We start from the raw sequence: 144,179 nt of genomic DNA on the forward strand, positions 1-144,179 counted from the left end.
GAATTTGTTCTTAACTGACTTGCCTGGTTAAATAAAGGTAAAAAATAAAAGACCAGTGCACTAACGGAGGTGAGTGTAAGTTCTCCCACGACCTGACTCTTGAGAGGAAGTGTGAAAAGTGCAGTCTGTGTGTCGATGGCAGAGATGAAGACCTGGAAAAAGGTACGCGTGTTGTCTCTATGATTAAAATTCATAGGCTTGTTGACGCCGTTTGATTCATATTTATTTAACCTTTATTTGTACAGGTAAATAAATTAAGAACAGACTAGTATTTGTACTGACAGGTCATCTCTTGGCACTAAAAGAATGGTTCATCATAGATTTGAGGTCAACCTGTCTCTCCGGTTAAAGGCAATTACCTCAGGTTCACCCTAATTGGTTACCTATTATCTATTTGGACCAGTGACACTTCCTGTGGCCATTTCTCTCACCAATGACACTGGGATAATGCCATTCGGGGCTTGTTTCTATACTATAGCAAGGCTGTGTTCATTAGGGCACACTGTTTTCATTTTCCTACAACAACAAAAAATGATTGGATGAATGCAGGTAGTTGGTCTAGAGGTCACCATATGCTGGCTAAATTTCATAGTAAATGATGTTATAAACTATGCATTTTGCCATCAGGTTTGTGCCTGTCATGCTGCCCACCACAGTGTCAGGGATGAACTTATCTGCACTTTGATGATTGTCTCGTTGTGATGCGAAATGAATGTATTTTTTCAATCTGTTATAGACACCATAGACAACTGGGATGAGAAGAAGCTTGAGGAAGTCGTCCACAAGAAACTCGGAGAGGCAGAGATGAAGAAAGCCAAAACTCAACAAACTCAGATTGTACGCATCAACAAACAAATTACTGGAAGGCTAAATATTGTAACAATGTTTGTTCGTCCATACAATGACCTATAGGATCTCTGTTAACCTACATATTGTTACATGCTTGTTCGTCCATCGAATGACCTACAGGATCTCTGTTAACCTACATATTGTTACCTGCTACAATGCGTGTCACATAATGTAACTAGCAGCGTTTGTTATTGTTCCAATGCTTTGCTCTTCTACGAGGACGGACTGAAGTAATGTTTTCTCCCATAGGTTTTGTAAGTACTTCCTGGATGACATAGAGAGCAACGGTTGGTTCTGGGTCTGTCCCGGGGGAGGAGACAACTGTATGTACCTCCGTGCTCTTCCTGCCGGGTTCGTCCTCAGGAAGGACAAGACGAAGGGAGACTCACTGGAGGAGCTGATCGAGAATGAGGTCGGTTGATCATCCCCATAGAAACATAATCTATGTCATTCTATGTCTAGGATCAATCCTAATGTAGTAGAGTTGTGAAACATAATCTATGGCATTCTATGTCTAGGATCATTCCTAATGTACTAGAGTTGATAAACATAATCTATGTCATTCTATGTCTAGGATCATTCCTAATGTACTAGAGTTGATAAACATAATCTATGTCATTCTATGTCTAGGATCATTCCTAATGTACTAGAGTTGATAAACATAATCTATGTCATTCTATGTCTAGGATCATTCCTAATGTACTAGAGTTGATAAACATAATCTATGTCATTCTATGTCTAGGATCATTCCTAATGTAGTAGAGTTGTGAAGTAAATGTTGGTATAACATTTTATTACCATTTACATGAATAAAGCCTTGTAACCGCTTATGACATTTTTGTTGTTGTAAACATTTATATGTATTTATTCATAGTTTCTAAAATGGTGTATTAATGGCTATTTGTTACCAAAAATGTCTGTGACAAAAACACTTAACTTTTTTCTTAAAAATCATCTCTATTTGCAGCGATCAGCCCTGGGTCCTAACGTCACCCGCATCACTCTGGAGACGTTCCTAGCCTGGAAGACGAGGAAGAGACACTAGAGGATTGCTAAGGATGAGCAGGACATGGAGAGACACTAGAGGATCGCTAAGGATGAGCAGGACATGAAGAGGAAGAGGGCTGATTTATCAGCAGGCAGGTCACTGGGGGTGAGTTGCTACTAGGTTTATTGTTATTTGAGACAGGAGCGATAATAAGTCTGGTACAGAAGCCGTGAGTATATCTAGCAGACTTTATTGGTTTGTGGGTCTCCTTTTTGAGCTCGTGTTGATCAAGGTCTTTGTAATTGTACTGGTAGATACAGTATTTACATGCCCTCTGTAATGGCCTGGGAGGAAGGACAATATTTCACGATACACTGAAGCACATGAGCCACCTCCTCTCCTACCACAGGGTGGTGACAAAACCCCTTGAATGAAATGTCCTGCCCTGAACATTGTCCTAGACACTGAGTGTACAAAACAATGAAGAACACCTGCTCCTTCCATGACATTAGACTGACCAGGTGAATCCAGGTGAATCCAGGTGAATCCAGGTGAATCCAGGTGAAAGCTATGATCCCTTATTGATGTCACCTGTTAAATCCACTTCAATCAGTGTAGATGAAGGGGAGGAGCCTTGAGACAATTGAGACATGGATTGTGTATATGTGCCATTCAGAAGGTGAACGGGCAAGACTAAATATTTAAGTGCCTTTTGAACGGGGTACGGTAGTAGGTGACAGGCACACTGGCTTTTAACGCTCAACAAGCCAAATTGACACAACTGTGGGAAGCATTGGAGTCAACATGGGTCAGCATCCCTGTGGAACGCTTTCAACACCTTGTAGAGTCCATGTCCCTGGTGAATTGAGGCTGTTCTGAGGGCAAAGGGGGGTGCAACTCATTATTAGGAAGGTGTTCCTAATGTTTTGTCCACTCAGTGTATGTGGTGAGAAAATGTCTCTCTCTTCCAGGTGAGTGGTCGTGAAGTGTTTGAGTTTCGACCCCGACCTGGTTGACGACGATGATGAAGAGGCAGATGATACCAAGGGCGATGATGATGGTGATGAGGTAAATGTACTGTTAGATGAGATGACAGATTCAACTAAATACCAAAGTTATAATATAATGAAGTGTAATGTTACTTTGACAATAGAGATGTTTTATATGTAGATGTTCTACAACTCTTAGGACTCCTTGTTTGTTTTCTGTCCTGAATGGTCATTTGGTTTTAATAGGTAGATTGGTATCATATTTTTTATTTTATTTATTTTATTTATTTTATTATTTTATTTATTTTATTTTATTTTACCTTTATTTAACCAGGTAGGCTAGTTGAGAACACCTTTATTTAACCAGGTAGGCTAGTTGAGAACACCTTTATTTAACCAGGTAGGCTAGTTGAGAACACCTTTATTTAACCAGGTAGGCTAGTTGAGAACACCTTTATTTAACCAGGTAGGCTAGTTGAGAACACCTTTATTTAACCAGGTAGGCTAGTTGAGAACACCTTTATTTAACCAGGTAGGCTAGTTGAGAACACCTTTATTTAACCAGGTAGGCTAGTTGAGAACACCTTTATTTAACCAGGTAGGCTAGTTGAGAACACCTTTATTTAACCAGGTAGGCTAGTTGAGAACACCTTTATTTAACCAGGTAGGCTAGTTGAGAACACCTTTATTTAACCAGGTAGGCTAGTTGAGAACACCTTTATTTAACCAGGTAGGCTAGTTGAGAACACCTTTATCTAACCAGGTAGGCTAGTTGAGAACACCTTTATTTAACCAGGTAGGCTAGTTGAGAACACCTTTATTTAACCAGGTAGGCTAGTTGAGAACACCTTTATTTAACCAGGTAGGCTAGTTGAGAACACCTTTATTTAACCAGGTAGGCTAGTTGAGAACACCTTTATTTAACCAGGTAGGCTAGTTGAGAACACCTTTATTTAACCAGGTAGGCTAGTTGAGAACACCTTTATTTAACCAGGTAGGCTAGTTGAGAACACCTTTATTTAACCAGGTAGGCTAGTTGAGAACACCTTTATTTAACCAGGTAGGCTAGTTGAGAACACCTTTATTTAACCAGGTAGGCTAGTTGAGAACACCTTTATTTAACCAGGTAGACTAGTTGAGAACACCTTTATTTAACCAGGTAGGCCAGTTGAGAACACCTTTATTTAACCAGGTAGGCTAGTTGAGAACACCTTTATTTAACCAGGTAGGCTAGTTGAGAACACCTTTATTTAACCAGGTAGGCTAGTTGAGAACACCTTTATTTAACCAGGTAGGCTAGTTGAGAACAAGTTCTCATTTACAATTGCGACCTGGCCAAGATAAAGCAAAGCAGTTCGACAGATAAAACGACACAGAGTTACACATGGAGTAAAAACAAACATACAGTCAATAATGCAGTATAAACAAGTCTATATACAATGTGAGCAAATGAGGTGAGAGTGGTTAGAGTGGTTTCTTGAGATATAACACTAAAATACATCTCATTTTCCAATCTATGCTTCTCTGACAGGTAGTGGAGGCTGAAGACTTCCTGGACATTGATGTGTTTTACTCCTAAAGGATGCTGGGATCACAGGGGCGTCAGCAGACCGGGTCGTTGCCAGACCTCGGCCCACTAAGGACACAGATGGTGATGCACAGCCTGGCTTGTCTAACTGTTTCTACAGGACGTCTGTCCGTCTGACAGTTTGATAACCTTCTGTTGTTGTTGTTTTTTTTAACAAGATGTCTGTCCGTCCAAAAGTTTCCCTCAGAGAAACTGTACTACTCCTTTCCTGTTGTAATAATTTTATCTGACCAGTCAGGGTGGGGTGGCGGGGGTTTCAATGATCACTTCATCCACTGATATTGTTGGCACATGGCCTGGGGTCTGTTCAGGAGAGTGCAACGTTACAGAACTTTATGGTCTAGATCATGTTTTAAATAGGGGACTGGAAACGTTTTTTATTTTCTATTTTAATTGACCGTTTCACCTTCGCTGAATAAATCTTCTCCTCCATACAGACAAACTGAGTGAGGCTTGTGGTGGAGGAGAACGGAGTGAACGGAGAGGGGGACACGGAGGAGGACACGGAGGATGTATCCTGTAGACGAGAACCTGTTCACTGGAGATTATCTGGGCGAGGTAGAGGAGGAGCTCGACACGCTGGATCTGGACCAATAAGACGAGGGCTGAAGTTAACTGAATCGGCTCGTTTTTGAATTGAATCAAATAGAAATCGGCTCGTTTTTGAATCGAATCAACTTATTTGTGTTGAATTGTCTCTTGAGTTTGGGCGGCTCATTCCATGGACAAAAGGCTTAAAAGTGAATGATGATGTTGCACAATTAACAATAACAACCTCGCCCCTGGGAATCTCACAGCCCTCTTTGTTCCTCGGCCTACCATCCAAAAGACAAATATCCTTTTCTCCAGCAGAACAATCAGAGGAGTAAATGTTGACCACTTTACAACCACTTTTCCTCCTTTTAAAATGCGTCTGATTGTCTGCCACTCAGAAATCCCAGTTAATAACAGGAGATTATCATTCTTATTTGATGTGCTGATCTGCCCTGTCTTTTCCTTCATATGGCTTTAATTTAAACCTGATCAGAAGTCAGTGGGAATGTTTTCTAAATGAAATATTTATTGGGTTGGTTATATTGATTTTGAGTATATTTCTTTTTTTATTCATGTAAAACAAGGTATTTTACTCCTTGTGATTTTGACTCGCTGTTCATAAGTTGTGGCCTAAATACTTGACTAAGTGTTTTATAAATACTGGCTTTTCTGACTGCTTCTTTTAAATGTATATCGGTTGCACTATTTATCTGGAATTATTCGGTAAATACTGAACTTCCTCCCCTTTTAAATATAAAAGAAAGGTTACAGAGATATCATTGGGACTTCACACATTAATTATGTTTCAATGAATTTGCATTCCTGTATCAGGGTGTGTGTGTGTGTGTGTGTGTGTGTGTGTGTGTGTATGGTGAATGAATATGTAGACGATTCTAGAAGACATAGTGAAAGACAGACAGGGGAACGGGTAAAACGGGTTCTAGAAGACAGTGAAAGACAGACAGGGGAACGGGTAAAACGGGTTCTAGAAGACATAGTGAAAGACAGACAGGGGAACGGGTAAAACGGGTTCTAGAAGACATAGTGAAAGACAGACAGGGGAACGGGTAAAACGGGTTCTAGAAGACATAGTGAAAGACAGACAGGGGAACGGGTAAAATGGGTTCTAGAAGACATAGTGAAAGACAGACGGGAACGGGTAAAACGGGTTCTAGAAGACATAGTGAAAGACAGACAGGGGAACGGGTCAAACGGGTTCTAGAATACATAGTGAAAGACAGACAGGGGAACGGGTAAAACGGGTTCTAGAATACATCGTGAAAGACAGACAGGGGAACGGGTAAAACGGGTTCTAGAAGACAGTGAAAGACAGACAGGGGAATGGGTAAAACGGGTTCTAGAAGACAGTGAAAGACAGACAGGGGAACGGGTAAAACGGGTTCTAGAATACATAGTGAAAGACAGACAGGGGAACGGGTAAAACGGGTTCTAGAAGACATAGAGAAAGACAGACAGGGGAACGGGTAAAACAGGTTCTAGAAGACATAGTGAAAGACAGACAGGGGAACGGGTAAAACGGGTTCTAGAATACATAGTGAAAGACAGACAGGGGAACGGGTAAAACGGGTTCTAGAATACATAGTGAAAGACAGACAGGGGAACGGGTAAAACGGGTTCTAGAAGACAGTGAAAGAGACAGGGGAACGGGTAAAACGGGTTCTAGAAGACAGTGAAAGACAGACAGGGGAACGGGTAAAACGGGTTCTAGAAGACATAGTGAAAGACAGACAGGGGAACGGGTAAAACGGGTTCTAGAATACATAGTGAAAGACAGACAGGGGAACGGGTAAAACGGGTTCTAGAAGACATAGTGAAAGACAGACAGGGGAACGGGTAAAACGGGTTCTAGAATACATAGTGAAAGACAGACAGGGGAACGGGTAAAACGGGTTCTAGAAGACAGTGAAAGACAGACAGGGGAACGGGTAAAACGGGTTCTAGAAGACAGTGAAAGACAGACAGGGGAACGGGTAAAACGGGTTCTAGAAGACATAGTGAAAGACAGACAGGGGAACGGGTAAAACGGGTTCTAGAAGACATAGTGAAAGACAGACAGGGGAACGGGTAAAACGGGTTCTAGAATACATAGTGAAAGACAGACAGGGGAACGGGTAAAACGGGTTCTAGAAGACAGTGAAAGACAGACAGGGGAACGGGTAAAACGGGTTCTAGAAGACATAGTGAAAGACAGACAGGGGAACGGGTAAAACGGGTTCTAGAATACATAGTGAAAGACAGACAGGGGAACGGGTAAAACGGGTTCTAGAAGACAGTGAAAGACAGACAGGGGAACGGGTAAAATGGGTTCTATAAGACATAGTGAAAGACAGACAGGGGAACGGGTAAAACGGGTTCTAGAAGACATAGTGAAAGACAGACAGGGGAACGGGTAAAACGGGTTCTAGAAGACAGTGAAAGACAGACAGGGGAACGGGTAAAACGGGTTCTAGAAGACATAGTGAAAGACAGACAGGGGAACGGGTAAAACGGGTTCTAGAATACATAGTGAAAGACAGACAGGGGAACGGGTAAAACGGGTTCTAGAAGACAGTGAAAGACAGACAGGGGAACGGGTAAAACGGGTTCTAGAATACATAGTGAAAGACAGACAGGGGAACGGGTAAAACGGGTTCTAGAAGACAGTGAAAGACAGACAGGGGAACGGGTAAAACGGGTTCTAGAAGACATAGTGAAAGACAGACAGGGGAACGGGTAAAACGGGTTCTAGAAGACAGTGAAAGACAGACAGGGGAACGGGTAAAACGGGTTCTAGAAGACATAGTGAAAGACAGACAGGGGAACGGGTAAAACGGGTTCTAGAAGACAGTGAAAGACAGACAGGGGAACGGGTAAAACGGGTTCTAGAAGACATAGTGAAAGACAGACAGGGGAACGGGTAAAACGGGTTCTAGAAGACAGTGAAAGACAGACAGGGGAATGACTGTGTGAATCAGATTCTAGAAGACATAGTGAAAGGGCTTGGCATCATTACCCCTGGCATCTATACTATAGTAGGGCTTGGCATCATTACCCCTGGCATTTATCCTATGATCCTGTGATAATGCCCTTTGAAATTGGCGGTTCGTTTGTCTTTTGTCATTAGGAAATGTGCCCATGTAATCAGTCAAAGTCCAGCACAATCATTGGCCAGTGCCCCAAATGGCACCCCATTGCTTATATAGTATACTACTTTTGACCAGAGCCCTATTTCTGACCAGGGCCCATAAGGCTTCTGGTCTAAAGGAGTGCACTACGTAGGGAATAGGGTGCCCTATGAGACGCAAGCATGGAACGGATTCATGCTGAGTCACATGGTCAGATAAACCCCACAGCCACATGCATGACTGGCCTGGGCCACCACAAGACAAAAGACAGATTGTCTTTTCAATGAAAAGGAAAAGCCCACACTCATTTGAATCGGTAAACACTGTCATCGTTGTGCGGGGCTGAGGCTCTCGGTCAGTCATGCTGCAACAATATTTTCAGGAAATAATAAGCCGCCGATTCTAAATTACAACTTTTAACTCATTTTAGCATTTGTAGTCTTTTTGTAACATTTCCTGTATGTAATAACGTCATGACAAACTACATTCCCCACATCAAACCACAGAGACTTAAATCTATATCCACTATAGGGAAGGTTCTGACCAAATTCTCAAAATCTCATTTCTGATACTCATCAATAACTTTTGCGTCTTTTATGTTATCATTACCTCATATAGTTTGTATGTAGACTGTTAAAATGTCTGTTAAATATTTTCTCAAAGACAGTACTGTAATTCAATTATCTATTAAAGCAGAGGGTAGTGTCTGCCAAACATAACATATAAAATCAGTCAACATTCCTATATACTTCCCCTCCCCAGTCTTTTCTGACCCTTGCATCTCTCCATTCCACCCTCATCCACACTCCGTCTTCTTACACAGGATCCGACATTCCCAGGGGCTTTTTTGCCACACATTCCTGTGAGTTTACTTCATCGTAAACTGCCTCTGAGACTATTCTACCCTCCCAAGTAGCACACTATTCCCTATATAAGTGCACTACTTTTGACCCAGGACCCATAGGGCTCTGGTCGAAAGTAGTGGATGCAAGGGTGCCATTGGGACGTAGCCTGTATGAGGCTGGATCAGACCAAATACGACCAAAATATCCCCCGCGCTCGTTAGTCATCTAGGATTTAGTAGATTTAGACCTGCTTTACCCAAATGACTCACAGCTATTACACAACAGGCTCTAACTAACTGCCATTGTGCGCCCAATGTGTCCAGAATGACTCGAGTGATATTTGAGGGGGAAAATGTATGTACTTTGTACAACTGAGATTGTATTTCATTACCCTTGTCTCATTCGAGAATAAGGTAGTCTAACAAAATCATGATTTTGAAATTCCAAACGTGTACTTAAACAAATGAGGAAGAACAAATCAATTATTCAACAGTAATTTGCTAATCATTAAGAAATTCATTAATTCATTGTAAATCTGAGGTTCGTTGGAAAGTAATTCTCATTGCCTCCGTCACTTCTGGAGTGGATTGGATAAATGTTTTTCATGACAATGAGCGGGGTTATCCACTCATTGAGGGGATTTGTTTATCTGGCCCGGTTTACCCCGAGGGAGGAGTTTACACCAGGTGAAAAGTGAACGTGTTCGTTGTAACCGGGCTGACTCGCGGGCATGAGCCAGGTTCCCCGCTTCAACTCGGCTAAAAACAAAAGTGACTTAATTAAGCACGTGGAGTGATCAGTGATGAGAAGGATTCTGTGTTTTCACATGCAAAAGTGACTTTTATTTATTTATAAAAACGCTGTTTATACCTACCCAGTGAAAACTAGTTTGAAAATTCACACATTTATTTTATGGAAAAGATTTATGTTTTTGGACGATGCACCATGATGACCGGGCGGCGCAGATTAATGTTTGATTTGAAAATTGCGCTCCTCCCTCCCCGCTTTCGATTACGTGCCGGGCCATTGCCCGGTTTTATCCAGACCAGTGGAATAGAACTCCCTCATTGACCCTTTCAACGGAATTCTGATCTCTGAGCGGTCTCCGATTTTGACAGACGGAGTTGATTCCAAAAATGTCACGTGAAAATTCAAGAGCGAGATTAGACCTTCATTCCGCCAACAATAATAAAACAGAAGAAATAAACAATACCTAGCAAAAATAAAACCGTGACCTCGGCAATTTAAAAAAAAATAGAAATGAGCGAAATATGAGGAAATGTTGAGCAGACATAGAATGTTGTTTAACAACATAAAAAAAAGGGAAAAAAGTGATTTGCCTTTATAGCACAAATAATATTATAGCGTTGATATTGTTAACAGCATTAAAAGCCATGATAGTTGTCATGGTAACAGCAGTACTACAAACAACTAAACATTACTTATAATGCTACTATTAATAACAACAGTAATAACATTAATAATATATTTTATAATAATTATAATAATCAACTTTTGGAAACACTTTTAAAATCGCATTGTTAATTAGCTCATTCACATTGCACAATGTTTCATATGGGACATTTATATTGTTTTGTATTGATTGTCTTTTTGTGTCTGTACTCCTATCGTTTACTGCACTGTACACACTTCTCTCTCTCTCTGTTGTGTCACACATAGGTGTCCATTCTACACAGGAGCACTTCTGCTTTCCAAAATCCACAATAGTTTACACCCCAAGGAACATCACTGCTCATTCTGCTGCCTTGAAAGAGTGGACTATCAGTTTAAATACAATCGGATTTTCACATTGGACATACCGGTACATACTGCACCGTACACAATTTTCTGTACAAAACAGAGGAGTTTGAAATAGATGTTAGGTCATAGGAAGTGTTGCTGGATTTTTACTGTGGTCAAATAGGTTTGCGTGATGCCCCCCGGGACACTATATGGTACACATAGAGCATCGCAGTGTACAGGAACAACTATTGATGATCTGTGTCCATAAAAACAGGGTTTATTCTGCAGTTTTGAACTGTCGCTTTAACTCTCTGCTGACTGACTAATTCAGGACTATATTTTAATTCCAAGACATTAAATAAACTATTTTAGCTTACTCTTTGTTTGCTTCCAGTGTGAAACAAAACAGCTATAGGCTTACCAGACTTGCAGGCTTGGCTTACCAGACGTACAGTCTTGGCTTACCAGACTTGCAGGCTTGGCTTACCAGACTTGCAGTCTTGGCTTACCAGACTTGCAGGCTTGGCTTACCAGACTTGCAGGCTTGACTTACCAGACTTGCAGGCTTGGCTTACCAGACTTGCAGTCTTGGCTTACCAGACATGCAGGCTTGGCTTACCAGACTTACAGGCTTGGCTTACCAGACTTGCAGGCTTGGCTTACCAGACTTGCAGGCTTGGCTTACCAGACTTACAGGCTAGGCTTACCAGACTTACAGGCTTGGCTTACCAGACTTACAGGCTTGGCTTACCAGACTTGCACTCTTGGCTTACCAGACTTGCAGGCTTGGCTTACCAGACTTGCAATCTTGGCTTACCAGACTTGCACTCTTTGCTTACCAGACTTGCAGTCTTGGCTTACCAGACTTGCAGTCTTGGCTTACCAGACTTGCAGTCTTGGCTTACCAGACTTGCAGGCTTGACTTACCAGACTTGCAGGCTTGGCTTACCATACTTGCAGGCTTGGCTTACCAGACTTGCAGGCTTGGCTTACCAGACTTGCAGGCTTGGCTTACCAGACTTGCACTCTTGGCTTACCAGACTTGCAGTCTTGGCTTACCAGACTTGCAGTCTTGGCTTACCAGACTTGCAGTCTTGGCTTACCAGACTTGCAGGCTAGGCTTACCAGACTTGCACTAGGCTTACCAGACTTGCAGGCTTGGCTTACCAGACTTGCAGGCTTGGCTTACCAGACTTGCAGTCTTGGCTTACCCGACTTGCAGGCTTGGCTTACCAGACTTGCAGGCTTGGCTTACCAGACGTGCAGGCTTGGCTTACCAGACTTGCAGGCTTGGCTTACCAGACTTGCAGGCTTGGCTTACCAGACTTGCAGGCTTGGCTTACCAGACTTGCAGGCTTGGCTTACCAGACTTGCAGGCTTGGTTTACCAGACTTGCAGGCTTGGCTTACCAGACTTGCAGGCTTGGCTTACCAGACTTGCAGGCTTGGCTTACCAGACTTGCAGGCTTGGTTTACCAGACTTGCAGGCTTGGCTTACTTTATAGTGGAGGGGCCAAATTCTGAGATGATTAGATGAGAAGCTAACTGCTTAAGCGAAACCATGGAAACAATGAGATCAGTAGATGGAGTTTTGACTGACTGCCCTATTTATTAATAATCTACATGATCCTAATAATGAGAAGACTGCAGACTTTACATTACATTTAAATGAGCCAGATTTACCTGCCAAAACATGCAACAGGTCAAGTGTTTCGATTCAATCTTTCTTGAGGCAGTATCCTACTGCTACAGTTTCGCGACGAGGCTAGTGTCGCCCCATCATCACGTAGATTTTGTTCTTAAAATAACCAGGTTTCCCATCCAATCGTTTTATTCTAGTAGAGTAACAAGCTACCAAGGGAGAACTACCCCCACCCCCCACCCCTTGTAATTCTCACAGAAACCATTGTTTTGTCACAATTATTTTTCCTACAAGTTCCACGGCTGCCACTACTCTTGCTCAACTAAAAATGTTATGTCTGAAAGTCACTAACAAAACGATATTGAGGTAAATTCATCTAATATTTCGTCATTTAGAAAAAGATAGATTGTATATGTATAAGTTAGCGCTATAAACTTTGTGTATATATATATATATATATATATATACACTGAACAAAAATATAATTTCAACCATTTCTAAGATTTTACTGAGCTACAGTTCATACAAGGAAATCAGTCAATTAAAATTAATTAATTAGGTCCTAATCTATGGATTTCACATGACTGGGAATACAGATCTGCATCTGGTGGTCATAGATACCTTTAAAAAAGGTAGGGGCGTGGATCAGAAAACCAGTCAGTATCTGGTGTGACCACCACTTGCCTCATGCAGCGTGACACATCTCCTTTGCATAGAGTTGATCCGTCTGACGATTGTGGAATGTTGTCCCACTACACTTCAATGACTGTGTGAAGTTCAAATCAAATCAAATTGTATTTGTCACATGCGCCGAATACAACAGGTGTAGACCTTACAGTGAAATGCTGGATATTGGAGGGAACTAGCCACAATGCCGAACACGTAAATCCAGAGCATACCAAACATGCTGAATTAATGACATGTCTGGTGAGTATGCAGGCCATGGAAGAACTGAGACATTTTCAGCTTCCAAATCAAATCAAATGTATTTATATAGCCTTTCGTACATCAGCTGATATCTCAAAGTGCTGTACAGAAACCCAGCCTAAAACCCCAAACAGCAAGCAATGCAGGTGTAGAAGCACGGTGGCTAGGAAAAACTCCCTAGAAAGGCCAAAACCTAGGAAGAAACCTAGAGAGGAACCAGGCTATGTGGGGTGGCCAGTCCTCTTCTGGCTGTGCCGGGTGGAGATTATAACAGAACATGGCCAAGATGTTCAAATGTTCATAAATGACCAGCATGGTCAAATAATAATAATCATAGGCAGAACAGTTGAAACTGGAGCAGCAGCACGGCCAGGTGGACTGGGGACAGCAAGGAGTCATCATGTCAGGTAGTCCTGAGGCATGGTGCTAGGGCTCAGGTCCTCCGAGAGAGAGAGAGAGAGAGAGAGAAAGAAAGAAAGAAAGAGAGAGAGAAAGAGAGAATTAGAGAGAGCATACCTAAATTCACACAGGACACCGGATAGGACAGGAGAAGTACTCCAGATATAACAAACTGACCCTAGCCCCCCGACACATAAACTACTGCAGCATAAATGCTGGAGGCTGAGACAGGAGGGGTCAGGAGACACTGTGGCCCCATCCGAGGACACCACCGGACAGGGCCAAACAGGAAGGATATAACCCCACCCACTTTGCCAAAGCACAGCCCCCACACCACTAGAGGGATATCTTCAACCACCAACTTACCATCCTGTGACAAGGCCCGAGTATAGCCCACAAAGATCTCCGCCACGGCACAACCCAAGGGGGCCGCCAACCCAGACAGGAAGATCACATCAGTGACTCAACCCACTCAAGTGACACACCCCTCCTAGGGACGTATGAAAGAGCCCAAGTAAGCCAGTGACTCAGCCCCTGTAATAGGGTTAGAGGCAGAGAATCCCAGTGGAAAGAGGGGAACCGGCCAGGCAGAGACAGCAAGGGCGGTTCGTTGCTCCAGAGCCTTTCCGTTCACCTTCACACTCCTGGGCCAGACTACACTCAATCATATGACCCACTGAAGAGATGAGTCTTCAGTAAAGACTTAAAGGTTGAGACCGAGTTTGCGTCTCTCACATGGAGAGATTCTCACGTCCAAGTATTGTGTACAGAAATTACCATTCAATAATATGGCAACAGCTGTGGTGGACATTCCTGCAGTCAGCATGCGAGCTCCACTCTCCCTCAAAACTTGAGACATCTGTGGCATTGTGTTGTGTGACAAAACTACACATTTTAGAGTGGCCTTTTATTGTCCCCAGAACGAAGTGCACCTGTGTAATGATCATGTTGCTTAATCCGCTTCTTGATATGCCACCTATGTCAGTTGGATGTATTATCTTGGCAAAGGAGAAATGCTCACGAACAGATATGTAAACAAATTTGTGCAAAACATTTGTGAGGAATAAGCTTTTTGTGTGTCTGGAACATTTCTGGGATCTTTTATTTCAGCTCAGCTATTTCAGAGAGGCCGGAAGGCGGGCTGCCTTCTGAGGAGATCTAATAAACCCCCACTCCCCTCAATTCTGCTTGCAAACATGCAATCTTTGGACAATAAAATGGACACGTTATTGAGAAGATTAAATTTCCAACGGGACATTAAAAACTGTAACATCTTATGCTTCACGAGCTGAACGACGACACTATCAACATACAGCTGGCTGGTTATACGACCAGCAGGATAGAACAGCAGCGTCTGGTAAGACAAGGGGGGGGTGGACTATGTATTTTTGTAAACAACAGCTGTTGCACGATATCGAAGGAAGTCTCAAGCTATTGCTCGCCTGAGGTAGAGTTTCTCATGATAAACTGTAGACCACACTACCTTCCCGAGAGAGTTTATCTGTATTCTTTGTAGCTGTTTACATACCACCTCATTCAGAGGCTGGCACTAAGATAGCATTGAATGAGCTGTATTCCGCCTCTTTATACCACTGCTACTTTAATTAACTCTACCTACATGTACATTACTAACCGGTGCCCCCTGCACATTGACTCTGTATCAGTACCCCTTGTATATAGTCTCATTACTAACCGGTGCCCCCCTGCACATTGACTCTGTACCAGTACCCCCTGTATATAGTCTCATTACTAACTGGTGCCCCCCTGCACATTGACTCTGTATCAGTACCCCCTGTATTTCGCCTCCACATGGACTCTGTACCGTAACACCCAGTCTATATGTAACGGCGTTCTTCGTTTGTTGAGAGAGAGTCGGACCGAAATGCAGCGTGGTGGTTACTCATGTTCTTTAATGAAGAGAAAATGACGATACATGAAATAACTTAATAAATACAAAACAACAAACGGAACGTGAAACCTAATACAGCCTATCTGGTGAAACTACACAGAGACAGGAACAATCACCCACCAACCTAATACAGCCTATCTGGTGAAACTACACAGAGACAGGAACAATCACCCACCAACCTAATACAGCCTATCTGGTGAAACTACACAGAGACAGGAACAATCACCCACCAACCTAATACAGCCTATCTGGTGAAACTACACAGAGACAGGAACAATCACCCACCAAAGACAAAGCGAACTCAGGCTACCTAAATACGGTTCCCAATCAGAGGCAACGAGAAGCACCTGACTCTGATCAAGAACCGCCTCAGGCAGCCAAGCCTAACTAGCTAGACACACTCCTAAATCTAGCAATCCCAAATCCTATAAAACCCCAATACGAAACACCACACGTAAACCCATGTCACACCCTGGCCTGACCAAAATATATAACGAAAACACAAAACACTAAGACCAAGGCGTGACAGAACCCCCCCCCCCCCCAAGGTGCGGACTCCCGGACGCACCTCAAAACCATAGGGAGGGCCCGGGTGGGCGTCTGTCATTGGTGGCGGCTCCGGCTCGGGACGTGGACCCCACTTCATTAATGTCCTAGTTCCTCCCCTTCGCGTCCTGGGATAATCCACCCTCGCCGCCGACCATGGCCTAATAGTCCTCACCCAGAACCCCACAGAACTAAGGAGCAGCTCGTGACTGAGGGGCATCTCGGGACTGAGGGACAGCTCGGGACTGAGGGGCAGCTCGGGACTGAGGGGCAGCTCGGGACTGAGGGGCAGCTCGGGACTGAGGCAGCTCGGGACTGAGGCAGCTCGGGACTGAGGGGCAGCTCGGGACTGAGGGGCAGCTCGGGACTGAGGGGCAGCCCGGAACTGAGGGGCAGCCCGGAACTGAGGGGCAACCCGGAACTGAGGGGAAGCCCAGTACTGAGAGGAAGCCCAGTACTGAGAGGAAGCCCAGTACTGAGATGAAGCCCAGTACTGAGAGGAAGCCCAGTACTGAGATGAAGCTCAGGTAGGTAGTAGGCTCCGGTAGATCCTGGCTGGCTGGCGGTTCTGGAAGATTCAGGTTGACTAGCAGATCTGGAAGATTCTGGTTGACTGGCGGATCTAGCTGCTCTATGCAGGCTGACAGCTCCTTGCAGACTGGCAGCTCTTTGCAGACTGACAGCTCTGACTGCTCCATGCAGGCTGACAGCTCCTTGCAGACTGACAGTTCCTTGCAGACTGACAGCTCCTTGCAGACTGGCAGCTCCTTGCAGACTGGCAGCTCCTTGCAGACTGGCAGCTCCTCGCAGACTGACAGCTCTGACTGCTCCATGCAGGCTGACAGCTCTTTGCAGACTGGCAGCTCCTTGCAGACTGGCAGCTCCTTGCAGACTGGCAGCTCTTTGCAGACTGACAGCTCTGGCTGCTTCATGCAGACTGACAGCTCCTTGCAGACTGGCAGCTCCTTGCAGACTGACAGCTCCTTGCAGACTGACAGCTCCTTGCAGACTGACAGTTCCCTGCAGACTGGCAGCTCCTTGCAGGCTGACAGCTCCTTGCAGACTGGCAGCTCCTTGCAGACTGGCAGCTCCTTGCAGACTGGCATTTCTGGCTGCTTCATGCAGACTGGCAGCTCCTTGCAGACTGACAGCTCTGGCTGCTTCATGCAGACTGACATCTCTAACTGCTCCATGCAGGCTGACAGCACCCTGCAGACTGGCAGCTCAGGCTGCTTCAAACAGGCAGGAGGCTCCGGCAGCGCTGTAGAGAAGAAAGGCTCTGATAGCGCTGAACAGGCGGGAGACTCCGACAGCGCAGGAGAGGAGGAAAACGCTGGCTGCACTGAACAGACAGGAGACTCCGACAGCGCAGGAGAGGAGGAAAACGCTGGCTGCGCTGAACAGGCGGGAGACTCCGACAGCGCAGGAGGGAAGGAAGGCTCTGGCTGTGCTGAACAGGCGGGAGACTCCGACAGAGCAGGAGAGGCGAGGCGCACTGTAGGCCTGATGCGTGGTGCGGGCACTGGTGATACTGGAGCGAGGACACGCACAGGAAGCCTGGTGCGGGGAGCTGCTACCGGAGGACTGGTGTGTGGAGGTGGCTCTGGATAGACCGGACCGTGCAGGCGCACTGGAGCTCTTGAGCACCGAGCCTGCCCAAGCTTACCTGGCTCGATGCCCACTCTAGCCCGGCCAATACGAAGGGCTGGTATGAACCGTACCGGGCTATGCACCCGCACTGGAGACACCGTGCGCTCACTAGCATAACACGGTGCCTGCCCGGTCTCTTTAGCCCCCCAGTAAGCACAGGGAGTTTGCGCAGGTCTCCTACCTGGCATAGCCATACTCCCTGTAAGCCCCCCCCCAATACATTTTTGGGGCCGACTCTCAGGCTTCCATCCGCGTCGCCGTGCCTCCTCATACCAGCGCCTCTCTGCTTTAGCCGCCTCTAGTTCTTCCTTGGGACGGCGATATTCTCCAGGCTGAGCCCAGGGTTCTTTTCCGTCCAGTTCCTCCTCCCATGTCCAATTCTCCAAGTGATGCAGCCTCTCCCACTGCAACTGCTCTTCACGATTAGCAGGGAGAGTTGGCTCAGGTCTGACACCCGACTCAGCCACTCTCCCTCTGAGCCCCCCCCCCAAAAAATTTTGGGGCTGCTTTTCGGGTTTCCTTGCCAACCGTGTTCCCTCGTATCGTCGGCTCTTATCTCCGGCTGCCTCTGCTCTCCTAAGTGCCTCCACCTGTTCCCATGGGAGGCGATCTCTTCCAGCCAGTATCTCCTCCCAAGTGTAACAACCTTTGCCATCCAATACGTCTTCCCATGTCCATTCCTCCTTTCGCTTTTCCTGCGGTCGCTGCCTGTTTCCACGCCGCTCGGTCCGTATGTGGTGGGTGATTCTGTAACGGCGTTCTTCGTTTGTTGAGAGAGAGTCGGACCGAAATGCAGCGTGGTGGTTACTCATGTTCTTTAATGAAGAGAAAATGACGATACATGAAATAACTTAATAAATACAAAACAACAAACGGAACGTGAAACCTAATACAGCCTATCTGGTGAAACTACACAGAGACAGGAACAATCACCCACCAAAGACAAAGCGAACTCAGGCTACCTAAATACGGTTCCCAATCAGAGGCAACGAGAAGCACCTGACTCTGATCAAGAACCGCCTCAGGCAGCCAAGCCTAACTAGACACACTCCTAAATCTAGCAATCCCAAATCCTATAAAACCCCAATACGAAACACCGCACGTAAACCCATGTAACACCCTGGCCTGACCAAAATATATAACGAAAACACAAAACACTAAGACCAAGGCGTGACACTATAGCCTCCACCTTGACTCTGTACCGTAACCCCCTGTATATAGCCTCCACATTGACTCTGTACCGTAACACCCTGTATATAGCCTCCACATTGACTCTGTACCGTAACCCCCTGTATATAGCCTCCACATTGACTCTGTACCGTAACACCCTGTATATAGCCTCCACATTGACTCTGTACCGTAATACCCTGTATATAGCCTCCACATTGACTCTGTACCGTAATACCCTGTATATAGCCTCCACATTGACTCTGTACCGTAATACCCTGTATATAGCCTCCACAATGACTCTGTACCGTAATACCCTGTATATAGCCTCCACATTGACTCTGTACCGTAATACCCTGTATATAGCCTCCACATTGACTCTGTACCAGTACCCCCTGTATATAGCCTCCACATTGACTCTGTACCGTAATACCCTGTATATAGCCTCCACATTGACTCTGTACCGTAATACCCTGTATATAGCCTCCACATTGACTCTGTACCAGTACCCCCTGTATATAGCCTCCACATTGACTCTGTACCGTAATACCCTGTATATAGCCTCCACATTGACTCTGTACCGTAATACCCTGTATATAGCCTCCACATTGACTCTGTACCGTAATACCCTGTATATAGCCTCCACATTGACTCTGTGCCGTAATACCCTGTATATAGCCTCCACATTGACTCTGTACCGTAATACCCTGTATATAGCCTCCACATTGACTCTGTACCGTAATACCCTGTATATAGCCTCCACATTGACTCTGTACCGTAACACCCTGTATATAGCCTCCACATTGACTCTGTACCGTAATACCCTGTATATAGCCTCCACATTGACTCTGTACCGTAATACCCTGTATATAGCCTCCACATTGACTCTGTACCGTAATACCCTGTATATAGCCTCCACATTGACTCTGTACCGTAATACCCTGTATATAGCCTCCACATTGACTCTGTACCGTAATACCCTGTATATAGCCTCCACATTGACTCTGTACCGTAATACCCTGTATATAGCCTCCACATTGACTCTGTACCGTAATACCCTGTATATAGCCTCCACATTGACTCTGTACCAGTACCCCCTGTATATAGCCTCCACATTGACTCTGTACCGGTACCCCCTGTATATAGCCTCCACATTGACTCTGTACCGTAATACCCTGTATATAGCCTCCACAATGACTCTGTACCGTAATACCCTGTATATAGCCTCCACATTGACTCTGTACCGTAATACCCTGTATATAGCCTCCACATTGACTCTGTACTGGTACCCCCTGTATATAGCCTCCACATTGACTCTGTACCGTAACACCCTGTATATAGCCTCCACATTGACTCTGTACCGTAATACCCTGTATATAGCCTCCACAATGACTCTGTACCGTAATACCCTGTATATAGCCTCCACATTGACTCTGTACCGTAATACCCTGTATATAGCCTCCACATTGACTCTGTACCGTAACACCCTGTATATAGCCTCCACATTGACTCTGTACCGTAATACCCTGTATATAGCCTCCACAATGACTCTGTACCGTAATACCCTGTATATAGCCTCCACAATGACTCTGTACCGTAATACCCTGTATATAGCCTCCACACCCCCTGTATATATTGTAATTTTTTACTGCTCCTCTTTAATTACTTGTTATTGTTTATCTCTTATTCTTCTCCGTATTTTTTGAAACTGCACTGTCGGTTAGGGGCTTGTAAAGTCAGCATTTCACTGTAAGGTGTTGTATTCTGTTGTATTCGGCGCATGTGACTAATTAAATTGGATTTGATTTGATTGAAGAAGCAATAAAACTGGCCTTCTTTAGACTAGATGAGTATCTGGAGCATCAGCATTTGTGTGTCTGATTACAGGCTCAAAAAGGCCAGAAACAAAGAACTTTCTTCTGAACCTCGTCAGTCTATTCTTGTTCTGAGAAATTAAGATTATTCCATGTGAGAAATTGTCAAGAAACTGAAGATCTCGTACAACGCTGTGTCCTACTCCCTTCACAGAAAAGCGCAAACTGGCTATAAGAATAGAAAGAGGAGTAGGAGGCCCCGGTGCACAACTGAGCAAGAGGACAAGTACATTCGAGTGTCTATTTTGAGAAACATACACCTCAGAAGTCCTCAAATGGCAGCTTCATTAAATAGTACCCGCAAAACACCAGTCTCAACGTCAACAGTGAAGAGGCGACTCCGGGATGCTGGCCTTCTAGGCAGAGTTCATCTGTCCAGTGTCTGTGTTCTTTTGCCCATCTTAATCTTTTCTTTTTATTGGCCAGTCTGAGATATGGCTTTTTCTTTGCAACTCATATATATATATATATATATATATATATATATATATATATATATATATATATATATATATATATATATATATATATATATATACAAAGTATATATACACACACCATTTGGGGAGCCGAAAGATAAATAATCAACTTGTTTAGAGATACAAATTGTACTCAGTTTTTAATAAAGCAGTCAGTGAGTGATAACCCCAGGTCCTTGGGAAAAATTCTCCTTTTCTAAAAACAACATTTCATTAAATAGCACCCCCCCCCAGAAATAGTGTCAACTGTAGCCACTTATTTCTCTTCATAGTTTGTTTGCCAACGCTTGACCATCATCCACATACCTTTATCTTTACCTTTGTATGTCAACACCCTGTGTTTAGGAGAGGGGGGGGGGGCTATAGTTACCCCACAGGTCAGGCAGTGATTCTCAACTGGGGGGGGGGGCTATAGTTACCCCACAGGTCAGGCAGTGATTCTCAACTGGGGGGGGGGGGGCTATAGTTACCCCACAGGTCAGGCAGTGATTCTCAACTGGGGGGGGGGGGGGGGGGGCTATAGTCAGGCAGTGATTCTCAACTGGGGGGGGGGGCTATAGTCAGGCAGTGATTCTCAACTGGGGGGGGGGGGGGGCTATAGTCAGGCAGTGATTCTCAACTGGGGGGGGGCTATAGTCAGGCAGTGATTCTCAACTGGGGGGGGGCTATAGTCAGGCAGTGATTCTCAACTGGGGGGGGGGCTATAGTCAGGCAGTGATTCTCAACTGGGGGGGGGGCTATAGTCAGGCAGTGATTCTCAACTGGGGGGGGGGGGTCGGGAGGATTTTAAGGGGTCTCGGGAATTGTGCAAGAATATATACAAAATAAGAATAGTATTTATTTTTGAAAGGTAATCGCCGCAACTTCACTTTTATTTTTGAAAGGATACCATCGCAACACCTATCGTTGCTGACTTTATACGTGCAGCGCGTCGCAGTGACGAAATGGCTTTCTACGTTCGGACTCAAGAGGGTTTTTCGGTATAAACACTCACTGACCAATACGAAAACGTTCTCGCCCCACCCACACACACACACTGATCCAATTTAAAAATGTCATTCTGCAGCAATGTTTTGTTTTATATGTGACACGTCCAATCAGATAGAGATCTTCTGACAGCTAGCTTGATTGACAGCAAACAATGCACATGTGTTCTGCAGGCATTTCGCATGTGGATAGTTAGCTGTCATTTAACTCATGCAGGCTAGCTGTCAGAGTAAAATCATGAACAAGTTTTGATACTCGCCATCCTGGATCCAGGATCGTAAATACAGCCTCAAGCCCATTACCATAACGCAACGTTAACTATTCATGAAAATCGCAAATGAAATGAAATAAATATGCTAGCTCTCAAGCTTAGCCTTTGGTTAACAACACTGTCATCTCAGATTTTGTCAGAGTAAAATCATGAACAAGTTTTTTAAAACGTGCAGCTCTCCTCTTCATTTACAGCTGCTTCCAATGTCAACAATAAGGCAGACAACCCAACAGTGGCGATTTTAGCATGTAAATCTTGGTGGGGGAAACAAAAATAAAAGTGGGATGCATGTCAGAAAAGCAAATACACTGAACAATACATTAATTGCACTATAACGGTGCCAAGCGGTGCCCACAAACTGTTAGGGCCTACATAAAGCTGTCCCAACACCTTACCACTGCTACACCTGGCTCTCAGCGGAGTCTTGTCTGGCAGCGAAACAGTTCATTTAGCCTCATTTACTGCCTTTTAAAAAACATAGCTGATATGGCTGACCTACTTAAACAAATGTGGTTTCTACTGACAATTGAGATGTACATGTAACTATAGCATAAGGGGACGACAAGCAGATAAGAGACAATCCGTAATTTTGATTAAGACAACTGACACGGACAAAGCATCGTTACCCATCGCGCCACAAAAGCAGCGGCCCTTGCAGAGCGACGACGGAAGTAGTCAATATAACTATTTGTTAAGCACCTTTGAAATGTACAGCGACAGAATTCAGAACATGGGCCGTTCTTACAGTGTACACCAAGTCAGAACAGTAAGATAAATAAAGGGGGCATATAAGCAGACAATGAAAGCTCTGACACTATTCAATGATTACGTTTCTCTAAAACAGGTTATAGGCTACGTGTTCACCACCAAGTTAGAACAGTAGGCAAAATTAAGAGGTAAAAATAGACCAAATTATTAGGGTGAGGGACATTTAACGCTGTTTGGGTTTTTGCGTGTCAAAAAAGACACTTCAAATAACACTATTTACGCATTAAATAAGCTTTTAAGTTGACACGTCAAATAACACAATTCTTATAATAGAATGTTGTGTGTGCAGAAAACACAGAGGGCTACGTGGAACCACAGAAAGAGAGAGACTGAAATTTTGGAGCTGCCTTCATTATAAGAAAACAAAGGAAAGACCATGTTTGTATGCAGCTTTGTTAACTCAATGATATATATATATTTTTTCTTTTACATTGTTTGCAAACTGATACTTGGCACTTACAGTGGCTTGTGAAAGTATTCACACCCCTTGGCATTTTTCCTATTTTGTTGCCTTATAACCTGGAATTAAAAAAAAATTTTTTAGGGGTTGTATCATTTGATTATACAACATGCCTACAATTTTTGAAGATGCAAAATATTTATTGTGAAACAAACAAGAAATAAGACCAAAAAAATGAAAACCTGAGCTTGCATAACTATTCACCCCACCAAAGTCAATACTTTGTAGAGTCACCTTTTGCAGCAATTACAGTCTGCAAGTCTCTTGGGGTATTTCTCTATAAACTTGGCACATCAAGCCACTGGGATTTTTGCCCATTCTTCAAGGCAAAACTGCTCCAGCTCGTTTAAGTTGGATAGGTTCCACTGGTGTACAGCAATCTTTAAGTCATACCACAGATTCTCAATTAGATTGAGGTCTGGGCTTTGATTTGGCCATTCCAAGACATTTAAATGTTTCCCATTAAACCACTCGAGTGTTGCTTTAGCAGTATGCTTAGGGTCATTGTCCTGCTGGAAGGTGAACCTCCGTCCCAGTCTCAAATCTCTGGAAGACTGAAACAGGTTTCCCTCAAGAATTTCCCTGTACTTAGCCCCATCCATCATTCCTTCAATTCTGACCAGTTTCCCAGTCCCTGCCGATGAAAAACATCCCCACAGCATGATGCTGCCACCACCATGCTTCACTGTGGGGATGGTGTTCTCGGGGTGATGAGAGGTGTTGGGTTTGCGACAGACATAGCATTTTCCTTGATGGCCAAAAAGCTCAATTTTAGTCTCATCTGACCAGAGTACCTTTATCTATATATTTGGGGAGTCTCCCACATTCGTTTTGGTGAAAACAAAATGGGGTTTCTTATTTTTCTCTTTAAGCAATGGCTTTCTTCTGGCCACTCTTCTGTAAAGCCCAGCTCTGTGGAGTGTACGGCATAAAGTGGTCCTATGGACAGATGCTCCAATCTCCGCTGTGGAGCTTTGCAGCTCCTTCGGGGTTATCTTTGGTCTCTTTGTTGTCTCTCTGATTAATGCCCTCCTTGCCTGGTCTGTGAGTTTTGGTGGGCGGCCCTCTCTTGGCAGGTTTGTTGTGGTGCCATATTCTTTCCATTTTTTAATAATGGATTTAATGGTGCTCCGTTGGATGTTCAAAGTTTCGTATATTTTTTCATAACCCAACCCTGATCTGTACTTCTCCAGAACTGTGTCCCTGACCTGTTTGGAGAGCTCCTTGGTCTTCATGGTGCCGCTTGCTTGGTGGTGCCCCTTGCTTAGTGGTGTTGCAGACTCTGAGGCTTTTCAGAACAGGTGTATATATACTGAGATCATGTGACACTTAGATTGCACAAAGGTGGACTTTATTTAACTAATTATGTGACTTCTGAAGGTAATTAGTTGCACCAGATCTATTTAGGGGCTTCATAGCAAAGGGGATGAGTACATATGCACGCACCACTTTTCCGTTTTTAAATCAACATTTAATTTTTTCAATTTCAATTCACCAATTTGGACAATTTTGTTTATGTTTATTATTTGAAATCCAAATGTAAATCACTTTATATTACAGCTTGTAATGCAACAAAATAGGAAAAACGCCAAGGGGGATGAATAGTTTTGAAAGACACTCTATTAATGCCAAAATAACATGCACAAATGATATGTTATAATTGTTTTATTTGTTCTTTATTTAAAATGTTTTGCTAAAAATGTGGGTCTCAAAACAGGTGCTCTGCCCCACTTGTCCTGATTGATGGGTCGCCACTGCAACCCAGTCCCTGTCAAGAAGAGAAAATACCACCCCGACTTCATCAAATGTGGTTTTACATATGTAGAAGACAGGCAGGGTGAGTGTAGACGTCCAATGCAACGAGCTGTTAGCTAATGAGAGCAGGAAACCCTACAACATGAAAAGACACCTGGACACCAAACCATGAAGATAAGACAGTCAGTCGCCCACAAACTTAATAAAACCATACCCTTTCCGATGACACCACGAGGAGGAGAATCCAGGACATGTCTGAGGACATAAAGCACCAGACATCAGAGCGCATCAGTGCAAACGGCCATGATGCACTGCATCTTGATGAATCCACACATGTGGCTAACCGTGCCATTCTAATGGTTTATGTCAGACACGTCTGGGATAATAACTACGAGGAGCAGTTCCCTTCCAGTGCTGATTTGCCCACCATTACCACCACTGCAGAGGCTGTCTTTAACACAGTGGATATGTACCTGGGCTCTGTGGGACTGGTCAGAGGCTGTCTTTAACACAGTGGATATGTACCTGGGCTCTGTGGGACTGGTCAGAGGCTGTCTTTAACACAGTGGATATGTACCTGGGCTCTGTGGGACTGGTCAGAGGCTGTCTTTAACACAATGGATGTGTACCTGGGCTCTGTGGGACTGGTCAGAGGCTGTCTTTAACACAATTGATATGTACCTGGGCTCTGTGGGACTGGTCAGAGGCTGTCTTTTACAGAATGGATGTGTACCTGGGCTCCGTGGGACTGGCCTGTGATGGGTGTGTCGGTGTGACCACTGATGGGGAAGCTGCCATACTTGGAAAGCAAAGTAGTAAAGTGGAGAAAGCACAGAGGGCTACGTGGAACCACAGTTTCCTTCACATGGAGGCATTGGCAGCGAAGGACATGGTGCCTGAGCTTCACGCCACTCTCCAGAATGTGATCAAGTGTGTCAACTATATAAAAAAAGAGTAGCACGAAAAGCAGGTGTTTCCAGGCCTTCTGCAGTGATATGGGAAGCAAGCATCAGCAGGTGTTTCCAGGCCTTCTGCAGTGATATGGGAAGCAAGCATCAGCAGGTGTTTCCAGGCCTTCTGCAGTGATATGGGAAGCAAGCATCAGCAGGTGTTTCCAGGCCTTCTGCAGTGATATGGGAAGCAAGCATCAGCAGGTGTTTCTAGGTTTTCTGAAGTGATATGGGAATCGAGCATCAGCAGGTGTTTCTAGGTCTTCTGAAGCTATATGGGAAGCACAGCTCAGAGTAAATATTTATTGCATTTTCCTTTTCCAAATGGGCGGTAATTTAGAATGCATAAGACACTGTATTTACGATAGCACAGCTTCTTCCCTTTGTTCCTCAGTCTTCCCGCTCTTTCACTCAAACCCAGCCCCTTTTCTTTTGTACAACAAGCTGTCATATCTGTTCCGCCCGCTAGGGACGTTTTCCTTTATGACGTAATTTGTAATCAAGTTATGATTAAATATGTGTATGTGTAATTCTCTGTGATTAGTTAGGTATTTAGTAAATAAATAATTAAACCCAATTTTGTATTGCTGATTCAACTTGTTAGCCAGGGTTTGTGCAGATAACCAAGAACTTTCAGATGAGACTGAATTAAGATGACGATTGATATTGACTGATATTGATGTAAAATATGACTACGTCTTTAAGAGTTTATTCTGAAGATAACAGCTCAATAGATATTATTTCGTGGTGCCCCGACTCTCTAGTTAATTACATTTACATGATTACCTCAATCAGGTAATATTAATTACAGAGAAATTATTTTATAGAATAGCATGTCATATCACTTAATCCGGCATAGCCAAAGACACGACAGCAGTTAACCCACTGTTCCTCGGTAGGCCGTCATTGTAAATAAGAATTTGTTCTTTACTGACTTGCCTAGGTAAATAAAAGTTAAATAAATAAAAAACTCCCACTGTGTCCATGATAAAATACCTTTGTGATTGAACTTACATTTACTACATTACTTTAGTTGGCTGCTTTTAGCAAAACTTGAATGCAACATAACCTATTCTGTTGTTTGTGTGTGGTATTTATTAATTGTTCACTTGTTTTTCAACCATGTCAGGTACAGGCAGGGATAACTGGGCCCTTCAGCAAGTAAGACTGCTGAAGGATCCCAGACCCTGTGACCGCAAAGCCCTGACTCCTGCACATCCATCCCTGTAGCCATGTGGAATGCCTTAATGCCCTCCTCTTTGTTATCTGCGTCCCACCATCCAATGACTGTGATCTGAGGAGTGTTTTTTTTATTTTTAGCAGTGACGGAGGAACGTGATTGGCCCTAACCACTGCTCTATAATTTCTGGCCGTCAACCTTCTCTCCTCATGGTTGGGGTTGGTGCTCTGTCCAACTGTTGCCTGCTGTATAGCCTCCTGAATATCCTACGGTATAGCCTCCTGTATATCCTACGGTATAGCCTCCTGTATAGCCTCCTGTATAGCCTCCTGTATAGCCTCCTGTATAGCCTCCTGTATATCCTACGGTATAGCCTCCTGTATAGCCTCCTGTATATCCTACGGTATAGCCTCCTGTATATCCTACGGTATAGCCTCCTGTATAGCCTCCTGTATATCCTACGGTATAGCCTCCTGTATATCCTACGGTATAGCCTCCTGTATATCCTACGGTATAGCCTCCTGTATATCCTACGGTATAGCCTCCTGTATATCCTACGGTATAGCCTCCTGTACATCCTACGGTATAGCCTCCTGTATATCCTACGGTATAGCCTCCTGAATATCCTACGGTACAGCCTCCTGTTTATCCTACGGTATAGCCTCCTGTATATCCTACGGTATAGCCTCCTGTATATCCTACGGTATAGCCTCCTGTATATCCTACGGTATAGCCTCCTGTTTATCCTACGGTATAGCCTCCTGTTTATCCTACGGTATAGCCTCCTGTTTATCCTACGGTATAGCCTCCTGTATATCCTACGGTATAGCCTCCTGTATATCCTACGGTACAGCCTCCTGTATATCCTACGGTATAGCCTCCTGTATATCCTACGGTATAGCCTCCTGTATATCCTACGGTATAGCCTCCTGTATATCCTACGGTATAGCCTCCTGTATATCCTACGGTATAGCCTCCTGTTTATCCTACGGTATAGCCTCCTGTTTATCCTACGGTATAGCCTCCTGTTTATCCTACGGTATAGCCTCCTGTATATCCTACGGTATAGCCTCCTGTATATCCTACGGTATAGCCTCCTGTATATCCTACGGTATAGCCTCCTGTTTATCCTACGGTATAGCCTCCTGTTTATCCTACGGTATAGCCTCCTGTTTATCCTACGGTATAGACTCCTGTATATCCTACGGTATAGCCTCCTGTATATCCTACGGTATAGCCTCCTGTATATCCTATGGTATAGCCTCCTGAATATCCTACGGTATAGCCTCCTGTATATCCTACGGTATAGCCTCCTGTATATCCTACGGTATAGCCTCCTGTATATCCTCCTGTATATCCTACGGTATAGCCTCCTGTATATCCTACGGTATAGCCTCCTGTATATCCTACGATATAGCCTCCTGTTTATCCTACGGTATATCCTACGGTATAGCCTCCTGTTTATCCTACGGTATATCCTACGGTATAGCCTCCTGTTATCCTACGGTATAGCCTCCTGTATATCCTCCTGTATATCCTACGGTATAGCCTCCTGTATATCCTCCTGTATATCCTACGGTATAGCCTCCTGTATATCCTACGGTATAGCCTCCTGTATATCCTACGATATAGCCTCCTGTTTATCCTACGGTATATCCTACGGTATAGCCTCCTGTTTATCCTACGGTATATCCTACGGTATAGCCTCCTGTTTATCCTACGGTATAGCCTCCTGTATATCCTCCTGTATATCCTACGGTATAGCCTCCTGTTTATCCTACGGTATAGCCTCCTGTTTATCCTACGGTATAGCCTCCTGTTTATCCTACGGTATAGCCTCCTGTATATCCTACGGTATAGCCTCCTGTATATCCTACGGTATAGCCTCCTGTATATCCTACGGTATAGCCTCCTGTATATCCTACGGTATAGCCTCCTGTATATCCTACGATATAGCCTCCTGTTTATCCTACGGTATATCCTACGGTATAGCCTCCTGTTTATCCTACGGTATATCCTACGGTATAGCCTCCTGTTTATCCTACGGTATAGCCTCCTGTATATCCTCCTGTATATCCTACGGTATAGCCTCCTGTTTATCCTACGGTATAGCCTCCTGTTTATCCTACGGTATAGCCTCCTGTTTATCCTACGGTATAGCCTCCTGTATATCCTACGGTATAGCCTCCTGTATATCCTACGGTACAGCCTCCTGTATATCCTATGGTATAGCCTCCTGTATATCCTACGGTATAGCCTCCTGTATATCCTACGGTATAGCCTCCTGTATATCCTACGGTATAGCCTCCTGTATATCCTACGGTATAGCCTCCTGTTTATCCTACGGTATAGCCTCCTGTATATCCTACGGTATAGCCTCCTGTATATCCTACGGTATAGCCTCCTGTTTATCCTACGGTATAGCCTCCTGTTTATCCTACGGTATAGCCTCCTGTTTATCCTACGGTATAGACTCCTGTATATCCTACGGTATAGCCTCCTGTATATCCTCCTGTATTATCCTATGGTATAGCCTCCTGAATATCCTACGGTATAGCCTCCTGTATATCCTACGGTATAGCCTCCTGTATATCCTACGGTATATCCTCCTGTATATCCTACGGTATAGCCTCCTGTATATCCTACGGTATAGCCTCCTGTATATCCTACGATATAGCCTCCTGTTTATCCTACGGTATAGCCTCCTGTTTATCCTACGGTATATCCTACGGTATAGCCTCCTGTTTATCCTACGGTATAGCCTCCTGTATATCCTCCTGTATATCCTACGGTATAGCCTCCTGTTTATCCTACGGTATAGCCTCCTGTATATCCTACGGTATATCCTACGGTATAGCCTCCTGTTTATCCTACGGTATATCCTACGGTATAGCCTCCTTTATAGCCTCCTGCTGCTCCATCGACAGCGCCATGCCAGCCAGGATGCCAGCATGCCCCAGGTGCCCTTGTTTTTTAATAATGTCCAGTACAGACAGGGATGACAGGGAGGGGTAGCGGTTGTTCTGGCTCAGGTTCATGGAGACTTGTCATTCCACTGAACCTGCCCGTGAGGGGGTTCCTTACCCACTGAAGATCCTCCCCTGTGGGCTCTCAGGACAGAGAGTTGTAGTCTTCTGCCGGGTACAGATCCTCCTCTGTGGGCTCTCAGGACAGAGAGTTGTAGTCTTCTGCCGGGTACAGATCCTCCTCTGTGGGCTCTCAGGACAGAGAGTTGTAGTCTTCTGCCGGGTACAGATCCTCCTCTGGGGGCTCTCAGGACAGAGAGTTGTAGTCTTCTGCCGGGTACAGATCCTCCTCTGTGGGCTCTCAGGACAGAGAGTTGTAGTCTTCTGCCGGGTACAGGTCCTCCACTGACTGCCCCTGGTTGGGAGCTCAGCTAGCTTCCTCTATTCTCATTCCACACCCATACAGCCGATACTGTGAACCGCCAAAGTAGGTTGCATGGCTCCACTTATGAGCTCCATGGAGACATTCACATGTGGTAGAGAGAATACCCTGGTCACCTATAGAGACCTGCCATCAGGAAGGATGTTAAGTGACACATGCCTTTCAATGCATGACTTTGAACATCTTAAAATGTATTAGTTGTAAGAAATGTGCTATATAAATTAAGTTTGATTGATGACATTACACCTGTAGAATATTTAATAAACTGTACTTTTCACATTAGGACAAGTGCAGTTTTTCCATAAACTTTTAATTGATCATTTGTGATTTCGATCATATCGTGGGAAGAAATCAAGGCTGTGTGAATGCATGTACCACTCTGAATAAATACATACTGTGCCTTTTTGTAGACTTGTCTCTAGTCATGAAACTAAAATACAGACTGGATGTGGACATTCTGAATGTCAATGGATTCTTTTTTTTTCAAACATTCTCATCAATGACAACATTCTAGAACTGAGTTATCCCTCATCGAAGTCTAGTATCCTCGAAGTCTAGTATCCGGGGTAATCCGGTTAATGATTACATAATTAAGTGCCTCTTTCCTTGTAGAATGTTGACAGCTGTATAGAATATATTGTATTGCTAAGATGCTCAAACTGAGCTTAATAGCTTTACTCAAGGAGGCAGGATAAACTTTATCCCTCATGCTGGCTCTGACCAAACCGGTAAATTACCCCTCACTATAGCTGCTCTTCTCCACATGGCCAGACTTCTAGCGGTCTTCTCCCCTTTTAATGCTCTTATGCAGCATCCTTCAAAAAATGCCCTAAGGTTTGAAAGGCACTAAAGTCGACATATTGTACAAACAATGATTAAGGCTCAGTTAAACAACATGATGTTTTGATCTACCTCCTAACTAGCTAGCTAAGGGGACATAAGAAGGTCATGGGTTGGACACTGCTGGTCTCTGATCGCGCTGCTGAACGGTATCTGACAGTGTCGGTAGAGATGACATGCAAGGAATTTGTAGTTTTACTGAGGACTTCTCTGTTGTTATTTAGCATTTTTATATTGTTGAGAAAATTGAGGCGAATATATTGATATCCGTATCAAAACATCACGTCAGACACAGACCTTATATAAAGTAGACCTACAAATCACAGACGCAAAAATGAACGATGAAAAAAAAGATTGGAACCATTGTCGGGTTTTACCACTGGGTTTTTGACGGTTATTATAGCGTTATAGCGTCACGGCAGCAGCTTTAAGACTTCCGGTTTTAGAAATGTGTCTTCAAAATAAAAGTTCACGGTAAAACGCTGTGTGTATGATATAAAATGAATATTGTCTTGCAGCTTTGCATCATGTAAAAAAATTATCTTAAAAAAAAAATCTAAACTAAAAATAATGACTACTTTATACAAGATAATGAATATTATAAGGTGGAGCACATTGAGAAATGGCTGAAGTTTAAGTATACAATGACAATTAAAAAACTATATATTATTTTAATTGTATGATTTATTTGTTAATTTACTGGTACTATTGTTCAAGGATGCAATTTTAAAATGTAATTTTAAAGAAAAGTCTTACTGTATTTTTGTTGTATTGCACAAACAAATTGCACTGTACAGGAAAAATGATTGTTTGTGTGTCCATAAAACCAGGGTACAGTCTACTAACAGTCTACTAATGATAAATAGAATGTTGTTCTGATGATGTCATCAGATGATGTTAGGAAGAGGAACCAGATCCCCAGGCTAACAGAGTTAACTCCCAACCAATCAGAGACTAACCCCTATTATACAAAAAAAAGGTGAGTTTGAACAAAAAACAAGCTCAGAGCAAGTGCTGCTGGACTGATAAAACATCTTAAAATGGAGGCACTGGACACTTAGCCAATATGTAATTTATAGGTCTGTAGTGTATTGCATTGGGACCAATGGACTAGGTGGAGTAGAAAGTGTTGCTGGGCGTATAGGTCTCAGTTACCCATGAAATAACACCATGTATAAATAGATTCTACAGATCATAGTGAGAAATCGCAACTGACTCCACTTTTACTTTGGCACCTAGAATAATAGTTGTCTTTCTATAAACCAATGTCTATTTCATATACGTTGTATTGAATTGGGGGCATTTATTTGTCCCGGCTTGGAACATGTTTTAAAACCCACATTTAATGCAAATGTCACTTAAATAGGAACACATATGAATCATTGTTAATGTTTAGACAATTATTTTTCATATATCGTGAATATAAATACATGACAATAACACTTTTCTACTAATATGTGGGGAACTTTTATTTAGAACAATTCTGAAATTCCCTTGACCCGGAAGTATATATATATATATATATATATATATATTTGAGTGTTGCTGTAACACAACACAACGCGGGGGCTGTCGAGGTTGTATTTTTTTTGTTTTACGTTGTACAGAGATTTGTTACGTTGAATCGCATGAACTGTACGATTGATGATACGAGTTGATTCGAATTGGACTCTTTTCCTGGTAATGCTGGTGAAGCAGTGAAACTGTTTAGCGGAGTGGTTTACTGAACTGGCGCCGGATATATGGAAATGGAGTGTGGGATCTCGGTGTATCATCATTAGAACGACTACAAAAAGAAAGGAGAACTCATTGCAGTTGAGCTCTTAACGCCAAAAACTAAAACACACCCCGTGTTTAATAAGGCTACAGACTTGAATCTTTAGCAGTCAGGATGGAAAGACGTCGCAAACTTGGTTTATCTTTGGCTTTGATCCTGTCCTGTTTACAGTGGACAACCTCTTTCAATCTGGATATTGACAAGCCCTATGTATTCTCTGGTCCTAAAGGAAGTTATTTTGGATTTGCTGTGGATTTTTTCCAGCCAAATAATAAGCAGTAAGATCGAGTTATATAATAATATATGTTTATTGCCTTTTTTGCCGTAGGGGCTATTAGCCTTATTTGAACTATGATGAGAGAAAGTAGAATTATACTATTGTTAATGTGAATAAATATCATATGTATTCTATTCGTCATGTGACATAGCTTTGTTTTACGACCCTAATAGGCTACAGTAGAAGAATAGGTGCGGTGCCATGTTTTCATGTATTTAGACTTAAGCCCGTTTTCTCTTCTTCAGGTCAAACATTCTTATAGGAGCTCCCAGAGCCAACACCTCCTCAGCTTCTACAGTGGTGGAGCGAGGGGCAGTCTATACCTGCCCATGGCAGAAGAGTAGTGACTGTACCCAAGTACAGTTTGACAATACTGGTGAGTAGAGTATGTCTGTTACAAAAACAAGTTATCTCATTGATTTGACCCCTTTCTCGACTTCTACATGGTGATGAACAGGAAGGGGGCCACGATAGATTGGTATTCAAAGTGAAGACCATTTATTTCAGTCAAGGGTCATGTCCACATTAAAAAACCTGGTTGAACCATACCTATGTGAAATATGACCTTTTTATGAGGTACGTTAAGTGTTTTTAGGATGTAAGACGGAGCAAAGGCAGATGTTCACTCTTCTAGGAAGCTTATATTGGAGATATGCAGACATGCTCAATGTTAAGCTTAAGAGTTACACAGACAGACAGACGCAAGCAGACGGAGACACAGACGGGCAGAGACGCAGACGGGCAGAGACGCAGACGGGCAGAGACGCAGACGGGCAGAGACGCAGACGGGCAGAGACGCAGACAGGCAGAGACGCAGACAGGCAGAGACGCAGACAGGCAGAGACGCAGACAGGCAGAGACGCAGACAGGCAGAGACGCAGACGGGCAGAGACGCAGACGGGCAGAGACGCAGACGGGCAGAGACGCAGACGGGCAGAGACGCAGACGGGCAGAGACGCAGACAGGCAGAGACGCAGACAGGCAGAGACGCAGACAGGCAGAGACGCAGACAGGCAGAGACGCAGACAGGCAGACTGTTATGTTGATTTATTTTCCCTTGTGTTTAACTATTTGCACATCATTACAACACTGTATATAGACATGGGAAAGTACACTGTTCTTTTGGAAGTTTTGTGAGTGTAATGTTTACTGTTCATTTTGTATTGTTTATTTCACGTTTGTTTATCCATTTCAGTTGATTTGGCAACATCATCATGTTTCCCATGCCAATAAAGCCCCTTGAGTTGAGAGAGAGAGAGAGAGAGAGAGAGAGAGAGGGGGGGGGGGGGGCAGATCCAGAGAGAGACTGAGGGGGGAGGAGAGTCCCAGTACCTTTAAAGGACTGTCTGCTCTACATTATAACATGGGGCATATGAGTCAGTAACTTGTTATTTCTTGAAGCATCCATTGTAGACAGACGTGGCTCGTGGCATATACTAATATTTACACTATAGCACATCTTATGGGTTTGTCCCAGCACAAACAAACTAACAGACACACACAATGCAAAACCAAGCCCCATGAATTACACACATTAAGCTATTTAGGAGAACATGGGCTTGTATTTCAGTTTATCCTGTGCCACTCTTTATCAGTGCAACTTTGATCATTTGCCTTCTAGCCTTGGTTTTTGTTTGTTGTGTTTTAATTTAATTTTAAAATGTATTTGACCTTTTATTTAACTAGGCAAGTCAGTTAAGAAGAAATTCTTATTTTCAATGACGCCCTAGGAACAGTGGGTTAACTGCCTTGTTCAGGGGCAGAACGACAGATTTGTACCTTGTCAGCTCAGGGGTTTGAACTTGCAACCTTCCAGTTACTAGTCCAACGCTCTAACCACTAGGCTAGCCTAAGAGTAAAATGATTTTGCTCACAGATTTAACTACAGATTAAATGACTTCCTTATTCCCGTGACTAAGCCCACTGTAGTCTAGACTATTGGAAAGGAGAAGAAAAGTGAATATTTCCAAGTCTGAACTAAACTCTGCACGTAACACTTCGGAAACAACTCCAAAGTTGGAATAAATGCTAAATATGTTTCCCATGTCATGGTTTAGCCATATTGGCCTCCCTTTGCTGAAATTTTTATGGTGGTTTGCCAGTCAGTGCCTGAGGGGCCTCCTGGTCTTATTGTGATGCCGTAAGTGTCGACATGGTTACAATGGGAGCCTTTGTGATGGCTGATCGTCATCCTGCAGACTGAGAGGTGAGGGGAGGCTGCCTCAGCCATTGGTTTAGATTAGTGTTAAAGCAGCCTAGGGTCAGGGGGTCGGGGGGGTACTGGACACAAAACGACAGAATTGTACCTTGTCAGCTCGGGGGTTTGAACTTGCAACCTTCCGCTTACTAGTCCAATGCTCTAACCACTAGGCTACCCTTGCCTCCTCTCCACTCTAACCACTAGGTTGTTCTTCCCTGGATTGTCCCAGTCAGATGAAATATTGTTTTCCAGCTCTGTCAGTCTACTCTTGGTGGACAGGCAAACCTTTTTCATATATTTTTTTAAAAGTCACAATTAGAGCCAACTAATTACTCCCATTGATTTATTGGAGAACCAATGTTTCGGGCACTGAGTCTTTCTCACAGTTAGATGTGCTAAACTGACAGATATATTTACAGCTGTCCGTAGTCTTCCTCGGGGTAAGACAGGCTAAACTGACAGATATATTTACAGCTGTCCATAGTCTTCCTCGGGGTAAGACAGGCTAAACTGACAGATATATTTACAGCTGTCCATAGTCTTCCTCGGGGTAAGACAGGCTAAACTGACAGATATATTTACAGCTGTCCATAGTCTTCCTCGGGGTAAGACAGGCTAAACTGACAGATATATTTACAGCTGTCCATAGTCTTCCTCGGGGTAAGACAGGCTAAACTGACAGATATATTTACAGCTGTCCATAGTCTTCCTCGGGGTAAGACAGGCTAAACTGACAGATATATTTACAGCTGTCCATAGTCTTCCTCGGGGTAAGACAGGCTAAACTGACAGATATATTTACAGCTGTCCAGACAGTCTCTAGATTAAGTATAAATATAGAGGTCCCAGGGGTATAATGTGTGACCAGGTGCAGCCAAGGTTCTAGTCACCAGGCTAGAGGAGGGGACAGCTAACTGGTGCTCTAGTCTGGGTTAGAGCTAGACAGGAGCTGGGATGTTACTCCTCTAACTGGTGCTCTAGTCTGGGTTAGAGCTAGACAGGAGCTGGGATGTTACTCCTCTAACTGGTGCTCTAGTCTGGGTTAGAGCTAGACAGGAGCTGGGATGTTACTCCTCTAACTGGTGCTCTAGTCTGGGTTCGAGCTAGCTGTTGTTCCTATGAGTTTTGCTGTAGTCATGGTTCAACAGGAACAGAGCTCTGTGGTATGTTTTCACGGAAGGGTAGTGAGTATCCTCCCACGTGTGTCAGAGATGCAACTTTCTCCCTGTGTCTGCACAGATCTACACACAATAGAACTCTCTCCCTGTGTCTGCACAGATCTACACACAATAGAACTCTCTCCCTGTGTCTGCACAGATCTACACACAATAGAACTCTCTCCCTGTGTCTGCACAGATCTGTATACACTAGAACTCTCTCCCTGTGTCTGCACAGAGCTACACACAATAGAACTCTCTCCCTGTGTCTGCACAGAGCTACACACAATAGAACCTGTAGATCAATGTGCCTCACAGAGTGGAGTCTGACATTCACAACGTCACCTTGGACCGAAGATGAAGACAAATAGGAGAAATGTGGTGGACCCTCTGTTAAATTACACATTTCCCGAGGTAGGAATATCAACAACAACAACATTTGGCAGAAGAAATCCCCCCCCCATTCTGACATCTTTCAGAATTTAAATCTGTCGTGTACGATGGACGTTTTCACCATCTAAACGTCGTATTCCTTTTATAAACTTCCAGTGTAGAGAGACTTTATCACGGCGCTACGTCGTGCCAGACGGGATTTCTGTCCGCTTGAACGGCAATAACTCAAGACATGAAAACATGACCCCAGGGAATAGATAGAACATCACTCAGATGTACAAAAAAACAATATAACATTTGAAAATGGGTGTATCTTTCCTTTTTAAGTCTTTATGTCTACAGTAATATGTCATCTCTGCTCTGCTCTGAGAATAAAGTTTCAATAAAGCCACTTCAACTCTGCCTCAACACACACGTGGTATTTTGATACCAGCGACGTAGCAGCTACGTGGTATTTTGATACCGGCGACGTAGCAGCTACGTGGTATTTTGATACCAGCGACGTAGCAGCTACGTGGTATTTTGATACCAGCGACGTAGCAGCTACGTGGTATTTTGATACCAGCGACGTAGCAGCTACGTGGTATTTTGATACCAGCGACGTAGCAGCTACGTGGTATTTTGATACCAGCGACGTAGCAGCTACGTGGTATTTTGATACCAGCGACGTAGCAGCTACGTGGTATTTTGATACCAGCGACGTAGCAGCTACGTGGTATTTTGATACCAGCGACGTAGCAGCTACTCTCTGCGGAGTCGGAAGAAAGTGGATGTTTCTGTTTTTTTAAATTTATTTTAGGGATCCACTATTTTCAACCTGACTTCCGTTTCCCCTGAAAAAGAAAAGCAGGGTCTCCTCTCAGGTGTTTTCCTACACCTGCTATGTAAAAGGTTACCTGTGCAGCTAACAGGATATTTAGAACGATCTTTGCAATTGTTTTGGTCCTATCTGATCTTTTTCAGGTTTGTTACAAAGATGTGATCATTTCCACATGGACACGACACACCCCATATAAAGACAATGTTAACCGTAGTCTCACTTGGTTTACACGTGGCGAGACGACAGAAGACCGTTGTTAACCCTAACCACAGAGCAGTCTGATAGGAAGTCTGGTGATTAAGGGACCTACAGTACAGGTCATTTATAGGTTCAGCTGTCCTCATTGAGGAACACAAGCACGCACGCACGTGTGGCGTGTGTGTGTGTGTGTGTGTCACAGCTAGATCGGTATTTGCTATACAGGGGTTGTTATAGGGTGTTGCCTGTGAGTAATTTCCTCTAGGGGAAAAATGTAGTTTGATCTCCAGGCTCTGATCAGGAGGACGATGAAAGCTGCTGATGCACTTTATCAATGATCAGGAATAACAAATATCTACCAGTCTATTTCTCTGTGGATATTCTGGGGCGTCTTCGTTAGTCACCAAAATGGAAGAGAACGGGGAGAGACGACCTGGACGGCTTGTTTTCATAACCAGTTGCAGACTGTTTTAAAACATTGTTCCCAATTGAAAATGACACCATTTGTAGAGTAGCTATTGTTTAAAAGGGTGGGCGCCCCTTAAAGAGGTGGCGTTTCTTCATTTAAAACCCCACAATGATTTCTCTTTCAGATGATCGTGAGAATATAGACGGAGTCCAGATGGAGTTCAAGTCCAACCAGTGGTTTGGAGCCACGGTACGGTCTGATGGTGAACACATCCTGGTGAGTGTCATGTCCTTATCTCAGTACAGTCAGATGGTCAACACATCCTGGTGAGTGTCATGTCCTTATCTCAGAACGGTCAACACATCCTGGTGAGTGTCATGTCCTTATCTCAGTACAGTCAGATGGTCAACACATCCTGGTGAGTGTCATGTCCTTATCTCAGTACAGTCAGATGGTCAACACATCCTGGTGAGTGTCATGTCCTTATCTCAGTACAGTCAGATGGTGAACACATCCTGGTGAGTGTCATGTCCTTATCTCAGTACAGTCTGATGGTGAACACATCCTGGTGAGTGTCATGTCCTTATCTCAGTACGGTCAACACATCCTGGTGAGTGTCATGTCCTTATCTCAGTACAGTCAGACGGTGAACATGCCGTTATCAGAACCCAATCTTGAGTGCGCTAGCTAGACAGATTCCTAGAACTTTAGTCTGGATTTCCAGTTTTTAAATCGGGTATTTGTCTCTGTTACGCGGCCTTTCTGTCGTTGATGTACTCATGAGGTGTTTGTGTGTCTCTCTGTCTCAGGCCTGTGCTCCTCTCTACCAGTGGAGCACGTTCAGCTTATCCGAGCGAGAGCCTGTAGGTACGTGTTTCCTGAAGAAAGGAGGAGAGGTGGTGGAGTATTCTCCCTGTCGATCTGGTAAGTGACGTGAAACTAGCCGAGAGAAAAAAAACATTTTGGTCCAGGATTAGACCTTATTTGGGTCCAGGATAGGGACCCTAATATCTTTTAAATAAATAACCCCACATGGTCTACCATTTGAGAGATGATTAAATCGTTCTGTGTTTGTGTTACTCTGAACAGATGGTAACTCCCCAGAAAGGCAAGGATTCTGTCAGGCTGGATTCAGTATTGACTTTGTCAAGGTGTGTACTTTACTGTGCAGTGTTCCATACAACAATAGATGAATTAAAACGTTAAAAACTCTGCGTTGTGCCTATACACCACAACCCCCTCGGACCTTATTGCTGAATTATACCATGGCTTTGTTAGAATACTGTAATGAAACAAGCAGGGAGCAGGTCGCGAACCCTCAACCTTCTAGTCCGAAGTCCAGCGCGCTATCGACTGTGCCGCGAAAGCATGCTCGACCGGTGGTGTCGATATCCGCGCTTATAAACCCAGGGTCCTTACGATACTTGGTTTTTCTGTTTCCCTATAATGTATATCAGCACGGTAGAAATTCATTAGTTCTCACATGTTTCTTCTATGTTAGAGCTGCTTTTGAAAGCAAAAATCTGATTGAAAACATTATTGAATTACATTTTTATAATAACAAGCTAGGACTGATGTTTGGGGCGGCAGGGTAGACTAGTGGTTAGAGCGTTGGACTAGTAACCGAAAGGTTGCAAGTTCAAACCTCTCTCACAATAATAATATCTCTCTCTCTCTCTCTCTCTCTCTCTCTCTCTCTCTCTCTCTCTCTTTCTCTCCCCCCCCAACAGAACAACAGGGTGGTTGTCGGAGGCCCTGGTAGTTTCTATTGGCAAGGTAATTGATGTGTAATGAACTCTATATATGTACTGAACAGGTAAGTGATGTGTAATTCTATATATTTACTGAGTAGGTCCACTATTACAGGATATAATCAGACAGACACATTGTGCTCTGTTTGTCTCTCCCCTGAGATGAGGCGTGCAGTGTATTTGTGGTAATGCTCTGACTGCCTAACTATAGCTGTGGTTGTCAATGCAGTGAGCAGTAGTCTGAAGTCATGAGACGGGCTTGCTGGTGAATTCTTGTAAAGAAAGTCTTGTTACTAGGAAGTGTCCGAGTGATTTTTACACTCTATTTTCATTGTTTGTGTAGAAAACTATATGTTCTGTAATATATTGTGTATTTAGCCCCCCCTTTTTTTAGAGAGAGAGGTTTTTTAGAAACCCTGTTTCTTAATGAGAGGGAGCTGAGAAGGTGCTGAGAGGGGATTATCTGATGTGGTGGCAGGGTGCCAACTCAGTCGCTGTTTCTGTGGGTTTACTGGGTGATACCCATGAAATGGGGCCGCTCCGTAGTCACAGCTCTACAATGCTCCCTTGTTTCACTGCACCAACACCAACCCCACACCCAACAGAGTGGACCTGGGTTCCAATACTACATTTTGGAATCTTTCTCAAATACTTTTGAGCATTTGCTTTCGGAACGCCTAGATGGGTGGGGAGGGTTTGCACTTTTGGGACTATTCTATTGGTTAAATTGTGCCAAGCAAACTTAATCAAGCCCAGATAATTTCTGTTCACTGTCAAATAGTATTTGAACCCAGGGCTGGCCCCAACCTCTACAGTGTTCTAGAGTAAATCAGGCCAATCCTTGTTAGTCCCAGGCTAACAGCCGTTTCAGTTAACCACACTTTGTTTTCTGCTGACCCTAGGTTGTTATTAGTTCATCGTGTTTCCTTTAGGTGTGCTGCTAGACAAATGAGCAAATACAGCCCTTTTTTTTAAACCGACAAATATGTTTTTAACAGGACGGCTCATTGGCTGCTGCTATGCTGGGTAGGCACTGAGTGAATTGAATGGAATAAGGAGGGGTGACATTTGAATGGGTGCTGTGCCAGCCTGGTCTTGTCTCTGCACAATATATACTAGCTGCTGTGTGGTTACCACAGACCGGGGATTTAGCTGCTGTGTGGTTACCACAGACCGGGGATTTAGCTGCTGTGTGGATACCACAGACTGGGGATTTAGCTGCTGTGTGGTTACCACAGACTGGGGATTTAGCTGCTGTGTGGTTACCACAGACTGGGGATTTAGCTGCTGTGTGGATACCACAGACTGGGGATGTAGCTGCTGTGTGGATACCACAGACTGGGGATTTAGCTGCTGTGTGGTTACCACAGACTGGGGATTTAGCTGCTGTGTGGTTACCACAGACTCTGGGATTTAGCTGCTGTGTGCTTACCACAGACTGGGGATTTAGCTGCTGTGTGGTTAGAACTACACAGACTGGGGATTTAGGAGGACAGCAATAAACTATTTCTGAATGTTATACATAGAACTACACAGACATTGTTTGTACCACAGATGCACCGTATATTAGCTTGTTAGATACGGTGAACCTTGACACTTTTTTGTTGTGAACGATTATACACAGGAGCACTATTTCCACCTATGAGACAAGCCATTCTGGAACCATCTATTCAACCTCTCACCCCTCCCTAGTCAACTGATCCCTACCATTTCTGTCACCGCCATTTGGTTTCATTAGACAGGTCGACATGAACGAGGCAGTCGATGTGTTGTCCGTGTGCTGTATGTTCATTTCCACAGGTCAGCTGATCAGCGACGACATCTCTGAGATCATCGCCCGGTTCAACAACAACTACTACACTCCTTACAGTAACCAGCTGACCACCAAGTCTGCCAGCGCTCAATACGATGACAGTTATTTAGGTAAATACTATTTTTGTCTGAGTCCCAAATGGCACCTGGTCTATAGTAGGGCACTATATAGGGAATAGGGCTCTGGTCTAAAGTAGTGCACTATATAGGGAATAGGGTTCCATAGGGCTCTGGTCTAAAGTAGTGCACTATATAGGGAATAGGGTTCCATAGGGTTCTGGTCTAAAGTAGTGCACTATATAGGGAATAGGGTTCCATAGGGTTCTGGTCTAAAGTAGGGCACTATATAGGGAATAGAGTAAAGTCTGAAGTAGTGCACTATATAGGGAATAGGGGCTCTGGTCTATAGTAATGCACTATATAGGGAATAGGGCTCTGGTCTAAAGTAGTGCACTATATCGGGAATAGGGTTCCATAGGGTTCTGGTCTAAAGTAGGGCACTATATAGGGAATAGGGCTCTGGTCTAAAGTAGTGCACTATATAGGGAATAGGGCTCTGGTCTATAGTAGTGCACTATATAGGGGATAGGGCTCTGGTCTATAGTAGTGCACTATATAGGGAATAGGGGCTCTGGTCTATAGTAATGCACTATATAGGGAATAGGGGCTCTGGTCTATAGTAGTGCACTATATAGGGAATAGGGCTCTGGTCTAAAGTAGTGCACTATATAGGGAATAGGGCTCTGGTCTAAAGTAGTGCACTATATAGGGAATAGGGCTCTGGTCTAAAGTAGTGCACTACATAGGGAATAGGGCTCTGGTCTAAAGTAGTGCACTATATAGGGAATAGGGCTCTGGTCTAAAGTAGTGCACTATATAGGGAATAGGGCTCTGGTCTAAAGTAGTGCACTATATAGGGAATAGGGCTCTGGTCTAAAGTAGTGCACTATATAGGGAATAGGGCTCTGGTCTAAAGTAGTGCACTATATAGGGAATAGGGCTCTGGTCTAAAGTAGTGCACTATATAGGGAATAGGGCTCTGGTCTAAAGTAGTGCACTATATAGGGAATAGGGCTCTGGTCTAAAGTAGTGCACTACATAGGGAATAGGGCTCTGGTCTAAAGTAGTGCACTATATAGGGAATAGGGCTCTGGTCTAAAGTAGTGCACTATATAGGGAATAGGGCTCTGGTCTAAAGTAGTGCACTATATAGGGAATAGGGCTCTGGTCTAAAGTAGTGCACTATATAGGGAATAGGGCTCTGGTCTAAAGTAGTGCACTATATAGGGAATAGGGCTCTGGTCTAAAGTAGTGCCACTATATAGGGAATAGGGCTCTGGTCTAAAGTAGTGCACTATATAGGGAATAGGGCTCTGGTCTAAAGTAGGGCACTATATAGGGAATAGGGCTCTGGTCTAAAGTAGTGCACTATATAGGGAATAGGGCTCTGGTCTAAAGTAGTGCACTATATAGGGAATAGGGCTCTGGTCTAAAGTAGTGCACTATATAGGGAATAGGGCTCTGGTCTAAAGTAGTGCACTATATAGGGAATAGGGCTCTGGTCTAAAGTAGTGCACTATATAGGGAATAGGGCTCTGGTCTAAAGTAGTGCACTATATAGGGAATAGGGCTCTGGTCTAAAGTAGTGCACTATATAGGGAATAGGGCTCTGGTCTAAAGTAGTGCCACTATATAGGGAATAGGGCTCTGGTCTAAAGTAGTGCACTATATAGGGAATAGGGCTCTGGTCTAAAGTAGGGCACTATATAGGGAATAGGGCTCTGGTCTAAAGTAGGGCACTATATAGGGAATAGGGTGCCATTTGGGACACATTGTCTGGTAAAATATGTTTTGTTCACTTTGTTCTGAAGTGGTGTTTTTAAAGGGGCAATCTGAAGGTGAAACAATGTGTCCTCCCTGCCACTTTTTAGATAAAAAGCTGATGGATGGCAAAGAAACCACTCTCAATGTGGTTACTAGACAGATCTATGGATGTGTTGCCGATGTGAAACGGCTAGCATAGTTAGCGGTGGTGCGCGCTAATAGCGTTTCAATCGGTGACGTCAATCGCTCTGAGACCTTGAAGTAGTTGTTCCCCTTTGCTCTGCAAGGGCTGCTGCGACTTTCGAGGGGTGGCTGTTGTTGATGTGTGCAGAGGGTCCCTGGTTGGAGCCCGTGTAGGGACGAGGAGAGGGACGGAAGCTGGTACAGATGGACGAACCATCCATGATATCAACGCTACAGTTTGAAACATGTTTACACGCTATAGGTCGTTATCAATAAAGTGGCACCAAAAAGGAGCAGAGTGTTCAATGTGGTTGCCGGGGGAACAAGGAGACCCCAGCTCCGCTAATACCACTGACAACTAAAGGCCCTGAACTCTGCTGGCATCATTTCTTTTAGTTGGTTAAACTCATTCAAATGTTTGTTTTTTTACTTTCAGGTTACTCTGTGACCGTCGGAGACTTCAATGAGGATGGAGAAGATGGTATGACTTGCCCTTACGGTCCTATCACTATGGTCCTATCCCTTATTATCCTATCACTATGGTCCTATCACTATGGTCCTATCCCTTATTATCCTATCACTATGGTCCTATCCCTTATTATCCTATCACTATGGTCCTATCCCTTATTATCCTATCACTATGGTCCTATCCCTTATTATCCTATCACTATGGTCCTATCCCTTATTATCCTATCACTATGGTCCTATCCCTTATTATCCTATCACTATGGTCCTATCCCTTATTATCCTATCACTATGGTCCTATCCCTTATTGTCCTATCACTATGGTCCTATCCCTTATTATCCTATCACTATGGTCCTATCACTATGGTCCTATCCCTTATTATCCTATCACTATGGTCCTATCCCTTATTATCCTATCACTATGGTCATATCACTATGGTCCTATCCCTTATTATCCTATCACTATGGTCCTATTTCGTATCATCCTATCACTGGTCCTATCACTATGGTCCTATCACTATGGTCCTATCACTATGGGCCTATCCCTTATTATCATATCACTATGGTCCTATCACTATGGTCCTATCACTATGGTCCTATCCCTTATTATCATATCACTATGGTCCTATCACTATGGTCCTATCACTATGGTCCTATCCCTTATTATCCTATCACTATGGTCCAATCACTATGGTCCTATTTCGAATCATCCTATCACTATGGTCCTATCACTATGGTCCTATCACTATGGTCCTATCCCTTATTATCCTATCACTATGGTCCCATGCCTTATTGGCCTATCACTATGGTCCAATCACTATGGTCCTATCCCTTATTATCATATCACTATGGTCCTATCACTATGGTCCTATCACTATGGTCCTATCCCTTATTATCATATCACTATGGTCCAATCACTATGGCCCCATCCCTTATTGTCCCATCCCTTATTGTCCCATCACTATGGTCCTATCACTATGGTCCTATCACTATGGTCCTATCACTATGGTCCCATCCCTTATTGTCCCATCACTATGGCCCTATCACTATGGCCCTATCACTATGGTCCCATCCCTTATTATCCTATCACTATGGTCCTATCCCTTATTATCCTATCACTATGGTCATATCCCTTATTATCCTATCACTATGGTCCTATCCATTATTATCCTCTCACGATGGTCCTATCACTATGCTCCCATCCCTTATTATCCTATCACTATGGTCCCATCCCCTATTATCCTATCACTATGGTCATATCCCTTATTATCCTATCACTATGGTCATATCCCTTATTATCCTATCACTATGGTCCTATCACTATGGTCCTATCCCTTATTATCCTATCACTATGGTCCCATGCCTTATTGGCCTATCACTATGGTCCAATCACTATGGTCCTATCACTATGGTCCTATCACTATGGTCCTATCACTATGGTCCTATCCCTTATTATCATATCACTATGGTCCTATCACTATGGTCCTATCACTATGGTCCTATCCCTTATTATCATATCACTATGGTCCAATCACTATGGCCCCATCCCTTATTGTCCCATCACTATGGTCCTATCACTATGGTCCCATCCCTTATTGCCCTATCACTATGGCCCTATCACTATGGCCCTATCACTATGGCCCTATCACTATGGCCCTATCACTATGGCCCTATCACTATGGTCCCATCCCTTATTATCCTATCACTATGGTCCTATCCCTTATTATCCTATCACTATGGTCATATCCCTTATTATCCTATCACTATGGTCCTATCCATTATTACCCTATCACGATGGTCCTATCACTATGCTCCCATCCCTTATTATCCTATCACTATGGTCCCATCCCCTATTATCCTATCACTATGGTCATATCCCTTATTATCCTATCACTATGGTCCTATCACTATGGTCCTATCCCTTATTATCCTATCACTATGGTCCAATCACTATGGTCCTATTTCGTATCATCCTATCACTATGGTCCTATCACTATGGTCCTATCACTATGGTCCTATCCCTTATTATCCTATCACTATGGTCCCATGCCTTATTGGCCTATCACTATGGTCCAATCACTATGGTCCTATCACTATGGTCCTATCCCTTATTATCATATCACTATGGTCCTATCACTATGGTCCTATCCCTTATTATCATATCACTATGGTCCAATCACTATGGCCCCATCCCTTATTGTCCCATCCCTTATTGTCCCATCACTATGGTCCTATCACTATGGTCCCATCCCTTATTGTCCCATCACTATGGCCCTATCACTATGGCCCTATCACTATGGCCCTATCACTAATGTCCCATCCCTTATTATCCTATCACTATGGTCCTATCCCTTATTATCCTATCACTATGGTCATATCCCTTATTATCCTATCACTATGGTCCTATCCATTATTATCCTATCACGATGGTCCTATCACTATGCTCCCATCCCTTATTATCCTATCACTATGCTCCCATCCCTTATTATCCTATCACTATGGTCCCATCCCCTATTATCCTATCACTATGGTCATATCCCTTATTATCCTATCACTGTGGTCCTATCACTATGGTCCTATCGCTATGGTCCTATCCCTTATTATCCTATCACTATGGCCCCATGCCTTATTGGCCTATCACTATGGTCCTATCACTGTGGTCCTATCACTATGGTCCTATCACTATGGTCCTATCCCTTATTGTCTACATAGAACATCTCAATGGTGACCTCATTCTAACACTGTAAGTGTTTTTTCTGTTCTGTTGTACAGACTATGTTACTGGGGTACCCAGGGGAGACAAAGCTCTGGGCTATGTAAGTATTATGAGCTTTTAGATACAAGCCCTATAGAACTAGCCTTCATTTAACCTTCATTCATCCTGTCCTAGGATGTGTGCTGTCGTCAGCTGTCAGCACACACAGACTGGATGACCAGGCTAACTGTTATTACTATTAGAGTGTAAATCTGGGTAGAAAAATCAAACTGTCAGTTAAATGGAGTTATTTTTTGTTGTTGCCATGTAGGTGAACATCTTCAATGGGAGGAACATGGAGTCAATGCTGAATTTCACAGGAACGCAGGTAAGTTATGGCAGTGGTCTTACTGTGTCAAAGTGGTCAAACATGTATCTATAATCCCCTCCACAATGTTTCCGTCCAACCAGTTTCCTTCATCTTAGCATCCCCTTATGACGTGATTGGCTAAGGGTCTCTTCTCACAGCCGCTGTATGAGGCTGTGGAAGGTGAGCGAGACCAAAGAGATGCCTGGTCGTATCGCGTCCACAGTGGGCCGCTGTGGAAGGTGAGCGAGACCAAAGAGATGCCTGGTCGTATCGCGTCCACAGTGGGCCGCTGTGGAAGGTGAGCGAGACCAAAGAGATGCCTGGTCGTATCGCGTCCACAGTGGGCCGCTGTATGAGGCTGTGGAAGGTGAGCGAGACCAAAGAGATGCCTCGTCGTATCGCGTCCACAGTGGGCCGCTGTGGAAGGTGAGCGAGACCAAAGAGATGCCTGGTCGTATCGCGTCCACAGTGGGCCGCTGTGGAAGGTAAGCGAGACCAAAGAGATGCCTGGTCGTATCGCGTCCACAGTGGGCCGCTGTATGAGGCTGTGGAAGGTGAGCGAGACCAAAGAGATGCCTGGTCGTATCGCGTCCACAGTGGGCCGCTGTGGAAGGTGAGCGAGACCAAAGAGATGCCTGGTCGTATCGCGTCCACAGTGGGCCGCTGTGGAAGGTAAGCGAGACCAAAGAGATGCCTGGTCATATCGCGTCCACAGTGGGCCGCTGTATGAGGCTGTGGAAGGTGAGCGAGACCAAAGAGATGCCTGGTCGTATCGCGTCCACAGTGGGCCGCTGTGGAAGGTGAGCGAGACCAAAGAAATGCCTGGTCGTATCGCGTCCACAGTGGGCCGCTGTGGAAGGTAAGCGAGACCAAAGAGATGCCTGGTCATATCGCGTCCACAGTGGGCCGCTGTATGAGGCTGTGGAAGGTGAGCGAGACCAAAGAGATGCCTGGTCGTATCGCTTCCACAGTGGGCCGCTGTATGAGGCTGTGGAAGGTGAGCGAGACCAAAGAGATGCCTGGTCGTATCGCATCCACAGTGGGCCGCTGTATGAGGCTGTGGAAGGTGAGCGAGACCAAAGAGATGCCTGGTCGTATCGCATCCACAGTGGGCCGCTGTGGAAGGTGAGCGAGACCAAAGAGATGCCTGGTCGTATCGCGTCCACAGTGGGCCGCTGTGGAAGGTGAGCGAGACCAAAGAGATGCCTGGTCGTATCGCATCCACAGTGGGCCGCTGTGGAAGGTGAGCGAGACCAAAGGGATGCCTGGTCGTATCGCGTCCACAGTGGGCCGCTGTATGAGGCTGTGGAAGGTGAGCGAGACCAAAGAGATGCCTGGTCGTATCGCATCCACAGTGGGCCGCTGTGGAAGGTGAGCGAGACCAAAGAGATGCCTGGTCGTATCGCTTCCACAGTGGACCGCTGTATGAGGCTGTGGAAGGTGAGCGAGACCAAAGAGATGCCTGGTCGTATCGCTTCCACAGTGGACCGCTGTATGAGGCTGTGGAAGGTGAGCGAGACCAAAGAGATGCCTGGTCGTATCGCTTCCACAGTGGACCGCGGTCAAATTACTGCCCTGCAGCTTGTCCTTTTTTTAAACAGCAAAAAAGTCACACAAAAATTGTACACTAATTTAGTAATCAGAGCTGATAAAGCGCGAGAGGAAGGAGAGAGGGTGCCGCTCTAGCGAGGGGACTGTACTGTGAGCGAGTGTCGCAGGGAGGAGGGAGAGATGGACGTGAGAGACGACAACCAACCAATCCCGACTTCGCGCTAGAATAGACTAATAGCTGCCATATCGCTATAGTTATATCATCCAATATGATTACGTAGGACCATAGCACTGCTTCCTGTCCCTCTGCGGACACCAACGTCATCCTGTTATTTGTTATTGAGCCCTGAGTTCACATCTGGAAGCTATTCACAGCACTGGAAGAAGAAGAAAGATGTCAAAGCTGAGGCGTGGAGAAAGAAGGGATGAGAGAGCAGAGAAGAACTCTGGCTACAGCTGGTTAACCTCGAGATGTGGAGATCACATCGCTGAGCTCTCTCACCGGCTACAGCTGGTTAACCTCGAGATGTGGAGATCAACGCCACTGAGCTCTCTGACTGGCTACAGCTGGTTAACCTCGAGATGTGGAGATCAACGCCACTGAGCTCTCTGACTGGCTACAGCTGGTTAACCTCGAGATGTGGAGATCAACGCCACTGAGCTCTCTCACCGGCTACAGCTGGTTAACCTCGAGATGTGGAGATCAACGCCACTGAGCTCTCTGACTGGCTACAGCTGGTTAACCTCGAGATGTGGAGATCAACGCCGCTGAGCTCTCTGACTGGCTACAGCTGGTTAACCTCGAGATGTGGAGATCAACGCCGCTGAGCTCTCTCACCGGCTACAGCTGGTTAACCTCGAGATGTGGAGATCACGCCGCTGAGCTCTCTGACTGGCTACAGCTGGTTAACCTCGAGATGTGGAGATCAACGCCGCTGAGCTCTCTGACTGGCTACAGCTGGTTAACCTCGAGATGTGGAGATCAACGCCGCTGAGCTCTCTCACCGGCTACAGCTAGGCTAACCTCGAGATGTGGAGATCAACGCCGCTGAGCTCTCTGACTGGCTACAGCTAGTTACGCTAGCTAACGTTAGCAGGCTAGGCTAACATCGAGATGTGGAGATCAACGCCGCTGAGCTCTGACTGGCTACAGCTAGTTACGCTAGCTAACGTTAGCAGGCTAGGCTAACATCGAGATGTGGAGATCAACGCCGCTGAGCTCTCTGACTGGCTACAGCTAGTTACGCTAGCTAACGTTAGCAGGCTAGGCTAACCTCGAGATGTGGAGATCAACGCCGCTGAGCTCTCTGACTGGCTACAGCTGGTTACGCTAGCTAACGTTAGCAGGCTAGGCTAACCTCGAGATGTGGAGATCAACGCCGCTGAGCTCTCTGACTGGCTACAGCTAGTTACGCTAGCTAACGTTAGCAGGCTAGGCTAATTGAAGCTGTATGTGCTTTCTCCTACATTAAAAAAATAAATAAAATGTTTTACCTTTTAAAAAATAAATAAAATGCTTGCTAACGTTAGAAGCAAGTAGTAGTAACCTTGGAAGTAGTTGTTCCCCTTTGCTCTGCAAGGGGCGTGGCTTTTTGTGTAGCGATGGGTAACGATGCTTCGAGGGGTGGCTGTTCTCGACGTGTGCAAGAGGGTCCCTGGTTCGAGCCCGGGTCGGGGCGAGGAGATGAGACGGAAGCTATACTGTTATATATGGAACTGTGGTAATCCATATTTCGACCCTGAAGGTGGACTCTATGGAGAAATAGTGAGTAGGCTATACGATCTCTGGAAGATCTCATTGTATTTCTCTGTTTCCTCAGATGGCTGCCTACTTTGGCCATTCAGTGGCAGCGACCGACCTCAATAATGATGGGTAAGCAATGATGTTTATGAAAAATTGGTTGTTTGGATGCTGATTGGACGAGCAGCAATCCAAGCCGGACTGTATTGGCCGTCACAGACACGCCTATATGGCTGTACAGCGGGGGTTAATATAAGCCTAGAATTTAGTTTGGTACAGCGGGGGTTCATTTAAGCCTAGCATTTAGTTTGGTACAGCGGGGGTTAATATAAGCATTTAGTTTGGTACAGTGGGGGTTAATATAAGCCTGGCATTTAGTTTGGTACAGCGGGGGTTAATATAAGCCTGGCATTTAGTTTGGTACAGTGGGGGTTAATATAAGCCTAGCATTTAGTTTGGTACAGCGGGGGTTCATTTAAGCCTAACATTTAGTTTGGTACAGTGGGGGTTAATATAAGCATTTAGTTTGGTACAGCGGGGGTTAATTTAAGCATTTAGTTTGGTACAGCGGGGGTTAATTTAAGCATTTAGTTTGGTACAGCGGGGGTTAATATAAGCATTTAGTTTGGTACAGCGGGGGTTAATATAAGCATTTAGTTTGGTACAGTGGGGGTTAATATAAGCATTTAGTTTGGTACAGTGGGGGTTAATATAAGCCTAGCATTTAGTTTGGTACAGTGGGGGTTAATATCAGCCTATCATTTAGTTTGGTACAGCGGGGGTTAATATAAGCCTGGCATTTAGTTTGGTACAGTGGGGGTTAATATAAGCCTAGCATTTAGTTTGGTACAGCGGGGGTTCATTTAAGCCTAACATTTAGTTTGGTACAGTGGGGGTTAATATAAGCATTTAGTTTGGTACAGCGGGGGTTAATTTAAGCATTTAGTTTGGTACAGCGGGGGTTAATTTAAGCATTTAGTTTGGTACAGCGGGGGTTAATATAAGCATTTAGTTTGGTACAGCGGGGGTTAATATAAGCATTTAGTTTGGTACAGTGGGGGTTAATATAAGCATTTAGTTTGGTACAGTGGGGGTTAATATAAGCCTAGCATTTAGTTTGGTACAGCGGGGGTTAATATAAGCATTTAGTTTGGTACAGTGAGGGTTAATATGAGTCAGGCATTTAGTTTGGTACAGCGGGGATTAATATGAGCCAGGCATTTAGTTTGGTACAGCGGGGGTTAATATGAGTCAGGCATTTAGTTTGGTACAGTGGGGGTTAATATGAGCATTTAGTTTGGTACAGCGGGGGTTCATTTAAGCATTTAGTTTGGTACAGCGGGGGTTCATTTAAGCCTAGCATTTAGTTTGGTACAGCGGGGGTTAATATAAGCATTTAGTTTGGTACAGTGGGGGTTAATATAAGCATTTTGTTTGGTACAGCGGGGGTTAATATAAGCATTTAGTTTGGTACAGTGGGGGTTAATATCAGCCTAGCATTTAGTTTGGTACAGCGGGGGTTAATATAAACCTAGCATTTAGTTTGGTACAGCGGGGGTTAATATGAGTCAGGCATTTAGTTTGGTACAGCGGGGGTTAATATGAGTCAGGCATTTAGTTTGGTACAGCGGGGGTTAATATAAGCCTAGCATTTAGTTTGGTACAGCGGGGGTTAATATAAGCATTTCGTTTGGTACAGCGGGGGTTAATATGAGTCAGGCATTTAGTTTGGAACAGCGGGGGTTAATATGAGTCAGGCATTTAGTTTGGTACAGCGGGGGTTAATATAAGCATTTAGTTTGGTACAGCGGGGATTAATATAAGCATTTAGTTTGGTACATTGAGGGTTAATACGAGTCAGGCATTTAGTTTGGTACAGCGGGGGTTAATATAAGCCTAGCATTTAGTTTGGTACAGCGGGGGTTAATATGAGTCAGGCATTTAGTTTGGTACAGCGGGGGTTAATATGAGTCAGGCATTTAGTTTGGTACAGCGGGGGTTAATTTGAGTCAGGCATTTAGTTTGGTACAGCGGGGGTTAATATGAGTCAGGCATTTAGTTTGGTACAGTGGGGGTTAATATGAGCATTTAGTTTGGTACAGCGGGGGTTAATATGAGCATTTAGTTTGGTACAGTGGGGGTTAATATAATCATTTAGTTTGGTACAGTGGGGGTTAATATAAGCATTTAGTTTGGTACAGTGGGGGTTAATATGAGCATTTAGTTTGGTGTTCCCTCCCTGTTTGTTTCCTAATGAACACAACCCTTCTTCAGGATATTTATTAATGGTAAAGAGAGCTTTTAGAAGTGTTGGGATCCACTCAAGGCAAATTAGACTTTCATGTCCTGTTGCAGTGTTTAATTTATCTCAAGAAGATGACAGGCCGGTTAATTATACAGCCGTCATGGCTTCACGTCCTCTCCTGAGTCCGGGCTGCTTTCAGATGCAGCTGAAATATGTTGGCAGAATTAGTTAGTTTTACCATCCATACGTTTTAAATATGATGAACACATATTTACTCACTCTAAATAAATACACACAGATGCAGCTGTAATATCTGGGCTGATTTTTAAAGTAGGTTATGTCATACCATTCGTGCTTCAGTTGTAGTGCCAATATCACTTAGGGGACATTTTTGAATATGTTGTGGAGATCAAATCCATAAAAGCCCAAATATTGTACATGGTCAATTGTAAGACAAAAAAACAAAGAAGAAGAGTTGGTTTCATAAATCAAATGAATTACTATTACTGGACTAAATAAACACTTTAAATGGAGTCTGTTTCATAGTACAGTGCTAGGCTTAGTCTATGTTCGGGAAACCAGCCCAAAATGTTATTAAAAGGGGGTACTTTATATCTCATAGAAATATCTGTCTCTGTCTGAGCCTGAGCATTTTAAAGTACATATCGCTGTGTTATTTGTAGTGCTGCAAAATACCATGAATTAGGAACCTATTATTTCAACTCAACAAATTCTTATTTACAATGACGGCTTACCCCCCCGGAACGAAACCCAGGACGACGCTGGGACATTGTGCGCCAGCCCTATGGGACTCCCAATCACGTAATCGAACCAGGGTGTCTTTAGGGTGTCTTTTGTGACGCCTCAAGCACTGAGATGCAGTGTGCCTTTTTACCATGAATTAGTCATCCACCAGTGGGAGTTTGTCTTCTGTTAGTGTAAACTCTAATCATGTCTCTCTCTCCTCAGGCTGGTGGATCTGTTTGTAGGGGCCCCTCTGTTCATGGACCGTGGTAGTGATGGGAAGCTGAGGGAGGTGGGTCAGGTGTCTGTGTTCCTGGGGAAGGGAGGCTTCTCCTTCCACACACCCATCACACTGAGTGGGACAGAGATCTACTCACGCTTCGGCAGTTCTATCGCCACACTGGGGGACCTGGATATGGATGGCTTCAACGGTATGTATGTATGAGGTCTTAACGGTATGTATGTATGAGGCCTTAACGGTCTGTGAGGTTTTAACGGTATGTATGTATGAGGTCTTAACGGTATGTATGTATGAGGTCTTAACGGTATGTATGAGGCCTTAACGGTATGTATGAGGTCTCAACGGTATGTATGTATGAGGTCTTAACTGTCTGAGGTTTTAACGGTATGTATGTATGAGGTCTTAACGGTATGTATGTATGAGGTCTCAACGGTATGTATGAGGCCTTAACGGTATGTATGTATGTATGAGGTCTCAACGGTATGTATGTATGTATGAGGCCTCAGCGGTATGTATGAGGTCTTAACGGTATGTATGTATGTATGAGGCCTTAACGGTATGTATGTATGTATGTATGTATGTATGAGGTCTTAACGGTATGTATGTATGAGGCCTCAACGGTATGTATGTATGTATGTATGTATGAGGTCTTAACGGTATGTATGTATGAGGTCTTAATGGTATGTATGTATGAGGTCTTAACGGTATGTATGAGGCCTTAACGGTATGTATGTATGAGGTCTTAATGGTATGTATGTATGAGGTCTTAACGGTATGTATGAGGCCTTAACGGTATGTATGTATGAGGTCTTAATGGTATGTATGTATGAGGTCTTAACGGTATGTATGAGGCCTTAACGGTATGTATGTATGAGGTCTCAACGGTATGTATGAGGTCTTAATGGTATGTATGTATGAGGCCTCAACGGTATGTATGTATGAGGCCTCAACGGTATGTATGTATGAGGCCTCAATGGTATGTATGTATGAGGCCTTAACGGTATGTATGTATGTATGTATGAGGTTTTAACGGTATGTATGTATGTATGTATGAGGCCTCAACGGTATGTATGCATGAGGTCTTAACGGTATGTATGAGGCCTTAACGGTATGTATGAGGTCTCAACAGTATGTATGAGGTCTCAACGGTATGTATGTATGAGGTCTCAACGGTATGTATGTATGAGGCCTCAACGGTAGGTATGTATGAGGCCTCAACGGTAGGTATGTATGAGGCCTCAATGGTATGTATGAGGTCTTAACGGTATGTATGTATGAGGTCTTAACGGTATGTATGTATGAGGTCTCAACGGTATGTATGTATGTATGAGGCCTCAACGGTATGTATGTATGTATGTATGAGGCCTCAACGGTATGTATGTATGTATGTATGTATGTATGTATGTATGTATGAGGTCTTAACGGTATGTATGTATGAGGTCTTAACGGTATGTATGTATGAGGCCTCAACGGTATGTATGTATGTATGAGGCCTCAACGGTATTTATGTATGAGGCCTCAATGGTATGTATGTATGAGGTTAACGGTATGTATGTATGAGGTCTCAACGGTATGTATGAGGTCTCAACGGTATGTATGAGGTCTCAACGGTATGTATGAGGCCTTAACGGTATGTATGAGGCCTTAACGGTATGTATGAGGTCTCAACGGTATGTATGTATGAGGTCTCAATGGTATGTATGTATGAGGCCTCAACGGTATGTATGTATGAGGCCTCAACGGTATGTATGTATGAGGCCTCAACGGTATGTATGTATGAGGCCTCAATGGTATGTATGTATGAGGCCTCAACGGTATGTATGTATGAGGTCTCAACGGTATGTATGTATGAGGCCTCAACGGTATGTATGTATGAGGCCTCAACGGTATGTATGTATGAGGCCTCAACGGTATGTATGTATGAGGTCTCAACGGTATGTATGTATGTATGAGGTCTCAACGGTATGTATGTATGTATGAGGCCTCAACGGTATGTATGTATGAGGCCTCAACGGTATGTATGAGGCCAACTCAGGGAGATTCCCTGGTTTGAAGACAAAAGGCCAAACCACCATGAAGGGTTGTTAGTGATCTTCCTGTAATGTTTCTCTGTTCCAGACGTTGCCATAGCTGCACCCTACGGCGGGCCGAAGCACAGGGGCCTAGTGTACATCCACAATGGGAGGGCTGCAGGGCCTGACCCAGTGCCTTCTCAGGTCCTAGTGGGGAGGTGGGCCTCCTCTTACATGCCCCCCAGCTTTGGATACTCCCTGCACGGAGCCACCGATATTGACCAGAATGGATACCCAGGTAGTTTGATACTAGAATAGAGACCCAGGTAGTTTGATACTAGAATGGGTACCCAGGTAGTTTGATACTAGAATAGATACCCAGGTAGTTTGATACTAGAATGGATACCCAGGTAGTTTGATACTAGAATGGGTACCCAGGTAGTTTGATACTAGAATAGATACCCAGGTAGTTTGATACTAGAATGGATACCCAGGTAGTTTGATACTAGAATGGATACCCAGGTAGTTTGAAACTAGAATGGATACCCAGGTAGTTTGATACTAGAATAGATACCCAGGTAGTTTGATACTAGAATGGATACCCAGGTAGTTTGATACTAGAATAGATACCCAGGTAGTTTGATACTAGAATAGTTACCCAGGTAGTTTGATACTAGAATGGATACCCAGGTAGTTTGATACTAGAATGGATACCCAGGTAGTTTGATACTAGAATGGATACCCAGGTAGTTTGATACTAGAATAGAGACCCAGGTGTAGTTAGGGGAGGTATGAGTGTTGTTGAAAGGTGTTAGGGAGTTAAGCTCTGCTAGTATTTTCCTGGGTTTGTGTTGACTGAATGCCTACAGATTTGGCTCTTACTTGGCAAAAAAAACAAAAACATAAAGGATTTGATTACGGGGCTTGTTGCTTAGTAAGCCTGCTGGCATTATACTGATGCTTAGTAAGCCTGCTGGCATTATACTGATGTTTTTCTCTCCACTGTCTTGCTCGCCCTCTCTCTCTCTCTCTCTCTCTCCCCTCTCTCTCTCACCTCTCTCCCCTCTCTCTCTCCCCTCTCTCTCTCTCCCCTCTTCTCTCTCGCTCTCCCCTCTCCTCTCGCTCTCTCCCCTCTCTCTCTCTCTCCCCCTCTCTCTCTCTCCCCTCTCCCCCCTCTGTCTCTCCTCTCCCCTCTCTGTCTCTCTCTCCTCTCCCCTCTCTGTCTCTCTCTTCTCCCCCCCTTCTGTCTCTCTCTCCTCCCCTCTCTCTGTCTCTCTCTCCCCTTCTCCCCCCCTCTCTCTCTTTCCCACCCCCCTCTCCCTCTCTTTCTCCCTTCTCCCCCTCGCTCTCTCCGTCTCTCTCTCTCCCCTCTGTCCTCTCTCTCTCGCTCTCCTCCCCTCTCCTCTCGCTCTCTCCCCTCTTTCTCCTCTCATCTCCCCTCTCTCTCTCCCCTCTCTCTCTCTCGCTCTCTCTCTCCCCGCCCTCTCCTCTCTCTCGCTCTCCCCCTCTCTCTCTCTCTCTCTCCCTCTCTCCCCTCTCTCTCTCTCTCCCCTCTCCCCCCTCGGTCTCAGCCTCTCCCCCTCTCTGTCTTTCTCTCCTCTCCCCTCTCTCTCCTCTCCCCTCCTGTCTCTCTCTCCTCTCCCCTCTCTGTCTCTCTCTTCTCCCCCCCTTCTGTCTCTCTCCTCCTCCCCCCCTCTGTCTCTCTCTCCTCTCTGTCTCTCTCTCTCCCCTCTCTGTCTCTCTCTCCTCTCCGTCTCTCTCTCCTCTCCCCTCTCTGTCTCTCTCTCTCCTCTCCCTCCCCTCTGTCTCTCTCTCTCTCTCTCCCCTCTCTGTCTCTCTCTCCTCGCCCCTCTCTGTCTCTCTCTCCTCTCCCGTCTCCTCTCTCCTCTCCCCTCTCTCTCACGCTTCTCCTCCTCGCTCATCCTCTCAGTCTCTCCTCTCTCCCCTCTCCTCTCTCTCCTCTCTACCTAGTCCCCTCTCTCTCTCTCTCCCTCTCATCTCTCCTCCTCTTCCCCCTCTTCTCTCTTCTGATCTCCCGCCACCCCTCTTTCTCTCTCCTCTCTCCCCTCTCGCCTCTCTCCTCCTTCCACTCCGCTCTCTCTCTATCTTCCTCTCCACTCTCTCTCCTCGATCTCTCCCCTCTGCCCTCTCTCCCTCCATCTGTCTCTCTCTCTCCCCCCATTGTCTCTCTCTCTCTCCCCTCTCTCCTCCTCTCTCTCCCGCTCTCTCCTAATCTCCCCTCTAATCTCTCTCCCTCTCCCCCTCTCCCCCCATCTCCTCCCCCCTCTCCCCTCTCCCCCCTCCTCTCTCTCCTCTCTGTCTCTCGCTCCTCTCCCCTCTCTGCTCTCTCTCCTTCCCCTTCTGTCTCTCTCTTCTCCCCCCCCCCTTCTGTCGCTCTCTTCTCCCCCCCTTCTGTCTCTCTCTCCTCCCCCCCCCCCCCTCTGTCTCTCTCTCCTCTCTCTCCCCTCTCTCTCTCTTTCTCCCTCTCTCTTTCTCCCCTTTCTCGCTCTCCCCGTCTCTCTCCTCTCTCTCTCGCTCTCCCCTCTCTCTCTGTCTCACTCCCTCTGCCCCTCTTTCTCCCTTCTCCCCCTTTCTCTCTCTCCTCTCTCTCTCTTCTCCCCCCCTCTGTCTCTCTCTCCTCTCCCCCCCTCCCCCCTCTGTCTCTCTCCCCTCTCTGTCTCGCTCCCCCTCTCCCCTCTCTGTCTCTCTCTCCTCTCTGTCTCTCTCTTCTCCCCCCCCCTCTGTCTCTCTCTTCTCCCCCCCTCTGTCTCTCTCTTCTCCCCCCCCTCTGTCTCTCTCTTCTCCCCCCCCTCTGTCTCTCTCTCCTCTCCCCCCTCTCCTCTCTGTCTCTCTCCCCTCTCTGTCTCTCTCCCCTCTCTGTCTCTCTCCCCTCTCTCTCTCTCTCTCTCCTCTCTCTGTCTCTCTCCTCTCCGTCTCTCTCTCTCTCCCCTCTCCCCTCTCTGTCTCCTCTCCCCCCTCTGTCTCTCTCTTCTCCCCCCCCTCTGTCTCTCTCTCCTCTCTCCCCTCTCTCTCGCCTCTCTTTCTCCCCTCTCTCGCTCTCCCGTCTCTCCTCTCTCTCTCCCCTCTCTCTCTGTCTCACTCCCTCTGCCCCTCTTTCTCCCTTCTCCCCCTTTCTCTCTCTCCTCTCTCTCTTCTCCCCCCCTCTGTCTCTCTCTCCTCTCCCCCCTCCCCCCTCTCTGTCTCTCTCTCCCCTCTGTCTCGCTCCCCCTCTCCCCTCTCTGTCTCTCTCTCCTCTCTGTCTCTCTCTTCTCCCCCCCCTCTGTCTCTCTCTTCTCCCCCCCCCCTCTGTCTCTCTCTCCTCTCCCCCCTCTCCTCTCTGTCTCTCTCCCCTCTCTGTCTCTCTCCCCTCTCTGTCTCTCCCCTCTCTCTCTGTCTCTCTCTCTCTCCTCTCTCTGTCTCTCTCCTCTCCGTCTCTCTCTCTCTCCCCTCTCCCCTCTCTGTCTCTCTCCACCACAGACTTAATAGTGGGTGTATTTGGTGCAGACAAAGCAGTTCTATACAGGTACAGTAGTGCTGTGGCTTCCTTTCTTTGATGTTCCACATGCCTTCAATGTAACGTGCTTTATGATCCTGAAGCACCGACACCATCCGAGGTGTTTTATATTGAAGGAACCCACGTGGTTTAAATGAATCTAAAAGAACCCACGTGGTTTAAATGAATCTAAAGGAACCCACGTGGTTTATATGAATCTAAAGGAACCCACGTGGTTTATATGAATCTAAAGAAACCCACATGGTTTATATGAATCTAAAGAAACCCACGTGGTTTATATGAATCTAAAGGAACCCACATGGTTTATATGAATCTAAAGGAACCCACGTGGTTTATATGAATCTAAAGGAACCCACGTGGTTTATATGAATCTAAAGAAACCCACGTGGTTTATATGAATCTAAAGGAACCCACATGGTTTATATGAATCTATCAGGCTGTCAGGATAGATCTCCCCCTATGAGCTGTCAGTCAGGATAGATCTCCCCCTATGAGCTGGCTGTCAGGATAGATCTCCCCTTATGAGCTGGCTGTCAGGATAGATCTCCCCCTATGAGCTGGCTGTAAAGATAGATCTCCCCCTATGAACTGGCTGTCAGGATAGATCTCCCCCTATGAGCTGTCAGTCAGGATAGATCTCCCCCTATGAGCTGTCAGTCAGGATAGATCTCCCCCTATGAGCTGTCAGTCAGGATAGATCTCCCCCTATGAGCTGGCTGTCAGGATAGATCTCCCCCTATGAGCTGGCTGTCAGGATAGATCTCCCCCTATGAGCTGGCTGTCAGGATAGATCTCCTCCTATGAGCTGGCTGTCAGGATAGATCTCCCCCTATGAGCTGGCTGTCAGGATAGATCTCCCCCTATGAGCTGTCAGTCAGGATAGATCTCCTCCTATGAGCTGGCTGTCAGGATAGATCTCCCCCTATGAGCTGTCAGTCAGGATAGATCTCCCCCTATGAGCTGTCAGTCAGGATAGATCTCCCCTATGAGCTGGCTGGCTGTCAGGATAGATCTCCCCTTATGAGCTGGCTGTCAGGATAGATCTCCCCCTGTGAGCTGGCTGTCAGGATAGATCTCCCCCTATGAGCTGTCAGTCAGGATAGATCTACCCCTATGAGCTGTCAGTCAGGGTAGATCTCCCCCTATGAGCTGTCAGTCAGGATAGATCTCCCCCTATGAGCTGTCTGTCAGGATAGATCTCCCCCTATGAGCTGTCAGTCAGGATATATCTCCCCCTATGAGCTGGCTGTCAGGATAGATCTCCCCCTATGAGCTGTCAGTCAGGATAGATCTCCCCCTATGAGCTGTCAGTCAGGATAGATCTCCCCCTATGAGCTGTCAGTCAGGATAGATCTCCCCCTATGAGCTGTCAGTCAGGATAGATCTCCCCCTATGAGCTGTCAGTCAGGATAGATCTCCCCCTATGAGCTGTCAGTCAGGATAGATCTCCCCCTATGAGCTGTCAGTCAGGATAGATCTCCCCCTATGAGCTGTCAGTCAGGATAGATCTCCCCCTATGAGCTGTCAGTCAGGATAGATCTCCCCCTATGAGCTGTCAGTCAGGATAGATCTCCCCCTATGAGCTGTCAGTCAGGATAGATCTCCCCCTATGAGCTGTCAGTCAGGATAGATCTCCCCCTATGAGCTGTCAGTCAGGATAGATCTCCCCCTATGAGCTGTCAGTCAGGATAGATCTCCCCCTATGAGCTGTCAGTCAGGATAGATCTCCCCCTATGAGCTGTCAGTCAGGATAGATCTCCCCCTATGAGCTGTCAGTCAGGATAGATCTCCCCCTATGAGCTGTCAGTCAGGATAGATCTCCCCCTATGAGCTGTCAGTCAGGATAGATCTCCCCCTATGAGCTGTCAGTCAGGATAGATCTCCCCCTATGAGCTGTCAGTCAGGATAGATCTCCCCCTATGAGCTGTCAGTCAGGATAGATCTCCCCCTATGAGCTGTCAGTCAGGATAGATCTCCCCCTGGGCTTTTAGAAGTCTTCCATAAAAAAGGAAAGAAGACAGCAGCACCTTTCGACCTTAGTTTAAACATGTGTCCCAAATTGCACCCTATTCCCTGAGCCCTATGGACCCTGGTCTAAAGTAGTGCACTATAAAGGGAAAAGTGTGCCATTTTAGGGGACAGGGGACAGAGGGGACACGGTGGCTATAGCTTCGGGCTAGCAGTCTAGCGTGTTAGATCATATCTTCAGACTTCCCCCACAGCCTATTCGTTTACACATAGTGTGCTATAACCGCAGGGTTCATGGATGCTTTCCTTTTGTCGGAGGTCGCGCTGTGCTCACCGCTGTTGTTTACGGTCTGACCTCTGACCTTTTAATCCCCAGGGCCCGGCCGGTCATCAGTGTTAACGCCACCCTGGACATCAGCCCTCAGATCCTCAACCCACAGGATAGGAACTGCAAACTGCTTGACCATGACACACCAGTGTCCTGGTGCGTGACACACAGATTTTCACTTTCTTATGAGAGAAAATATGAATGTCTCTGTGCGATGCATTGGTTCATGTCAGGGATGGCATTGAAGAGCCAAAATGTAATGGAAATGGGGGAGGGGGGTCTTCGTCCACACAGTGTATTAGCAAGTTACACTTGCAAGCCTTTTGTTTGAGAAGAACTGTATGTTAATATGGCGTACTCTTGTTCTCCCTTTGTGCTGACTGCGTGTTTGTAACACACACAAACTTCCTGTCTGGTAACCTCATGTTTAAACTGTTCAGACAGACTTCCTGTCTGGTAACCTCATGTTTAAACTGTTCAGACAGACTTCCTGTCTGGTAACCTCATGTTTAAACTGTTCAGACAGACTTCCTGTCTGGTAACCTCATGTTTAACTGTACAGACAGACTTCCTGTCTGGTAACCTCATGTTTAAACTGTTCAGACAGACTTCCTGTCTGGTAACCTCATGTTTAAACTGTACAGACAAACAGAGCTGACATAAGACCATGCAACATGTTTAGCTAGTATCTACCATGTGGTGCTGTATGCTTGTCTTGAGAACCGTAGACAACACTGTGGCCCTCAGGGAACACTGTGGCCCGTAGGGAACACTGTGGCCCGTAGAGAACACTGTGGCCCGTAGAGAACACTGTGGCCCGTAGAGAACACTGTGGCCCGTAGAGAACACTGTGGCCCGTAGGGAACACTGTGTCCCGTAGAGATCTCTGTGGCCCGTAGAGATCTCTGTGGCCCGTAGAGATCTCTGGTCCGTAGAGATCTCTGTGGCCCGTAGAGATCTCTGGTCCGTAGAGATCTCTGTGGCCCGTAGAGATCTGTGGCCCGTAGAGAACTCTGTGGCCCGTAGAGAACTCTGTGGCCCGTAGAGAACTCTGTGGCCCGTAGAGAACTCTGTGGCCCGTAGAGAACTCTGTGGCCCGTAGAGAACTCTGTGGCCCGTAGAGAACTCTGTGGCCCGTAGAGAACTCTGTGGCCCGTAGAGAACTCTGTGGCCCGCAGAGAACTCTGTGGCCCGTAGAGAACACTGTGGCCCGTAGAGAACTCTGTGGCCCGTAGAGAACTCTGTGGCCCGTAGAGAACTCTGTGGCCCGTAGAGAACTCTGTGGCCCGTAGAGAACTCTGTGGCCCGCAGAGAACTCTGTGGCCCGTAGAGAACTCTGTGGCCCGTAGAGAACTCTGTGGCCCGTAGAGAACTCTGTGGCCCGTAGAGAACTCTGTGGCCCGTAGAGAACTCTGTGGCCCGTAGAGAACTCTGTGGCCCGTAGAGATCTCTGTGGCCCGTAGAGATCTCTGTGGCCCGTAGAGATCTCTGTGGCCCGTAGAGATCTCTGTGGCCCGTAGAGAACTCTGTGGCCCGTAGAGAACTCTGTGTCCCGTAGAGAACACTGTGTCCCGTAGAGATCTCTGTGTCCCGTAGAGATCTCTGTGTCCCGTAGAGATCTCTGTGGCCCGTAGAGATCTCTGTGGCCCGTAGAGATCTCTGTGGCCCGTAGAGATCTCTGTGGCCCGTAGAGATCTCTGTGGCCCGTAGAGAACTCTGTGTCCCGTAGAGATCTCTGTGGCCCGTAGAGATCTCTGTGGCCCGTAGAGAACTCTGTGTCCCGTAGAGAACTCTGTGGCCCGTAGAGAACTCTGTGTCCCGTAGAGAACTCTGTGTCCCGTAGAGAACTCTGTGTCCCGTAGAGAACTCTGTGTCCCGTAGAGAACTCTGTGTCCCGTAGAGAACTCTGTGTCCCGTAGAGAACTCTGTCCCGTAGAGAACTCTGTGTCCCGTAGAGAACTCTGTGTCCCGTAGAGAACTCTGTGGCCCGCAGAGAACTCTGTGGCCCGTAGAGAACTCTGTGGCCCGCAGAGAACTCTGTGGCCCGTAGAGAACTCTGTGGCCCGTAGAGAACTCTGTGGCCCGTAGAGAACTCTGTGGCCCGTAGAGAACTCTGTGTCCCGTAGAGAACTCTGTGGCCCGTAGAGAACTCTGTGGCCCGCAGAGAACTCTGTGGCCCGTAGAGAACTCTGTGGCCCGCAGAGAACTCTGTGGCCCGCAGAGAACTCTGTGGCCCGTAGAGAACTCTGTGGCCCGTAGAGAACTCTGTGGCCCGTAGAGAACTCTGTGTCCCGTAGAGAACTCTGTGGCCTGTAGAGAACTCTGTGGCCCGCAGAGATCACTATTAGTGCTTTTAGAGTTGGATTTCAATTGTTTTCAGTTGTGTCTACGAGATGTAAGTACATGCCGATTATTTATTGTGTCTCCCCTCAGTTTCAAAGTGAAGTACTGTGTGAAGGCGAGTGGGAGAAGCGCCCCAGCCTCACTGAGTGAGTATCTGAAGGACATCTACTTCTTTACACTACATTGGATCCCTAACTCTCCGTTTGTGGTGTAGCTCTCTGCTACACCACAAACGCTACTCTAGACGAAGTTGTTACCTGACAGCGTTCCCCTGTCTCTCCCGTGTCCACCAGCTGTACTTACAGAGAACTCTCCTTTACGGTCACAAAAAACGCAGCTATCCGTCTCTCCCTCTATTTCTCTGAAACCTGAGCCCTATGGACCCTGGTTAAAAGTAGTGCACTATAAAGGGAATAGGGTGCCATTTGGGACGCATCGCCGTGGCAACAGAACCACGGCTCACCTCTTGTCTCTGTATAAAGACATCCTGTCTGGCTGGACTAGGTCTGTTACCCAGCCTGTTAAGAGTACAGCTTCAGGCTAGTAAGTGTGAACTCAGCTCTGTTCCCAGTAGGACAGCCTGCTGTGTGGTGTAAGGTTTTTAAAAGCCTCCATCTGGCTTTGCATCAGTTACATGGCAACACGCTCGGTCTGTCTGTCTTTGTCTCTGTGTGTGTAATGGCTCCCAGACTCTGGGCCGTGTTCATTAGGGCACACTGTAGCAAAACGCTTTGCAACAGAAATTAAAACATACATTTCTTATTGGACAAGTTCAGATAGCCCCATTCCTGTTTCAGTTTAGTTTTTTTTCTTTTTTCTAACGAGTAGGACCCAGCGCTGCATGGGAGACCACAGACGACGCTCCCAATTCATTATTTCTCGAGAGGCCTTTGAACTTCACTGCTCATGTCCCCCTGACTCCCATCAAATGGGTAGTGTTGCAGGAAACTAGAACAGTCTATTCTATTAGCTACTGTTGCAGGAAACTAGAAACGTCTTCTTGTTCTCATAGCTACTGTACGAAGCAAGAGGATCAAATAGCTGTGTTTTTGTGGTCAGAAAAAGGAGAGGAACCTACAGCTGGTCTAAAGTGGAGATGTAAACTCTGTGCCATCTGTCCGTCTTATCTGACACATGTGTGTCTTTTTGGAAATGAGTGATTTCCCCCTGAAAACATTGCTCATATCACAACTGATGCCATTACTGTTAGAACTATCGCCCAGTGACTGTTAGAACTATCGCTCAGTGACTGTTAGAACTATCGCTCAGTGACTGTTAGAACTATCGCTCAGTGACTGTTAGAACTATCGCTCAGTGACTGTTAGAACTATCGCTCAGTGACTGTTAGAACTATCGCTCAGTGACTGTTAGAACTATCGCTCAGTGACTGTTAGAACTATCGCCCAGTGACTGTTAGAACTATCGCCCAGTGACTGTTAGAACTATCGCCCAGTGACGGTTAGAACTATCGCCCAGTGACGGTTAGAACTATCGCCCAGTGACTGTTAGAACTATCGCTCAGTGACTGTTAGAACTATCGCCCAGTGACTGTTAGAACTATCGCCCAGTGACTGTTAGAACTATCGCTCAGTGACTGTTAGAACTATCGCTCAGTGACTGTTAGAACTATCGCCCAGTGACTGTTAGAACTATCGCCCAGTGACTGTTAGAACTATCGCTCAGTGACTGTTAGAACTATCGCCCAGTGACGGTTAGAACTATCGCTCAGTGACGGTTAGAACTATCGCTCAGTGACGGTCAGAACTATCGCTCAGTGACGGTCAGAACTATCGCTCAGTGACGGTCAGAACTATCGCTCAGTGACTGTTAGAACTATCGCTCAGTGACTGTTAGAACTATCGCTCAGTGACTGTTAGAACTATCGCTCAGTGACTGTTAGCTAGTTAGTTACGGCCTCATTGTCAGTCAGTCTGTGTCCTTGTCAGAGTTCCAGGTTGACCTGGTGTTGGACAAACACAAACACAAGGGGGCGACAAAGAGAGTTCTGTTCCTCCACGGCAAGACATCCCGGTACACCAAGAACATGACGGTCAGCAACGGCCGAGGACCAGCCTGCGAGGAGCAAGAAGCCTTTCTCATAGTGAGTTGTCCAAAGGAAATGGACCATCCCTTAACAAGACCCCCTCATATGATCTGAGAGGATAGGACTGGTGGAAACAATATACCCTTCTAATCATTTTTTTCAGATCTCCAGAAGTGTGTAGGGGCTAGGAATTGGGATTAGGAGACAGTTTCATCTTTAGGCATTGATTCTGTATGCAGTGTGTATTGTTGTTGCTCTAGCGTTTCCATGTGTAGAAGTTACTAAACCACAACCCTCTGTAGGATGCCTAGTTACTAAACCACAACCCTCTGTAGGATGACTAGTTACTAAACCACAACCCTCTGTAGGATGACTAGTTACTAAACTACAACCCTCTGTAGGATGACTAGTTACTAAACTACAACCCTCTGTAGGATGACTAGTTACTAAACCACAACCCTCTGTAGGATGACTAGTTACTAAACCACAACCCTCTGTAGGATGACTAGTTACTAAACCACAACCCTCTGTAGGATGACTAGTTACTAAACCACAACCCTCTGTAGGATGACTAGTTACTAAACCACAACCCTCTGTAGGCTAACTAGTTACTAAACCACAACCCTCTGTAGGACGACTCTAGGTACTAAACCACAACCCTCTGTAGGATGACTAGTTACTAAACCACAACCCTCTGTAGGACGACTCTAGGTACTAAACCACAACCCTCTGTAGGATGACTCTAGTTACTAAACCACAACCCTCTGTAGGATGACTAGTTACTAAACCACAACCCTCTGTAGGATGACTCTAGTTACTAAACCACAACCCTCTGTAGGATAACTAGTTACTAAACCACAACCCTCTGTAGGATGACTAGTTACTAAACCACAACCCTCTGTAGGATGACTAGTTACTAAACCACAACCCTCTGTAGGTTGACTAGTTACTAAACCACAACCCTCTGTAGGATGACTAGTTACTAAACCACAACCCTCTGTAGGATGACTAGTTACTAAACCACAACCCTCTGTAGGATGACTCTAGTTACTAAACCACAACCCTCTGTAGGATAACTAGTTACTAAACCACAACCCTCTGTAGGATGACTAGTTACTAAACCACAACCCTCTGTAGGATGACTAGTTACTAAACCACAACCCTCTGTAGGATGACTAGTTACTAAACCACAACCATCTGTAGGATGACTAGTTACTAAATCACAACCCTCTGTAGGACGACTCTAGGTACTAAACCACAACCCTCTGTAGGATAACTAGTTACTAAACCACAACCCTCTGTAGGATGACTAGTTACTAAACCACAACCCTCTGTAGGATGACTCTAGGTACCAAACCACAACCCTCTGTAGGATGACTAGTTACTAAACCACAACCCTCTGTAGGATGACTCTAGGTACCAAACCACAACCCTCTGTAGGATGACTAGTTACTAATCCACAACCCTCTGTAGGACGACTCTAGTTACTAAACCACAACCCTCTGTAGGATGACTAGTTACTAAACCACAACCCTCTGTAGGACAACTCTAGGTACTAAACCACAACCCTCTGTAGGACGACTCTAGGCACTAAACCACAACCCTCTGCTCTGCAGGATGACTCTGAGTTCCGGGATAAGATCACTCCCATCTCTGTGTTCATGGAGTTCAGTCTGGACTACCAGCAGGCAGCAGATAAGACCGGCCTACTGCCTATCCTGGACCAGTCTACGCCCACCAACATCTCCAAACAGGTACCTCTTTACCCAAGGCTTCGTCCCAAATGGCACCCTATATGGTGCACTACTTTTAATCAGATCCCTATGAGTCCTGGTCTAAAGTAGTGCACTATGTAGGGATTAGGGTACCATTTAAGATGCACACGAACTGTTGTGATCAGGTGTAGAGTAGCATGTTGAGTTCAGTGGAGGTCGGTGCCCTTCAAGATCAGGCTTGTTTTGGATGGCTGTCATTCATATTCACCCAGTTCAATGTAACAGTGACAGGTTTAGGTTACTGTCATTCATATTCACCCAGTTCAATGTAACAGTGACAGGTTTAGGTTACTGTCATTCATATTCACCCAGTTCAATGTAACAGTGACAGGTTTAGGTTACTGTCATTCATATTCACCCAGCTCAATGTAACAGTGACAGGTTTAGGTTACTGTCATTCATATTCACCCAGATCAATGTAACAGTGACAGGTTTAGGTTACTGTCATTCATATTCACCCAGCTCAATGTAACAGTGACAGGTTTAGGTTACTGTCATTCATATTCACCCAGATCAATGTAACAGTGACAGGTTTAGGATACTGTCATTCATATTCACCCAGCTCAATGTAACAGTGACAGGTTTAGGTTACTACATGATAGTGGAATGTTCCCTGTACCCATCATGAGCTTTCTACAAACCAGCCTACGAATGAAAGTTTATAACTCGGGTGCACAATGTCGAGAGGCAAACTGGAGTCCTCAAGGTGACAAACAGTTACACATTCAATACCGCCTCGCACCCTTTTGCCTGCATCTAGATGATTTAAGCATTAGTCCAAACAGTTGCAAAACTTTCCATTTTGCAACTAAAACAAGAGTTCCTATTGGACAAATTTAGCAAGGTCCCTCTCCCCTTCTGTTCCGTTTGCTTGCGTTTTTTAAAGAAACATTTCGCAACAGAATCGTCGGGATAGAATACACCCCTGATCATCCGCACGCACAGTTCGCTTTCACAGCAGCCACATACAGCGTCGTCACTTTGTTCGTTGTCGAATTCCTTCTCGCATCTACGCTCTCTCTCCTCCTCTCACCTTTTCCCTTCGCTTGTGGACTTTAGTGTACAACACAACAGCTGTCTGTGACCAGGCGCAAACACCCCACCAAAGCCAAACCTTCATACCATAACCGCTAACCTCTACACAACCTACGTTATAGTCAACAAGCTAGAACTGACGTGTTAGTAAAACCCACAATCCAATCTGTGTGTACAATTACTCAGTACAGTGTACAGCAAGCAGTTTAGCAGTTACATCGCCTGGTAAATTAATAAAACCAAAAGCTTACCTTAGAAGATTTCCTGTTTTGGATAGCCTTAGCCAGCTAGCTAGCTAGCATCAATAGCCTCCTCTATGTTTGAGTCAGGTTGTTGAGTAGGCTAAATTAGCTGCATTAGCTAAGGAAGTGAAAGGTAAACTAAGAAGAAAAATATATACAATGAAATATAGCTCTCTCTTTCTGCTGAATCTTCTGCTGAATTGTTTAACTTCAACTATTGTCTTTCTCTCACTTTGAGTCAACTACTCACCACATTTTATGCACTGCAGTGCTAGCTGTAGCTTATGCTTTCAGTACTAGATTCATTCTCTGATCCTATGATTGGGTGGACAACATGTCAGTTCATGCTACAAGGTTGGAGGACGTCCTCCGGAAGTTGTCATAATTACTGTGTAAGTCTATGGAAGGGGGTGTGAACCACAAGCCTTCTAGGTTTTGTATTGAAGTCAATGTATCCAGAGGAGAATGGAAGCTAGCTGTCCTCCGGCTATACCATGGTGCTACCTAACAGAGTACTGTTGAGGCTACTGTAGACCTTCAATACAAAACGGTGTGCTTCAAATCAGTTATTTGGTGACGTGAATATATTTAGTATAGTTTTATCTTAAAAGGATATAACTTTTTTAAATGTTTCACAATTTTTTTATGAAATCTACTGAGGAGGATGGTCCTCCCCTTCCTCCTCTGTTGGAGCCTCCTCTGGTTGAGTGGTGAGGGATGGGTGAAGTTTTTTTTGGGTAAACAAACTGTCTACTTGGGATAATATTTTTCAGGCCCATATCCTACTGGACTGTGGAGATGACAACATCTGCAAGCCAGACCTCAAGCTGTCTGTAGTGAGGTGAGTGGTCATCCTTCTTCAGTACATAAGGCTATGAGGACTAACATAGCTAGCCAAGCCCAGCTGTGCTGGCCTAGTTACAGGGAACGTATCATCGCCAGAACAGTGTGGTTCTGGAAACAGTGACATTTGTTTCCCACAGTGACGTTGTTCAAACTGAGTCTAGATCTTTTTTCCATGAATTGTCTTTTTTATTTTTATTTTTATTTTTTACCACAAGTGACCAGAAGGAGATCTACATAGGAGACGATAACCCCTTGACCCTGGAGGTGACCGCGGAGAACCGAGGAGAAGGGGCGTACGAGGCAGAGCTACATGTCTTCATTCCTCCCCAGGCTGACTTCACCGGGGTCGTACGCAACAGTGAGGTATAAACTCCTAATGAACTGTGATGGTATGGGTAGGTTGTACGCAACAGTGAGGTATAAACTGTGGTAGTGATGGTATGGGTAGGTTGTACGCAACAGTGAGGTATAAACTCCTCTAATGAACTGTGATGGTATGGGTAGGTTGTACGCAACAGTGAGGTATAAACTCCTCTAATGAACTGTGATGGTATGGGTAGGTTGTACCCAACAGTGAGGTATAAACTCCTAATGAACTGTGATGGTATGGGTAGGTTGTACCCAACAGTGAGGTATAAACTGTGGTAGTGATGGTATGGGTAGGTTGTACCCAACAGTGAGGTATAAACTCCTCTAATGAACTGTGATGGTATGGGTAGGTTGTACCCAACAGTGAGGTATAAACTCCTAATGAACTGTGATGGTATGGGTAGGTTGTACCCAACAGTGAGGTATAAACTCCTAATGAACTGTGATGGTATGGGTAGGTTGTACCCAACAGTGAGGTATAAACTCCTAATGAACTGTGATGGTATGGGTAGGTTGTACCCAACAGTGAGGTATAAACTGTGGTAGTGATGGTATGGGTAGGTTGTACCCAACAGTGAGGTATAAACTGTGGTAGTGATGGTATGGGTAGGTTGTACCCAACAGTGAGGTATAAACTGTGGTAGTGATGGTATGGGTAGGTTGTACCCAACAGTGAGGTATAAACTGTGGTAGTGATGGTATGGGTAGGTTGTAACCAACAGTGAGGTATAAACTCCCCTTATGAACTGTGATGGTATGGGTAGGTTGTACCCAACAGTGAGGTATAAACTGTGGTAGTGATGGTATGGGTAGGTTGTACCCAACAGTGAGGTATAAACTGTGGTAGTGATGGTATGGGTAGGTTGTACCCAACAGTGAGGTATAAACTGTGGTAGTGATGGTATGGGTAGGTTGTACCCAACAGTGAGGTATAAACTGTGGTAGTGATGGTATGGGTAGGTTGTACCCAACAGTGAGGTATAAACTGTGGTAGTGATGGTATGGGTAGGTTGTACCCAACAGTGAGGTATAAACTGTGGTAGTGATGGTATGGGTAGGTTGTACCCAACAGTGAGGTATAAACTGTGGTAGTGATGGTATGGGTAGGTTGTACCCAACAGTGAGGTATAAACTGTGGTAGTGATGGTATGGGTAGGTTGTACCCAACAGTGAGGTATAAACTGTGGTAGTGATGGTATGGGTAGGTTGTACCCAACAGTGAGGTATAAACTGTGGTAGTGATGGTATGGGTAGGTTGTACCCAACAGTGAGGTATAAACTGTGGTAGTGATGGTATGGGTAGGTTGTACCCAACAGTGAGGGATAAACTGTGGTAGTGATGGTATGGGTAGGTTGTACCCAACAGTGAGGGATAAACTGTGGTAGTGATGGTATGGGTAGGTTGAACCCAACAGTGAGGTATAAACTGTGGTAGTGATGGTATGGGTAGGTTGTACCCAACAGTGAGGTATAAACTGTGGTAGTGATGGTATGGGTAGGTTGTACCCAACAGTGAGGTATAAACTGTGGTAGTGATGGTATGGGTAGGTTGTACCCAACAGTGAGGTATAAACTCAAATACTAATGAGACATGTTTGTCCAATGACAATACAGCCGTGATGTTATGATGGACGGGAACAGCAGTAAAAGAAAAATAGATATTTATTTGTCCCCTTTTCCAGACTCTGTCTAGATTGTCCTGCGCCTACAAGATAGAGAATCAGACCAGGGTGGTGGTGTGTGACCTGGGGAACCCCATGAAAGGAGGAACTAAAGTGAGTGGATGGTGCATACACATGGTGACAGTTCTGTTGACCTGAATGAGGGGGGGGGGGGGGATTCCTGTTCTAGGTATTCTATTTCTATGTCGGGGTGTTGACAGACACCTAGATGGCACCGGGTCACACCGGGTTACAGGTACATGTGAGAGTACTTTGTGAATAAATGTGCCTCTGATCAGAGTGACTCACAGTGATCCTGATGTCGTGGTGTGTGTTCAGGTGCTGGCCGGACTACGTTTCAGCGTCCACCAGCTCTCAGAGCAGGACACGTCTGTGGAGTTTGACCTGCAGATGAAGAGGTAATCAGGGTCGTAGCCACATATCAGAAACTCTTTCTTTTTTTAGGAACTACAATCAGGGTCTCAACTTACTGCTAAGAGTTAGAATAGTACAATATGAAAGTGGCAATTTTGTAAACGTTGTTATGCATCAGCAGTTTTCCTGTTGTTATTTCAATCAAATTTATTTATATAGCCCTTCTTACATCAGCTGATATCTCAAAGTGCTGTACAGAAACCCAGCCTAAAACCCCAAACAGCAAGCAATGCAGGTGTAGAAGCACGGTGGCTAGGAAAAACTCCCTAGAAAGGCCAAAACCTAGGAAGAAACCTAGAGAGGAACCAGGCTATGAGGGGTGGCCAGTCCTCTTCTGGCTGTGCCGGTTAGAGAGGAACCAGGCTATGTGGGGTGGCCAGTCCTCTTCTGGCTGTGCCGGTGGAGATTAGAAACCTAGAGAGGAACCAGGCTATGTGGGGTGGCCAGTCCTCTTCTGGCTGTGCCGGGTGGAGATTAGAAACCTAGAGAAGTACCAGGCTATGAGGGGTGGCCAGTCCTCTTCTGGCTGTGCCAGATAGAGAGGAACCAGGCTATGTGGGGTGGGCCAGTCCTCTTCTGGCTGTGCCGGGTGGAGTTTAGAAACCTAGAGAGGAACCAGGCTATGTGGGGTGGCCAGTCCTCTTCTGGCTGTGCCGGGTGGAGATTAGAAACCTAGAGAGGTACCAGGCTATGAGGGGTGGCCAGTCCTCTTCTGGCTGTGCCAGATAGAGAGGAACCAGGCTATGTGGGGTGGGCCAGTCCTCTTCTGGCTGTGCCGGGTGGAGATTAGAAACCTAGAGAGGAACCAGGCTATGTGGGGTGGGCCAGTCCTCTTCTGGCTGTGCCGGGTGGAGATTAGAAACCTGGAGAGGAACCAGGCTATGTGGGGTGGCCAGTCCTCATCTGGCTGTGCCGGGTGGAGATTAGAAACCAGGCTATGTGGGGTGGCCAGTCCTCTTCTGGCTGTGCCGGTTAGAGAGGAACCAGGCTATGAGGGGTGGCCAGTCCTCTTCTGGCTGTGCCGGTTAGAGAGGAACCAGGCTATGAGGGGTGGCCAGTCCTCGTCTGGCTGTGCCGGGTGGAGATTAGAAACCTAGAAGGCACCAGGCTATGTGGGGTGGCCAGTCCTCTTCTGGCTGTGCCGGGTGGAGATTAGAAACCTAGAGAGGTACCAGGCTATGAGGGGTGGGCCAGTCCTCTTCTGGCTGTGCCGGGTGGAGATTAGAAACCTAGAGAGGAACCAGGCTATGTGGGGTGGGCCAGTCCTCTTCTGGCTGTGCCGGGTGGAGATTAGAAACCTAGAGAGGAACCAGGCTATGTGGGGTGGGCTAGTCCTCTTCTGGCTGTGCCGGGTGGAGATTAGAAACCTAGAGAGGAACCAGGCTATGAGGGGTGGGCCAGTCCCCTTCTGTCTGTGCCGGGTGGAGATTAGAAACCTAGAGAGGAACCAGGCTATGTGGGGTGGGCCAGTCCTCTTCTGGCTGTGCCGGGTGGAGATTAGAAACCTAGAGAGGAACCAGGCTATGAGGGGTGGGCCAGTCCTCTTCTGGCTGTGCCGGGTGGAGATTAGAAACCTAGAGAGGAACCAGGCTATGAGGGGTGGGCCAGTCCTCTTCTGGCTGTGCCGGGTGGAGATTAGAAACCTAGAGAGGAACCAGGCTATGAGGGGTGGCCAGTCCTCTTCTGGCTGTGCCGGTTAGAGAGGAACCAGGCTATGTGGGGTGGCCAGTCCTCTTCTGGCTGTGCCGGGTGGAGATTAGAAACCTAGAGAGGAACCAGGCTATGTGGGGTGGCCAGTCCTCTTCTGGCTGTGCCGGGTGGAGATTAGAAACCTAGAGAAGTACCAGGCTATGAGGGGTGGCCAGTCCTCTTCTGGCTGTGCCAGATAGAGAGGAACCAGGCTATGTGGGGTGGGCCAGCCCTCTTCTGGCTGTGCCGGGTGGAGATTAGAAACCTAGAGAGGAACCAGGCTATGAGGGGTGGGCCAGTCCTCTTCTGGCTGTGCCGGGTGGAGATTAGAAACCTAGAGAGGTACCAGGCTATGAGGGGTGGGCCAGTCCTCTTCTGGCTGTGCCGGGTGGAGATTAGAAACCTAGAGAGGAACCAGGCTATGTGGGGTGGGCCAGTCCTCTTCTGGCTGTGCCGGGTGGAGATTAGAAACCTAGAGAGGAACCAGGCTATGTGGGGTGGCCAGTCCTCATCTGGCTGTGCCGGGTGGAGATTAGAAACCAGGCTATGTGGGGTGGCCAGGCTATGTGGGGTGGCCAGTCCTCTTCTGGCTGTGCCGGTTAGAGAGGAACCAGGCTATGAGGGGTGGCCAGTCCTCTTCTGGCTGTGCCGGTTAGAGAGGAACCAGGCTATGAGGGGTGGCCAGTCCTCGTCTGGCCGTGCCGGGTGGAGATTAGAAACCTAGAGAGGCACCAGGCTATGTGGGGTGGGCCAGTCCTCTTCTGGCTCTGCCGGGTAGAGATTAGAAACCTAGAGAGGAACCAGGCTATGTGGGGTGGCCAGTCCTCTTCTGGCTGTGCCGGGTGGAGATTAGAAACCTAGAGAAGTACCAGGCTATGAGGGGTGGCCAGTCCTCTTCTGGCTGTGCCAGATAGAGAGGAACCAGGCTATGTGGGGTGGGCCAGTCCTCTTCTGGCTGTGCCGGGTGGAGATTAGAAACCTAGAGAGGAACCAGGCTATGTGGGGTGGGCCAGTCCTCTTCTGGCTGTGCCGGGTGGAGATTAGAAACCTAGAGAGGAACCAGGCTATGTGGGGTGGCCAGTCCTCATCTGGCTGTGCCGGGTGGAGATTAGAAACCAGGCTATGTGGGGTGGCCAGTCCTCTTCTGGCTGTGCCGGTTAGAGAGGAACCAGGCTATGAGGGGTGGCCAGTCCTCGTCTGGCTGTGCCGGGTGGAGATTAGAAACCTAGAGAGGAACCAGGCTATGAGGGGTGGGCCAGTCCTCTTCTGGCTGTGCCAGGTGGAGATTAGAAACCTAGAGAGGTACCAGGCTATGAGGGGTGGGCCAGTCCTCTTCTGGCTGTGCCGGGTGGAGATTAGAAACCTAGAGAGGAACCAGGCTATGTGGGGTGGGCCAGTCCTCTTCTGGCTGTGCCGGGTGGAGATTAGAAACCTAGAGAGGAACCAGGCTATGTGGGGTGGGCTAGTCCTCTTCTGGCTGTGCCGGGTGGAGATTAGAAACCTAGAGAGGAACCAGGCTATGAGGGGTGGGCCAGTCCCCTTCTGTCTGTGCCGGGTGGAGATTAGAAACCTAGAGAGGAACCAGGCTATGTGGGGTGGGCCAGTCCTCTTCTGGCTGTGCCGGGTGGAGATTAGAAACCTAGAGAGGAACCAGGCTATGTGGGGTGGCCAGTCCTCTTCTGGCTGTGCCGGGTGGAGATTAGAAACCTAGAGAGGAACCAGGCTATGAGGGGTGGGCCAGTCCTCTTCTGGCTGTGCCGGGTGGAGATTAGAAACCTAGAGAGGAACCAGGCTATGAGGGGTGGGCCAGTCCTCTTCTGGCTGTGCCGGGTGGAGATTAGAAACCTAGAGAGGAACCAGGCTATGTGGGGTGGGCCAGTCCTCTTCTGGCTGTGCCGGGTAGAGATTAGAAACCTAGAGAGGAACCAGGCTATGAGGGGTGGGCCAGTCCTCTTCTGGCTGTGCCGGGTGGAGATTAGAAACCTAGAGAGGAACCAGGCTATGTGGGGTGGGCCAGTCCTCTTCTGGCTGTGCCGGGTGGAGATTAGAAACCTAGAGAGGAACCAGGCTATGAGGGGTGGGCCAGTCCTCTTCTGGCTGTGCTGGGTGGAGATTAGAAACCTAGAGAGGAACCAGGCTATGTGGGGTGGCCAGTCCTCTTCTGGCTGTGCCGGGTGGAGATTAGAAACCTAGAGAGGAACCAGGCTATGAGGGGTGGGCCAGTCCTCTTCTGGCTGTGCCGGGTGGAGATTAGAAACCTAGAGAGGAACCAGGCTATGTGGGGTGGCCAGTCCTCTTCTGGCTGTGCCGGGTGGAGATTAGAAACCTAGAGAGGAACCAGGCTATGAGGGGTGGGCCAGTCCTCTTCTGGCTGTGCTGGGTGGAGATTAGAAACCTAGAGAGGAACCAGGCTATGTGGGGTGGCCAGTCCTCTTCTGGCTGTGCTGGGTGGAGATTAGAAACCTAGAGAGGAACCAGGCTATGTGGGGTGGCCAGTCCTCTTCTGGCTGTGCCGTGCCGGGTGGAGATTAGAAACCTAGAGAGGAACCAGGCTATGAGGGGTGGGCCAGTCCTCTTCTGGCTGTGCCGGGTGGAGATTAGAAACCTAGAGAGGAACCAGGCTATGTGGGGTGGCCAGTCCTCTTCTGGCTGTGCCGGGTGGAGATTATAACAGAACATGGCCATAGTAAAGTTTACAGTAATATTGGATGAAAAAAAAAAAATGACAGGCCTGATGGAAACAAACATTTTCTGTAAACTTTCCAAACGTCAACGAAACAAAATCCGTTCTACAAGATTTTTTTGTGTAAAATATATTATACGAGAAATGGTGGTGGAAATGCCTTTATGCGCTAATATTAATGTAATAACCATCATAATATCAAAGTCAACTGTGAGTCATGTGATGACATGTTGTGTTGGTCCTCCCACTATGTCTGGGGAAACCATGCCGTTTATCAGGCTACAGATGACATCCGTTATGATGAACTTCACAGGGTGTTGAAAGAGCCCGGTGATGAGCTTGATGCTGCTTTCTGATAAAAATAGATTATTTTTTTGATCAAAATCCAGAAAAGAGATGTTAAATTCTACAACCACCTAAAAGGAAGCGATTTCCCAAACCTTCCATAACAAAGCCATCACCTACAGAGAGATGAACCTGGAGAAGAGTCCCCTAAGCAAGCTGGTCCTGGGGCTCTGTTCACAAACACAAACACACCCCACAGAGCCCCAGGACAGCAACATGATTAGACCCAACCAAATCACGAGAAAACAAAAAGATAATTAATTGGCACATTGGAAAGAATTAACAAACAGAACAGCAAACTAGAATGCTATTCGGCCCTACACAGAGAGTACACAGCGGCAGAATACCTGACCACTCTTGACTGACCCAAAATTAAGGAAAGCTTTGACTATGTACAGACTCAGTGAGCATAGCCTTGCTATTGAGAAAGGCCGCCGTAGGCAGACATAGCTCTCAAGAGAAGACAGGCTATGTGCTCACTGCCCACAAAATGAGGTGGAAACTGAGCTGCACTTCCTGAGTTCCTGCCAAATGTATGACCATATTAGAGAGACATATTTCCCTCAGATTACACAGATCCACAAAGAATTTGAAAACAAATCCGATTTTTATCTACTGGGTGAAATACCACAGTGTGCCGTCACAGCTGCAAGATTTATGACCTGTTGCCACGAGAAAAGGGCAACCAGTGAAGAACAAACACCATTGTAAATACAACCCATATTTATGCTTATTTATTTTCCCTTTTGTACCTCAACCATTTGCACATCATTACAACACTGTATGTATATATATATATATGACATTTGAAAATGTATTTAATCTTTTGGAACTTCTGTAATGTTTACTGTTTATTTCACTTTTGTATATTATCTACTTCACTTGCTTTGGCGAGTGAGTGAGGTGAGGTGAGGTGAGGTGAGGTGAGGTGAGATGAGGTGAGGTGAGTGAGGTGAGTGAGTGAGGTGAGGTGAGGTGAGTGAGGTGAGGTGAGGTGAGGTGAGATGAGGTGAGGTGAGATGAGGTGAGGTGAGTGAGGTGAGTGAGTGAGGTGAGGTGAGGTGAGTGAGGTGAGGTGAGGTGAGGTGAGATGAGGTGAGGTGAGATGAGGTGAGGTGAGTGAGGTGAGTGAGTGAGGTGAGGTGAGGTGAGTGAGGTGAGGTGAGTGAGTGAGGTGAGGTGAGGTGAGTGAGTGAGGTGAGGTGAGGTGAGGTGAGGTGAGTGAGGTGAGGTGAGGTGAGGTGAGGTGAGGTGAGGTGAGTGAGTGAGTGAGTGAGTGAGTGAGTTGAGGTGAGGTGAGGTGAGGTGAGTGAGGTGAGGTGAGTGAGGTGAGGTGAGTGAGTGAGTGAGGTGAGGTGAGGTGAGTGAGGTGAGGTGAGGTGAGGTGAGGTGAGGTGAGTGAGTGAGTGAGTTGAGTTGAGGTGAGGTGAGGTGAGGTGAGGTGAGTGAGTGAGATGCACTATATAAAGTAGGCTGCCACTTGGGACATAACCTAAGATGTGTATTTGTGTTCTCCCTGCTTGTATTCAGAGTGGCATTTTAATTACAGAGTATATGTATCCTGTTGTTGTGAAAACCATTTGGTCTCCTAGCCTCCTGTTTACTCTGTCAGTCCCTTAGCTCACACGGGGCTGTCTTTACACACGCATTCTGCTGACCAAAGGCATTGTTGAATTGTTCAGAAATAGTTTAGCTAAAAACTCACGAGTCTCGTGGTGGAATTGTCTGGAGTTTTTTTGTTGTTGAGACTGGCACCAGTTTAAAATTCTGGATGCGAGTTACAACATATATGCAATGGCACCACCTTGTGGACGTGTGTGTTATAGCATCAACCTGTACTGTGCACAGTGGTCTTTTTATAATAGAAGAATATAATATTGTCTTTTCAGTTCCAACCAGTTCAACAACACCAGCAGTCGGGTCCTCAGCATCACAAAGCTGGCTGTCCTTGCCAAGGTGGATATCAGAGGGTATGTGTCTTCTCACTCATTTCAATACCATAATAAAACCATTACCTTATTTACTGAACATCATAAAGTGTCATTTTAAAAAAAATATATAAAAATATACAAATATTCTGATGATATGAATTCAGATGCTCGTGTGATTGTGTACCATAATATGACAGCAATGCAGACTGCAGTTAATTAGTTAAGTTAATTGGTTAATTAGGCTCAAAACCCTAGGAGGGACGTTCACCTGTTTTTGTGTTCTGCCTCGGGAAAATAAGTGTTTGTCAAATCAAATTTTTTTGGTCACATGCGCTGATATACAAGGGGGGGGGGTACCTGTACAGAGTCAATGTGCGGGGGGCACCGGTTAATTGAGGTAATATGTACATGCAGGTAGAGTTATTAAAGTGATAATGCATAGATAACAACAGAGTAGCAGCAGCGTAGAAGAGAGGTGGGGGGCAATGCAAATAGTCTGTGTGGCCAATTGATTAAATGTATAGGAACCTTAAGGCTTGGGGGGTAGAAGCTGTTTAGAAGCCTCTTGGACCTAGACTTGGCGCTCCGGTACCGCTTGCCGTACGGTAGCAGAGAGAACAGTCTGCGACTAGGGTGGCTGGAGTCAATTTTGAGGGTCTTCCTCTGACACCGCCTGGTATAGAGGACCTGGATGGCAGGAAGCTTGGCCCCGGTGATGTATCACAGGAGAGTTTAGCCTGGTTTGCTTCTGTAAACAGACAGACTGGGGAATGAACGAGGCATAAATAGTAAGCCGTGACAGAAGTAGAGACAGTGTGTTACCTCTACCATCTCAGTAGAGACAGTACCCATGTGTTACCATCTCAGTAGAGACAGTACCCATGTGTTACCATCTCAGTAGAGACAGTACCCATGTGTTACCTCTACCATCTCAGTAGAGACAGTACCCATGTGTTACCATCTCATTAGAGACAGTACCCATGTGGTACCTCTACCATCTCAGTAGAGACAGTACCCATGTGTTACCATCTCAGTAGAGACAGTACCCATGTGGTACCTCTACCATCTCAGTAGAGACAGTACCCATGTGTTACCATCTCAGTAGAGACAGTACCCATGTGTTACCTCTACCATCTCAGTAGAGACAGTACCCATGTGTTACCATCTCAGTAGAGACGGTACCCATGTGTTACCTCTACCATCTCAGTAGAGACAGTACCCATGTGTTACCTCTACCATCTCAGTAGAGACAGTACCCATGTGTTACCTCTACCATCTCAGTAGAGACAGTACCCATGTGTTACCTCTACCATCTCAGTAGAGACAGTACCCATGTGTTACCATCTCAGTAGAGACAGTACCCATGTGTTACCATCTCAGTAGAGACAGTACCCATGTGTTACCTCTACCATCTCAGTAGAGAAAGTCCCCATGTGTTATCATCTCAGTAGAGACAGTACCCATGTGTTATCATCTCAGTAGAGACAGTACCCATGTGGTACCTCTACCATCTCAGTAGAGACAGTACCCATGTGGTACCTCTACCATCTCAGTAGAGACAGTACCCATGTGTTACCTCTACCATCTCAGTAGAGACAGTACCCATGTGTTACCATCTCAGTAGAGACAGTACCCATGTGTTACCTCTACCATCTCAGTAGAGACAGTACCCATGTGTTACCATCTCAGTAGAGACGGTACCCATGTGTTACCATCTCAGTAGAGACGGTACCCATGTGTTACCATCTCAGTAGAGACGGTACCCATGTGTTACCATCTCAGTAGAGACGGTACCCATGTGTTACCATCTCAGTAGAGACGGTACCCATGTGTTACCATCTCAGTAGAGACGGTACCCATGTGTTACCATCTCAGTAGACGGTACCCATGTGTTACCATCTCAGTAGAGACGGTACCCATGTGTTACCATCTCAGTAGAGACGGTACCCATGTGTTACCATCTCAGTAGAGACGGTACCCATGTGTTACCATCTCAGTAGAGACGGTACCCATGTGTTACCATCTCAGTAGAGACGGTACCCATGTGTTACCATCTCAGTAGAGACGGTACCCATGTGTTACCATCTCAGTAGAGACGGTACCCATGTGTTACCATCTCAGTAGAGACGGTACCCATGTGTTACCATCTCAGTAGAGACGGTACCCATGTGTTACCATCTCAGTAGAGACGGTACCCATGTGTTACCATCTCAGTAGAGACGGTACCCATGTGTTACCATCTCAGTAGAGACAGTACCCATGTGTTACCATCTCAGTAGAGACAGTACCCATGTGTTACCATCTCAGTAGAGACAGTACCCATGTGTTACCTCTTCCATCTCAGTAGAGACAGTACCCATGTGTTACCTCTACCATCTCAGTAGAGACAGTACCCATGTGTTACCTCTACCATCTCAGTAGAGACAGTACCCATGTGTTACCTCTACCATCTCAGTAGAGACAGTACCCATGTGTTACCATCTCAGTAGAGACAGTACCCATGTGTTACCATCTCAGTAGAGACAGTACCCATGTGTTACCATCTCAGTAGAGACAGTACCCATGTGTTACCTCTACCATCTCAGTAGAGACAGTCCCCATGTGTTACCTCTACCATCTCAGTAGAGACAGTACCCATGTGTTACCATCTCAGTAGAGACAGTCCCCATGTGTTACCATCTCAGTAGAGACAGTACCCATGTGTTACCATCTCAGTAGAGACAGTCCCCATGTGTTACCATCTCAGTAGAGACAGTACCCATGTGTTACCTCTACCATCTCAGTAGAGACAGTACCCATGTGTTACCTCTACCATCTCAGTAGAGACAGTACCCATGTGTTACCTCTACCATCTCAGTAGAGACAGTACCCATGTGTTACCTCTACCATCTCAGTAGAGACAGTACACATGTGTTACCTCTACCATCTCAGTAGATCTCTTCTCTTCTTTCTCTTCTCCCTCTTCTCTCTCCTCTCCCTCCCTCTCTTCTCTCTCTCTTCGTTCTCCTCTCCCTCCCTCTTCTCTTCTTTCTCTTCTCCCTCTTCTCCTCTCCTCTTCTCTCTCCCTCTCTCCTCTCCCTCTTCGTTCTCCTCTCCCTCCCTCTTCTCTTCGTTCTCCTCTCCCTCCCTCTTCTCTCTCCTCTTCCTCTTCTCTCTCCCTTCCTCTTCTCTCTCCTCTCCCTCCCTCTTCTACCTCCTCGCCCTCCCTCCCTCCCTCCCTCCCTCTTCTCTTCGTCCTCCTCTTCCTCTTCTCTCTCCTCTCCCTCCCTCCCTCCCTCTTCTCTTCTACGTCCTCTCCCTCCCTCCCTCTTCTCTCTTCTCTCCCTCTTTGTTCTCCTCTCCCTCCCTCTTCTCTTCTTTCTCTTCTCCCTCCCTCCCTCTTCTCTCTTCTCCCCCTCTTCGTTCTCCTCTCCCTCCCTCTTCTCTTCTTTCTCTTCTCCCTCTTCTCCTCTCCCTTCCTCTTCTCCCTCCCTCTCTTCTCTCTCCTCTCCCTCTTCGTTCTCCTCTCCCTCCCTCTTCTCTTCGTTCTCTCCCTCCCTCTTCTCTTCTCTCTCCTCTTCCTCTTCCTTCCTCTTCTACCTCCTCTCCCTCCCTCTTCTCTTCTCCCTCCCTCCCTCCCTCCCTCCCTCCCTCCTCTCTTCGTTCTCCTCTCCCTCCCTCTTCTCTTCGTTCTCCTCTTCCTCTTCTCTCTCCTCTCCTCTCCTCTCCCTCCCTCCCTCCCTCCCTCCCTCCCTCTTCTCTTCTACCTCCTCTCCCTCCCTCCCTCTTCTCTCATCTCTCCCTCTTTGTTCTCCTCTCCCTCCCTCTTCTCTTCTTTCTCTTCTCCCTCCCTCCCTCTTCTCTCTTCTCCCCCTCTTTGTTCTCCTCTCCCTCCCTCTTCTCTCTCCTCTCCCTCCCTCTTCTCTCTCCCTCCCTCTTCTCTTCTACCTCCTCTCCCTCTGCTGTAGGGTGTCCGCCCCAGACCAGGTCTTCCTGCCTGTTGCTAACTGGCAGCCTAAAGAGAACCCTGTCGTAGGAGACGACATCGGCCCACAGATACTGCACGTCTATGAGGTCAGTGTTCTGCTTGTATAGACGTAGCATGTCCTGTCTATATGGAGAACTGTGGGGTAATAGAATGTTCTGTCTCTATGGAGAACTGTGGGGTAATAGAATGTTCTGTCTCTATGGAGAACTGTGGGGTAATAGAATGTCCTGTCTATATGGAGAACTGTGGGGTAATAGAATGTCCTGTCTATACAGTGTGGGGTAATAGAATGTTCTGTCTCTATGGAGAACAGTGGAGTAATAGAATGTCCTGTCTATATGGAGAACTGTGGGGTAATAGAATGTCCTGTCTATACTGTATGGAGAACTGTGGGGTAATAGAATGTTCTGTCTATACAGTATGGAGAACTGTGGGGTAATAGAATGTTCTGTCTATATGGAGAACTGTGGGGTAATAGAATGTCCTGTCTCTATGGAGAACTGTGGGGTAATAGAATGATCCGTCTATACAGTATGGAGAACTGTGGGGTAATAGAATGTTCTGTCTATATGGAGAACTGTGGGGTAATAGAATGTTCTGTCTATACAGTATGGAGAACTGTGGGGTAATAGAATGTCCTGTCTATATGGAGAACTGTGGGGTAATAGAATGTTCTGTCTATACAGTATGGAGAACTGTGGGGTAATAGAATGTTCTGTCTGTATATGGAGAACTGTGGGGTAATAGAATGTCCTGTCTATATGGAGAACTGTGGGGTAATAGAATGTCCTATCTGTATATGGAGAACTGTGGGGTAATAGAATGTTCTGTCTGTAAGGAGAACTGTGGGGTAATAGAATGTTCTGTCTATATGGAGAACTGTGGGGTAATAGAATGTTCTGTCTCTATGGAGAACTGTGGGGTAATAGAATGATCCGTCTATGCAGTATGGAGAACTGTGGGGTAATAGAATGATCCGTCTATGCAGTATGGAGAACTGTGGGGTAATAGAATGTCCTGTCTATGTGGAGAACTGTGGGGTAATAGAATGTTCTGTCTATGTGGAGAACTGTGGGGTAATAGAATGCCCTGTCTATATGGAGAACTGTGGGGTAATAGAATGTCCTATCTGTATATGGAGAACTGTGGGGTAATAGAATGCCCTGTCTATATGGAGAACTGTGGGGTAATAGAATGTCCTATCTGTATATGGAGAACTGTGGGGTAATAGAATGCCCTGTCTATATGGAGAACTGTGGGGTAATAGAATGTCCTATCTGTATGTGGAGAACTGTGGGGTAATAGAATGTCCTATGTGTATGTGGAGACCTGGGTGGTAATAGAATGTCCTGTCTATACAGTGTGGGGTAATAGAATGTTCTGTCTCTATGGAGACCTGGGTGGTAATAGAATGTCCTGTCTGTATGTGGATTGAATAATTGACAAATACAAAGTGTTCCAATACAGCCCATAAATGATTGAGGGAAACTTCTCTAAACTAGCTCAACAGGGAAGACATTTTGTTTTACCTGGTACATGTTGTTACTAAAAACGGTCTTGTTTCTGTTCCAGTTACGTAACCGAGGTCCCAGTACCTTCAGCAAGGCCATGCTGGACATCGAGTGGCCCTACAGGTTCAACAACGGCTCTCTGCTCTACATCACTAAACTAGAGGTGGATGGAGACGGAGGCATGAACTGCAGTACAGACATGGAGATCAACCCACTCAATGTCTCAGTACGTCATCGTATCCTCTCTTACCTTTCTCTTGTATTCAGCCCAGACCCACTCAATGTCTCAGTACGTCATCGTATCCTCTCTACCTTTCTCTCGTATTCAGCCCAGACTCACTCAATGTCTCAGTACGTCATCGTATCCTCTCTACCTTTCTCTCGTATTCAGCCCAGACTCACTCAATGTCTCAGTACGTCATCGTATCCTCTCTACCTTTCTCTCGTATTCAGCCCAGACCCACTCAATGTCTCAGTACGTCATCGTATCCTCTTACCTTTCTCTCGTATTCAGCCCAGACTCACTCAATGTCTCAGTACGTCATCGTATCCTCTCTACCTTTCTCTCGTATTCAGCCCAGACTCACTCAATGTCTCAGTACGTCATCGTATCCTCTCTTACCTTTCTCTCGTATTCAGCCCAGACTCACTCAATGTCTCAGTACGTCATCGTATCCTCTCTTACCTTTCTCTTGTATTCAGCCCAGACCCACTCAATGTCTCAGTACGTCATCGTATCCTCTCTACCTTTCTCTTGTATTCAGCCCAGACCCACTCAATGTCTCAGTACGTCATCGTATCCTCTCTTACCTTTCTCTCGTATTCAGCCCAGACTCACTCAATGTCTCAGTACGTCATCGTATCCTCTCTACCTTTCTCTTGTATTCAGCCAGACTCACTCAATGTCTCAGTACGTCATCGTATCCTCTCTACCTTTCTCTTGTATTCAGCCAGACTCACTCAATGTCTCAGTACGTCATCGTATCCTCTCTTACCTTTCTCTAGTATTCAGCCCAGACTCACTCAATGTCTCAGTACGTCATCGTATCCTCTCTTACCTTTCTCTCGTATTCAGCCCAGACTCACTCAATGTCTCAGTACGTCATCGTATCCTCTCTTACCTTTCTCTTGTATTCAGCCCAGACTCACTCAATGTCTCAGTACGTCATCGTATCCTCTCTTACCTTTCTCTCGTATTCAGCCCAGACTCACTCAATGTCTCAGTACGTCATCGTATCCTCTCTTACCTTTCTCTTGTATTCAGCCCAGACTCACTCAATGTCTCAGTACGTCATCGTATCCTCTCTTACCTTTCTCTTGTATTCAGCCCAGACTCACTCAATGTCTCAGTACGTCATCGTATCCTCTCTACCTTTCTCTCGTATTCAGCCCAGACTCACTCAATGTCTCAGTACGTCATCGTATCCTCTCTACCTTTCTCTCGTATTCAGCCCAGACTCACTCAATGTCTCAGTACATCATCGTATCCTCTCTACCTTTCTCTCGTATTCAGCCCAGACTCACTCAATGTCTCAGTACGTCATCGTATCCTCTCTACCTTTCTCTCGTATTCAGCCCAGACCCACTCAATGTCTCAGTACGTCATCGTATCCTCTCTTACCTTTCTCTTGTATTCAGCCCAGACCCACTCAATGTCTCAGTACGTCATCGTATCCTCTCTTACCTTTCTCTCGTATTCAGCCCAGACTCACTCAATGTCTCAGTACGTCATCGTATCCTCTCTACCTTTCTCTCGTATTCAACCCAGACTCACTCAATGTCTCAGTACGTCATCGTATCCTCTCTACCTTTCTCTCGTATTCAGCCCAGACCCACTCAATGTCTCAGTACGTCATCGTATCCTCTCTTACCTTTCTCTTGTATTCAGCCCAGACCCACTCAATGTCTCAGTACGTCATCGTATCCTCTCTTACCTTTCTCTTGTATTCAGCCCAGACCCACTCAATGTCTCAGTACGTCATCGTATCCTCTCTACCTTTCTCTCGTATTCAGCCCAGACTCACTCAATGTCTCAGTACGTCATCGTATCCTCTCTACCTTTCTCTTGTATTCAGCCCAGACCCACTCAATGTCTCAGTACGTCATCGTATCCTCTCTTACCTTTCTCTTGTATTCAGCCCAGACCCACTCAATGTCTCAGTACGTCATCGTATCCTCTCTTACCTTTCTCTTGTATTCAGCCCAGACCCACTCAATGTCTCAGTACGTCATCGTATCCTCTCTACCTTTCTCTCGTATTCAGCCCAGACCCACTCAATGTCTCAGTACGTCATCGTATCCTCTCTACCTTTCTATCGTATTCAGCCCAGACCCACTCAATGTCTCAGTACGTCATCGTATCCTCTCTACCTTTCTCTTGTATTCAGCCCAGACCCACTCAATGTCTCAGTACGTCATCGTATCCTCTCTACCTTTCTCTCGTATTCAGCCCAGACCCACTCAATGTCTCAGTACGTCATCGTATCCTCTCTACCTTTCTCTCGTATTCAGCCCAGACCCACTCAATGTCTCAGTACGTCATCGTATCCTCTCTACCTTTCTCTCGTATTCAGCCCAGACCCACTCAATGTCTCAGTACGTCATCGTATCCTCTCTACCTTTCTCTCGTATTCAGCCCAGACACTTTTCCTGCGTCTGTCCTTTCTTGAAATTGTTACCTTCATGGATTTGAAAGAACTGGTAGATGAAACTAGTCTAGCCCATGAAAGGACTGGTAAAGGAAACTGTCTAGTCTAGCCCATGAAAGAACTGGTAGAGGAAACTGTCTAGTCTAGCCCATGAAAGGACTGGTAGAGGAAACTGTCTAGTCTAGCCCATGAAAGGACTGGTAAAGGAAACTCTAGTCTAGCCCATGAAGGAACTGGTAGAGGAAACTCTAGTCTAGCCCGTGAAATTACTGGTAGAGGAAACTCTAGTCTAGCCCGTGAAATTACTGGTAGAGGAAACTCTAGTCAAGCCCATGCTTACGCCAATCCAACACGTAAATGTGGTGAAAACTATATGAGTACACAATACAGTAGCAAGGACACATGATTAGGATGTTATCCTCTCTGTGGTAAAGAATACAAGTTCAAAGGATGTTTCTCTCCTTCTCTTCTAGAACCCTCTATCTGGAGAGAAGAACATCACCTCTCCAAGTGGAGGAGGAGACAGGACAGAGGGAAGGAACAGGAACCATGTTCACCGCAGAGAGCTGGAGAGGAAGGAGATGGAGGGAGACCTGGAAACTCTGGTACCGTCTCTACACCTCCTGGCTACTGTACAACAGAGTCGGGGCCAATTTGTATCATTGGAAAGCAAGGGGAATTTCAGTTTACATCCTGAATTGACTCTAAACAAATCATACAGTAGCAACTAAACTCAGCAAAATAAAAAAAAGAAACAGCCCTTTTTCAGGACCCTGTCTTTCAAAGATAATTTGTAAAAATCCAAATAAATTCACAGGTCTTATTGTAAAGCGTTTAAACACTGTTTCCCATGCCCTTGTTCCCATGCCCAATGAACCATAAACAATTCATGAACATGCACCTGTGGAACGGTCGTTAAGACACGAACAGCTTACAGACGGTAGGCAATTAAGGTCACAGTTATGAAAACGTAGGACACTAAAGAGGCCTTTCTACTAACTCTGAAAAAACACCAAAAGAAAGATGCTCATCTGCGTGAACGTGCCACATTATTCAATTTCTGTTAGTCACATGTCTGTAGAACTTGTTCAGTTTGTCTCGGTTGTTGAATCTTATGTTCATACAAATATTTACACATGTTAAGTTTTCTGAAAATAAACACAGTTGACGTTTCTTTTTTTTGCTGAGTTTACATAGATGGAGGAGATCAGTGATTGTATGTGTGTGTGTCTTCTGTCAGGACTGTTCCAAGGTCCAGTGTCTGAAGATCCGGTGTCAGGTGGGCCGTGTGGAGAGAGGTCAGAGTGCTATCCTCTACATCCACTCCAGGCTGGGGGTGGCCACCTTCCTCAAGGTGAGACTCCTGTCTGTTATGCTCTAGAGGTACTAGCCTGGTGTCCTAGGTTAGATACGGTACTGGCCTGGTGTCCGCGGTTAGATACGGTACTGGCCTGGTGTCCGCGGTTAGATATGGTACTGGCCTGGTGTCCGCGGTTAGATACGGTACTGGCCTGGTGTCCTAGGTTAGATACGGTACTGGCCTGGTGTCCTAGGTTAGATACGGTACTGGCCTGGTGTCCTAGGTTAGATACTGGCCTGGTGTGTCCTAGGTTAGATACGGTACTGGCCTGGTTTCCTAGGTTAGATACTGGCCTGGTGTGTCCTAGGTTAGATACGGTACTGGCCTGGTTTCCTAGGTTAGATACGGTACTGGCCTGGTGTCCGCGGTTAGATACGGTACTGGCCTGGTGTCCGCGGTTAGATACGGTACTGGCCTGGTGTCCGCGGTTAGATACGGTACTGGCCTGGTGTCCGCGGTTAGATACGGTACTGGCCTGGTGTCCGCGGTTAGATACGGTACTGGCCTGGTGTCCGCGGTTAGATACGGTACTGGCCTGGTGTCCGCGGTTAGATACGGTACTGGCCTGGTGTCCTAGGTTAGATACGGTACTGGCCTGGTGTCCTAGGTTAGGTACTGGCCTGGTGTCCTAGGTTAGATACTGGCCTGGTGTGTCCTAGGTTAGGTACTGGCCTGGTGTCCTAGGTTAGATACTGGCCTGGTGTCCGCGGTTAGATACGGTACTGGCCTGGTGTCCGCGGTTAGATACGGTACTGGCCTGGTTTCCTAGGTTAGATACTGGCCTGGTGTGTCCTAGGTTAGATACGGTACTGGCCTGGTGTTCTAGGTTAGATACTGGCCTGGTGTGTCCTAGGTTAGATACGGTACTGGCCTGGTTTCCTAGGTTAGATACTGGCCTGGTGTGTCCGCGGTTAGATACGGTACTGGCCTGGTGTCCGCGGTTAGATACGGTACTGGCCTGGTGTCCGCGGTTAGATACGGTACTGGCCTGGTGTCCTAGGTTAGATACGGTACTGGCCTGGTGTCCTAGGTTAGATACTGGCCTGGTGTCCGCGGTTAGATACGGTACTGGCCTGGTGTCCTAGGTTAGATACGGTACTGGCCTGGTGTCCTAGGTTAGATACGGTACTGGCCTGGTGTCCTAGGTTAGATACGGTACTGGCCTGGTGTCCTAGGTTAGATACCTGCCTGGTGTGTCCTAGGTTAGATACGGTACTGGCCTGGTGTCCTAGGTTAGATTCTGGCCTGGTGTGTCCTAGGTTAGATACGGTACTGGCCTGGTGTCCGCGGTTAGATACGGTACTGGCCTGGTGTCCGCGGTTAGATACGGTACTGGCCTGGTGTCCTAGGTTAGATACGGTACTGGCCTGGTGTCCTAGGTTAGATACTGGCCTGGTGTCCGCGGTTAGATACGGTACTGGCCTGGTGTCCTAGGTTAGATACGGTACTGGCCTGGTGTCCTAGGTTAGATACGGTACTGGCCTGGTGTCCTAGGTTAGATACTGGCCTGGTGTGTCCTAGGTTAGATACGGTACTGGCCTGGTTTCCTAGGTTAGATACTGGCCTGGTGTGTCCTAGGTTAGATACGGTACTGGCCTGGTTTCCTAGGTTAGATACGGTACTGGCCTGGTGTCCGCGGTTAGATACGGTACTGGCCTGGTGTCCGCGGTTAGATACGGTACTGGCCTGGTGTCCGCGGTTAGATACGGTACTGGCCTGGTGTCCGCGGTTAGATACGGTACTGGCCTGGTGTCCGCGGTTAGATACGGTACTGGCCTGGTGTCCGCGGTTAGATACGGTACTGGCCTGGCGTCCGCGGTTAGATACGGTACTGGCCTGGCGTCCGCGGTTAGATACGGTACTGGCCTGGTGTCCGCGGTTAGATACTGGCCTGGTGTGTCCTAGGTTAGGTACTGGCCTGGTGTCCTAGGTTAGATACTGGCCTGGTGTCCGCGGTTAGATACGGTACTGGCCTGGTTTCCTAGGTTAGATACTGGCCTGGTGTGTCCTAGGTTAGATACGGTACTGGCCTGGTGTTCTAGGTTAGATACTGGCCTGGTGTGTCCTAGGTTAGATACGGTACTGGCCTGGTTTCCTAGGTTAGATACTGGCCTGGTGTGTCCGCGGTTAGATACGGTACTGGCCTGGTGTCCGCGGTTAGATACGGTACTGGCCTGGTGTCCGCGGTTAGATACGGTACTGGCCTGGTGTCCTAGGTTAGATACGGTACTAGCCTGGTGTCCTAGGTTAGATACTGGCCTGGTGTCCGCGGTTAGATACGGTACTGGCCTGGTGTCCTAGGTTAGATACTGGCCTGGTGTGTCCTAGGTTAGATACTGGCCTGGTGTGTCCTAGGTTAGATACGGTACTGGCCTGGTGTGTCCTAGGTTAGATACGGTACTGGCCTGGTGTGTCCTAGGTTAGATACGGTACTGGCATGGTGTCCGCGGTTAGATACGGTACTGGCATGGTGTCCTAGGTTAGATACGGTACTGGCCTGGTGTCCGCGGTTAGATACGGTACTGGCCTGGTGTCCGCGGTTAGATACGGTACTGGCCTGGTTTCCTAGGTTAGATACTGGCCTGGTGTGCCCGCGGTTAGATACGGTACTGGCCTGGTGTCCGCGGTTAGATACGGTACTGGCCTGGTGTCCGCGGTTAGATACGGTACTGGCCTGGTTTCCTAGGTTAGATACTGGCCTGGTGTCCGCGGTTAGATACGGTACTGGCCTGGTGTCCTAGGTTAGATACTGGCCTGGTGTGTCCTAGGTTAGATACGGTACTGGCCTGGTGTGTCCTAGGTTAGATACGGTACTGGCCTGGTGTGTCCTAGGTTAGATACGGTACTGGCATGGTGTCCGCGGTTAGATACGGTACTGGCATGGTGTCCTAGGTTAGATACTGGCCTGGTGTGTCCTAGGTTAGATACGGTACTGGCCTGGTGTGTCCTAGGTTAGATACGGTACTGGCCTGGTGTGTCCTAGGTTAGATACGGTACTGGCATGGTGTCCGCGGTTAGATACGGTACTGGCATGGTGTCCTAGGTTAGATACGGTACTGGCCTGGTGTCCGCGGTTAGATACGGCACTGGCCTGGTGTCCGCGGTTAGATACGGTACTGGCCTGGTTTCCTAGGTTAGATACTGGCCTGGTGTGCCCGCGGTTAGATACGGTACTGGCCTGGTGTCCGCGGTTAGATACGGTACTGGCCTGGTGTCCGCGGTTAGATACGGTACTGGCCTGGTTTCCTAGGTTAGATACTGGCCTGGTGTCCGCGGTTAGATACCTAGGACACCAGGCTAGTACCGTATCTAACCGCGGACACCAGGCCAGTATCTAACCTAGGACACCAGGCTAGTACCGTTAGATACTGGCCTGGTGTCCGCGGTTAGATACGGTACTGGCCTGGTGTCCGCGGTTAGATACGGTACTGGCCTGGTTTCCTAGGTTAGATACTGGCCTGGTGTCCGCGGTTAGATACGGTACTAGCCTGGTGTCCTAGGTTAGATACTGGCCTGGTGTCCGCGGTTAGATACGGTACTGGCCTGGTGTCCGCGGTTAGATACGGTACTGGCCTGGTGTCCGCGGTTAGATACGGTACTGGCCTGGTGTCCGCGGTTAGATACGGTACTGGCCTGGTTTCCTAGGTTAGATACTGGCCTGGTGTGTCCGCGGTTAGATACGGTACTGGCCTGGTGTCCGCGGTTAGATACGGTACTGGCCTGGTGTCCGCGGTTAGATACGGTACTGGCCTGGTTTCCTAGGTTAGATACTGGCCTGGTGTCCGCGGTTAGATACGGTACTAGCCTGGTGTCCGCGGTTAGATACGGTACTGGCCTGGTGTCCGCGGTTAGATACGGTACTGGCCTGGTGTCCGCGGTTAGATACGGTACTGGCCTGGTGTCCGCGGTTAGATACGGTACTGGCCTGGTGTCCTAGGTTAGATACTGGCCTGGTGTCCGCGGTTAGATACGGTACTGGCCTGGTGTCCTAGGTTAGATACGGTACTGGCCTGGTGTCCGAGATGTGTTAGTACCTCCATGTTTCATCTGTCCAATATGAAATGCAGTTTTCTGTTTGAAGACATTTTGCTCCAGTTTGCCCTGATGAACACAAACATTGTTGTAACATAATGTATGTTTGGTATGCGCTGTACAGGTTAGGGCTCCCGAGTTGCGCAGCGATCTAAGGCACTGTATTACAGTGCTAGAGGCGTCACTACAGAACCTGGTTCGATCCCGGGCTGTATCACAACCGGCCGTGATTGGGAGTCCCATAGGGCGGCGCACAATTGGCCCCAGCGTTGTTTGGCCGGTGTAGGTCGTCATTGTTTGGCCGGTGTAGGTCGTCATTGTAAATAAGAATTTGTTCTTAACTGACTTGCCGATTTAAAGTAAAAACTATACTCACCTGGTGGTCCTAGATCGTGGTAAATGACGACAACCGTATGAGTTGACAAGACTGGACTGGGACCACTCGGCTAGCTACATGGGACAAAACTAGGAAAGCTTACTATGTTGGCTACCTTTTTTTGAAAACGACAAAATGTCTGCTGAACCATTTTTTTTATTTTTTATTTGTTACCTTTATTTAACCAGGCAAGTCAGTTAAGAACAAATTCTTATTTTCAATGACGGCCTGGGAACAGTGGGTTAACTGCCTGTTCAGGGGCAGAACGACAGATTTTGTACCTTGTCAGCTCTAACCACTAGGCTACCCTGCCGCCCCATGATGATGAGCGGTATAGATGAGTGTGTTTCTCTTCGTCCAGACTGAGAGCCAGAACCGATCGTTCACCGTGAGATCCTCCGCCTCCTTCAGCGTCATAGAGATGCCTTATAACAAGAACCTGTTGCCTGAGCTGCCCTCCAACACTACTACGGTGAGTCACATGAAGCAATCATAAACCAGGTCTGTATCTAAAATGACTGCAGCCATTATATATCTCACGACTGTTGACCAGAGCCCATAGAGCAGGGTTCCCCAATAGGGCGTGACTGAGTGAGTGTACAAAACATTAGGAACACCTGCTCTTTCCATGACATAGACTATCCAGGTGAAAGCTATGATCCCTTGTGGATTTAACAAGTGACATCAATATCAATCAGTGTAGATGAAAGGGATAAGACGCAAGTTAAATGCTTTGAGACACCGGAGGCATGGATTGTGTATGTGTGCCATTCAGAGGGTGAATGGACAAGACACAAAAGATTTTAAGTGCCTTTGAAAAGGGTGTGGTAGTAGGTGCCAGGCGCACCAGTTTGTGTAAAGAACTGCAATGATGCTGGGTTTTTCACGCTCAACAGTTTTCTGTGTGTATCAAGAATGGTCCACCACCCAAAGGACATCCAGCCAATTTGACACAACTGTGAGAAGCATTGGAGTCAACATGGGCGCAGCATCTCTGTGGAACGCTTTTGACACCTTGTAGAGTCCATGTCCCTGATAAATTGAGGCTGTTCTGAGGGTAAAGGGCGTGCAATTCAATATTAGGAAGGTGTTCCTAATGTTTTGTACACTGTATTTTCTATTGTATAATTTTCTTTCTTGAACATAAGACTACATAGAAATGACTTCAAAGTGATTATAATTTAGGAAATCTGTTCAAGTATTCCCACGCATAAATAGTCATATGTGATCATATCCCATCGTTATCAAGGGTTTGAAATTATTCCGTTTTTCTCATTCTATATCTGTTTGGGATTCTTGCGGTCAGTTTGCAGTGTACAAATTATCTATGTGTTCTGACCATCCGCTCAAGGAAAAAATCTGCCCACTGCTGAATGTTATTGGGCGACCCCTGCCATAGGGTTCTGAATGATTTGTTGTGGCTGGCTGGCTGGCTCAGAGCCCTGGGTCTGAACCCCGCCCTGTGCAACTGAGTCCCAGTCTTCCTGACTGGCTTCCCCCTTTTTCCTCCAAACATAACGATGGCCAAGGTAGGCAACAGCACCTCCACTACACTGATCCCTTAACACGGGGGTCCCACAAGGGTGTGTGCTCAGCCCCATCCTGTACACCCTCTTCACCCATGACTGCGTGACCTCAAACATCTCTAACTCAATCATCAAGTTTGCAGACAACACAACCGTTGTAGGCCTGATGACGGGACAGCCTACAGGAAGTGAGGGCCCTGGCGAAGTGGTGCCAGGAAAATAACCTCCAACAAAATGATCGTGGACTTCAGGAGACGGCAGAGGGAGCGTGCCCCTATCCACATCGACGGGCCGCAGTGGAGAGGGTGGAAAGCTTTGAGTTCCTCAGTGTAGACGTCACCGACCACCTGAAATGGTCCACACACAGAGAAAGTGTGGTGAAGAAGGCGCAACAGCGTGGTATTGCAACTGCACAATCCGCAACCACAGGCCTCTCCAAAGGGTGGTGTGGTCTGCCCAATGCATCACCGGGGGCAAACTGCCTGCCCTCCAGGACACCTACAGTACCCGGTGTCATAGGAAGGTCTAGAATATCATTAAGGACCTCAGCCACGGCCTGTTCACCCCGCTACCATCGAGAAGATCATCAAGGACCTCAGCCACCCGAGACACGGCCTGTTCACCCTGCTACCATCTAGAAGATCATCAAGGACCTCAGCCACCCGAGACACGGCCTGTTCACCCCTCTACCATCGAGAAGATCATCAAGGACCTCAGCCACCCAAGACACGGCCTGTTCACCCCGCTACCATCTAGAAGGCGGAGACCGTACAGGTGCTTCAAAGGTGCAGGTACAGGCGCTTCACAGCTTCTATCTCAAGGCCATCAGACTGTTAAACATTTACCACTAGCCGGCCTCCGCCCAGTACCCTACCCTGGACTTTAGTCACTGTTACTAGCCGCCTACCACTCGGTACTCTGCCCTGCGCCTTAGAGACTGCTGCCCTATGTACATACATATGGAAACCGGTCACTTTAACACTGTTTTACCTACTTCATATGTATATACTGTGTTCTAGTTCATCCTATATAACTACTGCTGTCCACTTCATATGTATATACAGTGTTCTAGTCATGGTTCATCCTGCTGTCCACTTCATATGTATATACTGTATTCTAGTCATGGTTCATCCTATATAACTACTGCTGTCCACTTCATATGTATATATTGTATTCTAGTCATGGTTCATCCTATATAACTACTGCTGTCCACTTCATATGTATATACTGTATTCTAGTCATGGCTCATCCTATATAACTACTGCTGTCCACTTCATATGTATATACTGTATTCTAGTCATGGTTCATCCTATATAACTACTGCTGTCCACTTCATATGTATATACTGTATTCTAGTCATGGTTCATCCTATATAACTACTGCTGTCCACTTCATATGTATATACAGTGTTCTAGTCATGGTTCATCCTATATAACTACTGTTGTCCACTTCATATATACAGTGCCTTGCGAAAGTATTCGGCCCCCTTGAACTTTGCGACCTTTTGCCACATTTCAGGCTTCAAACATAAAGATATAAAACTGTATTTTTTTGTGAAGAATCAACAACAAGTGGGACACAATCATGAAGTGGAACGACATTTATTGGATATTTCAAACTTTTTTAACAAATCAAAAACTGAAAAATTGGGCGTGCAAAATTATTCAGCCCCCTTAAGTTAATACTTTGTAGCGCCACCTTTTGCTGCGATTACAGCTGTAAGTCACTTGGGGTATGTCTCTATCAGTTTTGCACATCGAGAGACTGAATTTTTTTCCCATTCCTCCTTGCAAAACAGCTCGAGCTCAGTGAGGTTGGATGGAGAGCATTTGTGAACAGCAGTTTTCAGTTCTTTCCACAGATTCCCGATTGGATTCAGGTCTGGACTTTGACTTGGCCATTCTAACACCTGGATATGTTTATTTTTGAACCACTCCATTGTAGATTTTGCTTTATGTTTTGGAACATTGTCTTGTTGGAAGACAAATCTCCGTCCCCGTCTCAGGTCTTTTGCAGACTCCATCAGGTTTTCTTCCAGAATGGTCCTGTATTTGGCTCCATCCATCTTCCCATCAATTTTAACCATCTTCCCTGTCCCTGCTGAAGAAAAGCAGGCCCAAACCATGATGCTGCCACCACCATGTTTGACAGTGGGGATGGGGTGTTCAGGGTGATGAGCGGTGTTGCTTTTACGCCAAACATAACGTTTTGCATTGTTGACAAAAAGTTCAATTTTGGTTTCATCTGACCAGAGCACCTTCTTCCACATGTTTGGTGTGTCTCCCAGGTGGCTTGTGGCAAACTTTAAACGACACTTTTTATGGATATCTTTAAGAAATGGCTTTCTTCTTGCCACTCTTCCATAAAGGCCAGATTTGTGCAATATACGACTGATTGTTGTCCTATGGACAGAGTCTCACACCTCAGCTGTAGATCTCTGCAGTTCATCCAGAGTGATCATGGGCCTCTTGGCTGCATCTCTGATCAGTCTTCTCCTTGTATGAGCTGAAAGTTTAGAGGGAAGGCCAGGTCTTGGTAGATTTTCAGTGGTCTGATACTCCTTCCATTTCAATATTATCGCTTGCACAGTGCTCCTTGGGATGTTTAAAGCTTGGGAAATCTTTTTGTATCCAAATCCGGCTTTAAACTTCTTCACAACAGTATCTCGGACCTGCCTGGTGTCTCTGCGCTTTTAACGGACCGCTGAGACTATCACAGTGCAGGTGCATTTATACGGAGACTTGATTACACACAGATGGATTGTATTTATCATCATTAGTCATTTAGGTCAACATTGGATCATTCAGAGATCCTCACTGAACGTCTGGAGAGAGTTTGCTGCACTGAAAGTAAAGGGGCTGAATAATTTTGCACGCCCAATTTTTCAGTTTTTGATTTGTTAAAAAAGTTTGAAATATCCAATAAATGTCGTTCCACTTCATGATTGTGTCCCACTTGTTGTTGATTCTTCACAAAAAAATACAGTTTTATATCTTTATGTTTGAAGCCTGAAATGTGGCAAAAGGTCGCAAAGTTCAAGGGGGCCGAATACTTTCGCAAGGCACTGTATATATACTGTATTCTAGTTATGGTTCATCCTGCTGTCCACTTCATATGTATATACTGTATTCTAGTCATGGTTCATCCTATATAACTACTGTTGTCCACTTCATATATACAGTGGGGCAAAAAAGTATTTAGTCAGCCACCAATTGTGCAAGTTCTCCCACTTAAAAAAATGAGGCCTGTAATTTTCATCATAGGTACACTTCAACTAACTATTTTTTTAAATCCAGAAAATCACATTGTAGGATTTTTTATAAATTTTTTGGCAAATTATGGTGGAAAATAAGTATTTGGTCAATAACAAAAGTTTCTCAATAGTTTGTTATATGCCCTTTGTTGGCAAGGACAGAGGTCAAACGTCTTCACAAGGTTTTCACACACTGTTGCTGGTATTTTGGCCCATTCCGCCATGCAGATCTCCTCTAGAGCAGTGATGTTTTGGGGTTGTTGCTGGGCAACACGGACTTTCAACTCCCTCCAAAGATTTTCTATGGGGTTGAGATCTGGAGACTGGCTAGGCTACTCCAGGATCTTGAAATGCTTCTTACGAAGCCACTCCTTCGTTGCCCAGGCAGTGTGTTTGGGATCATTGTCATGCTGAAAGACCCAGCCACGTTTCATCTTCAATGCCCTTGCTGATGGTAGGCTTTGTTACTTTGGTCCCAGCTCTCTGCAGGTCATTCACTAGGTCCCCCCGTGTGGTTCTGGGATTTTTGCTCACCTTTCTTGTGATCATTTTGACCCCACGGGGTGAGATCTTGCGTGGATCCCCAGATCGAGGGAGATTATCAGTGGTCTTGTATGTCTATTTCCTAATAATTGCTCCCACAGTTGATTTCTTCAAACCAAGCTGCTTACCTATTACAGATTCAGTCTTCCCAGCCTGGTGCAGGTCTACAATTTTGTTTCTGGTGGCCTTTGACAGCTCTTTGGTCTTGGCCATAGTGGAGTGTGACTGTTTGAGGTTGTGGACAGGTGTCTTTTATACTGATAAGTTCAAACAGGTGCCATTAATACAGGTAACGAGTGGAGGACAGAGAAGCCTCTTAAAGAAGAAGTTACAGGTCTGTGAGAGCCAGAAATCTTGCTTGTTTGTTGGTGACCAAATACTTATGTTCCACCATAATTTGCAAATAAATTCATTAAAAATCCTACAATGTGATTTTCTGGAATTTTTTCTAATTTTGTTGAAGTGGACCTATGATGAAAATTGCAGGCCTCTCTCATCTTTTTAAGTGGGAGAACTTGCACAATTGGTGGCTGACTAAATACTTTTTTGCCCCACTGTATATAGGGGACCCTGCTATAGGGTCCTGAATGGTCTGTTGTGGCTGGTAATATAATTAGGGGACCCTGCTATAGGGTCCTGAATGGTCTGTTGTGGCTGGTAATATAATTAAGGGACCCTGCTATAGGGTCCTGAATGGTCTGTTGTGGCTGGTAATATAATTAGGGGACCCTGCTATAGGGTCCTGAATGGTCTGTTGTGGCTGGTAATATAATTAGGGGACCCTGCTATAGGGTCCTGAATGGTCTGTTGTGGCTGGTAATATAATTAGGGGACCCTGCTATAGGGTCCTGAATGGTCTGTTGTGGCTGGTAATATAATTAGGGGACCCTGCTATAGGGTCCTGAATGGTCTGTTGTGGCTGGTAATATAATTAGGGGACCCTGCTATAGGGTCCTGAATGGTCTGTTGTGGCTGGTAATATAATTAGGGGACCCTGCTATAGGGTCCTGAATGGTCTGTTGTGGCTGGTAATATAATTAGGGGACCCTGCTATAGGGTCCTGAATGGTCTGTTGTGGCTGGTAATATAATTAGGGGACCCTGCTATAGGGTCCCGAATGGTCTGTTGTGGCTGGTAATATAATTAGGGGACCCTGCTATAGGGTCCTGAATGGTCTGTTGTGGCTGGTAATATAATTAGGGGACCCTGCTATAGTGTCCTCAATGGTCTGTTGTCTCATTGTGTATTATATCCTCCAGGTGAGTATGTCAGTGATCTGGGTGAAATCAGAACCTGAACCGGTCCCTTGGTGGGTGGTGACCTTGGCCCTGATCGCTGGACTACTGCTACTGGCTCTGCTTATCTTCGTCATGTACAAGGTACACGCACAACCATGCCAATGAATAGTTTCCAATCTGTAGTTTCTCTCTCCACTCTCCTGGGCTCTTCCAACCATTACTGTATCTAAAACCTCCCTCTGATCTGACAGAAGTGACCAGCTTCCTCCGCTACTATATCTAAAACCTCCCTCTGATCTGACAGAAGTGACCAGCCTAATGACGAGCTTCCACCATATTGTTTTTACCTGTCAAGTCCTGTCTTTCAAACCATTTAAAAAAAAATGTTTTTAACAGTTGCAATTCACCAACGACAAAAAATATATATAACATACACTCCCCTCCTGTATTCATCTGGACCGTGAAGCTACTCCACCGTCTGGATTTGAGGCAACAGTATAGAATGTTCTAGATTTCTGCATCTTATCTACATATGTGTGACCGTTATGAAATTAAAGCATTTTATGTATCTAGTCCCCCCCCCCCCCCCCCCCCCTCCTTCCAATTTGAAGGTGTTATAGTCAAAAGTTTAGTATTTAGTCCCATATTCCTAGCACGCAATGACTACATCAAGCTTGTGTCTCTACAAACTTATTGGATGCATTTGCTGTTTGTTTCGGGAAATATTGTGTCCAATAGAAATTAATTTTGTAATCACTTTTATTGTAAGGATATGTTTCTGAACACTACATCAATAAATGATACCCAGAAAAATAACCCCCACCCTCCCAAAAAATGCTAACCTCCCATTATTGGTCATGGTGAGAGGTAAGCATGTTTTGGGGCTATGATCTTGGTGGCTCTAACTTTCTCACTCATCATTATTCACGATTGATCTGCAATCATGGTAAAATCCACATGAATGTAGAAATGTTTAGAGGATTTTTTTGGGGTGGGGGGATCCTAATTGTCTGTGCCTCCGCCCTCCAGCTGGGTTTCTTCGAGCGGGTACGCCCCCCACAGGAAGACAGTGCGGAGAAGGAGCAGCTGGCACCGCAGGAGAACGGTGACAGGAACACCGATGCTTGATAGGGTTCCCAAAACAAAACCCTGTGTAGCTGTCTGTAAATACACAACCTGCGTCTGAATGGGTTCCCTATGTAGTGCACTACTTTGGAACAGAGCGCTATGAGATAGCACCAGTACACACAGTCCCATCTACTCTTTATAATCATACTCACACTGTACCCTGCATCCTGAAGCCCTGTCGTCTACTACTCCTCTTGCATATACTTAGACAACACTGCTGTATGAAATGGCTGGGAGGAGCAAACAAGTGATTTGATATAAAAATGTAAATCATATTTGAAAAAGGACTCCCGATCTTCTGGTTATTGGTCCTGCATCTTTTAGTGCACTTGGGACTTTCAGTTTTAAATGAATTGCTACAACAATGTGAATTCGAGACTGCAAGGATGATGCGAGGTATCAATTACAATGCTGTACGGTCTTTGAAGACAATAGTTAATGAAATGGTTTTTGAAGGGGCACTGCAAGGTGTGGATATGGACTTATTGTTGAGAGTATTGTATGTTATGCTTCTGCAATTGATGACATCCCCAGGCAATTTTCCACACTCCAGATACAGGATTATGCATGTCACTGTGTATTAAAAGGATGAATTGACCCATATTGGGTAATCAACGTGGAACTTAATTTTTGTTTTGTTTTTGCATTAGAGCACTATAGTATCTAATTACCCATCACCCACTGCTTCATTATTTATCTTAAAGCACGTTTCCTGTTACAATAATGTAATTTTACCAGACTTTTTTTTTCTCCAATTGATTTCAAGTTGTTCCTCGTTCATACTTTTGGGTGTTTTTTTTTAAAGACAATATTACTGAAACTGATGATGTATTCCTTCCCCACATATCTGGTTGAGCTGACAAACGTTTTGATCTTTCCTGAATTAAATGTTTTAAAAACCCATAAGCATTTCTTTGTGCCCTGCTTTCATACTTGTTGCCACATTATCGTCTCTGATTCTGACAACTCGAATATCAGTGTGCTCTAAAGGTTATCTGATGAACTAGTTGTTTCATAAATCATCTAAGTTCACCTTAGTAAAATTATAATATCTCCCTCCCCACAGAATTTATGCATAAGACAATTTTTGGGGGTAATAATATTTATTTTGACATAAGTGCATTTCCACTTGAAAGGCGGCAGGGTAGCCTAGTGGTTAGAGCGTTGGACTAGTAACCGGAAGGTTGTGAGTTCAAACCCCCCGAGCTGACAAGGTACAAATCTGTCGTTCTGCCCCTGAACAAGGCAGTTAACCCACTGTTCCCAGGCCGTCATTGGAAATAAGAATCTGTTCTTTTTTTTTACTTGGCCAGTCAATTAAGATAAAAAAAAAAAAGGGATCTGCATCAGTCTTGCTGGGGAGAACGGAGATGTACAACTTCACTGTCTGTCTGTCAGCAAGAAGCTGAGGTCACTGCCAGATTCAAAGTCTGTTGTTGGCTTCCCCCTGAAACACAAACACTGGCTGTGAGACTCGTCACCGGCTCCCTAGTTATTTAATTAGCGTTGGGTAACATACACAACTATTAAAAAGAGACATTTTAGCCTGCTTTATTGTGTTCAAAACTTCTGATCTGTTAAAACTCGTTTTGTGCTTTTTTTGGGGTCATGGGTCACAGGACCTGTGTGAGAGAGATGATTGGTGTTACCTGGTGAACAGCCGTGCCTTGCAGGTGCCCAGTAGAGTAGCCTTGTTTCCTTCCACAAGCAACATGGAACCCTCTCTCAAGCCCTAAGACAAATCAACCAATCAGCTGAAAGCATAGCCTAATACTATGTAGAATACCATCTCTCTCTGACTCACCAGAACAGATGGAGTGTCAGGCTCCTCGTGGTACTGAATGATCCTCTGCTCTCGTGTCTCCTAGGGAGAAAAAAAACAAAGACAGTGTGACATTTTGACCTTACACCAGCATCCTTTAAGGCACCACGGGACACAGATTAACCTTGTCCCAGACTACAAAAGCATTTAATGGAGAATCTACATTCAGAAATAACCACTGAATATTTGTCAGAGAAACCAGCCCTACAACTTTCAGCATTCATTATACTGATGCTCTGCTATATAACACTACACTGTACAACTCACCCCCATGTGTCTGCTGTTAGGGTCCGTGTCCAGGAAGTGAGGGTTGATGTTGAAAGGCACTAGACCAATGGCATTGAAGGAGGGCGGGTACACGATGGGCATGTCGTTGGTGGTGTTGATGCTGACAGTAGAGACGTTGGTGCCAGCACTGGAACCCATGTAGGGAACACCATCCTGGAGTTATAACAGTTACCATGGTTACTGTAGGGGTTAGGGGTTACTGTAGGGGTTAGGGTTACTGTAGGGGTTACGGTTACTGTAGGGGTTAGGTGGTGGAGACGTTAGTGCTGGCCCTGGAGCCCATGTAGGGAACACCATCCTGGAGTTATAACAGTTACCATGGTTACTGTAGGGGTTAGGTGGTGGAGACGTTAGTGCTGGCCCTGGAGCCCATGTAGGGAACACCATCCTGGAGTTATAACAGTTACCATGGTTACTGTAGGGGTTAGGTGGTGGAGACGTTAGTGCTGGCCCTGGAGCCCATGTAGGGAACGCTCATCGGCTGTCTCTATTGGCTATATCGGCTGTCTCTATTGGCTATATCGGCTGTCTCTATTGGCTATATCGGCTGTCTCTATTGGCTATATCGGCTGTCTCTATTGGCTATATCGGCTGTCTCTATTGGCTATATCGGCTGTCTCTATTGGCTATATCGGCTGTCTCTATTGGCTATATCGGCTGTCTCTATTGGCTATATCGGCTGTCTCTATTGGCTATATCGGCTGTCTATTGGCTGTCTCTATTGGCTGTCTCTATTGGCTATATTGGCTGTCTCTATTGGCTATATCGGCTGTCTCTATTGGCTATATCGGCTGTCTCTATTGGCTATATCAGCTGTCTCTAAATGGCAGCTGTCTCTATTGGCTATATCAGCTGTCTCTATTGGCTATATCAGCTGTCTCTAAATGGCAGTTTAATCTGGCACAGTGTTTCCCAAAACTCATAAACTACTCCCAGCCATTCAGGTGTGCCAGTTCTGGAATATCGGCTATCAGAGTGGAACAGCTGTCGTACCTCAGGACCGGTTTTTGGGGAACACTGCTCAAAAAAAATATATATATATATCAGTCTGACCTGCAGAACCCTCTTGTTGATCTCAGACAGCACATTGTTGTCGTAGAGACATTTCAGCAGACGGAATGTGTTGCCACCACCTATAGACAGAACAGCTGTTATGACTTTGTTACACTGTATACCCTCCTGTTAACTTCTTAACACGTAGTCAACCTGTGTACTGGTGTGTAGTAGATTACTTGAACTCTTGCAGTAACAGGCGTACAATAGTATTCCTTCAATGACGCCTACTGTATGTAAGGCCTATGGTTTTGGTGTTTCATATTTGAGAGGCCCTATGAGGTGTTAACGTCTGAGCTCAAGGTCCACTCCTCACCTATAAATATACCCTGAGCCTTCCTTACAGCTTCCACTGGGTCAGAGGCCTCGTGTATGCTGTCCACCTCATAACCTGTCAAGACAAAACAGACAACACTCACATTAGAACGACCGACAAAACCTGTCTCACATCGACAACCTAGTCCTTACTACACCCACTATAAAGCATAGGGTCTAGGGATTGATTTGGGATTAGGCCTGAGATATTTGAATTGATTTGGGATTAGGCCTGAGATATTTGAATTGATTTGGGATTAGGCCTGAGATATTTGAATTGATTTGGGATTAGGCCTGAGATATTTGAATTGATTTGGGATTAGGCCTGAGATATTTGAATTGATTTGGGATTAGGCCTGAGATATTTGAATTGATTTGGGATTAGGCCTGAGATATTTGAATTGATTTGGGATTGGGCCTGAGATATTTGAATTGATTTGGGATTAGGCCTGAGATATTTGAATTGATTTGGGATTAGGCCTGAGATATTTGAATTGATTTGGGATTGGGCCTGAGATATTCCAGACACACAACAGTAAGGCTGTGTAAGGCAATGGACCAGCGTACAAAGACGTACCCAGACTGTTGAACTTGTCCCTGGCAGTCTTTGCGTAGCCATCTCTATCACACAGTGCATAGGGGATGAATAAAATCCTCATCACCCCTCTGCAAGAAATACATTACACTGTTAGGTTACACACCGACTCTATGAAACATTAGGAACACCTTCCTAGTATTGAGTTGTAACCCCCCTCCCAAGCCTCAATTCATTGGGGCATGGACTCTACAAGGTGTTGAAAGCATTCCACGGAGATGCTAAGTAGTTAGAGCCATGTTTAAGTAGTTAGAGACATGGTTAGAGACATGTATAAGTGGTTAGAGACATGTATAAGTGGTTAGAGACATGCATAAGTGGTTAGAGACATGTATAAGTGGTTAGAGACATGTATAAGTGGTTAGAGACATGTATAAGTGGTTAGAGACATGTATAAGTAGTTAGAGACATGTATAAGTAGTTAGAGACATGTATAAATAGTTAGAGACATGTATAAGTAGTTGACATGGTTAGAGACATGTTTAAGTAGTTAGAGACATGTATAAGTAGTTAGAGACATGTATAAGTAGTTAGAGACATGTTTAAGTAGTTAGAGACATGTTTAAGTAGTTAGAGCCATGTATAAGTATTTAGAGACATGTTTAAGTAGTTAGAGACATGTTTAAGTAGTTAGAGACATAGTTAGAGACATGTACAAGGGGGTGTGATTTTATTTAGAGTAGTCCATGCACTTTGAAGGTATGGATTAGTCAAGATTTAGATACTTACATTCCGAAAAAGTCTTTGATCTGCTGTTGACAATGTTCCAGATATCCTCCCCCGTGCAGGGTTGAGTTGGACACGAGCAGAAGTCTCCTCTTCATATCTTTCAAGACAAGGTTTTGATCAAAAGTTTACAACTCACTCAGGTTAAATAGGCTACCTCTTCCTACACCTCGAAGATTACTTCTGCAGTACATAGCCGGCCGTGTATCAACAGGAAGTGTCCTCAGGTGTCGTCAAGGTACAAGGTCTATGGAGTGAGATTTGTGTTCTTTATTCGGTATGTTCACCCCGATCTGTGTGTATATTCAACATAACTCACAAATAAAACAATGATCTGTTTAATATATAAACAAATATTTTGTTAAATAAAACCAAAATCCTCAATAAAATAAAAATGTCAAAAATCACAAATTAAACCTTAATCTGTGAATATGAACAAATATATTTCACAAGTATTGACCATAAATCACAAATAAAATAATATCTGTAAATATTCAAAATCAGCTCACAAAAAAACTAGGATTTGAACAAATGTTGAACAAATTTGTGAGCAAATGTTTAGAAATCTCTAACCGCTACATCTGTGGAATGTAAATTTGCTCGTTCAAAAAGTGCTTTGTGGATCTGTATTCTGTGTTTACACCATTTTGAGAAGTCTTTTTCGCTGGTCGATGTAATACAATCCAGTAATGTGGTTTCAGATGAGTCATAAAGTTGTTCATTATAGGTTAGATATTCTAGCTAGAAAGTGTTCTCCCAAGACATGGCTGAATGAGACATTGATTCACTCTGCACTTCACCTGACACAAAGATTATCCAAATGAATGGAGATAACAGACTCATCCGAAGCCACATTAGTGGATTGTATTACATCGACCACATTAGTAGATTGTATTACATCGACCACATTAGTAGATTGTATTACATCGACCAGCGAAAAAGACTCAAAATGGTGTAAACACAGAATACAGCTCCACAAACACTTTTTGAACGAGCAAATTTACATTCCACAGATGTAAACTTTAAGAGATTTCTAAACATTTGCTCACAAATTGTTCAACATTTGTTCAAATCGTAGTTTTATTTGTGAGCTATGTTGAATATTTACATATCATTATTTTATTTGTGACTTATGGTGAATACTTGTGAAATATATGTTTTACATATTCATGGCGATTGGTTAAATTTGTTATATATTTTTTTTGCGGATTATGGTTTTATTTGACTAAATATTTAAATATATTCACAAATCCTAGTTTTATTTGTGAGTTATGTTGAATATACACGCATCGTGGTGGACATATTTACAGAATAAAGAAGCAAATGTCATTCCTTTCAATTTCCTGGACTCCGTTTAAAGTTCAACTACGGGTAACGAACCATCTGTTTCGCTGACAAGTCTCTCATACAGTCATTAAATCATCTAATCTGATTACTTCTCCTGATAAATCTACCGGTTGTCGAAAAGGTTGTGAAATCTTTCGATCCAACAAACCTTTGGCGATTGTTCTTGTGGTCAATGATTGGAAACAATGTTGCGCGTCAACAGGTCACAGATTGCAACACGGATTTAAAATTCGATAGGTAGCCTTGACCGGATATGTTATTTACAGTTTCGTAGGAAATGTTCAAATGTAGGCTACAAAGCTGTAATTTTGCGTCAAGGGTCTCTGTTTGGAGAAGAGTTTTCTCACGCTGTTACCGTGTGTAGAAAAGGGGTCAGCTGATAAATCACATGACAAGCCTTATGTCTCATGGTGCTTTCAGGACATCTGGGAAATCGGAAAAACACGGCGATCTTCGGGTCAGAAAGTTCTAAAAAAGATGCCCGAGTTTCCGCATTGGAATTGCAAGTTAAATGACTGTTCAAAACCAATTTTCCCAATCGGAGCTAGTTTCTATCCAAGTTTCCAGTTGTCTTGAAAGCAGTGATTTCGGATATTCCCGAGTTCCCAGTTGATTCTCACGCAGCATCAATAGCGAGAGGCGGATATACTGACACGCCTGGTGCCCCCAAATTGATGACGTATGTCGCGCACTTGAGAGTCGAACGTCGAATCAAATTGTGTTGGTCAAGATGCGCCAAATACAACTTGTGTAGAGACTATACCGTGAAATGTTTGCTTACGACCACTTCCCAAAGATGAATAGTTTTAAAAGAATAATAAAATAAAATAGGAACACAAGAGAAATAAAATAAAAAAGACAAGAATGGAGCTACAGTGAGCTCCAAAAGTATTGGGACAGTGACACATTTCTTGTTGTTTTGGCTCTGTACTTTAGCACTTTGAATTTTAAATTATACAATGATGGTATTTTCTTCCGTATCGGGAGAACCATTAATTTGAACATATTTATTGGGTGAAACGGTAGGCTACAGGAGCCTACAATGGCATAGAAATGAATTGGCCTACTTGATGGCCAACAATGTATAATTCTTCACATTTAATGTCAGTTTCATTGTGGACTTTTCCCCCATAACAGAAGCACTCAAGCCATAGACTGTTCTCTGCTTCCGCAAGGCAAAGTACCGGTGCATCAGGTCTGACACCAACAGGCTCCTGAACAGCGTCTATCCCCATGCCATAAGTCTTCTAAATAGCTGACAGAATGGCCACGCAGACTCTAGGGTGACCCTTATATTTCACACACAGGACTCTACACAGTCACACACACTGACACCCCCAACACACACATAACGCACTCACACACCCTGACACTCCAACACACACATTTATACTGACTCTACACACACACTCACATATAATCATCATATATGCTGCTGCTCTGTTTATTAAATATCCTGATGCCTAGTTACCCTTTCCCCGATACACATCTACCTCTACTCCTATACACATCTACCTCTACTCCTATACACATCTACCTCTACTCCTATACACATCTACCTCTACTCCTATACACATCTACCTCTACTCCTATACATATCTACCTCTACTCCTATACACATCTACCTCTACTCCTATACACATCTACCTCTACTCCTATACACATCTACCTCTACTCCTATACACATCTACCTCTACTCCTATACACATCTACCTCTACTCCTATACACATCTACCTCTACTCCTATACACATCTACCTCTACTCTTATACATATCTACCTCTACTCCTATACACATCTACCTCTACTCCTATACACATCTACCTCTACTCCTATACATATCTACCTCTACTCTTATACATATCTACCTCTACTCCTATATCCAATACCAGGAGTATCAAATTCCAGTCTTTGAGTGGTGCTGTGTCTGCAGGTACAGTGCATTCGGAAAGTATTCAAACCCCTTGACTTTTTCCACATTTTGTAACGTTACAGACTGGGTGGAGGGTGGAGCAGTATTTAGTAAGGAAGCAGGACTGGGTGGAGGGTGGAGCAGTATTTAGTAAGGAAGCAGGACTGGGTGGAGGGTGGAGCAGTATTTAGTAAGGAAGCAGGACTGGGTGGAGGGAGGAGCAGTATTTAGTAAGGAAGCAGGACTGGGTGGAGGGTGGAGCAGTATTTAGTAAGGAAGCAGGACTGGGTGGAGGGAGGAGCAGTATTTAGTAAGGAAGCAGGACTGGGTGGAGGGTGGAGCAGTATTTAGTAAGGAAGCAGGACTGGGTGGAGGGAGGAGCAGTATTTATTAAGGAAGCAGGACTGGGTGGAGGGTGGAGCAGTATTTAGTAAGGAAGCAGGACTGGGTGGAGGGTGGAGCAGTATTTAGTAAGGAAGCAGGACTGGGTGGAGGGAGGAGCAGTATTTATTAAGGAAGCAGGACTGGGTGGAGGGTGGAGCAGTATTTAGTTAGGAAGCAGGGCTGGGTGGAGGGTGGAGCAGTATTTAGTAAGGAAGCAGGATTGGGTGGAGGGAGGAGCAGTATTTATTAAGGAAGCAGGACTGGGTGGAGCAGTATTTACTAAGGAAGCAGGACTGGGTGGAGGGAGGAGCAGTATTTATTAAGGAAGCAGGACTGGGTGGAGGGTGGAGCAGTATTTACTAAGGAAGCAGGGCTGGGTGGAGGGTGGAGCAGTATTTAGTAAGGAAGCAGGACTGGGTGGAGGGTGGAGCAGTATTTATTAAGGAAGCAGGATTGGGTGGAGGGTGGAGCAGTATTTATTAAGGAAGCAGGACTGGATGGAGGGTGGAGCAGTATTTATTTAGGAAGCAGGACTGGATGGAGGGTGGAGCAGTATTTATTAAGGAAGCAGGACTGGATGGAGGGTGGAGCAGTATTTAGTAAGGAAGCAGGACTGGGTGGAGCAGTATTTACTAAGGAAGCAGGACTGGGTGGAGGGTGGAGCAGTTTTTATTAAGGAAGCAGGACTGGGTGGAGGGTGGAGCAGTATTTAGTAAGGAAGCAGGACTGGGTGGAGGGTGGAGCAGTATTTAGTAAGGAAGCAGGACTGGGTGGAGGGTGGAGCAGTATTTATTAAGGAAGCAGGACTGGGTGGAGGGTGGAGCAGTGTTTAGTAAGGAAGCAGGACTGGGTGGAGGGTGGAGCAGTATTTATTAAGGAAGCAGGACTGGATGGAGGGTGGAGCAGTATTTAGTAAGGAAGCAGGACTGGGTGGAGGGTGGAGCAGTATTTATTAAGGAAGCAGGACTGGGTGGAGGGTGGAGCAGTATTTAGTAAGGAAGCAGGACTGGGTGGAGCAGTATTTACTAAGGAAGCAGGACTGGGTGGAGGGTGGAGCAGTATTTATTAAGGAAGCAGGACTGGGTGGAGGGTGGAGCAGTATTTAGTAAGGAAGCAGGACTGGATGGAGTGTGGAGCAGTATTTATTAAGGAAGCAGGACTGGGTGGAGGGTGGAGCAGTATTTACTAAGGAAGCAGGACTGGGTGGAGGGTGGAGCAGTATTTAGTAAGGAAGCAGGATTGGGTAGAGGGTGGAGCAGTTTTTATTAAGGAAGCAGGACTGGATGGAGGGTGGAGCAGTATTTATTTAGGAAGCAGGACTGGATGGAGGGTGGAGCAGTATTTATTAAGGAAGCAGGACTGGGTGGAGGGTGGAGCAGTATTTAGTAAGGAAGCAGGACTGGGTGGAGGGTGGAGCAGTATTTAGTAAGGAAGCAGGACTGGGTGGAGGGGGGAGCAGTATTTACTAAGGAAGCAGGACTGGTTTGAGGGTGGAGCAGTATTTAGTCAGGAAGCAGGACTGGTTTGAGGGGGGAGCAATATTTAGTAAGGAAGCAGGACTGGTTTGAGGGGGGAGCAGTATTTAGTAAGGAAGCAGGACTGGGTGGACGGTGGAGCAGTATTTAGTCAGGAAGCAGGACTGGTTTGAGGGGGGAGCAGTATTTAGTAAGGAAGTAGGACTGGTTTGAGGGGGGAGTAGTATTTAGTAAGGAAGCAGGACTGGGTGGAGGGTGGAGCAGTATTTAGTCAGGAAGCAGGACTGTTTTGAGGGGGGAGCAGTATTTAGTAAGGAAGCAGGACTGGCCTGGCTCTATATAGGGAATAGGATATCACTGTGAGTGCCAAGATGGCGTAGCAGTAAGTCGTCCTGTCCTGTCGTGTCCCTGTATTTATCGTTTCTTTTTCGTTTTTTACATATTTTTTACATATTTTCTCCACATATCTCTTTGAAAACATTTTGCTAAACCCTAAGCTTCCAAATACTCTCCTGCAACCCGACTCACCCAATGTAGCTATTTTTCCTAAAGTATTTATATTTACTTCGGGACCCCTCAACTGAAGCTAGCCAGCTAACCAGCGGGTATGCTAGCGGTCTTCAGCTAACCGGTCATCAGCTAACCTGTAGTTCGGAAAGCTGTCGCCTGTTCGTACAACGCGACTCTAACCAGAGCATAACGGACCTATTTATTTTTCATCCCCGGATTCATCCCCGGATTCCCATCGCAAACGGAACATCTTTCAGCTGGATTTTTCAGCAACTAGCTATCTAGCTAAACCGCAACCCCGGGTTACTCCTGGCTAGCGTTTCCACCCACTTAGCTTGAAGCTAGCCCGGCCGTAGCATACTCCTGAGCTACAATACCCGGGCCCACGACCGGTCTATCGATGTCATCGCATGAAGAGGAATAAACAGACTCACCCCATCGCGACGTCCCCCAAAGGCTAACTCTCTAGCCCTCACTATCTCCCTGCTTGCTAATTCGGCCTGCTAACTGCTAGCTTGTCCAGCTCCGGTCCGCTAACTGCTACCTTGTCTAGCCCGGGCCTACAAACTGTTAGCTTGTTAGCACAGGCCTGCTAACCGCCTGAATCGCCGCGTCCCAAACGCTTACCGGACCCATATTTACTTTCTATCTCTTTTGACTTTTAATTTGTTTATACCTTCCGGAAACCTGCCTCACCCAATGTGATACGGAATCGCTATTATTTTTTTATTTTTAGAACACACTCAAGAACCTCCAGAAGCTAACCAGCTAACTAGCTACAAGCTATTTAGTCATTGTTAGTTTTTTTTAACCTGGATAACACTCGCCAGTCCAGCTTCCCTGCCCCATCCACCGCTGCCCCCTGGACACTGATCTCTTGGCTACATAGCTGATGCACGCTGGACTGTCCATTAATCACGGTACTCCATTCTGCTTGTTTGTTTTATCTGTTGGCCCCGTTGCCTAGTCTACGCCATTTTACCTGCTGTTGTTGTGCTAGCTGATTAGCTGTTGTCTCACCTACTGTTTTAGCTAGCTTTCCCAATTCAACACCTGTGATTACTGCATGCCTCGCTGTATGTTTCTCTCAAATGTCAATATGCCTTGTATACTGTTGTTCAGGTTAGTTATCATTGTTTTAGTTCACAATGGAGCCCCTAGTTCCACTCTTCATGCCCCTGATAACTCCTTTGTCCCACCTCCCACACATGCGGTGACCTCACCCATTACTACCAGCATGTCCAGAGATACAACCTCTCTCATCATCACCCAGTGCCTGGGCTTACCTCCGCTGTACCCGCACCCCACCATACCCCTGTCTGCGCATTATGCCCTGAATATATTCTACCATGCCCAGTAACCTGCTCCTCTTATTCTCTGTCCCCAACGCTCTAGGCGACCAGTTTTGATAGCCTTTAGCCGCACCCTCATACTACTCCTTCTCTGTTCCGCGGGTGATGTGGAGGTAAACCCAGGCCCTGCATGTCCCCAGGCACCCTCATTTGTTGACTTCTGTGATCGAAAAAGCCTTGGTTTCATGCATGTCAACATCAGAAGCCTCCTCCCTAAGTTTGTTTTACTCACTGCTTTAGCACACTCTGCTAACCCTGATGTCCTTGCTGTGTCTGAATCCTGGCTCAGGAAGGCCACCAAAAATCCAGAGATTTCCATACCCAACTATAACATCTTCCGTCAAGATAGAACTGCCAAAGGGGGAGGAGTTGCAGTTTACTGCAGAGATAGCCTGCAAAGTAATGTCATACTTTCCAGGTCCATACCCAAACAGTTCGAACTACTAATTTTGAAAATTACTCTCTCCAGAAATAAGTCTCTCACGGTTGCCGCCTGCTACCGACCCCCCTCAGCTCCCAGCTGTGCCCTGGACACCATTTGTGAATTGATCGCCCCCCATCTAGCTTCAGAGTTTGTTCTGTTAGGTGACCTAAACTGGGATATGCTTAACACCCCGCCAGTCCTACAATCTAAGCTAGATGCCCTCAATCTCACACAAATCATCAAGGAACCCACCAGGTACAACCCTAACTCTGTAAACAAGGGCACCCTCATAGACGTCATCCTGACCAACTGGCCCTCCAAATACACCTCCGCTGTCTTCAACCAGGATCTCAGCGATCACTGCCTCATTGCCTGTATCCGCTACGGAGCCGCAGTCAAACGACCACCCCTCATCACTGTCAAACGCTCCCTAAAACACTTCTGTGAGCAGGCCTTTCTAATCGACCTGGCCCGGGTATCCTGGAAGGACATTGACCTCATCCCGTCAGTTGAGGATGCCTGGTCATTCTTTAAAAGTAACTTCCTCACCATTTTAGATAAGCATGCTCCGTTCAAAAAATGCAGAACTAAGAACAGATACAGCCCTTGGTTCACCCCAGACCTGACTGCCCTCGACCAGCACAAAAACATCCTGTGGCGGACTGCAATAGCATCGAATAGTCCCCATGATATGCAACTGTTCAGGGAAGTCCGGAACCAATACACGCAGTCAGTCAGGAAAGCTAAGGCCAGCTTCTTCAGGCAGAAGTTTGCATCCTGTAGCTCCAACTCCAAAAAGTTCTGGGACACCGTGAAGTCCATGGAGAACAAGAGCACCTCCTCCCAGCTGCCCACTGCACTGAGGCTAGGTAACACGGTCACCACTGATAAATCCATGATTATCGAAAACTTCAATAAGCATTTCTCAACGGCTGGCCATGCTACTTCAACCTTCAACCTCGGCCAACAGCTCCGCCCCCCCCGCAGCTCCTCGCCCAAGCCTCTCGAGGTTCTCCTTTAACCAAATCCAGATAGCAGATGTTCTGAAAGAGCTGCAAAACCTGGACCCGTACAAATCAGCTGGGCTTGACAATCTGGACCCTCTATTTCTGAAACTATCTGCCACCATTGTCGCAACCCCTATTACCAGCCTGTTCAACCTCTCTTTCATCTCGTCTGAGATCCCCAAGGATTGGAAAGCTGCCGCAGTCATCCCCCTCTTCAAAGGGGGAGACACCCTGGACCCAAACTGTTACAGACCTATATCCATCCTGCCCTGCCTATCTAAGGTCTTCGAAAGCCAAGTCAACAAACAGGTCACTGACCATCTCGAATCCCACCGCACCTTCTCCACTGTGCAATCTGGTTTCCGAGCCGGTCATGGGTGCACCTCAGCCACACTCAAGGTACTCAACGATATCATAACCGCCATCGATAAAAGACAGTACTGTGCAGCCGTCTTCATCGACCTTGCCAAGGCTTTCGACTCTGTCAATCACCATATTCTTATCGGCAGACTCAGGAGCCTCGGTTTTTCGGATGACTGCCTTGCCTGGTTCACCAATTACTTTGCAGACAGAGTTCAGTGCGTCAAATCGGAGGGCATGCTGTCTGGTCCTCTGGCAGTCTCTATGGGGGTGCCACAGGGTTCAATTCTCGGGCCGACTCTTTTCTCTGTGTATATCAATGATGTTGCTCTTGCTGCGGGCGATTCCCTGATCCACCTCTACGCAGACGACACCATTCTATATACTTTCGGCCCGTCTTTGGACACTGTGCTATCTAACCTCCAAACAAGCTTCAATGCCATACAACACTCCTTCCGTGGCCTCCAACTGCTCTTAAACGCTAGTAAAACCAAATGCATGCTTTTCAACCGGTCGCTGCCTGCACCCGCATGCCCGACTAGCATCACCACCCTGGATGGTTCCGACCTAGAATATGTGGACGTCTATAAGTACCTAGGTGTCTGGCTAGACTGCAAACTCTCCTTCCAGACTCATATCAAACATCTCCAATCGAAAATCAAATCAAGAGTCGGCTTTCTATTCCGCAACAAAGCCTCCTTCACTCACGCCGCCAAGCTTACCCTAGTAAAACTGACTATCCTACCGATCCTCGACTTCGGCGATGTCATCTACAAAATGGCTTCCAACACTCTACTCAGCAAACTGGATGCAGTTTATCACAGTGCCATCCGTTTTGTCACTAAAGCACCTTATACCACCCACCACTGCGACTTGTATGCTCTAGTCGGCTGGCCCTCGCTACATATTCGTCGCCAGACCCACTGGCTCCAGGTCATCTACAAGTCCATGCTAGGTAAAGCTCCGCCTTATCTCAGCTCACTGGTCACGATGGCAACACCCATCCGTAGCACGCGCTCCAGCAGGTGTATCTCACTGATCATCCCTAAAGCCAACACCTCATTTGGCCGCCTTTCGTTCCAGTACTCTGCTGCCTGTGACTGGAACGAATTGCAAAAATCGCTGAAGTTGGAGACTTTTATCTCCCTCACCAACTTCAAACATCAGCTATCTGAGCAGCTAACCGATCGCTGCAGCTGTACATAGTCTATTGGTAAATAGCCCACCCTTCTTCACCTACCTCATCCCCATACTGTTTTTATTTATTTACTTTTCTGCTCTTTTGCACACCAATATCTCTACCTGTACATGACCATCTGATCATTCATCACTCCAGTGTTAATCTGCAAAATTGTAATTATTTGCCTACCTCCTCATGCCTTTTGCACACATTGTATATAGACTCCCCCTTTGTTTTCTACTGTGTTATTGACTTGTTAATTGTTTACTCCATGTGTAACTCTGTGTTGTCTGCTCACACTGCTATGCTTTATCTTGGCCAGGTCGCAGTTGCAAATGAGAACTTGTTCTCAACTAGCCTACCTGGTTAAATAAAGGTGTTCTCAACTAGCCTACCTGGTTAAATAAAGGTGTTCTCAACTAGCCTACCTGGTTAAATAAAGGTGTTCTCAACTAGCCTACCTGGTTAAATAAAGGTGTTCTCAACTAGCCTACCTGGTTAAATAAAGGTGTTCTCAACTAGCCTACCTGGTTAAATAAAGGTGTTCTCAACTAGCCTACCTGGTTAGATAAAGGTGTTCTCAACTAGCCTACCTGGTTAGATAAAGGTGTTCTCAACTAGCCTACCTGGTTAAATAAAGGTGTTCTCAACTAGCCTACCTGGTTAAATAAAGGTGTTCTCAACTAGCCTACCTGGTTAAATAAAGGTGTTCTCAACTAGCCTACCTGGTTAAATAAAGGTGTTCTCAACTAGCCTACCTGGTTAAATAAAGGTGTTCTCAACTAGCCTACCTGGTTAAATAAAGGTGTTCTCAACTAGCCTACCTGGTTAAATAAAGGTGTTCTCAACTAGCCTACCTGGTTAAATAAAGGTGTTCTCAATTAGCCTACCTGGTTAAATAAATGTGTTCTCAACTAGCCTACCTGGTTAAATAAAGGTGTTCTCAATTAGCCTACCTGGTTAGATAAAGGTGTTCTCAACTAGCCTACCTGGTTAGATAAAGGTGTTCTCAACTAGCCTACCTGGTTAGATAAAGGTGTTCTCAACTAGCCTACCTGGTTAAATAAAGGTGTTCTCAACTAGCCTACCTGGTTAAATAAAGGTGTTCTCAACTAGCCTACCTGGTTAAATAAAGGTGTTCTCAACTAGCCAACCTGGTTAAATAAAGGTGTTCTCAACTAGCCAACCTGGTTAAATAAAGGTGTTCTCAACTAGCCTCCCTGGTTAAATAAAGGTGTTCTCAACTAGCCTACCTGGTTAAATAAAGGTGTTCTCAACTAGCCTACCTGGTTAAATAAAGGTGTTCTCAACTAGCCTACCTGGTTAAATAAAGGTGTTCTCAACTAGCCTACCTGGTTAAATAAAGGTGTTCTCAACTAGCCTACCTGGTTAAATTAAGGTGTTCTCAATTAGCCTACCTGGTTAGATAAAGGTGTTCTCAACTAGCCTACCTGGTTAAATAAATGTGTTCTCAACTAGCCTACCTGGTTAAATAAAGGTGTTCTCAATTAGCCTACCTGGTTAGATAAAGGTGTTCTCAACTAGCCTACCTGGTTAGATAAAGGTGTTCTCAACTAGCCTACCTGGTTAAATAAAGGTGTTCTCAACTAGCCTACCTGGTTAAATAAAGGTGTTCTCAACTAGCCTACCTGGTTAAATAAAGGTGTTCTCAACTAGCCTACCTGGTTAAATAAAGGTGTTCTCAACTAGCCAACCTGGTTAAATAAAGGTGTTCTCAACTAGCCTACCTGGTTAAATAAAGGTGTTCTCAACTAGCCTACCTGGTTAAATAAAGGTGTTCTCAACTAGCCTACCTGGTTAAATAAAGGTGTTCTCAACTAGCCTACCTGGTTAAATAAAGGTGTTCTCAACTAGCCTACCTGGTTAAATAAAGGTGTTCTCAACTAGCCTACCTGGTTAAATAAAGGTGTTCTCAACTAGCCTACCTGGTTAAATAAAGGTGTTCTCAACTAGCCTACCTGGTTAAATAAAGGTGTTCTCAACTAGCCTACCTGGTTAAATAAAGGTGTTCTCAACTAGCCTACCTGGTTAAATAAAGGTGTTCTCAACTAGCCTACCTGGTTAAATAAAGGTGTTCTCAACTAGCCTACCTGGTTAAATAAAGGTGTTCTCAACTAGCCTACCTGGTTAAATAAAGGTGTTCTCAACTAGCCTACCTGGTTAAATAAAGGTGTTCTCAACTAGCCTACCTGGTTAAATAAAGGTGTTCTCAACTAGCCTACCTGGTTAAATAAAGGTGTTCTCAACTAGCCTACCTGGTTAAATAAAGGTGTTCTCAACTAGCCTACCTGGTTAAATAAAGGTGTTCTCAACTAGCCTACCTGGTTAAATAAAGGTGTTCTCAACTAGCCTACCTGGTTAAATAAAGGTGTTCTCAACTAGCCTACCTGGTTAAATAAAGGTGTTCTCAACTAGCCTACCTGGTTAAATAAAGGTGTTCTCAACTAGCCTACCTGGTTAAATAAAGGTGTTCTCAACTAGCCTACCTGGTTAAATAAAGGTGTTCTCAACTAGCCTACCTGGTTAAATAAAGGTGTTCTCAACTAGCCTACCTGGTTAAATAAAAAAAATAAAAAAAAATAAAAAAAATCTTAAACCTCGCTGGATCGATTTGCTTTCATTTGACTCCTGCGACTCTTTCATACTCTGGCTTGTGCCGGTCGTTTCTTCCCGTTAAAACTTCTTATGGATAGTCGACAACATCCGGTGAAATTGGAGGGCGCGCAATTCAAATAAATAATCGTAATATTATGAACATAATATAATAAATATTAATGAACATACAAGTATTTTATATCGGTTAAAAGATCAATTTCTTGTTAATCTAAATGCATTGTCCGCATATGTATATATATATATATATGTGTGTTTTAAGTGAGAAGTAGGCATTGGTCTGAAGCTGGAAAAGAAAGGAAATTCCCTTGAGCACCACAATGCCTATTCCACCCATGCTCTACCAAGGTTTTCCAGCACCACAATGCCTATTCCACCCATGCTCTACCAAGGTTTTACAGCACCACAATGCATATTCCACCCATGCTATACCAAGGTTTTACAGCACCACAATGCCTATTCCACCCATGCTCCACCAAGGTTTTACAGCACCACAATGCCTATTCCACCCATGCTATACCAAGGTTTTACAGCACCACAATGCCTATTCCACCCATGCTCTACCAAGGTTTTCCAGCACCACAATGCCTATTCCACCCATGCTATACCAAGGTTTTACAGCACCACAATGCCTATTCCACCCATGCTCTACCAAGGTTTTACAGCACCACAATGCCTATTCCACCCATGCTCTACCAAGGTTTTCCAGCACCACAATGCCTATTCCACCCTTGCTCTACCAAGGTTTTACAGCACCACAATGCCTATTCCACCCATGCTCTACCAAGGTTTTACAGCACCACAATGCCTATTCCACCCATGCACTACCAAGGTTTTCCAGCACCACAATGCCTATTCCACCCATGCTCTACCAAGGTTTTCCAGCACCACAATGCCTATTCCACCCATGCTCTACCAAGGTTTTACAGCACCACAATGCCTATTCCACCCATGATCTACCAAGGTTTTACAGCACCACAATGCCTATTCCACCCTTGCTCTACCAAGGTTTTCCAGCACCACAATGCCTATTCCACCCATGCTCTACCAAGGTTTTCCAGCACCACAATGCCTATTCCACCCATGCTCCACCAAGGTTTTCCAGCACCACAATGCCTATTCCACCCATGCTCCACCAAGGTTTTCCAGCACCACAATGCCTATTCCACCCATGTTCCACCAAGGTTTTACAGCACCACAATGCCTATTCCACCCATGCTCTACAAAGGTTTTCCAGCACCACAATGCCTATTCCACCCATGCTCTACCAAGGTTTTACAGCACCACAATGCCTATTCCACCCATGCTCTACCAATGTTTTACAGCACCACAATGCCTATTCCACCCATGCTCTACCAAGGTTTTCCAGCACCACAATGCCTATTCCACCCTTGCTCCACCAAGGTTTTACAGCACCACAATGCCTATTCCACCCATGCTCCACCAAGGTTTTACAGCACCACAATGCCTATTCCACCCATGCTCTACCAAGGTTTTACAGCACCACAATGCCTATTCCACCCATGCTCCACCAAGGTTTTACAGCACCACAATGCCTATTCCACCCATGCTATACCAAGGTTTTACAGCACCACAATGCCTATTCCACCCATGCTCTACCAAGGTTTTCCAGCACCACAATGCCTATTCCACCCATGCTCTACCAAGGTTTTCCAGCACCACAATGCCTATTCCACCCTTGCTCTACCAAGGTTTTACAGCACCACAATGCCTATTCCACCCATGCTCTACCAAGGTTTTACAGCACCAGAATGCCTATTCCACCCATGCACTACCAAGGTTTTCCAGCACCACAATGCCTATTCCACCCATGCTCTACCAAGGTTTTCCAGCACCACAATGCCTATTCCACCCATGCTCTACCAAGGTTTTACAGCACCACAATGCCTATTCCACCCATGATCTACCAAGGTTTTACAGCACCACAATGCCTATTCCACCCTTGCTCTACCAAGGTTTTCCAGCACCACAATGCCTATTCCACCCATGCTCTACCAAGGTTTTCCAGCACCACAATGCCTATTCCACCCATGCTCCACCAAGGTTTTCCAGCACCACAATGCCTATTCCACCCATGCTCCACCAAGGTTTTCCAGCACCACAATGCCTATTCCACCCATGTTCCACCAAGGTTTTACAGCACCACAATGCCTATTCCACCCATGCTCTACAAAGGTTTTCCAGCACCACAATGCCTATTCCACCCATGCTCTACCAAGGTTTTACAGCACCACAATGCCTATTCCACCCATGCTCTACCAATGTTTTACAGCACCACAATGCCTATTCCACCCATGCTCTACCAAGGTTTTCCAGCACCACAATGCCTATTCCACCCTTGCTCCACCAAGGTTTTACAGCACCACAATGCCTATTCCACCCATGCTCCACCAAGGTTTTACAGCACCACAATGCCTATTCCACCCATGCTCTACCAAGGTTTTACAGCACCACAATGCCTATTCCACCCATGCTCCACCAAGGTTTTACAGCACCACAATGCCTATTCCACCCATGCTATACCAAGGTTTTACAGCACCACAATGCCTATTCCACCCATGCTCTACCAAGGTTTTCCAGCACCACAATGCCTATTCCACCCATGCTATACCAAGGTTTTACAGCACCACAATGCCTATTCCACCCATGCTCTACCAAGGTTTTACAGCACCACAATGCCTATTCCACCCATGCTCTACCAAGGTTTTCCAGCACCACAATGCCTATTCCACCCTTGCTCTACCAAGGTTTTACAGCACCACAATGCCTATTCCACCCATGCTCTACCAAGGTTTTACAGCACCACAATGCCTATTCCACCCATGCTCTACCAAGGTTTTCCAGCACCACAATGCCTATTCCACCCATGCTCTACCAAGGTTTTCCAGCACCACAATGCCTATTCCACCCATGCTCTACCAAGGTTTTACAGCACCACAATGCCTATTCCACCCATGCTCTACCAAGGTTTTACAGCACCACAATGCCTATTCCACCCTTGCTCTACCAAGGTTTTACAGCACCACAATGCCTATTCCACCCATGCTCTACCAAGGTTTTCCAGCACCACAATGCCTATTCCACCCATGCTCCACCAAGGTTTTCCAGCACCACAATGCCTATTCCACCCATGCTCCACCAAGGTTTTCCAGCACCACAATGCCTATTCCACCCATGCTCCACCAAGGTTTTACAGCACCACAATGCCTATTCCACCCATGCTCTACCAAGGTTTTCCAGCACCACAATGCCTATTCCACCCATGCTCTACCAAGGTTTTCCAGCACCACAATGCCTATTCCACCCTTGCTCTACCAAGGTTTTCCAGCACCACAATGCCTATTCCACCCATGCTCTACCAAGGTTTTCCAGCACCACAATGCCTATTCCACCCATGCTCCACCAAGGTTTTACAGCACCACAATGCCTATTCCACCCATGCTCCACCAATGTTTTCCAGCACCACGATGCCTATTCCACCCATGCTCCACCAAGGTTTTACAGCACCACAATGCCTATTCCACCCATGCTCTACCAAGGTTTTACAGCACCACAATGCCTATTCCACCCATGCTCTACCAAGGTTTTACAGCACCACAATGCCTATTCCACCCATGCTCTACCAAGGTTTTCCAGCACCACAATGCCTATTCCACCCATGCTATACCAAGGTTTTACAGCACCACAATGCCTATTCCACCCATGCTCTACCAAGGTTTTACAGCACCACAATGCCTATTCCACCCATGCTATACCAAGGTTTTACAGCACCACAATGCCTATTCCACCCATGCTCTACCAAGGTTTTACAGCACCACAATGCCTATTCCACCCATGCTCTACCAAGGTTTTACAGCACCACAATGCCTTTTCCACCCATGCTATACCAAGGTTTTCCAGCACCACAATGCCTATTCCACCCATGCTATACCAAGGTTTTACAGCACCACAATGCCTATTCCACCCATGCTATACCAAGGTTTTACAGCACCACAATGCCTATTCCACCCATGCTCTACCAAGGTTTTACAGCACCACAATGCCTATTCCACCCATGCTCTACCAAGGTTTTACAGCACCACAATGCCTATTCCACCCATGCTATACCAAGGTTTTCCAGAACACGGCTTTGACCTGCTACATTAGCTATGTTGGTCTATATTTTGGGTTTTAATATGCTATTATTCAGTCAATATCTGATGGAATTGATTTTTTTTGTGAGTATCTTCATCTATTGTCCAACTGTTGCATTTATCAGAATTGTAAAAAAAACGTGTTCTGGGTTTGGATAACCGTATTCTGGGTTTGGATAACCGTATTCTGGGTTTGGATAACCGTGTTCTGGGTTTGGATATTGAATAACCGTGTTCTGGGTTTGGATATTGAATAACCGTGTTCTGGGTTTGGATAACCGTGTTCTGGGTTTGGATAACCGTGTTCTGGGTTTGAATAACCGTGTTCTGGGTTTGGATAACCGTATTCTGGGTTTGGATAACCGTGTTCTGGGTTTGGATATTGAATAACTGTGTTCTGGGTTTGGATATTGAATAACCGTGTTCTGGGTTTGGATAACCGTGTTCTGGGTTTGGATAACCGTGTTCTGGGTTTGAATAACCGTATTCTGGGTTTGGATAACCGTGTTCTGGGTTTGGATAACTGTTGATGATGCTTCCTCTGGTTCCATTTGGGTCTGAGATGTTTGATCTATTAAATCTGTATCTGTAAACTACTAGAATTCAAACAGTCGAACACAAAACTAACACAATGGCTTTAAGATGGCTAATTAAATCCTTCAAAAGTTCAATAAAGTTATTTTTTATTGTTGACATAATTTTCTCTTTATTTTTATAGTCACTATTGTAAAATGAAAATGTGTCTCTCACAAGCATGGATTGGTCAGCAGTGACTGAAACAAGGTGGCAGTAAAGACCAACATTCAGATTAGTCTGCCGTGCCGTACTGTCTCAGCCTCCAGTATTTATGCTGCAGTAGTTTATGTGTCGGGGGGCTGGGGTCAGTTTGTTATATCTGGAGTACTTCTCCTGTCCTATTCGGTGTCCTGTGTGAATCTAAGTGTGCGTTCTCTAATTCTCTCCTTCTCTCTTTCTTTCTCTCTCTCGGAGGACCTGAGCCCTAGGACCATGCCCCAGGACTACCTGACATGATGACTCCTTGCTGTCCCCAGTCCACCTGGCCATGCTGCTGTTCCAGTTTCAACTGACCTGAGCCCTAGGACCATGCCCCGGACTACCTGACATGATGACTCCTTGCTGTCCCCAGTCCACCTGGCCATGCTGCTGCTCCAGTTTCAACTTCCACCTGACTGTGCTGCTGCTCCAGTTTCAACTGTTCTGCCTTATTATTATTCGACCATGCTGGTCATTTATGAACATTTGAACATCTTGGCCATGTTCTGTTATAATCTCCACCCGGCACAGCCAGAAGAGGACTGGCCACCCCACATAGCCTGGTTCCTCTCTAGGTTTCTTCCTAGGTATTGGCCTTTCTAGGGAGTTTTTCCTAGCCACCGTGCTTCTACACCTGCATTGCTTGCTGTTTGGGGTTTTAGGCTGGGTTTCTGTACAGCACTTTGAGATATCAGCTGATGTACGAAGGGCTATATAAATACATTTGATTTGATTTTGATTTACCGTACTGCGACTGTCCAGGTTAAAGATCCTACACCCATGGATGTCCCTTTTCACCCTCCCCCCAGCTGGGTGCATTTCCCAGGAGTCTCCCCGCCCTGTTTTCCCTGGCCCAGGCCACGGCTGCCCTGTAGGGCATGGTGTTTTCCCTGGCCCAGACCACGGCTGCCCTGTAGGGCATGGTGTTTTTCCTGGCCCAGGCCACGGCTGCCCCGTAGGGCATGGTGTTTTCCCTGGTCCAGCCCACGGCTGCCCTGTAGGGCATGGTGTTTTTCCTGGCCCAGCCCACGGCTGCCCTGTAGGGCATGGTGTTTTCCCTGGCCCAGACCACGGCTGCCCTGTAGGGCATGGTGTTTTCCCTGGTCCAGCCCACGGCTGCCCTGTAGGGCATGGTGTTTTTCCTGGCCCAGCCCACGGCTGCCCTGTAGGGCATGGTGTTTTCCCTGGCCCAGACCACGGCTGCCCTGTAGGGCATGGTGTTTTCCCTGGTCCAGCCCACGGCTGCCCTGTAGGGCATGGTGTTTTCCCTGGTCCAGCCCACGGCTGCCCTGTAGGGCATGGTGTTTTTCCTGGCCCAGGCCACGGCTGCCCTGTAGGGCATGGTGTTTTTCCTGGCCCAGCCCACGGCTGCCCTGTAGGGCATGGTGTTTTTCCTGGCCCAGCCCACGGCTGCCCTGTAGGGCATGGTGTTTTCCCTGGCCCAGGCCACGGCTGCCCTGTAGGGCATGGTGTTTTCCCTGGCCCAGGCCACGGCTGCCCTGTAGGGCATGGTGTTTTTCCTGGCCCAGCCCACGGCTGCCCTGTAGGGCATGGTGTTTTCCCTGGCCCAGGCCACGGCTGCCCTGTAGGGCATGGTGTTTTCCCTGGCCCAGGCCACGGCTGCCCTGTAGGGCATGGTGTTTTCCCTGGCCCAGGCCACGGCTGCCCTGTAGTTTTCCCTGGCCCAGGCCACGGCTTCTCTCTGTCTCTGTCTCTCTCTCTATGTCTCTGTCTATGTCTCTCGCTCCCTCTCTCTGTCTGTCTGTCTGTCTCTCTCTCTCTGTCTCTGTCTCTCTCTCGCTCGCTCCCGCTCTCTCTCGCTCTCTCGCTCCCGCTCTCTCTCTCTCTCTCTCTCTCTCTCTCTCTCTCTCTCTCTCTGTCTATGTCTCTCGCTCGCTCCCTCTCTCTCTCTCTGTCTCTCGCACGCTCGCTCCGTCTCCCGCTCGCTCCCTCTCTCTATGCCCTCTCTCCTTATCAGGTGCAGTCTGCCCAACGCATCACCGGGGGGCAAACTACCTGCCCTCTAGGACACCTACAGCACCCGATATCACAGGAAGGCCATAAAGATCATCAAGGACAACAACCACCCGAGCCACTGCCTGTTCACCCCGCTATCATCCAGAAGGCGAGGTCAGTACAGGTGCATCAAAGCTGAGACCGAGAGACTGAAAAACAGCTTCTATCTCAAGGCCATCAGACTGTTAAATATCCATCACTAACACATTAGAGGCTGCTGCCCTATATACATAGACTATAAATCACTGGCCACTTTAATAAATGGAACACTGGTCACTTTAATAATGCTGACATATTTTACATTACTCATCTCATATGTAGATACTGTATTCTATACTATTCTACTGTATCTCAGTCTATGCATTACTCATCTCATATGTATATACTGTATCCTATACTATTCTACTGTATCTTAGTCTATACATTACTCATCTCATATGTATATACTGTATTCTATACTATCCTACTGTATCTCAGTCTATGCATTACTCATCTCCTATGTATATACTGTATTCTATACTATTCTACTGTATCTCAGTCTATGCATTACTAATCTCATATGTATATACTGTATTCTATACTATTCTACTGTATCTCAGTCTATGCATTACTCATCTCATATGTATATACTGTATTCTATACTATTCTATATATTCTACTGTATCTTAGTCTATACATTACTCATCTCATATGTATATACTGTATTCTATACTATTCTACTGTATCTTAGTCTATACATTACTCATCTCATATGTATATACTGTATTCTATACTATTCTACTGTATCTCTGTCTATGCATTACTCATCTCATATGTATATACTGTATCCTATACTATTCTACTGTATCTTAGTCTATACATTACTCATCTCATATGTATATACTGTATTCTATACTATTCTACTGTATCTCAGTCTATGCCACACAGACATTGCCCATCCAAATATATATATATTCTTAAATCCATTCCTTTACTTAGATTTGTGTGAATTGGGTATATGTTGTGAAATTGTTAGCTATTACTTGTTAGATATTACTGCACTGTCTGAGCTAGAAGCACAAGCGTTTTGCTACACCCACAATAACATCTGCTAAACACTTGTATGTGACCAATAAAATTGTATTTGATTTTATCTCTCTCTTCTCTCTCTCTTCCCTCTCTCCCTTTCTCTCTCTCTTTCTCTCTCTCTGTATGTCTCTCTCAATTAAATTGTGGACTGCTGGAATGAATGTACAAAAAGTTTTGGTTTCTTTGGTGAGCTTGTATTTTAGTCCTGTGTTTCTGACCGGCCCCCATTCCATGTGCTGATATGGGAATGAACATCATACAATTATACCATTGGAGGCTGCTGAGGGGAGGACGGCTCATAATAATGTCTGGAACGGAGCAAATGGAATGGCATCATAGAAACCATGTGTTTTATATCATTCCACATCTATTCCACTCCAGCCATTACCACGAGCTCCAATTAAGATGCCACCAAATGGAATGCTCTACTGGGCAGTGTAGGCTGAGTCAGATAGCTCTACTGGGCAGTGCAGGCTGAGTCAGATAGCTCTACTGGGCAGTGCAGGCTGAGTCAGATAGCTCTACTGGGCAGTGTAGGCTGAGTCAGATAGCTCTACTGGGCAGTGCAGGCTGAGTCAGATAGCTCTACTGGGCAGTGCAGGCTGAGTCAGTTAGCTCTACTGGGCAGTGCAGGCTGAGTCAGATAGCCCTACTGGGCAGTGCAGGCTGAGTCAGTTAGCTCTACTGGGCAGTGCAGGCTGAGTCAGATAGCTCTACTGGGCAGTGCAGGCTGAGTCAGTTAGCTCTACTGGGCAGTGCAGGCTGAGTCAGTTAGCTCTACTGGGCAGTGCAGGCTGAGTCAGTTAGCTCTACTGGGCAGTGCAGGCTGAGTCAGTTAGCTCTACTGGGCAGTGCAGGCTGAGTCAGATAGCTCTACTGGGCAGTGCAGGCTGAGTCAGATAGCTCTACTGGGCAGTGCAGGCTGAGTCAGATAGCTCTACTGGGCAGTGCAGGCTGAGTCAGATAGCTCTACTGGGCAGTGCAGGCTGAGTCAGTTAGCTCTACTGGGCAGTGCAGGCTGAGTCAGTTAGCTCTACTGGGCAGTGCAGGCTGAGTCAGTTAGCTCTACTGGGCAGTGCAGGCTGAGTCAGTTAGCTCTACTGGACAGTGCAGGCTGAGTCAGATAGCTCTACTGGGCAGTGCAGGCTGAGTCAGATAGCTCTACTGGGCAGTGCAGGCTGAGTCAGATAGCTCTACTGGGCAGTGCAGGCTGAGTCAGATAGCTCTACTGGGCAGTGCAGGATGAGTCAGTTAGCTCCATTTTAGCCTCTACCATTATAGCCTCTACCATCATAGCATCTACCATTATAGCTTCTACCATTATAGCCTCTACCATTATAGCCTCTACCATCATAGCATCTACCATTATAGCCTCTACCATCATAGCATCTACCATTATAGCATCTACCATTATAGCCTCTACCATTATAGCCTCTACCGTCATAGCCTCTACCATCATAGCATCTACCATTATAGCATCTACCATTATAGCCTCTACCATTATAGCCCCTACCATTATAGCCTCTACCATCATAGCCTCTACCATCATAGCATCTACCATCATAACATCTACCATTATAGCCTCTACCATCATAGCATCTACCATTATAGCCTCTACCATTATAGCATCTACGATCATAGCATCTACCATTATAGCCTCCACCATTATAGCCTCTACCATTATAGCATCTACCATTATAGCCTCTACCATTATAGCATCTACCATCATAACATCTACCATTATAGCCTCTACCATCATAGCATCTACCATTATAGCCTCTACCATCATAGCATCTACCATTATAGCATCTATCATCATAGCATCTACCATTATAGCCTCTACCATCATAGCATCTACCATCATAACATCTACCATTATAGCCTCTACCATCATAGCCTCCACCATTATAGCCTCTATCATCATAGCCTCTACCATCATAGCATCTACCATTATAGCCTCTACCATTATAGCCTCTACCATCATAGCATCTACCATTATAGCATCTACCATTATAGCCTCTACCATCATAGCATCTACCATTATAGCCTCCACCATTATAGCCTCTACCATTATAGCATCTACCATTATAGCATCTAACATTATAGCCTCTACCATTTTAGCCTCTACCATTATAGCCTCTACCATCATAGCATCTACCATTATAGCCTCTACCATTATAGCCTCTACCATTATAGCCTCTACCATTATAGCCTCTACCATTATAGCCTCTACTTCCAGGCTTTTTTTTGTTTGTTCATAGTTGAGTAATGAATGAGACTTCGCAATACGGTAGGGCTGGGCGATATGGACCAAAATATTATATCACTGTATTTTTTAAAAATTGGACAGGATGACGGTATTTTTAGTTTTTGAAGAATACAAGTTGTACATTTGCTCTATGAGTAGTGAGTAGTGATCCCAGGGTGCTCTATGAGTAGTGAGTAGTGAGTGATCCCAGGGTGCTCTATGAGTAGTGAGTGATCCCAGGGTGCTCTATGAGTAGTGAGTGATCCCAGGGTGCTCTATGAGTAGTGAGTGATCCCAGGGTGCTTTATGAGTAGTGAGTGATCCCAGGGTGCTCTATGAGTAGTGAGTGATCCCAGGGTGCTCTATGAGTAGTGAGTGATCCCAGGGTGCTCTATGAGTAGTGAGTGATCCCAGGGTGCTCTATGAGTAGTGAGTAGTGATCCCAGGGTGCTCTATGAGTAGTGAGTGATCCCAGGGTGCTCTATGAGTAGTGAGTGATCCCAGGGTGCTCTATGAGTAGTGAGTGATCCCAGGGTGCTCTATGAGTAGTGAGTAGTGATCCCAGGGTGCTCTATGAGTAGTGAGTAGTGATCCCAGGGTGCTCTATGAGTAGTGAGTAGTGATCCCAGGGTGCTCTATGAGTAGTGAGTAGTGATCCCAGGGTGCTCTATGAGTAGTGAGTAGTGATCCCAGGGTGCTCTATGAGTAGTGAGTAGTGATCCCAGGGTGCTCTATGAGTAGTGAGTAGTGATCCCAGGGTGCTTTATGAGTAGTGAGTAGTGATCCCAGGGTGCTCTATGAGTAGTGAGTAGTGATCCCAGGGTGCTCTATGAGTAGTGAGTAGTGATCCCAGGGCGCTCTATGAGTAGTGAGTAGTGATCCCAGGGTGCTCTATGAGTAGTGAGTAGTGATCCCAGGGTGCTCTATGAGTAGTGAGTGATCCCAGGGTGCTCTATGAGTAGTGAGTAGTGATCCCAGGGTGCTTTATGAGTAGTGAGTAGTGATCCCAGGGTGCTCTATGAGTAGTGAGTAGTGATCCCAGGGTGCTTTATGAGTAGTGAGTGATCCCAGGGTGCTCTATGAGTAGTGAGTGATCCCAGGGTGCTCTATGAGTAGTGAGTAGTGATCCCAGGGTGCTCTATGAGTAGTGAGTAGTGATCCCAGGGTGCTCTATGAGTAGTGAGTAGTGATCCCAGGGTGCTCTATGAGTAGTGAGTAGTGATCCCAGGGTGCTTTATGAGTAGTGAGTGATCCCAGGGTGCTTTATGAGTAGTGAGTAGTGATCCCAGGGTGCTCTATGAGTAGTGAGTAGTGATCCCAGGGTGCTTTAGGAGTAGTGAGTAGTGATCCTAGGGTGCTCTATGAGTAGTGAGTAGTGATCCCAGGGTGCTCTATGAGTAGTGAGTAGTGATCCCAGGGTGCTTTATGAGTAGTGAGTAGTGATCCCAGGGTGCTTTATGAGTAGTGAGTAGTGATCCCAGGGTGCTCTATGAGTAGTGAGTGATCCCAGGGTGCTCTATGAGTAGTGAGTAGTGATCCCAGGGTGCTTTATGAGTAGTGAGTAGTGATCCCAGGGTGCTCTATGAGTAGTGAGTAGTGATCCCAGGGTGCTTTATGAGTAGTGAGTGATCCCAGGGTGCTCTATGAGTAGTGAGTGATCCCAGGGTGCTCTATGAGTAGTGAGTAGTGATCCCAGGGTGCTCTATGAGTAGTGAGTAGTGATCCCAGGGTGCTCTATGAGTAGTGAGTAGTGATCCCAGGGTGCTCTATGAGTAGTGAGTAGTGATCCCAGGGTGCTTTATGAGTAGTGAGTGATCCCAGGGTGCTTTATGTGTAGTGAGTAGTGATCCCAGGGTGCTCTATGAGTAGTGAGTAGTGATCCCAGGGTGCTTTAGGAGTAGTGAGTAGTGATCCCAGGGTGCTCTATGAGTAGTGAGTAGTGATCCCAGGGTGCTCTATGAGTAGTGAGTAGTGATCCCAGGGTGCTCTATGAGTAGTGAGTGATCCCAGGGTGCTTTATGAGTAGTGAGTGATCCCAGGGTGCTTTATGAGTAGTGAGTAGTGATCCCAGGGTGCTCTATGAGTAGTGAGTAGTGATCCCAGGGTGCTCTATGAGTAGTGAGTGATCCCAGGGTGCTCTATGAGTAGTGAGTAGTGATCCCAGGGTGCTCTATGAGTAGTGAGTAGTGATCCCAGGGTGCTCTATGAGTAGTGAGTGATCCCAGGGTGCTTTATGAGTAGTGAGTGATCCCAGGGTGCTCTATGAGTAGTGAGTGATCCCAGGGTGCTTTATGAGTAGTGAGTAGTGATCCCAGGGTGCTTTATGAGTAGTGAGTAGTGATCCCAGGGTGCTTTATGAGTAGTGAGTGATCCCAGGGTGCTCTATGAGTAGTGAGTAGTGATCCCAGGATGCTCTATGAGTAGTGAGTAGTGATCCCAGGGTGCTTTATGAGTAGTGAGTAGTGATCCCAGGGTGCTCTATGAGTAGTGAGTAGTGATCCCAGGGTGCTCTATGAGTAGTGAGTAGTGATCCCAGGGTGCTCTATGAGTAGTGAGTGATCCCAGGGTGCTCTATGAGTAGTGAGTAGTGATCCCAGGGTGCTCTATGAGTAGTGAGTGATTACAGGGTGCTTTATGAGTAGTGAGTAGTGATCCCAGGGTGCTCTATGAGTAGTGAGTGATCCCAGGGTGCTTTATGAGTAGTGAGTAGTGATCCCAGGGTGCTCTATGAGTAGTGAGTAGTGATCCCAGGGTGCTTTATGAGTAGTGAGTAGTGATCCCAGGGTGCTCTATGAGTAGTGAGTTGTGATCCCAGGGTGCTCTATGAGTAGTGAGTAGTGATCCCAGGGTGCTCTATGAGTAGTGAGTGATCCCAGGGTGCTTTATGAGTAGTGAGTAGTGATCCCAGGGTGATTTATGAGTAGTGAGTAGTGATCCCAGGGTGCTTTATGAGTAGTGAGTGATCCCAGGGTGATTTATGAGTAGTGAGTAGTGATCCCAGGGTGCTTTAGGAGTAGTGAGTGATCCCAGGGTGATTTATGAGTAGTGAGTAGTGATCCCAGGGTGCTTTATGAGTAGTGAGTAGTGATCCCAGGGTGCTTTATGAGTAGTGAGTAGTGATCCCAGGGTGCTCTATGAGTAGTGAGTAGTGACCCCAGGGTGCTTTATGAGTATTGAGTGATCCCAGGGTGCTTTATGAGTAGTGAGTGATCCCAGGGTGCTTTATGAGTAGTGAGTGATCCCAGGGTGCTCTATGAGTAGTGAGTGATCCCAGGGTGCTTTATGAGTAGTGAGTAGTGATCCCAGGGTGCTTTATGAGTAGTGAGTAGTGGGTAGTGATCCCAGGGTGCTCTATGAGTAGTGAGTAGTGATCCCAGGGTGCTCTATGAGTAGTGAGTAGTGATCCCAGGGTGCTTTATGAGTAGTGATCCCAGGGTGCTCTATGAGTAGTGAGTGATCCCAGGGTGCTCTATGAGTAGTGAGTAGTGATCCCAGGGTGCTCTATGAGTAGTGAGTAGTGATCCCAGGGTGCTTTATGAGTAGTGATCCCAGGGTGCTCTATGAGTAGTGAGTGATCCCAGGGTGCTCTATGAGTAGTGAGTAGTGATCCCAGGGTGCTCTATGAGTAGTGAGTAGTGATCCCAGGGTGCTTTATGAGTAGTGAGTAGTGATCCCAGAGTGCTCTATGAGTAGTGAGTAGTGATCCCAGGGTGCTTTAGGAGTAGTGATCCCAGGGTGATTTAGGAGTAGTGAGTGATCCCAGGGTGCTTTATGAGTAGTGAGTGATCCCAGGGTGCTCTATGAGTAGTGAGTGATCCCAGGGTGCTTTATGAGTAGTGAGTAGTGATCCCAGGGTGCTTTATGAGTAGTGAGTAGTGGGTAGTGATCCCAGGGTGCTCTATGAGTAGTGAGTAGTGATCCCAGGGTGCTCTATGAGTAGTGAGTAGTGATCCCAGGGTGCTTTATGAGTAGTGATCCCAGGGTGCTCTATGAGTAGTGAGTGATCCCAGGGTGCTCTATGAGTAGTGAGTAGTGATCCCAGGGTGCTCTATGAGTAGTGAGTAGTGATCCCAGGGTGCTTTATGAGTAGTGATCCCAGGGTGCTCTATGAGTAGTGAGTGATCCCAGGGTGCTCTATGAGTAGTGAGTGATCCCAGGGTGCTCTATGAGTAGTGAGTAGTGATCCCAGGGTGCTTTATGAGTAGTGAGTAGTGATCCCAGAGTGCTCTATGAGTAGTGAGTAGTGATCCCAGGGTGCTTTAGGAGTAGTGATCCCAGGGTGATTTAGGAGTAGTGAGTAGTGATCCCAGAGTGCTCTATGAGTAGTGAGTAGTGATCCCAGGGTGCTTTAGGAGTAGTGATCCCAGGGTGATTTAGGAGTAGTGAGTAGTGATCCCAGGGTGCTTTATGAGTAGTGAGTAGTGATCCCAGGGTGCTCTATGAGTAGTGGGTAGTGATCCCAGGGTGCTCTATGAGTAGTGAGTAGTGATCCCAGGGTGCTTTATGAGTAGTGAGTGATCCCAGGGTGATTTATGAGTAGTGAGTGATCCTAGGGTGCTCTATGAGTAGTGAGTAGTGATCCCAGGGTGCTTTATGAGTAGTGAGTGATCCCAGGGTGCTCTATGAGTAGTGAGTAGTGATCCCAGGGTGCTCTATGAGTAGTGAGTAGTGATCCCAGGGTGCTTTATGAGTAGTGATCCCAGGGTGCTCTATGAGTAGTGAGTAGTGATCCCAGGGTGCTCTATGAGTAGTGAGTAGTGATCCCAGGGTGCTCTATGAGTAGTGAGTGATCCCAGGGTGCTATAGGAGTAGTGAGTAGTGATCCCAGGGTGCTCTATGAGTAGTGAGTAGTGATCCCAGGGTGCTATATGAGTAGTGAGTAGTGATCCCAGGGTGCTATAGGAGTAGTGAGTAGTGAGTAGTGATCCCAGGGTGCTTTATGAGTAGTGAGTAGTGATCCCAGGGTGCTCTATGAGTAGTGAGTGATCCCAGGGTGCTCTATGAGTAGTGAGTGATCCCAGGGTGCTAGGATGGCAACACATACACATACATTCTGTGATTTCAATGAGTGTTTCTCCATTCTGATTGGTTTATACTGTTCATTTCAACTTCAACCGAAATAAAAGTCTAAAAGTATTTGGTTTTAAATATACTTATGTATCAAAAGTAAAAGTATAAATAATTTCAAATTCCTTATATTAAGCAAACCAAACGGCACCATTTTCCTTTTTTTATTTTTTATTTGATGGAAAGCCAGGGGCACACTCCAACACTCTGACACAATTTTACAAACAAAGCATTTGTGTTTAGTGAGTTGTCCAGATCAGAGGCAGTAGGGATGACCAGGGATGTTCTCTGTTTAGTGAGTCCTCCAGATCAGAGGCAGTAGGGATGATCAGGGATGTTCTCTGTTTAGTGAGTCCTCCAGATCAGAGGCAGTAGGGATGATCAGGGATGTTCTCTGTTTAGTGAGTCCTCCAGATCAGAGGCAGTAGGGATGATCAGGGATGTTCTCTGTTTAGTGAGTCCTCCAGATCAGAGGCAGTAGGGATGATCAGGGATGTTCTCTGTTTAGTGAGTCCTCCAGATCAGAGGCAGTAGGGATGATCAGGGATGTTCTCTGTTTAGTGAGTCCTCCAGATCATAGGCAGTAGGGATGATCAGGGATGTTCTCTTGACAAGTTCATGAATTAGACCATTTTCCTGTCCTGCTAAGCATTCAAAATGTAACGAGTACTTTTGGGTGTCAGGATAAATGTTTGGAGTAAAAAGTACAGTATTTTCTTTAGGAATGTAGTGACGTAAAAGTTGTCACAACAAAAAACCGACTGAAGTAGTACTTGAAATAATTTTTACTTAAGTACTTTATACCGCTGCTCAATTGAGATAATTCCACACTGAATTAGGGCTGCACAATATGGGCAGATAATCTAGGATTTATTTTTAACCAAATGTTGCAATTGCGATTTGACTGGCGAATTCGAGCAAAACTGTTGGAATCATGGAAATAGTAGGACTATTCTAATTCTACAGTTAGAATATAATAGTGGGGACTTTGAATACAATGTTGTTTGAGATGACAACGAATTTAACGCCAGAGAGGAGTTATTGCGACAGGGTAGGAACTAAATGTTTATACGTGTTTCCTAGGGGACCCTATAAACTTTTGCTACAATGCATGTTTCTCTCTTAGCTACTTCATGTAGCTAACATATTCTTGCTTTGCATATTCCTTTTTGATTTAGAAGATACTGTTGCACGGACAACATGCTGATTTATGACTACACAATCATTGGTATTATCAGGCTGTATTAGGTAGCTATTTGTCCTCTTAGTACAGTTATTAGCTAGCTATTAGCATTAGCGGCTAACAATTAGCATCTCACAAGATTTAGGGCAACTCGCTAAGAAAAACCAAACTACCTGTCTGCTGATGTAAGAAACACAAACGAATGGTGTCATTATAGAAAACAAGTGGATTTATATTAAGAAGCAAAGTGAAAACAGCATTGTTGTCATCAACATTGTTACATGTGCTGCTGCATTGATCTTGCAGACTGAACGCAAATGTCTCATGGGAACAACAAATGCGCTCCTTGAGTGACAGGGGGGCGTGGCTAGGTCTGTGTGGCAAGTGGCATGGAGAGAAAGAGCAGAAAGAGATGACTCAAGTAACGAAGTCAACTATAAAAATAAAAAAAACTGACATTACACAGGGCGTATCACATTTAACAAACCAATCATTCAAATACTGGTATGGAAGCTAAAGTAAAAGCCCAAACCAGTCCCTGCATCAACATCGGATACAGTATACTGCCCAGCCCTACAATATGGTGAAGTGAAACCGGGCACATCTTATCTACTCTGTTCTATGTTGACGCCCTATTCACCTGTGTTCCTTTTGGACAACACCCCGTTCTTTCATTCTGTTCTTTCATTCTCACCCCGTTCTTTCATTCTCACCCTGTTCTCTCATTCTGTTCTTTCATTCTCACCCCGTTCTTTCATTCTCACCCTGTTCTCTCATTCTGTTCTTTCATTCTCACCCTGTTCTTTCATTCTCATTCTGTTCTTTCATTCTCACCCTGTTCTCTCATTCTGTTCTTTCATTCTCACCCTGTTCTTTCGTTCTCATTCTGTTCTTTCATTCTCACCCTGTTCTTTCATTCTCACCCTGTTCTTTCATTCTCACCCTGTTCTTTCATTCTCACCCTGTTCTTTCATTCTCATTCTGTTCTTTCATTCTTATTCTGTTCTTTCATTCTCACCCTGTTCTCTCATTCTGTTCTTTCATTCTTATTCTGTTCTTTCATTCTCACCCTGTTCTTTCATTCTCATTCTGTTCTTTCATTCTCACCCCGTTCTTTCATTCTCACCCTGTTCTCTCATTCTGTTCTTTCATTCTCACCCCGTTCTTTCATTCTCACCCTGTTCTTTCATTCTCACCCTGTTCTTTCATTCTCACCCCGTTCTTTCATTCTCACCCTGTTCTTTCATTCTCATCCTGTTCTTTCATTCTCATTCTGTTCTTTCATTCTCATTCTGTTCTTTCATTCTCATTCTGTTCTTTCATTCTCATTCTGTTCTTTCATTCTCACCCTGTTCTTTCATTCTCACCCTGTTCTTTCATTCTCACCCTGTTCTCTCATTCGGTTCTTTCATTCTCACCCTGTTCTTTCATTCTCATTCTGTTCTTTCATTCTCATTCTGTTCTTTCATTCTCACCCTGTTCTTTCATTCTCATTCTGTTCTTTCATTCTCACCCTGTTCTTTCATTCTCACCCTGTTCTTTCATTCTCACCCTGTTCTTTCATTCTCATTCTGTTCTTTCTTTGTTTCTCACCAATTCCTTTCTTGCAGTCAGAGTCTGTAACTGATTTAAATTTCCTCCGGTAAAGGGCTTGTTTTTGAAGGGAGAGGAGGAGAGGGAGAGGAGAGTGGTAGGAGGAAAGAAGAGGGGGAGGAGAAGAGGTGTGGATAGGGGGAGGAGAAGAGTGGTAGGGGATGGGAGAGAAGAGTAGTAGGATAGGAGAGGGAAGAGTAGTAGGAGAGGAGAGGGGGAGGAGAGGTGTGGATAGGGGAGGAGAGGTGTAGTAGGAGAGGAGAGGGAAGAGTAGTAGGAGAGGAGAGGGGGAGGAGAGGTGTGGATAGGGGGAGGAGAAGAGTGGTAGGGGAGGGGAGAGAAGAGTAGTAGGAGAGGAGAGGGGGAGGAGAGGTGTGGATAGGGGAGGAGAGGTGTGGTAGGGGATGGGGGAGAAGAGTAGGAGGAGAGGAGAGGGGAGGAGAGGTGTGGATAGGGGAGGAGAGGTGTGGTAGGGGATGGGGGAGAAGAGTAGTAGGAGAGGAGAGGGGGAGGAGAGGTGTGGTAGGGGATGGGGGAGAAAAGTTGTAGGGGAGGAGAGGGGAGGGAGAGGTGTGAGATTGAATGCCATTCAGATCCAAGTGCCAGGGTGAAGCCGCTGACTGCAAAGAGGGCTTATAAAATGTGAATGATCTGGTACTCTCCTTTTAACCATGAAATGCTGGAATGAGAGAGCACTTCATTTAGAATCCTCTTTTGTAATTTGGCTGACAAGCCATGCGTGGCAGGCCGGATTTGGTGGGCAGGCCACTGTGCGAATGGGTACACTTCGACCATGTGGTGGCACTTCACTCTGGTGCCCCCTAGCTTTCTAGGGCCACTGGCCTAGCATCAGTGTGTTGGTACCCGGAAGGAGAGGTAGAGATGTGAGTGAAGAAGAGAGGAAATTAAAGAAGGCTATGTGGAGATCGGTAGAAAGGGTGTGCATGAGATTCTCTCACCTCTCTCTGTCAGGTGAAAAACCTTGTGTTATGTAATATCGCTGGAATTTGAATCTCTTGAAGTGTTTCAATAATCTCAGCAGTCTTGAATAGCAGACAGAGGTGTGCTACAAATTCCCTTGGTGAACTGAGGGTGTTCTGGTCTGGTATGACCCAGAAAAGCCTGGTGAGGGTGAGGGTAGAAAGCAGGGGAGGAAGAGGGAGGGGAGCATTACTTCCTGTTGACCCCAGCCTCCTATTGCATTGAAACTGAACAAATGGAACACACACATCATGTGAATCGATGACAGAGATTAGGTGTTTCTTAAAGATGCACTCTCAAACTTTTGTATAATTTCAGCCGTTTTTTTGTGAACAACATCATCCATTTTGTGTTACGTAAAAAAAAAGAGAAATACCAGTCAAAAGTTTGGACACACCGACTCATTCCAAAAGTTTTTCTTTATTTTTACTATGTTCTACATTGTAGAATAATAGTGAAGACATCAAAACTATGAATTAACACATATGGAATCATGTAGTAACCAAAAAAGTGTTAAACAAATCAAAATGTATCTTAGATTTTAGATGCTTCAAAATAGCCACCCTTTGCCATGATGACCGCTTTGCACACTCTTGGCATTCTCTCAACCAGCTTTGTGAGGTAGTCACCTGGAATCCATTTCAATTGACAGATGTACCTTGTTAAAAATTAGTTTGTGGAATTTGTTTCCTTCATAATGCGTTTGAGCCAATCAGTTGTGTTTTGACAAGGTAGGGGTGGTATACAGAAGATACGGCCTATTTGTTAAAAGACCAAGTCCATATTATGGCAAGAACAGCTCAAATAAGCAAAGAGAAACTACAGTGCATCATTACTTTAAGACATGAAGCTCAGTCAATCAGGGAAAAGTGCAGTCGCAAAAACCATGAAGCGCTGAAACTGGCTCTCATGAGGACCGCCACAGGAAGGGAAGACCCAGAGTTCATTAGAGTCACCAGGCTCAGATTGCAGACCAAATCAATTCTTCACGGAGTTCAAGTAACAGACACATCTCAACATCAACTGTTGCTGCAAAGAAACCACTACTAAAGGACACCGATAAAAAGAAGAGACTGGCTTGGGCCAAGAAACACAAGCAATCGATATTAGACCAGAGGAAATCTGTCCTTTGGTCTGATGAGTCCAGTGTAAGATTTTTGGTTCCAACCGCCGTGTCTGTGTGAGATGCAAAGTAGGTGAACAGATGATCTCTGCATGTGTGGTTCCCACTGTGAAGCATGGAGGAGGAGGTGTGATGGTGTTTTGCTACTTTGCTGGTGACACTGTTGGTGATTTATTTCGAATTCAAGGCACACTTAACCAGCATGGCTACCACAGCATTCTGCAGCGATACGCCATCATATCTGGTTTCTGCTTAGTGGCGTTATCAAATCAATGTATTTATGAAGCCCTTCTTACATCAGCTGATATCTCAAAGTGCTGTACAGAAACCCAGCCTAAAACCCCAAACAGCAAGCAATGCAGGTGTAGAAGCACGGTGGCTAGGAAAAACTCCCTAGGAAGGCCAAAACCTAGGAAGAAACCTAGAGAGGAACCAGGCTATGAGGGGTGGCCAGTCCTCTTCTGGCTGTGCCGGTTGGAGATTATATCAGAACATGGCCAAGATGTTCAAATGTTCATAAATGACCAGCAGGGTCAAATAATAATAATCACAGTAGTTGTTGAGGGTGCAACAGGTCAGCACCTCAGGAGTAAATGTCAGTTGGCTTTTCATAGCCATCATTAAGAGTATCTCTACCACTCCTGCTGTCTCTAGAGAGTTGAAAACAGCAGGTCTGGGAGAGGTAACACGTCTGGTTAACAGGTCAGGATTCCATAACCGCAGGCAGAACAGTTGAAACTGGAGCAGCAGCACGGCCAGGTGACTGGGGACAGCAAGAAGTCATCATGCCAGGTAGTCCTGAGGCATGGTCCTAGGGCTCAGGTCCTCCGAGAGAGAGAAAGAAAGAGAGAATTAGAGAGAGCATACTTAAATTCACACAGGACACTGGATAAGACAGGAGATGTACTCCAGATATAACAAACTGACCCTAGCCCCCCGACACATAAACTACTGCAGCATAAATACTGGAGGCTGAGACAGGAAGGGTCAGGAGACACTGTGGCCCCATCTGATGACACGCCCGGACAGGGCCAAACAGGAAGGATATAACTCCACCCACTTTGCCAAAGCACAGCCCCCACACCACTAGAGGGATATCTTCAACCTCCAACTTACCATCCTGAGACAAGGCTGAGTATAGCCCACAAGGATCTCCGCCATGGCACAACCCAAGGGGGGGGGGGCAACCCAGACAGGAAGATCACGTCAGTGACTCAACACACTCAGGTGACGCACCCCTCCCAGGGACGGTATGAAAGAGCACCCGTAAGCCAGTGACTCAGCCCCTGTAATAGGGTTAGAGGCAGAGAATCCCAGTGGAAAGAGGGGAACCGGCCAGGCAGAGACAGCAAGGGCGGTTCGTTGCTACAGAGCCTTTCTGTTCACCTTCACACTCCTGGGCCAGACTACACTCAATCATATGACCCACTGAAGAGATGAGTCTTCAGTAAAGACTTAAAGGTTGAGACCGAGTCTGCGTCTCTCACATGGGTAGGCAGACCATTCCATAAAAATTGAGCTCTATAGGAGAAAGCCCTGCCTCCAGCTGTTTGCTTAGAAATTCTAGGGACAATTAGGAGGCCTGCGTCTTGTGACCGTAGCGTATGTGTAGGTATGTACGGCAGGACCAAATCGGAAAGATAGGTATGAGCAAGCCCATGTAATTCTTTGTAGGTTAAGAGTAAAACCTTGAAATCAGCCCTTGCCTTAATTAACAGTAATACGATCACATTTTTTGGTTCTAGTGAGGATTCTAGCAGCCGTATTTAGCACTAACTGAAGTTTATTTAGTGCTTTATCCGGGTAGCCGGAAAGTAGAGCATTGCAGTAGTCTAACCTAGAAGTAACAAAAGCATGGATTCATTTTTCTGCATCATTTTTGGACAGAAAGTTTCAGATTTTTGCAATGTTACGTAGATGGAAATAAGCTGTCCTTGAAACAGTCTTGATATGTTCGTCAAAAGAGAGATCAGGGTCCAGAGTAACGCCAAGGTCCTTCACAGTTTTACTTGAGATGACTGTACAACCATCAAGATTAATTGTCAGATTCAACAGATCTCTTTGTTTCTTGGGACCTAGAACAAGCATCTTTGTTTTGTCCGAGTTTAATAGTAGAACGTTTGCAGCCATCCACTTCCTTATGTCTGAAACACAGGCTTCTAGCAAGGGCAAATTTGGGGCTTCACCATGTTTCATTGAAATGTACAGCTGTGTGTCATCCGCATAGCAGTGAAAGTTAACATTATGTTTTCAAATAACATCCCCAAGAGGTCAAATATATAGTGAAAACAATAGTGGTCCTAAAACGGAACCTTGAGGAACACCGAGGGCAATATTGGGGCTTTTTTATTTATTTATTTATTTTACCTTTATTTTACTAGGCAAGTCAGTTAAGAACAAATTCTTATTTTCAATGACGGCCTAGGAACAGTGGGTTAACTGCCTGTTGAGGGGCAGAACGACACATTTGTACCTTGTCAGCTCGGCTTCACCATGTTATCATTTGTTTTTCAACAGGACAATGACCCCAAAACACACCTCCAGGCTGTGTAAGGGCTATTTTACTAAGGAGAGTGATGGAGTGCTACATCAGATGACCTGGCCAATCACCTGACCTCAACCCAATTGAGATGTTTTGAGATGAGTTGGACTGCAGAGCGAAGGAAAAGCTCAGCATATGTGGGAACTCCTTCAAGATGGTTGGAAAAGCGTTCCTCATGAAGCTGGTTGAGAGAATGCCAAGAGTGTGCTGCCATGAAAACCAAGGGTGTCTACTTTGAAGAATATAAAATCTTTTGATTTGTTTAACACTTTTTTGGTTACTTCATGATTCCATATGTGTTATTTCATAGTTTTGATGTCTTCACTGTTATTCTACAATGTAGACCATAGTTAAAATAGGTAGGTTTGTCCAAACTTTTGACTGGTACTGTACCAAACTAAATGCTTATATTAACCCCCGCTGTACCAAACTAAATGCTTATATTAACCCCCGCTGTACCAAACTAAATGCTTGTATTAACCCCCGCTGTACCGAACTAAATGCTTATATTAACCCCCACTGTACCAAACAAAAAGCTTATATTAACCCCCACTGTACCGAACTAAATGCTTATATTAACCCCCACTGTACCAAACTAAATGCTTATATTAACCCCCACTGTACCGAACTAAATGCTTATATTAACCCCCGCTGTACCAAACTAAATGCTTATATTAACCCCCACTGTACCAAACTAAATGCTTATATTAACCCCCACTGTACCAAACTAAATGTTAGGCTTATACACTGCTCAAAAAAATAAAGGGAACACTTAAACAACACAATGTAACTCCAAGTCAATCACACTTCTGTGAAATCAAACTGTCCACTTAGGAAGCAACACTGGTTGACAATAAATGTATCATGCTGTTGTGCAAATGGAATAGAAAAACAGGTGGAAATTATAGGCAATTAACAAGACTCCCCCAATAAAGGAGTGGTTCTGCAGGTGGTGACCACAGACCCCTTCTCAGTTCCTATGCTTCCTGGCTGATGTTTTGGTCACTTTTGAATGCTGGCGGTGCTTTCACTCTAGTGGTAGCATGAGACAGAGTCTACAACCCACACAAGAGGCTCAGGTAGTGCAGCTCATCCAGGATGGCACATCAATGCGAGCTGTGGCAAGAAGGTTTGCTGTGTCTGTCAGCGTAGTGTCCAGAGCATGGAGGCGCTACCAGGAGACAGGCCAGTACATCAGGAGACGTGGAGGAGGCCGTAGGAGGGCAACAACCCAGCAGCAGGACCGCTACCTTCGCCTTTGTGCAAGGAGGAGCACTGCCAGAGCCCTGCAAAATGACCTCCAGCAGGCCACAAATGTGCATGTGTCTGCTCAAATGGTCAGAAACAGACTCCATTAGGGTGGTATGAGGGCCCAGCGTCCCGGCCCAGCGTCCCGGCCCAGCCTCCCGGCCCAGCGTCCCGGCCCAGCGTCCCGGCCCAGCGTCCCGGCCCAGCGTCCCGGCCCAGCCTCCCGGCCCAGCCTCCCGGCCCAGCGTCCCGGCCCAGCGTCCCGGCCCAGCGTCCCGGCCCAGCCTCCCGGCCCAGCGTCCCGGCCCAGCGTCCCGGCCCAGCGTCCCGGCCCAGCGTCCCGGCCCAGCCTCCCGGCCCAGCGTCCCGGCCCAGCGTCCCGGCCCAGCGTCCCGGCCCAGCCTCCCGGCCCAGCGTCCCGGCCCAGCGTCCCGGCCCAGCGTCCCGGCCCAGCGTCCCGGCCCAGCGTCCCGGCCCAGCCTCCCGGCCCAGCCTCCCGGCCCAGCGTCCCGGCCCAGCGTCCCGGCCCAGCGTCCCGGCCCAGTGTCCCGGCCGTGTGGTTTCCCTTTCCCTCGTGTTTAATCGTAGAGAAGCCACATGAAAGGCTCTCAGTATTAAAGTCTTGGATGGGAGGGATCTGTTCTGCAGCAAGAGTGTGTTTTTCATGTTTTCTTCTACCCTTAGAGTGGGGAGAGAGGGGAGAGTGGGAGAGTGGGGAGAGAGGGGAGAGAGGGAAGAGAGGGGAGAGTGGGAGAGTGGGGAGAGAGGGAAGAGAGGGGAGAGTGGGAGAGTGGGAGAGTGGGGAGAGAGGGAAGAGAAGGGAGAGGGGGGGGAGAGGGGGAGAGAGGGAGAGAGGGGAGAGTGGGGAGAGAGGGGAGAGAGGGAAGAGAAGGGAGAGAGGGGTGAGTGGGAGAGTGGAGAGAGAGGAGAGAGGGAAGAGAAGGGAGAGTGGGGAGAGAGGGAAGAGAAGGGAGAGAGGGGAGAGAGGAGAGAGGGAAGAGAAGGGAGAGAGTTGGGAGAGAGATGAAAGAGGGGAGAGTGGGGAGAGAGGGGAGAGTGTGGCAAGTGATCACACTGAACCAGCTCAGATGGAGCCAACCACGGGAATGTCTCAGGGAGTAGGGAATAAAACGAGGAGGGGAGACAGGGGACAGACCAACATGTCCAATTAAGAGGAAATTGAAACAAGACAGTAATTTTGTTCAGGGAAAACAATTTACGGAGGGCATAGGAAAGGGATCTGGAAATCAACAAGACTTCAGTCAGTGATGT

At 45.9% G+C, this 144,179-nt stretch overlaps 2 protein-coding genes and 1 pseudogene across 2 annotated transcripts; 2 read left to right on the forward strand and 1 right to left on the reverse strand.

The window, feature by feature from the left end:
• The window catches only part of LOC109881271 (zinc finger CCCH domain-containing protein 15-like), a 5,817-nt pseudogene extending 1,412 nt beyond the window's left edge, over window positions 1-4,405 (forward strand).
• Window positions 4,406-33,403: 28,998 nt separating this feature from the next.
• LOC109881272 (integrin alpha-V) lies at window positions 33,404-102,433 on the forward strand. Its single transcript, XM_031801624.1, has 30 exons — window positions 33,404-33,927; window positions 34,172-34,302; window positions 39,288-39,379; window positions 39,913-40,027; window positions 40,193-40,254; window positions 40,834-40,879; window positions 42,655-42,777; window positions 45,110-45,154; window positions 47,911-47,954; window positions 48,165-48,221; window positions 51,575-51,627; window positions 54,710-54,915; window positions 56,844-57,035; window positions 60,215-60,260; window positions 62,596-62,703; window positions 64,981-65,036; window positions 66,837-66,991; window positions 68,551-68,688; window positions 70,760-70,827; window positions 71,048-71,195; window positions 72,884-72,976; window positions 73,202-73,281; window positions 79,904-79,984; window positions 83,893-83,998; window positions 85,485-85,649; window positions 88,545-88,676; window positions 89,312-89,425; window positions 94,201-94,311; window positions 100,421-100,540; window positions 101,429-102,433. The coding sequence occupies exons 1-30, from the start codon at window positions 33,764-33,766 to the stop codon at window positions 101,525-101,527; spliced, it is 3,150 nt and encodes a 1,049-aa protein (XP_031657484.1). The 5' UTR covers window positions 33,404-33,763; the 3' UTR covers window positions 101,528-102,433.
• Window positions 102,434-102,611: 178 nt separating this feature from the next.
• Window positions 102,612-108,067, reverse strand: si:dkey-69o16.5 (peptidase E). Its single transcript, XM_020473432.2, has 9 exons — window positions 107,822-108,067; window positions 106,330-106,426; window positions 105,583-105,671; window positions 105,007-105,081; window positions 104,691-104,770; window positions 103,617-103,790; window positions 103,332-103,391; window positions 103,177-103,259; window positions 102,612-102,974 (listed from the first exon to the last, which is right to left on the reverse strand). Exons 2-9 carry the CDS (start codon window positions 106,422-106,424, stop codon window positions 102,908-102,910), a joined length of 723 nt encoding a protein of 240 aa, XP_020329021.1. The 5' UTR covers window positions 106,425-106,426; window positions 107,822-108,067; the 3' UTR covers window positions 102,612-102,907.
• Between the last annotated feature and the right edge of the window lie 36,112 nt (window positions 108,068-144,179).

The sequence above is a fragment of the Oncorhynchus kisutch genome, linkage group LG2, assembly GCF_002021735.2.
Source record: "Oncorhynchus kisutch isolate 150728-3 linkage group LG2, Okis_V2, whole genome shotgun sequence".
Lineage (NCBI taxonomy): Eukaryota > Metazoa > Chordata > Actinopteri > Salmoniformes > Salmonidae > Oncorhynchus > Oncorhynchus kisutch.

Coding starts and splice junctions, on each gene's coding strand:
- LOC109881272 (XM_031801624.1), top strand. CDS start 33,764: ATGGAAAGACGTCGCAAACTTGGTTTATCTTTGGCTTTGATCCTGTCC. Junction 34,303..39,287: donor AGTACAGTTTGACAATACTG/GTGAGTAGAGTA, acceptor TTTCTCTTTCAG/ATGATCGTGAGAATATAGAC. Junction 79,985..83,892: donor GCCAAGGTGGATATCAGAGG/GTATGTGTCTTC, acceptor CCTCTGCTGTAG/GGTGTCCGCCCCAGACCAGG.
- si:dkey-69o16.5 (XM_020473432.2), bottom strand. CDS start 106,424: ATGAAGAGGAGACTTCTGCTCGTGTCCAACTCAACCCTGCACGGGGGA. Junction 103,791..104,690: donor TCAACAAGAGGGTTCTGCAG/GTCAGACTGATA, acceptor TTATAACTCCAG/GATGGTGTTCCCTACATGGG. Junction 103,260..103,331: donor CTGACACTCCATCTGTTCTG/GTGAGTCAGAGA, acceptor GATTTGTCTTAG/GGCTTGAGAGAGGGTTCCAT.